This window comes from Amblyomma maculatum, chromosome 1 (assembly GCF_055883805.1).
Source record: "Amblyomma maculatum isolate TAMU_Amacu chromosome 1, ASM5588380v1, whole genome shotgun sequence".
NCBI classification, from domain to species: domain Eukaryota; kingdom Metazoa; phylum Arthropoda; class Arachnida; order Ixodida; family Ixodidae; genus Amblyomma; species Amblyomma maculatum.
This window is the reverse complement of record NC_139344.1, coordinates 74,956,184-75,100,362: the sequence shown is the minus strand read 5'-3', so window position 1 is coordinate 75,100,362 and position 144,179 is coordinate 74,956,184. Positions and strand designations below refer to the sequence as shown.

General features: G+C 46.4%; 1 protein-coding gene and 1 long non-coding RNA gene across 2 annotated transcripts; both read right to left on the bottom strand.

The window, feature by feature from the left end:
- Positions 1–47,742: 47,742 nt before the first annotated feature.
- LOC146202822 (uncharacterized) lies at positions 47,743–54,877 on the bottom strand. Its single transcript, XR_014703757.1, has 3 exons — positions 54,653–54,877; positions 53,141–53,266; positions 47,743–48,555 (listed from the first exon to the last, which is right to left on the bottom strand). It is a non-coding gene; the product is annotated as an uncharacterized LOC146202822 (long non-coding RNA).
- A 9,778-nt stretch (positions 54,878–64,655) lies between these two features.
- raw (NDT-like domain-containing protein raw) lies at positions 64,656–99,972 on the bottom strand. Its single transcript, XM_084588351.1, has 17 exons — positions 99,840–99,972; positions 92,289–92,377; positions 91,995–92,104; positions 90,709–90,808; positions 90,451–90,527; positions 89,999–90,016; positions 89,787–89,878; positions 89,645–89,698; positions 89,422–89,500; positions 87,456–87,735; positions 84,935–84,995; positions 84,023–84,196; positions 83,839–83,905; positions 80,176–80,314; positions 74,625–74,769; positions 66,618–66,701; positions 64,656–65,064 (listed from the first exon to the last, which is right to left on the bottom strand). The coding sequence occupies exons 2-17, from the start codon at positions 92,342–92,344 to the stop codon at positions 64,933–64,935; spliced, it is 1,668 nt and encodes a 555-aa protein (XP_084444477.1). The 5' UTR covers positions 92,345–92,377; positions 99,840–99,972; the 3' UTR covers positions 64,656–64,932.
- Positions 99,973–144,179: the final 44,207 nt, after the last annotated feature.

Below are 144,179 nucleotides of genomic sequence, written 5' to 3'. Positions count from 1 at the left end.
AATTTGAAAATGTTTAATAATACTTTCATGGGTTTTTAATAATACCGAAATGTCAGGCCATTTGATCTCTCGTGGAATCACCCCTTTGTCATTTGCTCACTGATTGCTGACTTTTGTGCAGGTTCTGCTGTGCCTGTGAGTGGTGTAACGGAGGAGCCTCCCTTAGAAGCTCGCTCTCCTATTGACTGTGAGTGGTACCCACCACTGACACTTCTGCCTTGTTTCACAATCTGTCACTTTCCTTGTCTTGTAGACACTATTCCACGCTCTAGTGCAACTGCTGGTCATGAAGAAGAGGGATACAATGCCGTGAATGGTAAACAGCACTACTGAAATTTTGCAATAATTGAGGCATCAACAGTGTGGTTTTACTTAGTGCTTATATTACACTGTATTGTTAATAGGAGACTGCTCAACCACCCAGACTCTGTCAGCTGAAGATGTGGCTGCGCTACAGATGAAGATAAGGCAACTGGAGGGCCAGCTGGAACAGGCTCATCGTCGGGTGGCGGACGCACAAAAACAAAAAAATAAGGCAGTCGAGCAGAAAAACGCCCTACGAAGGCAGGTACAGCACTTCTTGGCACCCGATCAGCTACGGTGCTTGGAGAGGCCCACCATGAAGGGGATACCATGGTCAAAAAGCACGATAGAAAAGGCCCTCAAAGTGCGTCTCTCATGTGGAGACCGAGGCTACAATGTTGTCCGGGAGCTTGGTATGCCGTTGCCCACCGAACGGACATTGCAGCGCCACCTCGAGCATATAAAGTTTTCTCCTGGCATACAGCATGAAATACTACGTTCCCTTGCTATCAAAGTGAGTAGAACAAGCACTGGCAGTCACTTCCTTGCTGTTTTTAGACTTCATCTTCAGATTAATTCTGCACCTGAGTTACTTATTCATTCAGTAAGGCAGTATCACCGCAAATATTTAATGGCACGCTATTCGCTTTCATCCCAAGCTCTTCCCAATCCAGTTCTCTGAACACCTTCTCTAAACATGTCACGAATAGTACTGTAAATATAGTGTCTCCTTGAGCGATACCCTTCTAGACTGCTATTTTAATCCTTGTGAAGGGCTGTGTTTGCTGTGTCACCGCTATAGATATTCTAAGGTATCTTTACGTATGCCTCCTCTCCACCGTGGATGCACAATGCCTGCATGGCTGCACAGGTTTCAACTGAGTCATGCTTTTCTGGTAATCAATGAAGGGTAGAATAGTGGCTGGTTACATTCTGTGCATTTCTCTATCACTTTATTAATGGTGGGAATGTGGTCTATTATCACGTAGGCTAGTCTTCTGACTGAATGTTTAAGGTTGCACTTCTTAGGTTAGTGATCACCTTAGTAAAAATCCTGTAAACAATGGATAATAAGCTGATCAATCTGCAATATCTTGAAGTTCATCACAGGAATTTTTGTGGATTAATATGATAACATTTGTCCAAGATTCCAGTAGTACTGTCAATGCCATCACTTTGCTTTTTGCAGGTTAGCCAGATGGATGACTCCGAGCAGCATGCTGTTCTCATGCTAGATGAGATGCAGCTGACACCAGGGCTTGCCTATGAACAATCAACGGGTACAGTGATTGGCAAGCCAACTCTGCCTCTAGCAGACGGCAGCCTGCCAGAGGACGCACTGGCTATTCACAGCCTCTTTTTCATGCTAGGAGATGTTACAACCCCTTGGAAACAGACTGTTGCATACCATTTTGCTGGAAATTCTTTCAGTAGTGATGATACAAAAGATCTTATCATTCGTATCCTGCAAGAATGTGAAAAAATTGGCATTAAGGTTGACGCCATTGTCAGTGACATGGGAGGTGGGAATCGGGGCTTATTCTTGTGGCATTTGGCATTCTTGTGGGCAAGCATTCAAAGTATAGGATTTCACGTCCTCACCCCTGTGAACCAAGCTGGCAGCTATATTTTATGGCAGACGTTCCTCACTTACTGAAGAACTTACGCAACCATCATACACGTGACCAGTGCATCATCCTGCCAAAGGATATAGTTGATAAACATGCCTTGCCATGCAATGAAGTTAATATTGAACACATTAAGAAGCTTGTTGAAATTGATTCCAAGCTACAACTAAATATTGCCCCTCACCTCAAGGAAGCTTGCCTTGATCCAGGGCATTTTGAGAAAATGAAAGTTGGGCTAGCCTTCTCTTTATTTAACCATGACACAGCAGCAGCTCTACGGTTCCTCATTCAAAGGGGGGACATAGAAAGCGATGCACTAACAACGGCCTGGTTTTTTGAAACTGTTTAAATGGTTCAAAATTTTAACTTCACCACAACAAAGCTTGCTGTTAGTAGATAGGATGAGGAAACGTACAGTGATGCAGTGGCATTTCTTGAAGATGTTATTCATCTCTTCAAACATTTCGGTATCGGCAGTACTACCAAGCAGTCTTGGAAGCCAGTTCAGACAGGCATTATTTTGGTTACGACTGTTGCCTTGAAATTACAAGACTATTACCTCAACACCAAAGGCTTCACCTTTGTGCTGCTCAGCCGGTTTGGGCAAGATGCTCGGGAAAACTTGTTTTCCACATTGCGTGCCAAAAATCCAGTGCCAAGACCATTAGAGTTTCGCTGTGCAGTTCGAGCAGCAACTATGGCCCAGTTTTTAAGACCAAGCAAAGATGGAAGCTACAGTCATGACTATGGATTTTTTTTCACTGGTTTGAACACCACAACTAGAGAGGGAAACAGTAGTGTTGATGCTAACCCAGTTTCTTTTCCTGAAGAAATTCTAACACTTAGTGTTCCCGAGGAAGAATCGCTTGTTTACCTTGCTGGGTACATTGTCAGCAATGTAAAAAGAAAAACATGTCATGCTGTGATGATTGCATCAGTGCCATGACTTGCAAGGAAGCTGGCACACTTACAAGCCTGAAATCATATACAGAGAATACCAAGCTTGTTCTCCCAGCACCAGCTGTAGTAGGGTTATTGAAGGTGGTAGAGAACTTATTTCGGACAAATGAAGCAAAACTTCTTCAAAATGAACTCTTGCTCAACTGGAAGCCTCTGCCCAAGAGAATGTTATGTGTGTTAATTGTTTCCCTGATTGCCACAATGTTGTTGATAAGTTGCTGAGGGTGTTCTTGAGGACTGTAATCCACATTCTTCTCTGTAAAGAAAATGAGTGAATAACTCAAGACAAATCAAACATAAAATGTGGAAGCCGTAGCATCGGTAAGCAGGTTGCAACTAATAATGTTAAGTAAGGTATTAATGCATTTGGCTTTGTAAATTGGTTGGTTTGAGATTTAATGTCCTAAAGCGACTAAGGCTATGACAGACACCGTATAAGACAGCTCTGGAAATTTTGACCACCGGGGTTCTTTAACGTGCACTGACATCACGCAGCACACGAGCGCCTTGCTTTTTGTCTCCTTTGAAAAGCAGCCAGGATTTGATCTCACATCCTTGGGCATGGCAGTCGAGCACCCTAACCACTGCACCACTATGGCGAGTTGCTTTGTAAACTGCGTGGCTTAACATTGCATGACATAAAGGCGCCTTTTGTATTTCACCTATGCCAAATGAGGGCACTGTAGTGATACTGATCATGTTAGCTTGTGGTAAGCAGCTGAGCGAAGCCGCTGCAGTGGATGTCCAGTATACATTTGGTAGCTTTTTGGCAACAGTATCTAGTGAGCTTATAAGGTTTTTTTTGAACAGTAGGATCATGTGTGCTTTTCTGCCGATTTGTAGTCTTACTTGCTTGTTTGTACTTCTCAATCCCTGCCTTGAATACTGTTTTCTAAATTTGGTTTCAAGATTAAAACATTATGAATATAATGAACTAAGCAGTATTTACCTGTCATTGTTTATATGTTTCTTTTCTGTTCTTGCTATTAATTGCAACTAGAATACTGTGTGCTGCAAGTTTTTCTTTTAGTATTAGAATGCATGTATGCATTTAAAGGCTATCCTTTCAAGATCTTAATGAGATATACATATATCTGAAACCAAATATTGAAATCCACTTCGTCATACCCATAAACTAGAGGACCAGGCTATTTCCGCTGCCCAGGGAGCTGTTAGCATCACTTCCAAAATAATAGTCCAAAACAAAGTATAACATTTTTTGGAAGTCAAGTGCAATCAAATGAGGCCTGGAAAGACTGCTAGCACAAGGGCTGTGTTGTATGCCACGTCCCCATTTTATTTCACGCTGCTTGAACTTCCTAAATATTGCTGTACCGGCTACGCCCATAAGCCCCTCTTTTGCAATTCATATAAACTATGCTCCTAAGGATGGTGCTTTGCTCCATTATAATGCTGGCCAAGAATTTAAAAAAGAAGCGAGTCTTAGGCCCTGCATAACGATACTGCTTAAAAGTTCACCCCAAGGGATAACGCACCTCAACATCCGGAATGGTCGGCTGTGGTACAAACTGACATGTGGACTTACTGGGTTTGATATATACCTGTGTATGATTAATTCATTTCTGGAAAAGAGAATTTCATAGGCACTTAGGTCTGTTTTTACAAGCGGCATATTGTTAGCATTCATACTTTAGCTGTCCAGTACCCGAAGGAATATAGAGACTAGAGCACTGCACGGGCTTGGGCTTACCCAAAAGCCGCAGGCCGGGCCGGGTAGAGCAGCATCGTGGCGGGCCTGTGAGCCTATGGGCCTGTGAGCCTATGGGCCTGGGCTTGACTCAGGCCTTTGATTAAGAAGTGGCAGCTCAGGAAAAGGTGCCAATTTTGAACAATTTCCAGTGTGTGAACTTCTTTCGGTACATTCATGCTATGCGAAAGGTTGGACTGGAAACAAATTATAAGGCAAAGCATGCGGAAAGTACACCATACACTGTACCATTTTGCACGTGCACACTGTCAGTTGCGCTTTCAGATCTTTTAACTTCTGAAGGACTGGGTGTGTAACAGAAGCCCTTAATTTGTTAAACGGTATGTTAGCTCTGTGTGAAATGAGAGGAATCAAATGAGAGGTTCAAAAGGATGGAGAAAGATACGTACTTTGCCGATCAGCCAGTATTGCTCATAGCAGTATATTTCAATCATTGTCAAATCATTTATACTCGGCTAGTGCTATATGTGGGTTGAATTTCAGTCAATTTAACAAAAAGTGGAGCTACATTTCTCGCTTATACACTGGAGTCGAAAGTACACGAGCGCAATATATTAGGCGATAGTTTCCATGCAGACCAATGCAGTTAGCTGGCAAGCGCGAGAGAAGAGGCTTTTGAAGGAAGTCATCACCTCGAAGCTAAATGACTAATTGTAGAAATGATGACACAAAGTGCTAGTCACATGCCGTCAATCTGATAACTTTCCCTTGTAAACGTTCGTAAAATCAGTTTACAGAAAAAAAATCTTAGCCAAAGAACTTATACTGAGTGAACATCTAGTGAATATCTGCCGCAAATGTTAATAATATATCATTATAGTATACATTATAATGTCCACGTTGAAGAGAGTAGAAAGTGGACATGTACCGAATACCCACATATGCCCACACATCTCTTGATGGGATATTAAATGATATTCTGTAGATGTGTAGCCAACATCTTTTTAGGGATCAGAGCAATTGCTGAAAAGTGCCAAAGAAGATAATTGTTTATCCAAGGTAAAAATTTCCTACTGGTTTCTTGCGGGGATCCTACTAGTTCCAGTAGTACTGGTTTATAAACGCATTCCCCATAGCCACTGGAATCGGTAGGAGCTGGGTCTCCCTGCAGAAGGTCGGTTGGGTGCATTGGTTCTGGTGGGCCTGTTGACCTATGAAAATCTTGGTGCAGTAGCTGCCTAGGGCCGCACTATCAAAATGAAGACAAGGGCAAAGGTTTTATAAGTATGAATCATACTTTATTATTTTCCATGTCTACAAAAGTTCTGCAATCTGCGTGGACACTTTTGTCTTGCTGTGTGGTACTGCTGCAGGTGTTCCAGCTTCAATCAGATGTTGCAATGAAGTTAGCTGCACAGCAAGATTTTTTTCAGAAAAACATACAGCACCACACTACTTTAATTTGAATATCAACAATTTGGAAAGCAGCCATTCAAGAACAATGCATTTGGATTACGTTTGTGTACTTGCATCGCCAAGGGCTTAGATTACTTCCAACCAAAGCCATCATCTCAGCTTTTAGACATTAGTTGATGGCATGGTACCCTGCCAATTTAACAGTCAAACCATTCCATATGTGACACACCACAAATTGTTAGTGCTGTGCTTCGCATGCTATACAGCTGCTTACAGTGCGATCAATCATGTTTCTGTCTAGTTTGAGCTTTTTCAGAATCAGTGCGTGGCGAGCCTGTGTATGCATTTGGACCAGAATATGAGAGTGAAAGTGTGTGCAATGACAACTGGTGCATGTGGAGAATATGCACTTCATGTGTTATATGTAGACTATGCGAGACAAGTGCAATCCACTGTGTGCGTGGTCTTCTCTATAACTCGAACCAATTCACTGCACTACAACATTGTCATCAACCATTTGTATCCTCATTCTCCTTTTATTTCCCTTTTCTCCCTTCTCTAGTGTGGAGCAGCACGCTAGGGTCATATTGCTGCTGGCTGAACTCTCCACCTTTCTTTTCGTTGAATTATTTTCATCGCTATCTTGCTTATTCACTGTGCTTTGGGCCTCCTTGCAAACACAAATGTGGCTATTTGCAATTCAAAGTAGGTTCTTTGATGGCTGCATGGCTGCCCAGTGTCATTTGTAGAATTGAAGTCACATCTGCCACTTTTTCCTGCCGAAAAGTTGAAGGCATTTGCCAGTAAAACAAACTGCTTCTGCATAAATGGTTTACAATGTATTGCTTGCCGTGCATTTACTAAACAGCAAAGGCATTGTTTCACCTAAATTTAGAAGCAGTGTATTTCAGTTTTGTTTAGTATAGTGTCCCAAATTGACTTAGGCTTTGCAGGATTCTGTAGTGTAGGTCTCCGGCTCATTTTTGACCAATGATTTTTTTTTTAACATGCATTGACATCACACAGTAAGTGGGTGCCTTGCATTTTTCTCTATCAAAACATGGTCACTATGGCTGGGATCGAACTCAGGTCCCTCAAATTTAAATGCCTAAAACTGGTTGTTTCATACTATCTCCTAGACGACTTTCATTGGGGTAGCCTTGTAGTACCTAATTTACTATAGCCACAAGTCCTTGTAGTACCTAATTTACTATAAACACACTTGTGGCACATGATGATGACATTAACAAGCGTTTCTTTGAAATGTTGGATTGCTAGCTGACCAGTGTGCAAACCATAAGGGAGTGATGTCAAAATACTCTGGTTCTCCCCTCTTCAAGTGTTGCTATAATTTGTGAGCTTAATCCTTTAATTTTGTAGAATGATTCCTTCTTCAAAAAGATTGGTAGGCATAATGGTGCATGTACAACATGTCACCTAATTCAGAAGCTTTTGAAGCGGCTGTAAGATAGTTTGGAATTCAAGTTAGCCAAGGTCACTTTGAGATGTATACAAGGAATAAACAGTTGTTGTGAAAACCAGCACTTATTTATTTGACTCAATATTGAACTGCACCATTCTGCGTAAGCATGTTATGGGGTGCCCACAACTTCAAAAATAAACACTGTTGTTTCTTCTTGCCATGACACTTGAGCAGAATACCAATCACATACATAAAGAGTTACAAAAAAACAAATTACACAGCATGCTATGCCACTGCCACTGCCACAGGTGCAGTTAAGTTAGCTATTGCGCTCAACAAATGCCTATTCAACACAGTGCTCTCAAACAAGCGTGAGTACTTTAAGAGGGTGGAAATTCTGGCTGGTTGGTGCATGATCTGTGGCTAAAAACAGCGCTAACACGAGACGAAGCAGACGAAACAGCGTCGTGTCCCCTCTGCTTCGTCTCGTGTCAGCGCTGTTTTTAGCCACAGAAGCGTGAGTACTTGGTTATCGAGTTCACCTAATATCCCACTACTTTCAGAATCAATAGTTTGACGTCGCCAGATTATGGGCTTCAGAAAAGGGCGGTTGCCGCTATGACCAGGGCGCCGTAATCGTGCGTGCGTTCACAAAACGAGAGCATGTTTTCATTTCAAGGATTATTACCGCTAATTTCAGAAAACTGGCTTCGTTGTTCCAGCATGTTGCCATATGAAACATTTCCGTATTTAAATGCCGGAAACTGGAAAAAGACAAAAAAAAAAAAAAAACAATCCTGAGTGAAAACAGCTGCTCACAAGGTAGCATAAAATGAGAGACGGCCTTTGAGATGTAATTTAGCATCGATAGTAGTCTACATTTGCCCTTGGGTAGGCCAGTAGCTTTACCATCCTTAGCGAAGACCCCCGAGCAGCGATGCAGCATCACAGCAAATGTTGCACAAATACACCACGTAACCAAGTTTTTTTTTATCTCTTTTTTTCCCCCCTTTTTACCCCCCATATTCCAGCGGTGCTTATCTAAATATTGCAGTGCTACTAACCAAGGCACTTTCAACGATTAGTGGCTCCAAGGCGAGCTCCAACGGCGCTGCGCAGCTTTCTTGGAATCGACACACTTGCACATCCAGCATGTTTAGGCAGCAAAAGTTCAGCAGTCGTGGCTTCACAAAATCGCTTGCTGTCAGAGTCAAACACCAGACTTCGAGATGACGGCCAAGACACTTGTTTCGAACTGCAAACATCACAGTATCCAGCATCCAAATGGCACGGCTTGGGCCACTGCATTTATAAAGCCTCAAAACTGCGGCCGCAGCACCCCTTAAGCCACAGGCACTACCACTAAGCCATGGTAGAAGGATACGCGTTTGTCTGGTTAACCAACGCCCCAACGCCAGCGTGGCCTAGTGCGCTGGTATGGAGGCGCCACTGCTCCGGAACAAGTAGCGCCACCTCCCGCCGGCGCACCCACATGTGGTATGTCTGCTCGTCGAAGAGATGCGGCGGAGTGAACGCGAAGTCTACTCTTCTCGGCAGAAACCTTGTAAGAAGAAAACTTTTGTCGGTCATTTCCTGCCTCGTGTCACACGCGTACATAATAGACACATGTACCATGTGTGTGTGTGTGTTGCAAAATAAACCAAAAGCAAAGCGAAGAAAGTCGCTACCCATTCATGCCGTCTGGTAGAAGGCCGCCGGCGCTTGGGGCGCAGCGCATCGTCGGCGCGCGAGCGCGTCTGCTGGCGGCTCTACGGTTGTTTTTTTCCTTTGAAGTAGGAATTCGGAACCCGAACAATATGGCACTTTGAAAGTAAGGAGATAAATAAACTAAAACTAAGCCAGTGTGCAATGCGCAGCACTGGCTTTTTCCCCTCGGTGGCAGTGTATGTGGAAACGGCATGCTAGACCCCCCTGAAGCGACAGCCGAGAGCTGGGCTCCGTTGGTCAATAGAAAGGCTCACAAAAAAAAAAGGAAAAAAAAAAAAAAGAAATCTCGTCTTCCCCTGGACGGGACGAGCAGGCTGTATATGGAGATGTACCCTAAGGCGTCGGGCCTCGCGTGCACGTGCTTTTTCGGCGCTCGGCAGTTCTATCGTAGTTTTTATTTTCTACTCGATGCGTCGAAATAAGTGGTGACGGTTCAGTGCGCGGAAAAACAGCCATAGCTGAGCAAGCTCCACAGCGCGTGCTGTTCGGGGGATTTCGCGTGATCGGGAATGTTGAGACTTGATTTAAGACTTGGTGCGCGGTCAGAAACTGTACGAAGCCAGCACGTGCGTAAAGTGCGCGGGGAACTTCACAGTGCAGAAGGGCCCTCGGATATCTTCAGAAAATGCGCTAACGAAATGAAAACCGCCTTCTACGACGTCAGCTTGGAGGTAGGTTTTATTCGGCCCTTTCGGCGTCTCTTCACCACATATGTAATTCATATTTTTTTAATGTAGTTGTTAGCAAACCCACGCAATATCACGGATGCCTTGTTGCATCTGCAGGCCGGGTGCCACTGTTAACGATGCGACACATCGCTCTCGTATGATTTCCAAGGAAACGGCAAAAAAAAAAAAACAACTTGATTTTCGATTGCCTCCCGACGGTTTTTTTTTTATAATTATTATGACACCCGTAAACACAACAGCAGATCGAGCTGTTAGTTTAAAAGGACGTTTTCTCTTTGCGGGGAGCCATGAACGTGTGTGAAGTCAGCAAGCGCGCACTCCTGCAATGTGCTTCGCTCTCCATGTCGTGCTTCTACGTCTTTTACGTCAGGCTAGGCTTCCCAAAAGCGAGCACCGAGAACAGCTGGAAACTATCATTAGGAAGTCGTTAGAAAAAAAAAAAAAAAAAAAAAAAGCTCCCGTTGGGCAGGAAGGCTCCGCGCTCTCTACAACACAGGCTGTGTCCGAAGACCTGCCAGCGCTGGTTACAACTACTTTTAGAGCTCGAGTTGGGTCCAGAAGTAAAAAAAAAAAAAAAAAAAGACCCGTTTTTTTTTTGTGTGTGTGTTTTTCGCGTGTTGCGCGCTCGATACAAACAAGCGATCGCTCGTGCATGCTTGAAAGAAACCTAGCGTCAAGTACTGTACAAAAAAAAAAAAAAGTGGGAAATGCGCAGCCGAAACGAAAAGCAATGGGTGCGATATGAGATTCGAAATGACTAAGTAAGTACAGGCCATTGTTTTAGTCGCTGTTTATTTTTTATTCTTACGGGGAACCAAAAAGAAATCGGAACACAGCGTCGGCGCTACCCACGGTTGCGGATCCAGACAGCCGCCTTTTACAGCGGCGCCTCCTAGACGGCGCCACATGTTCGGCCAAAGCTGCAGCGCACCAGGCCCATAGTGTTCTAGAATTGCAACGGCGCGAGCGTGTGCGCCGCCCTCTTCCTTTGGCATAAAAAAAAATAAAAACAAGCAAAAAACAACTTAAAGGAAGTGACGTCGTGTCACGTGCTTGTGCGTCAGAGCGTCGTCTGCTCGAGTGCTCCTACGGGATATGGTTTGTCAATACGCCACCGGACACTGTGCGCAGGCGGCTTATCAAAACAATCCATCTATGCGTGCTCATTTTTGCCTTTAGACTATCCAGTGAACCATGCAAATGTTTCTCCGAAGTCACCGATGTATTTATGCAGCGGGATGCACAGTTAATGCGGAGACATCGAGAAGAACTCGGCAAGCACGGGAACCTCAAGCAACTGATTGAAAAGGGGGTTAGTTGCTCCGGAGCGGGCTAGAGGGCGCCACCGCCGTCACATGAAATCACAAAGAAAAAAAGTCGTTCGCCCGGCGCGCGAAGGGGGAGGAGAGAGGAGGGAGGGCGTCTTGTCGCTACTTTAGTTTTTGGAGTGGTTTTACAGCAGAAGAAGAAGCGGAGGAAGCGAGGCGCGCGCTGACTGATCCGGGTTTTTCTGAGCCGTGTGCGTCCGTCCTTCATACGAAGTCCACCTGTATTAAAACCATTTCATCCGTTACAATATATATATATATATATATATATATATATATATATATATATATATATTGATAGTGATACAAATTATAGTCGACGACGAAGCGGAAACAATCAGTGGCTAGTTGGCGTAGACGACGAAGTTGGTTGCCTGGAACCGCGCTCAGACCGCTCTCGGACTTCGGCAGTCCTCTAGGCTCAGGGCGTTGCCTGGACGTTTGGCGCAATACCCGTTACAGTCTGGTGGAGGTGCGGGGTACGCTTTCTCACGTTTACACGCTTCACGACGGATATCTGACTCCGGTCCACCAGCGACTCAGTCGCCGCCTCCGCGGACAGGCGCGCCTGAGGTTGGCCCCTTTCCACCCCTACGAGGATGACGCAGCCGCAACTCTCGAGCCACCTCTCGAGCCGCAACTCTCGAGCGACGCCTTCGAAGACGCTGAGGATTGGCTGGCGACCCTCGAGCGAGTGGCTGGGTACAACGGCTGGAGTGACGAGCGTAAACTAAATAATGTTTACTTCGCCCTAGAAGAGTCTGCGCGTACGTGGTTCGAAACCCACGAGGGCGCCCTTACCACCTGGCAAGCGTTATGCCGTAACCTCTGACCACATTCCCCAACGCCGACCGCCGCGAGAAAGCTGAAGCTGAACTTCAGTCCAGAAACCAGCGGCGAAATGAAAGTGTGCGCATGTACTGTGAAGACATGACCCGCCTTTTCCAGCGCGCAGACCCCAGTATGACAGAGGAGAAAATGCTTCGCCACCTCATGCGTGGAGTTATTAGGAGCTGTTTGCGGACCTCGTTCGCACTCCACCGCGTACCGTTGCTGAATTCCTCGCGGAGGCAACGACAATGGAAACGACGCTCCAACAACAGGCCCGGCAGTACAACCGAGATGTCAGCAGCCTGGCCCCAGATGTTTTTTCGTCGTGCCATGGAGACGGTGCGGACGCCTTACGTGACCTCATTCGGTTGGGTGTTCGGGAGGAACTCCAACATTTCCGTCTGCCTCAGATTGCGCCAGTTACATCACTGACCGAAGTCGTCAGAGATGAAGTATGCCAGGCTGCTCATGAATTCCCGGTCACCAACGTACTGCAGCGCGTCGATGAAATGCCCACGCACACATCCGTTGTTCGTCAGGCAGCTGCCTACGATCCTGTCGCGTGGAGGCATGGTATACCATGCCTCCACGGCATGGTATACCATGCCTCCACGGGTCAACGACATACGAACGTACGCGTCCGTTGCATGTCAAGCAGCTGCTTGTGGTCCTATTGACCCGACACCGGTGGTTAGCCACATCAGTCCGTATGACGCATCGGCTCAAGCTGTGGCGCCTGTTCCACGCCATCGCAAGTCGGACGTGTGGCGTACGCAGGACCGCAGGCCAATCTGCTACCACTGCGGGGAGGCCGGTCACCTTTACCGTGCATGCCCGTATCGCCGAGTGGGACTTCGCGGCAGCGGACCCAATGCGCCCTGTCCACGGAACGGCGAACGGCCGCTTGAAATTGAAGTTCATCTGTCAGCCCGTCACAGGCCTCAGGATTGTCATCTCCGCTGCGGTACCGTTCCCCAAGCCCTCGCAGAGACGCCAGCTATACTGAGCGGCGTTCTCCCAGTCCACGCCGGGAAAACTAATTCCAGCGGTCTCCGGAGGCAAGGCCGCTGCTGTCGGAAAAAATGAAGGTACTCCGATACTCGCAGGGGTCAAGTGGATGTAGCTAGCACAGAACCGGGTTAAGTGGAGAAATATGGGAGAGGCCTTCGCCCTGCAGTGGGTATAATCAGGCTGATGATGATGATGATGATGATGATGATGATGATGACTCCGCCGCCGATACACCGATACGCTAATTTCTCACAGGGGCAGGGTGTGACAGCATCCGACGCGCTACTGCTGATTTGTGCGTGACGCTTAACGGAACGACACGATCGCTTTACTTGATACTGGTGCAGAGTATTCAGCGATGAGCCACACCCTCACCCAGGAATTGAGCAAAGTTGTGACGCCATGGTTGGGTCCTAGCATTCGCACAGCTGGAGGTCACCTCGTTAGCCCGGCCGGAAGGTGCACAGTCCGAATTGGCATCCGAGGTTTCGTCTACGTCGGGGAATTCGTCGTCTTGCGCGACTGTTCGAGAGATTTGATCCTGGGGCTCGACTTCCTGCAGGCAAACGGTGCTGTGATCGGCCTACACGAGGCACGAGCCACATTCTCGACTAAACGGGCACTGGTACGCTTCAACACCCGCGATCCCTGTAGCCATACTTTGCATATCGTGGAGGATGATGTCACGGTGCCACCACGGTGCAGTGTCCTGATGCGCGTGCAGAATGACCTATTTCATGACTTTGAGGGCATGGCGGAGGGTCATATCCTGCTGCTGCTTGAAGGAGTCTCATTGTTGCCCGAGGTCTCGTCCACCTACGAGATGGCTGCACTACCGTTCTGCTCACCAACTTTTCGAACGAATTTCAACACCTCGTCAAAGGCACGGTGACCTCCTCCTCCAAGACGTCGCGGAGTGTCCACATTTGTGCACCGTGGAAGGAGCCCTTCAAGACGATACTGGACCTCGTCACGTTCTGCCACCTGTCGAAATAAACACCGAGTTATCGCCGGCTCAAAAGGATCTGCTTTCGGCTGCCTTGGCAGATTTTGCAGACTGCTTCGCCACGTCTTCCAAAGTGGGCTGAACTACGTTCGCCAAGCACCGTATAATAGAGGATGGATGGATGGATGGATGGATGGATGGATGGATGGATGGATGGATGGATGGATGGATGGATGGATGGATGGATGGATGGATGGATGGATGGATGGATGGATGGATGGATGGATGGATGGATGGATGGATGGATGGATGGATATGGATGGATGGATGGATGGATGGATGGAATATAGTAGCGTCCCCTTTGAAACGGGGTGGTAGCAGTAGCTATCATGCTCATTTTTCTCCCTATATCTTAATTATTGTTTTAGAATGGTTAACTAAACCATCATTCTATTTATTAAATTTTTGTTCCTACATTAATAACATTATGTCACTTCTCTGCTTTTAATCCACCAATCTTCCAGTCGTTTTTGCTAGTTTCCACCGCCGGTTTATTCACCCGGCCACTGTTATCTCTAAACCCAAGAGCTTCAGGTACAGTGATTGCGCCTGCATCAATTTCCAGATGGATACCATTACATTCGAGTATAACATGGTCAATTGTTTCACTGGAGTTTTCACATACAGTTTCCACATGCGTCATCTCCATTGTTAAATTTCTTCCCTGCCCTGCCACCACCGGACCGAACGCTAACTAACAAGGAGGCCGTCGCTTGGCGGCGCCTGCAAGCTGGGAATTTCCCAAGTCCCGTCTGGCTTTTCCACACGCAAGTGGAGGAAAAGGCGGACGATAGATGCGAAACCTGCGGAGAAAGGGGTACTCTTGATCACATAATCTGGCAATGCCTTGATTCCCCTGGCGCCAAGGAAAACATAAACAGTAGAGAAGCCTGGGAACTGCTACTGCGGAGCGAGTCCCCCGCCAACCAGCAGCAAGCTGTCCGCCTGGCGGCTGAAGCCGCGAAGAAACACTGTCACTTCGCCTGTCTTTAGTCGCGGAGGCCCCGGCCTCCGTCCCATAGGCCTGCGTGCCGGGGGCGGGGAGTAGGGGGCCTCCTACATCGGTGGAAAAATAAAGTTCGTAACAACAACAACAACATAAATTTCTTTTTGTAGCTGCGTGTTCTAAGGCACCCTGATCTAGCTTCAAAAAGTAGGGCACTGCCTCTTGAGTTATCAAAGAAATCTTCCTTCCTGATCTGCATTTTCCACTTTCGGTATAATTCCACACTCTGTTTCTTTTCCATCGAATTTATCCAATTTTTACCTTCTGTGTTTTTCACCTGTTGCTTACAAAGAGGCTTTACAAAAGTTAGCGCCATCTAGTGAAAGAAACAGAAACTGTGCGCGGCGGCCATGTTTTGTTCAGTCCGCCCGCGCCTCCCATCGAGAACGCTGTCAACGTGCGCCTTCGTGGAACCCGTGCATGCACCGAAAGGTGCATTGGAATGCTCAAAAGTGATTGTTTCATTTTTTAACATCACAGCAGTCACTGTTAGCACCAAACTCTATTCGGAATGATGCCAGCATGTTGCTGCGTGCCCTTCTGCAGCCAGCGCACCGTCGTCGACGCGCACGGAATAAAGTATACGCGTGTATGCAACCGTTCGTTTGCAGTTCTAATCGACTTTACAAGTGTCACTTGCATCATGTAAAGCATTGCTGCACGTCCCTCTGACTGGGAGCTAGCTCACAGAACGTGCCATCACCTAAAACAGCAAGGTTGTTTTGCGTGCTATGGAGCCTTGTGAACTTCAAGGATAAGCTTATGCTGTGATGGAGGACAAGGGAGAAGGAGCAATGCATGAATAACGAATGCTATAGTGCAAATGCGTTCTTTGAAACATTTTGTACGTAGGTTGCATTTACCATTGTGTATTTGATTGAAGACACGGACATGATTACCGAAACTACTTTTCACAGTCGTACGAAATGGTAGTGCTTGGTGCAGAGAAAAATACGGTTGTCTAGTGCGCCCAAGGTGCGTGTTTCACGCTGCAAAAGCAAGCGGCTGCCAAACCCGCGGTGTCTAGTAACGCAGGAAAAGATGGCATCCCACTAGTGTGTTGTAATATGCTCACGTGCAGCCCGTTTCAACCGGTCCACGTCCAGAGCGCGCCACTCACGTCTTCATTCTGTGTCTTATACCTGCCAGCGTGGCCGATAAAATAACGAAGCGTGCGCTTCACTTTTGTGTGTTTTGTCGATCGAGCCACCCGATGGTTCGCTAATTGACAGCTAGCTGAAATTCAGTGGATTTTGTAAATATGTCAATTTCTTGTTTATTCCCTCTGTCAGATAGTAAACATTTGAAGCCGCAACCTCATATGAAAGCGTTGACATGGAAGCTTCGAGGAACTCGACTGCAACGAATAGTGTCACGTAGTGGTGACAAGGCCGTACACGCCAAAAGAAGACACAGGCGTGATGGTACTGAAATAACTCTTTATTGGGGCTGATTTGCGCCCGTAAAAGAACTAAGCAACTCGGCGGCGGCGATAGCAACAAACGCGTTCGTCGGTCGTCGAACAAAGAATGCCCGTCACACTCGTCAAGGCTCAATTTAAAGGCTGCACAGAACAATCTAGATAACGTCGCAAACAGCTACCAGCACGGGCTGGAACATTGTGGAAAGACACCCGAGTGGCCGGAACCTTCGAGACAGATCTCGGTGCAACTTGGGCTACAACGAAACTGATAAAGGTGTGACTCGCGACATCGAGCATTAACAAACACAGATTACGGAACTGATTGGCGGTCCAGAATCAGAGCGATAAGCCTGTATGCCGGCGGCTGTTAAAAAAACAACAAATACAGTTTTGAAGGTTTCGCGGCAATAGAAATTTGAAAAGTCAACTCACATTACTGCGAAGTGTTTGTGCCTGGTGCAACTGGCTGCGTTCATAAAGTCAGATTTGTATTATATCATGTCGTTATAAAAAAAAATAGGAAGACACTTAAGCTCCGCCGTTAAAGGTATAACGCGATAGCGTCTCTCTCTCTCACACACACACACGCGCACACACACACACACACACACACAATGTGTTCTGTCTTCACGTTTCGTATGTTAACTCTTTTATTTGTATTATATTTTTATCATTTCTTGATTTATTTTAATTTTATTTGATGTTTTATATTTTTATACACCAATACTCATGCGTCAGCAACAATCGCTTTCCATACTGAGCAATTTGACACTTTTGAACACATTCTTCAATTATTTCAATTAATCATTTACACATTCTAAATTTTCTTCCTTAGCATCATCAAGCACTGGTTTTTCATTCTGAGCATTCTGACACCTTTAAACCCTCAATTTTTGATTTTTCCTTTTTTTCGTTTCATTATTTCATCAATTGATCAATTAATTACGAAGATTTTATTAACTCGTCATCGCCTATCGCACACCAATCAATCTTCAATCACTGGAAGCACAAATTACCATGGCACTTTTTTTTTTTATGCAGCCCCAGATTATTTCCGAAACTCGTGCCAACTACTGAAACGACGGCATGGGAAGGAAAGTGCTAAGCGCCAGTCCAACTTACGTCAAATTACGCACGATTCTTTTATCATAAAATAAAATGCATCCCCGCTCATTTCACCAGCCAAGTATCTTCCAGTGGGATGAGCGACGGTGATTGCGCAAACCAAGCAAACAAACTCGCGATCGTCTCTCATAGGCGTCCAAGTAAACAGCAAAGGCACACAGACAAAAAAAAAATCCACATTACACATTACAAAACTCTGGAGACTGTACCTGGATAGGGATGATGCTACACGGATTGCCGAGGGGCCCACGTACGACCCGTAGAGCAATTTGTAACTGCGCTCGGCAGCGCGGCCGGTGGGCCCCGCCACGTCTCGGCTGTCAAAATACGCGTCTAGGTGTCGCTAACAGAAACCGCCAGGGACCTAAGAGAGGTCCAAGCTCAGCACACTAGGTTAAAACGTGGAAAGCGCGAACAGAACGGCGAGCGCTGACGGACGGACACGAAGCGAACGGATGGAGCGAGCAAAATATGGCGGCCAGCGCGTGATCAGTGCCGCTCATGGTTGCCAGACTTAATTTTGTAAACCCTCTATAGACGAGACCACGCGCCCCGTATGCCAACGCCCGTACCGTGTTTCTCCAACGGAACGAGCAGCAATTCAGAGACAGGTCACCGAAATGCTTGCCGACGATGTCATTCAGCCGTCTACAAGCCCGTGGGCTTCGCCGGTTGTTCTCGTAAGAAAGAAGGACAACACTCTGCGGTTCTGTGTAGATTACAGAAAACTTAATCTCGTTACTAAAAAGGACGTTTACCCACTTCCCCGCATAGACGACGCACTCGATCGACTGCGAGATGCCCGATACTTCTCGTCGCTAGACCTAAAAAGTGGGTACTGGCAAATAAAGGTGGATGAGAGAGACCGGGAGACGACGGCTTTCGTAACATCCGATGGCTTGTATGAGTTTAAGGTGCTACCGTCCGGCTTATGCTCGGCACCGGCCACGTTCCAACGCATGATGGATACCATTCTGTCCGGTTTGAAGTGGCAGTCGTGTTTTTGTTTACTTGGACGATGTCGTCATATTTTCGACCACCTTCGACCAACACCGAGAACGCCTTGTGTTAAAAGCTCTCCGAGACCCCAACCTGACAATCAAACCAGAGAAATGTCACTTCGGCTTTGAGGAATTTCGCTTCCTTGGTCACGTGGTCAGCGCAAAAGGTGTTCGCCGGACCCTTAAAAGACAGCTGCCGTTTCTGGTTTCCCGCGCCCGACTGACAAGAAAGCTGTTCAACGGTTCTTAGGTTTGTGCTCCTATTACAGACGCTTTGTACGAGACTTTTCGCACAGCGCGGAACCGTTAACCACACTGAGTCGAGATGACACGTCGTTCCTGTGGGGAAGTGAACAAGAGGCCGCTTTCCTTGAGTATCGCAGCCGCCTACAGAATCCTCCGATACTAGGCCATTTTGATGAAAACGCCGCAACTGACGTCCACACTGATGCCAGCAATGTTGGGGTTGGTGCAGTACTAATTCAGTGGTAAGACGGTGCAGAACGGGCCATCGCTTACGCGAGCCGAACACTTACCTGCTCCGAAACCAACTATTCAACAACTGAGAAAGAATGTCTGGCGGTAATATGGGCCCTTACCAAGTTCCGACCATACCTCTACGGCCGACCTTTCCGCGTTATAAGCGACCACCACTCATTATGCTGGCTCGCGAGCCTCTGAGACCCCTCAGAACGATTGGCTAGATGGAGTCTTAGATTATAAGAGTATGACGTAACAGTCGTATTCAAATCAGGACGGAAACATCAGGATGCTGACTGTCGCGCTCGCCCATCGCCATATGTCTAGAAGAAACGGCCGATGATTTTCCCTTTCTGGGGGCTATTAGTACAACCCAAATGGCGCAGCTGCAGAAGATGGACCCAGAGTTAGCGCCACTCGTCGACTACCTGCAGGACGTCGACGCCCGTATCCACCGTGTATTCATCGTGGGCTTCAAACGTTCACTCTGCGTGGTAACGTGCTCTACAAGCGAAATTTTGCTAACAGTAAAGAGGCGTTTCTCCTTGTTGTGCCCTTCGAGTTGTGCCCAGATATATTGAGTGCCTGTCATGATTAACCCACTGCCGGCCAGCTAGCAGCCGTACACTTGCATGAATTCGTCAAAAGTATTATTGGTCCAGGTTACTCCCATCGGTGCGGGCCTATGTACGCTCATGTCGTGACTGCCAACGTCGGAAGTCTCCGCCATTGAAACCCGCTGGATTACTTCAGCCTGTTGCTCCGCCGAAGACCCCTTTCCATCAAGTGGGCATGGATCTTCTCGGCCCTTTTCCGAAGTCCTCGTCTGGCAACCATTGGGTAGTCGTCGCGACAGACTACCTAACACGGTACACAGAGACCGCCTTGTTAAAGGTACTGCAGCCGAAGTTGCGCAATTTTTCATTCATAACATCGTCCTACCCCAAGTAGCACACAATACGTGGCCCACCTGGGGCCCGTATGGGCATGTTGGGCTGGGGCAACCACAATAGCACCCATGAGGGCCCCCTTTAGGGATCAAGGGGGCAAGCTCAAATTGGGCTTGCCCTTGCTTTTTTCATCTGGGCATCATATAGGCGCGGAAAGGGCTAACTCAGTACATATTCCCATATCTGGCCCTAAAAGGTCCCGCTTGGGGAATTTTAGGGCCGATGCAAAGCAACTTTTGGCTTTGTGTAGGAAACGCTTCGGCTAATATAAATGGGGCTGCCCACTCAAAAGTCCAATAGGTCCCGCATGGGTCGCGGCGGGGCTAAATACGAGCATGCCCGCACATTGCCTGCATGGGATCCTTGGGGGGGTACGCGAGGGAAGGTCAGACGGAAATGTGGGATTCGTGCCGAAAATTACTGGGCTGCCCCAAATGTGGCTGCCCACCAAAAACCTAGATAATTTCCTTGTGGCCTGTAGCGGGGCTGGAAAGTGCTCCTTCCTGCTTCTGCCCGGATCGGTTTCTTTCGGGGCACTTAGGGCAGACCCGATGCAAATGTGGGCCTAAAGCAAAAAGAATACGGGCTAGCCCGAATGGGGTTGCCCACTCAAAAACCCAAAAGGTCCCGCATTGGTGCGGCCGGGCTGAAAAGTGGGCATGACCCCACGCTGCCCATACTGGTATTCCTTGGGGTACTTGCGGGAAATACAATATATATATTTCGTATTCCATGCGGTAAAAGTAAGATCACCCCAACTGGGGCTGCACATGGAAGGCCGCAGTGGGCCCCAAATTGACCGTAGGCGGGCTACCACTCTGAAGCGTCTCTACCCAATTTTTAAGGCACCATTTTATTCATGTAACTCATGTTGCACCGGCCACTAATTGTCTCTTCTGGAGGTTTCAAATAACTGTCCTAAGCATATCCATGCCACGAATAAAGACTATCTATTGTTACTCTAAAAACTACGTTAATTCTACAGTATTGGCAGAAAATATGCCGCAGTAACTGTTCCGCTTTACGAGTATGTACTGAACTACCTCGAAATTTTTCCTGCGCGATTATTATTCTACACACACCACCGAAATAAATATTTAGACCCACATTTTTTGGGTGGCATGGGTCAGCCCACATTGTTATAGCGTTGGGAATAATTTTTTTTTATGTTACTGAGCATCGAATACAAGATGCTGAAATTGCGCACAATGTTTCACACATGATAATTAATGAAACTTGGCAGCCCCGAAAATGCCAGATTCAACCGATGAGGGAGCAGCACGTGGGTCAGCCCGAATCGGAAGGGGCTCCGCAAATACCGCGCCGGTACAATTCTGGTATGGGAGGGATTAATCGACGTAAAAATTAAAACTTTGTTCAATGAGGCGGCACTGCCTGTACAAAGGTAGGACCCATTAATGATTCTAGTATGCTGCATCAATTCGGCTATCTGGGCTGAGTGCGGGTCGCTCTTATTTGAGGCCCACACAGATACAGATTGGGACCGGTCGCGGCAAATTTGGGCAGCCCACACGGGGCCCCTCTGGGTACGTGTTGCAAATCCCGCATGGGGCCCGTTTGGGCTGCCTCCACGGGCCCAACGCGGGCCCCCACGTCATAGCCCAATTTGTTCTACTTGGGACGTCATGGCGCCCCCGCCGTGGTAATCACTGACCGTGGAACAGCTTTTACGGCTCGCCTAATCCGGCTGGTCATGACTCTGACTCACACTAGCCATCGACGTGCGACGGCGTATCACCCTCCGACCAACGGGCTGGTGGAGCGCCTCAATTGCACCCCCACCGACATGATTTTTATGTATGTGGACGCAGAACATCGCACCTGGGATGGGCATTTGCCCTATATAACTTTCGCGTTCAATACCGCCACTCAAGAGACGACGCGACTGACCCCGTTCCATCAGTGACGTCACCTACGCCGTTGTTTCCGTAGCCCCAGATCCATCCCGGAGGCCACAGCGTCTTGAAGTCGTGCACGTGGTTCGGCTGAAGCCCTATCATGATCGTGCATGACTGAACTTTTCGTCAACGCCGCTTGGCCCTTGTGACACTTTTGTGTACCTTTTCGCTAACTTCTTCCTAGTAGCACCGCGTCGCATCGAGTCGATGCTACAGAGGGTGTGGGTGGGGGGGGGCAGTGATACAAACTATAGTCGACGACGAAGCGGAGACGATCAATGGCTAGTTGGCGTAGAGGACGAAGTGGTTGCTGGTTGGTGTAGACAACGAAGTTGGTTGCCTAGAACCGCGCTCAGACCGCCCCTCGGACCGCTCTCGGACTTCGGCAGTCCTCTAGGCTCAGGGCGTTGCCTGGACGTTTGGCGGAATACCCGTTACAATATATATATAAATATATATATATATATATATATCTGTCCATCCGTTGGAGCTGATGGACAGAAGTGGCGTAGTACAGGTCCTGATGTCAAAATAAATTTTAACTGACGAAAGGCGGAGTCACAATCGGTAGCCCACTTGAAAGGCATATCTTTTGGCAGAAGACAAGTAAGGGGATATGCTAGGTCAGCAAAGTTCGGAACAAAGCGCTGGAAATAGGAGCAAAGCCCCCAAAAACTCCTGAGCTGTTTTAGCGATTTCGGGGGTTTAAAACAAATGACAGCTTCAATTTTTTTCGGACCAGGCCTGACCCCATCCTTGTCTACAACATGTCCAAGTACCACTGTTTGGCGTTCTCCAAAACGACATTTCTTGGAATTGAGTACCAGACCAGCTTTCTCAATACACTCCAAAACAATCTTCAATCGCATATTACTACATCGTCCAAATAACACATACAAATGTGCCACTTCAGTCCGCCAAAAACTGTATCCATGAATCTTTCGAACGTGGCTGGAGCGTTGCATAATCCAACGTGCATCACATTAAATTCATACAGCCCGTCTGGGGTGATGAATGCCGTCCTTTCTTTATCTTTCGGGTGCATGGGAATCCGTCAATAGCCTGATCGCAGGTGAACTGAGGAAACATAGGAGGCAGAATGTAAACAATCAATGGCGTCATCAATACTCGGCAGGGGATACACGTCCTTCTTTGGTAATAGTATTCAGCCGTCGATAATCAACACAAAACCGTCATGTGCCATCTTTCTTTTTGACGAGTATCACAGGGGCAGCCCACGGACTAGACAATTCCTGAATGATGCCCTTATGCAGCATATCACGAACTTGTTCTTTGATTGTTTGGCGCTGTGATGGGGATACACGATAAGGCTTTTGACGGATTGAATCAGCAGTCCCAGTATTGATTCGGTGCTGAGTACGGGAAATGGGAATCCGTGGTGGCGAGTCCCGAGAGAAATCGAAAGCCGCAGTATGTTTTGACAGAACTTCCACTAAACTGTGACTGTCACTTGTTGGCAGGGATTTGTTAATCATGGCAAAAAATTTTGTCTTATCTACCTCTGAGCATGCGGTAGGCTTGGAATTGTCTGTGCTGAGCACTGCCACTGATTTAAAAGCGTCTTCGTCAAAGTTGGCAGTTTTAGGCCACGTGGTAATACAACAGGTTCGTTAGAGCAGTTAGTCGTCCACACAGAAGCATGGCCATTCATCACTGAGATGATGCAGCGGGGAATCAGAATACTTTTCTTCGCGCACTTGAGGGTGATTGGTTCAACCAGAGCGTCGAACGCATCACTGGCACAGCTTGAACTAACAACTTGTATAAACGCTGCTGACATTGCATGAATGATTATGTTGTCCGAAACCGAAAGCGTGCAAGGATTGTTCCACGAATTTTCACACAAAGCAGATTCAATTCCAGTGCTAAAAAAAAAATGCCTTCGTTGCGAAAGTCGAGAGTGGCCCCACATTGTTCCAGAAAATCGAGTCCAAGAATTACGTAATGCGTTGATCGAGCAAGTACTGCGAATTCAGTTCGGAATGTGTGGCCAGCGATAACAAGATTCACGGAACAGACTCCAAGTGGGTTAAGCGGTTCGCCACCAACATCACACAATGTCGTCACGCTATCCCAACCAAACATAATTTTACGACCAAGGCAGTTTTTAAAAGCGAGACTTTTAATAGAGTTTGGTTCTCTAACATCGAAACGGGCAGATGCATAGGTAAGCTAGAACCATTTGCGACCTGACCTCCATCGGCCGCATTCACTAGTTTCCCGGAGGTGGCGACCGTCGTCGGGGAGGAGTGGAGCGTCGTAGGCGCCGAGATGGTGGTGTCAGGCTACGGTCAGAGGCCGGAGATTCGCTTTGGTTTAGCGTCATTCTGCGTTCTTGTCGTCTAACGCTTGTTCTGTACTCATTCCGGCCAGGTGCTCTTGTATATGAATCATCATTGTCAGCAGGAAGCTTTGTACGGGAGTCCACCCACTTTCGGCGATACTGCTGGTACGGACGGCGATTGCGGCAAAAACGCGAAATGTGGCCGATCATTCCACAGGCATAACACACTGGCGGCTCACGTTCATTCGATGAATAAGGCTCATCGTCACTTGGATTAAACGCTTCATGTTCTAGATGTAGTCTACGAGGAGGACGAGGTGCTCGCTGTTGTAGGCGTTGATGGTGAGAGGCTGGATGTTCGGGCGATGAGCAGCAGAGCATCGATCGTCCGAAGGAGATGTAATAGAGGAAGCATAACAGATAGAAGATGGGCTATTGTCTGCCGAAGAGGTGCCACTGTAGACGGGTCTGACGTGGCCCCCACTATCTTGATGCCTCCGAAGCTCTTCGCGGACGCTCTGTCGATTTGTATCTGCCATGCTCGTCGTTTCAGACACATCCACACTGGCGATAGTTGTGACATTAGGCAACCGACAAACTTCGGGATGATACGGCCTCGCTTCAATCCTTCAAACGTGCGGCAGTGTCGTGTTATATCAGCGGTTGTATTCAAATCGTCCTTGCAGATGAGAAAGTTGTACACGTCTTGCGCTATTCCTTTGAGGAGCTGGCCCACTTTGTCTTCCTCAGTCATGCGAGCATCAACTATTCTGCACAGCTTGAGGACTTCTATGTACGTTGTGCAGGTCTCCCACGGTACTTGCGCTCGCTGAGCCAGAGTCTGTTCGCGTTCTTTTTTCGAGCATCGGCATCGCCAAATCCCGCTCTCATTTCTTCCATGAAGCGATCCCAGGTGGTAAGGGATGCTTCATGATTGTCAAACCATGTTAGCGCAGTTTCTTCAAGAAAGAATACCGCATTCGCCAGCTTGGTATTCGCATCCCAGCGGTTGTATTTGCTCACCCGATTGTAGTGGGTGAGCCAGTCATCCACGTCTTCCCCGGCCTTTCCATAGAAGTGCCAGGGTTCCCGATAAGGCTGTGCGGTGGTCGGTTGAGCTGTTGGAATGGGCTACGTTGAAACATCTGCTTGCGCCATGTCCGTCCGTAGGGGGGTAGCCCAGCAATTCTTCGGCTTTGGTGGTGTGGGAGAGGTTCCGTGGTGATCTACTACCTCCACCACACTTGTTACGAGGTTTATATACACAGATGTTAGAAAGGAAAGAGGCTTTTCTCCTCTTTTTTTTCCGGTGTATGTCGTATTTTAGCTATGTTTAACTTCCTAAATATGCACCAGCTAACCCAACGACGTAGTCTAGCAGAAAGCCCTGAAAACTTACATGCATTTAACTCAGAGTGCGGCACTGAGAATACCGGCCGCTCATTTGTACGCGCTACCAAGGACGCATTGCAGTGAGTGAAGTGCGCTTTTCCGCAAAGCCGCCGCGACTTGCTGTAAAAACGCAGCGCACGAGGTAGCTTTCCAGCAATGCAAGCGAGGTGCGCGCCAGCGCTGTAGCAGACGACACGAAGCTCCTCCCCCGGGCCCCTGTGCGCCTGCGCAGCTTTGCTTCGATGCGCGAACGCGCCGGATCCGCTGGCGCTCCGCGGAGAGCGGTCGCGCGGCCACGCGGAGCCGTGTTCGCACTTATAGAGTGAACCACCCTGTACGTTGTTGATATAGTGAACTAGAATACTTTCTAGTGGCGCGAACGAAAGGAAAATGGGCGCCTCTTGCACGCCGGACACCACTGACCGCCGCTGGTGGCGCTGCAGTTACGTTTACTAGGACCGCGTGCGCGTCCGCAAAGGGGAGTCAATGCTTGGCGCGCCGTGCAGTCAGCACATTCTTGCGATTTTGCCCTCGAACTTTCAGTTCTGCCTTCCATCACAGCAACTAAGACATCTCAGCTCTTCAAAAGCACCCTGCGATGTTCGAAATGGCCAAGAAAAAGACCAACTCGCACTGTTTTGCTTCGAGATGCCGAAGCGCGGCTATCCGCGGATGCTCCAGTCACCTTTGTTTGCTGCTCCGAGGGACAATAAACATCGCACAAAGTGGAAACGAAGCTTGTGAAGGCAGGAAAAGCCTCTCACAGAAACATTGGCAGTGTGTGAGCATCATTTCAAGCCGCATCTCATCCTGCTGCGTGACTACGCATATATATGATCAACGGCAGAAGTGAGGATATACCGCGTGAAAAGCCATCACTGGCACCTGATGCGGTGCCTATACACTCTTGCCGGGTTGTTCGGCATATATTACCGTCAAACCCGTGAAGCCAAGGCTGGATGTGGGCAATATTGACTTTGCAGAGAGTTGTGCTCAGTGCAGAAACTCTTGCTATTAAGGCTGTGGCACCAAACGATAGCCGACATATTTTATACCGCGTGTCCAAGCTAACTTCAGCAAAGGGTTAAAAATAAACCATTTCAGTAAGGCCAGAGAAACCACTTGCAGGCAGCCACCTGGCGCACCAGGTCTGAACAAAAGGAAGACTTCGGGGGAAGAAAGCTTCGACTGTTTGCGTGATCTCGAATACTACCACTAGCTCAATAAAGCAGACAGCTCAGATTAAATTAAATTCAATTCCGCGTAGTCATGGTATATCCTTGGATATCTAGCTGGCACATTTATTTAATCATTTATTCATCCTTCATATCATACCCTACTGATGCCCTAAGACAATAAATATCGATAAAAAAAACGGTGCAGGCAATTTTTCATTTTGCAAATCTAATTTACTATAGTAATGCGTTCAAATAAATGTGATTTCCAAAGTTGGGGAGGACCTTCTGAAACCTCCATTTCATTCATTCCCGATAAAGAAAACCTCACGTGCATAGTTTTTCCCACCTCTATAGAAAGTCCGTGAAATAAAAAAAAACATCACGTGACTGACGCATTCATGCGCTACAATATTGTTGTGCTCCCAACCGTGCATGGTTTGAGTGACAGAAATTAGCTGCGGCCGTGACTCAACAGCCCAGTCTCAGCGCTATGCAGGCTGATAATTTTTGTATTTCGCGGGCTTTCTTTAGAGCTTGGAAAAACGATGAGGCTTTCTTTATTGGAAATAAATGGAATGGAGGTTTTAGAAGGCGCCCTCAAATTCTGCAAACCCAGTTATTGTCTAAAGGCAATAGTTAGTCAATTGAAAAAAATAATTACTAATTACTTAACTTCAAAATAAAACATTGCCTGGGGTGAGCCAGTTGGCTGGCAGCTGTATACAATTGTGATCTCTCTATCCTACCTCAAACTAACTGTGAGAAAGGCTTTAATCTTTTTCTGAAAAGAAAAAGATGTCACATGTATTAAACTTGGCTAATTTTACTAATTTTAAGGACAACAGAGGCCTTTTGTACCCTTCAAGTGATACCTTGAGAATGTGTTTACAACCTGCTTCAGTCTAAATTCAAGCAGACAGCTTGTAGTCAGTATGCTACTGGCCAAGCAAACCTGCTAACTTGGGTGCTCTGACCACTGTCAAATTGGTGCAGCTGAAATCACTGCTTAAGTACCCGCATGCACTTTTTCACAAAATGCATTAACCAGCGCAATGTCAAGCTTCAAAGCACCTGAAGATGAGCAGATGGATGCTCTTAGGACTGTTTGTGTAGTCAATAATTTCGCCAAACAACTCATTGTTGATGGCTTTTGTCCCATGCACTCAAATAAAATAAAACAGCAGTGGAAAAGCCTTGTGAAGTACCTAAATAAAACTGCTCTGCCCTCCTCATGTATGTATTTTTGGCATATATGTTATGCATACGAGATGATGAAAGGATTTTAATTAGCACCTGGCTTACAGCGACGATTTATAACAGATATTGTTGCTGAGAACAGAGAATAATGGTGACGCCACAGAATATCGCTGGATGATTCGTTTCAAAGCGTAGGATTTCTTTTTTTTTTTTTTCATGACCACTTTGTCAAAAAAAGAAAAATGTAACAGCCTGAAGCTGCTCCTCACTTTACCATGTTGGCAAATTTCCTAACGCTAAGCAGATATCAAGCTAAAATGAGCATTCCTGGTTACCAGTGGATACCGAATAGCGCAGTGTAATATAATCATTATTATTGGCTAAAGGAGAGTTACTGCGGCGTGGTTGGAGAGATGCGAGAACCCGTACGTGCGCACGATGCCTGGCCACTCTGCTACCAGTCTGCTGCTGACAGTTGAGTTGGCTCTGTAATAAAGCGGGCTCTGCAGGGCTCAGAAAAATACCCGCCCCGTACAAATAACAGTGCCGTAACGATTTACAGTGCGCGATAACTCGTCCCGCATGAGCTGTAGCAGACGCCAGCGAAATAAGAGCGCTTTCACCCTAGTGCAACGGCGAAAACCCAAATAATGTCGAATGAAACGCCTTCTATCATGGGTGGAGGTCCACATACGTCGGCGTAGGGAAAAAATCACTACTTTTACTGAATAGGCGCACAAAAGCATCGGTACTATGTCGCACTATTGCAAGAAAGCATTGAAAAGTCGACTAGTAGATGTTGCAGTGGCGCCATCTGGCGGCGTCAGTGAAAATCGGCGTGCCCGAGCGTCGTCGTTCGTGCCACTAGAAAGTATTCTAGTTCACTATAGTTGTTGAGATGTACAATTTTTATGACAAAATAAAAAGAAATGCTGATTTTACCTACCTTCTCGGCGAAGGCAACACAACACTGGCCTACGCTCCCCGTAGGCGGCACCTACGTATACAATCTGACCTGACCGGGGGAAGTTGGCAGTTGCCTGTTTCTACATACTCAGCCACGCCATGGTGGCGCAGTGGTTTCGGCGCTCGACTCCTGCACCCAAGAATGCGGGATCGAATCCCGGCCGCGGCGCCCGCTTTCCGATGGAGGCGGAAAGCTAGGCGCCTCTGTGCTGCGCGATGTCATTGCACGCTAAAGAGTCCCGTTGTCAGTTGGCCGAAATTTCCGAAGCCCTCCGCTATGGCATCTCTGATAGCCTGAGGTGGTTTGGGACGATAAACCCCATAAAACTAACCTTTCCCTATCCTCCCCTTCATCTTTCACTTTCATGTCTCCTTTCCCTCAGCTCTGCTGACGTTTCCTTCCACTTTTTGTTTGTTTCCTTCCAGGCAGCGAAGGTTAACCTTCTGTGGCGATCCACCCTGAGTTCTGCCATAGCTGGCATGGGCAGGACTTAGCTTTGGTGCCATGGTGGGTGGCTGGCATCATGGCCAAATAGCATACTTCTTATGGCTTCGTCTTTGAGGCAAAATGATCGCCTTAATAAAATAAAAGCCAGACCGTAGCAGCATCTAGCTTTTACAGAAAGCCAGAAGTGTTCCTTAAGTTTCATATTTGTAGCAAAAAACAACAACAGAAAAAACCAGCCGGCATGTTATTTCTGTTCCTTGTGTCTATAATGCTCTCACACAAGCTCTGGGACCAGGATACAAAGTATCTATACTAGCCAATGGCGACCTCCTACTGGATTGGTTTATGTTTATGGGGTTTAACGTCCCGAAGCGACTCAGGCTATGAGAGACGCCCTCATACTACAAGTCCGAGACAATGACAAATGCTCTAAAATTTTACTTTGGGGCCATACACATTACAGTGTCTGCACATAGTTCCCCGAATACTGCCCTTGCAGTAATTTTAGAAACGACTTCGTATGAACCTCACAGAGGAAGAAATGCTCGAGCGACTGAATGACTAAAATGTAACAAATGTCCGAAGAATTAAAATAAGAAAATACAGCAAAAAACGCCTACAAAACATTTTGACCTAACTTTTGCCACTTACATGCTTTCTGACCTAAGTAAGGTGCATCAAAGTAAGCATTCGACACTACAACCCCCGCCCCAGACGCTGCTTCGACTGCTTCAACCACCGACGTTTCGCCCGTGGCTCGCAGAGTTGCCATGGCCGCTAAACATATGCAAGATGTGCTGCAAAGGACCACATATTCGATGACTGTGTTGTCACACCAAAATGTAGAAGCAGTGAGGGGGCCACCCAACATACTCCAGGTCGTTTCAATCCTAGAAGAATGAAAATGAAATAGCTCCGAAAATAGACATCAGTTTCAATGAGGCATAGAAGCGATTCTACCAAGAGCATATTCGACATCTCAGCGAAACCGAACTATGCCAACGGGGTGTGTGGTGATGGCACACCGCAGCAGGATTGGCCTCTGCCAAGGAAACGCCTGAGGCAAAACCATCTCCGCCCCAGACAGAGACAGCGAAAGCTGCCCTGTCACCTGTGAAACACGGCCCGCTAACCTTTCAGTCGGCAAATCTCAAGGCTTCCCCCACACAGGAGAAGCCCTAAACCTTCCCACTCACTACTCGTCGGCGAACCCCCAGCACCTCTGGACCGGCGATGGATACAACCATTCCATACGTCGCCTTCACTGCAGCAACGGCAAGGCTATCTAACAAGAAAAAAGAGAGAGAAAGAAAAGTAATAGCGGGACCGGGCAACCGAGAAACTTAGTTTTTGGTCACATCCACACAAATCGTTAAACATGAAATTTCTAGAGCTAGAACTGCTGTCGACTTGCTAGAAACTGCACTCATGTAAACAATCCATTTGTCTCAATTGACCTATGTTTACTGGAGACTGATCCAGGACATAAACAGAAACATTCTTCGCTACGACTGAAAGCAAGTTAGCAGGTGGTCCGGAGGGTGTCGCTATCGTAATTCAGAGTGTAGTTACCACTTGCCAAATCGGCGTTAAAACAAATTATGAAGCGGTTGCAGTAACCATCCTTCAATATAAAACAAAAATATGCTTTTTTTTATCTTGAGAACCTCATTCAGCTATCACATTTCATCATCTGGAATCTTGTTTAAGCAGTTACCATGAGCCATATCTGGTGGTAGATATTACGCACACTCTACTTTTTAGGGAAGTAAACAAATCGATACCAGGTGTCGTCTTTTAGAAGATTTTATTTTGTGGAACAATGTTTAGTTGCTCAACACTGGAAAGCACACATACTGTTCTCAAGTTACTGGAACAATGAGCTGCCTAGATCGGTCTTAATTGCCATATGTTTTTACAGATTTTAAATGAGACGTGCCCCAACAATCCACATGGAAGTGATCATTTTCCTGCCATAATCAGTTAACATCTTCACCATCCGTTACTCTAAACAAGCCGCAACGATGGAATTTTCACCTAGCCAACTGGCCATTATTTCAGCCCTAAGCTAACCTCGAAAAAGTTTATTCAAATAACCTGGCGTTGATGATCTGAAGAAAAAGTCTAGAGCTTGTATCATTGCTGCAGCATATACCTAGCTATCCTGTAGTCCTCAGGTGTTGTGCCAAAAAAATCACAAGGCTTGGTACTTGCGGGAATTAAGTGAAAACAAAATGAGGCCCGGGGATTTTTTTTTTTTTTTTTTTTTTTTGCACACAGAGCAAATGAAAAATTCAGAAAGACATCTAAAGCACGATATGTAATCCTGCCGAAAGGATTTCCTGGTAAAGTTATATGTAATCTATAAACAGTTCAATCACATCGAAAAAATTGTGGAAGCAAGTTGGTAAACTCAACAGTAGCTTCTCCCATTTCACAGTTCTATTTCTATAAGATCCTGGCACACAAACGAACATAGCGGAGCAGGCAAACATTTTAAGTGAACATTGCTTTTTGCAGTTAGTTTCTTTATACAAAATCTTTTTCAAGATAGAAAGAGACAGCCCCCCTCTTCCCCCCCCCCCCCCCCCCCCCACTCTCCAATAAAAAAAAGAAAAGAAACTTCCAACAAGTGGCAGCGGAAATGAACCATATAACTGCTTAATTACAAGAAATAAACAAGGTTCTATCTGCTGGTAAAAAGACAGCACCTGGCCGGGATGAAATAAATTATGAAATGCCTTCGCGTCTCTCCACACCCGTTATATAGGCACTTATTACGTTTTCAGCAAAAATACGGGTATATGCAAAGATCCCAGAGGCATGGAAGAAAGTTATTATTGCGCCTTTCCTAGAAACCAGGAAAACCACCAACCACTCGTGGTGTTATACATCCATAACCCTCACAAGATGCCTTGAAGAATCATTGCAAAGTGTTTTAAATATCAGACTAACCTTTGTCCTTCATGAAACTGCAATACCTTATCTGTAGGGACTTGCATAATTAAAGGCAAGGACAGTACCACATCAAGGTAAAGCTCACTCATTGAAGAAATCTTTTTTTTTATTTGCAGTGTTGTTTATATGAATTTCCTATCTCAAATGAAAAAAAATTCACACTAAGACATGCGAGTTTCTACAAGGTCAATATTTTTATTATAGATCGGTAGCCATCTCTTACATCATTTTCTTATTTCAGACTCAAAACAAAATAGTTTTTCTGTGTTTATTTCTTCATGAAATTGGACCAGGCAAGCGATTTTTCAAGTAAATAATTTCAATGTAAAACAGTCTCATTGAGATCAAAGTCAGTAATAAACACACTATTATCAGCATACATGATGAGCTGAACACTGTTGTCAATATGAATTATGTCAATTATGTACAAATTCAGCAAAAGTGTGCCTAATACTCTTCATTGAGGTACTAAACAAAATATATAAAGGATGATTTGTTTTTGTTACTGTTCATCTGATTCCTTGAATGGGACTTGATTCAATTATTTCCAATACCTTTGCGAGTGCTGGTAATTAAAAAAAAATATCTCTACGAACGTGTGCTCCATGCTCTAGCAGATTTCATAGAGTTCCCCGATAGAATATTGAGCTTTTATATTAGCATTGCATGACATGTTAATTGGATGTGAAGCATGTTTGATGTTCACATGTGCATGCCATTTCCATAATTTCGATTCCCTTAATTGTACGAAATGTTGGCACAGAGCTGAACTGTTGCCATTGAATTGGACTCCAAATTGTTGACTGGGGACCAATATCCAAGTTGGAAATGGTCATTTCCGATTTGGATTTGGCCTCAACTGTTTTGTTAAACTTGGAACAAAGCCATACTGCCGCGGTGCAATCCAAATACGTACGTGGTTCGGCTAGAGCAGCTCTTTAGACACAGTGACAGACACAGAGACCAAAGAAAATTTTTATTTAAGAAACAGCCGACAAAAGTGAACTGAAAACATGGCAACCGCTCACCCCGTACGTGGTTACTATACAAAGGCACACTGCACTTGAACCTTGTCTAGGACGCCTAGCGCGTCGTATGCTTTCGTTAAAAAAAAAAATTAAAAAAAAAAAAGAACACGGCGTTGTACACATCGAATCCAGGTGCGTACACTTATGCCTTTTCCCGTGCTCTCGAGTTAAGTGATCCTTGGATGGCGACTATAACCTTCGAAATGTGATGCATTTATATATAAAAAAAAAATACACAGCGGCACAAAGCCGCGGTGTATATTGTAGGCATACATTACCTCAGTGAACGCTTTTTTGTGATGCAAAATTTAATGCCGTGAAACAACTGTGACAGCGTTATCGACTTCCTCACCAGAACCAGCGTTCTAGTAAAGTTCTGCTCTTCGGTTTCATTTCTTTTTATTACGCGATATCATGAGGCGCAAGTCATTTCGTAAAAAAAAAAAATATGACGTAGCCCTTCAATGTGCAGCGTTAAGCGTGCTGTCATTTTCGCTTGTGGATTGTAAGCTATCTCAGTGGCCGCTCTGTTTACATGACTACGCCTGAGGGAGATACTACCCGCTTTCAGGTCGGTCATAGAGTTCCACAGGGAGGAGTCCTCAGCCCAACTTTATTTAACGTTGCGCTAATTGGCCTGGTGAACTACCAGCTAACATCCACATAAGTGCATATGCTGACGACATCTGCATCTGGGCATCTGGTTCGACGCGCCCACAACTACGTGCGAGATTGCAACGAGCTGTGTCATCGACATCGATGTACTTACGGCGTCAAGGTTTATACTTAGCGACAGAAAAGTGTGCAGTGATTGCGTTTACGGGGAAGTGTGTCAGCCGCTACCCGATTACCCTTCATGGAGTCGTAATACCATACGTCTCTAGGTACAGATTCTTGGGAGTAATTATTGACCACCAACTATCTTGGTCGAAACATGTTACTATGGTGAAGAAAAGGCTAATTAATTTTTGCCATGTACTTCGTTACATAGCTGGCATCAAATGTGGTCCAACTGAGCGCTCCTTAATATGGCTTTACGAGACCCTGTTTGTTGGCTACATCCGGTACAGCTAGTCTTCCTGTACTCTCTAGTATGAGCATTTCATGCTTGCGGACTTTAGAGAGCGTACAATCGCAGGCACTGAAAAATATGCTTTGGACTGCCTAGATGCACCTCTAACAAAGGTACAATTGAAGAGGCACATGCTTGCCCAATATCCATATACTTGTCACACGAACCACTTCGTGTATATTTACGAGCACTTACAAGACACAGTTTTCACCCACTCAGCAAGATTCTAGATGAAAGGCCGGACTGCAGTTTTACAAGTGCACTCCGCTGCCATCAGTCGCAAGTACCGACAGGATATGCCCTCCCATATCGTCCCGCCCAACCACCTTGGACGATGGATAAACCTTTGGTGCACCTTCGTGTTCCCGGAATACTAAAGAAATCAGTGGTGCCAATTAGTAGACCAAACAACCTACTCTGGCGCACATCTGGTCAGAATATCCTCATTATATTCACGTATACACCGATGGATCTGTCAGCACAGGCATCCGCTGCAGCTGTGGTCATACCAACTCAGAAAACGACTCTGCATTTCCTTTTGGGACATACCTCTACATCAACCGCTGCTGAACTTTAGCCATTCGGGAAGCTATTCGCTACTTATGTGGGGAACCACCTCAAAAATGGTGTATATTCACGGACTCAAAAACTGCATTACAAATTTTGAAAAACTTCTTACGCCACACTGCCTATCAGTCCCTGGCACTAAACATTATGGAGCTCCTCACATCTGCCCAGCTGCAAGGCCACAGGATAATGTTTCAATGGATCCCTGCCCAGTGCGGGCTCCATGGGAATGAACAGGCCGACGTTGAAGCGAAAAGCGCACTTATCAATGGCCTCCAAACAGCTGTGCCTTTTTCAAGAGGTGACACGACGTGCCTTCTTAAGAGTTGTATGAATAATGCCACAGCAGCTTACTGGGCCCAGCCAGACGCCCGACACATTCGTCTAAGAAGGCTCGATCAAACATTTAAATTTTATGTTCCGCGTGATATTCCGCGTCATCAGGCATGCTTACTACATAGACTTCGTTTAAACGTGGCTTTCACGCACAAGTACTTACATTTAATTGGACAGATGGACTCGCCGGAATGTTCAACATGTGGCATCCCAGAGACTGTGGACCATATATTATTGGTGTGCCCAGCGTATGCGCGCGAAAGAAGTGTGCTAGCGGCTTCCTTGAAGCGTTTAGACAAGAGGCCTCTGTCGGAGGAACTGCTGCTGGGCGCTTGGCAGGACAAGGGGAAAGGTGTCCAGGCAGTGCGTGCTCTTTGCCGTTTTTTTGTGCGCCAGCCTGTATATGTATTTCATGTGCCTTCTCCCACATCGTCACCCATCAGGACCTTCTTTCTTCTCTCTTTCCCCTTCCCCAGTGCAGAGTAGCAGGCCAGATTTGAATTATTCCGGCCAACCTCTCTGCCTTTTCCTTTCAATAAATACATCTATCTATCTATCTATCTATCTATCTATCTATCTATCTATCTATCTATCTATCTATCTATCTATCTATCTATCTATCTATCTATCTATCTATCTATCTATCTATCTATCTATCTATCCATCCATCCATCCATCCATCCATCCATCCATCCATCCATCCATCCATCCATCCATCCATCCATCCATCCATCCATCCATCCATCCATCCATCCATCCATCCATCCATCCATCCATCCATCCATCCATCCATCCATCCATCCATCCATCCATCCATCCATCCATCCATCCATCCATCCATCCATCCATCCATCCATCCATCCATCCATCCATCCATCCATCCATCCATCCATCCATCCATCCATCCATCCATCCATCCATCCATCCATCCATCCATCCATCCATCCATCCATCCATCTATCTATCTATCTATCTATCTATCTATCTATCTATCTATCTATCTATCTATCTATCTATCTATCTATCTATCTATCTATCTATCTATCTATCTATCTATCTATCTATCTATCTATCTATCTATCTATCTATCTATCTATCTATCTATCTATCTATCTATCTATCTATCTATCTATCTATCTATCTATCTATCTATCTATCTATCTATCTATCTATCTATCTATCTATCTATCTATCTATCTATCTATCTATCTATCTATCTATCTATCTATCTATCTATCTATCTATCTATCTATCTATCTATCTATCTATCTGTATTCGCTTCTTATTTAGCATCCACCTTCTTTTCCAGTTTCAGTCCATTTTGTGACAGGGATTCAAGCTGCTGACATGTGTGCCTCCAATTTTATGCCGATCACTGTAAACGTAGGGTGTGCGCCGAGGCTGCGTCTTTACCCGAAAATCAAAACAAATAGACGTACGCTTTGCCAACTACGTGCCAGCCTTTAGTTGCCTAAAATTGGCGGAATGAAGAGACGGCGTTAAAAGCGCAATCGCACCCTCTGCTGAGACGAAGCTTTCTGCTATTTTTTTTTTTTTTTAAGATAAAGCCTCTTCATGCTGGCCTGCATGCTTTGCACCGTGGGCAACGAAGCATATTGAAACGAATTGGAAGTCCGTCATTTGTTCAGTGTCACTGATAGACTTATTCGAGATTAAAATGTGGGCGCAACCTCTGCCCATAAGAGATATAACTAACTTCGAAGTGAACAATTTCTGATTTGCGTTTAGAAAAGGAACTATATTCAAGTACTCTCGTCATAGTTCGTGTAGTAAGGCTCTTTATTTTCTTGCTGGTACATATTTCGAACGCAAAAGGCATTATATATACCGAAGAGAAAGCACCCTAATAATCGCATTGCCCCGCGTGTTTCGACAGCAATGTCAGTAGAGAACATGCAAGATTCCAGGAGCCTATCAGTGTACATAGCACAAATCGAACAGCTGAGCTGCACAAACAAATTTTGATTTGGATAATTTTGAGTTCGTCGCAGTACCAGCGATTTGAAGAAACTTTGAGTATTTCCGCGACGAGGAAATAAACGAGCCACGAGGGCGAGAAATTTTGCTTGTTGAGCAGACGTTTGTCATTGAGCGGTTAATTGTCCCGGCAATGATATGTTGCGCATAAAGTTCTCGTATCATGTGAATTGAGCGTTGATTACAGCTCTTCTGAAGCATGTCAATAAAGCGAAATTGTGCACGGGGCTTCCAACTCAGAGCTAATGCGAAGAGAGGAGACATAGAACTATACAGAGAAATTCGACAAGCAAGATGATCACAAACATTAAAACATCTTCAAAATGGCGTAAAAAACGCAGCGAGCTGCGGCAGCTGACAAGAAAAAAGATAATGAATGAATTAAGCCTTTAAATATTTGATTGAAGGGATATGACACTCGGCCACTGTTGGGGTAATTAGAGAGTTAGGAGGGATGAGAGTGTAGCTTATCGCTTCTTCACGGCTCTTCAAGCTGTTTCTCGTTGTTAAAACATAAGCACCTAAAAATCTCAGAAGATGATCTAGATCGGCATCTACAAGCTAGGCCTTCCAGATTTGCAATGGCTGGTACGTCGTCAAGCTCCTGCCTGGGCTGAGGTATGATATGTCTTCGTAACTACATTTTTGTGAAGCGGATAAGCACAAAAACTCATGTTTCTGAATGAGCTCAAGATATGCTACCAACCAAGCATATGAGCGCCTTAAGGCAGGGGTCCCACTCCGGCAGCGCGAATGTGCCATTTTAGGCAATGTTTGCGTGAGCATTCTGCGCGTTGTTCTTTTTCGAACATCACAATGTAGGCATCATTCGAAAGCTTAATATACGCTCTGTCAAATGATGTGCGCTGCTTTAGTGTGCCAACGTTATCAACTGCATGAGAGGTGGTATTGCAGATGACAAATTCGCTAGCGTCGTTGATATACCCTACTTCGGGTTAATTTGCTGAAGAAACTGCTGCACTTAGAACAGTTTCCTTTGGCCTACACATAGAATGGGTATTTATATTAGGAAAAATGGCGCGTAATTAGTTTTAATTTAATCAGTATTTGATCGGCAGCCTTTTAAACATGGTAAAGTTTGGCTATTTTTGGCACGAATATCTGCGCTTTATCAACGTGCACAGCAGTAAAATGTTTACCACTTCGGGCGCACATTATAATAGTTGAGTGTACGAAGTTTCATCGAAATTTATTCGCTAGTTCGTTTTTAATTACCTTTCCAATTTGAAGATTTCCGTAATACTGCCTCACATCGCATAGCTTGACCAGAAAAACCGCTCATTCTACAGCCTAGGAATCATGTATGGCGAAACTAGAATAGTAGTTATTTGTGAAAATGAGCGCAAATTGTGCTTTATACAATTAGCACGATTATACTGAGCCTTCAAATATAATCAATTTTTCCTACACGACATTCAATCGAGAAGGCCGTCATACTCAACAACGTGAGCCTTGTTGAGTTGGCTTTTTTTTAATATTGTATTACTGTAAAATAAAGTTAAAATAACAAGCACGAACCATGGTGATAATTAGTACTTGCACCTGTATTCGGTCATTAAAGGTTTTTTACTGCTAGCGCCATTTAGGTAAAAGCAGCAAAAGTGTGAGTTCATTCAATTGCCAGGAGAGGCGCGCGTGACTACACTCCTTCAAAGTATTGAAGCTAGTCAAGAAACCTAGAAGTCAGCTTCTCTGCAGTGCAAAAACCCCTTCACCATGTCGGCCAAACCTGTTTTGGGGGCAGAAATCAAGTGCAGTGCAGGAGACGTCTATTGTGGTAATAATGGCCACGTCCATTTCCTGCACCCCTCTTCTTCTTGTCGCAATTATGGGATTAAGAACCCCTCCGTTTGTGAGTGAAGGAAAGAAGCCAACAGTCGGCGAGGCCAAGGAAAGCGTTGGGGATGGTACTTTACGTCTTTTTTTTATATGTTTACTTGGATAATTACAGAGATTAGTAATGTAATCTGTTTAGGGGAAAGATAATTAAACACAAAGTAGAAGAAAAAACAACGTGCCGATGGTGGGGACCGAACCCACGACCTCCGAATAACGCATCCGGTGCTCTTCCAACTGAGCTACATCGGCCGCTGTCCCCCCTGCTACTTTCTTGGGTATTTATGTTGTCTGTATAGGAACCTTGAGAGTGTTCACCAGCGCCACCCTCGGCCAAGGCGGCGGACGTGGAACGTCCTTTGTTACCGCCAGCGTAACGTAGAACGTGATCAAGAGCGAGGGTGAAAGTTGTGCTAGAACCCTCTTACGCTACCTATGGCTTCAAGACTGCCAGAACCGAGACCCCCGTAAGCTACAAGCAGATCAATTAAGGGGAAATGAGGGTGCTCGTTATAATACATGAAGGAAAGAAGCCAACAGTCGGCGAGGCCAAGGAAAGCGTTGGGGATGGTACTTCACGTCTTTTTTTAATGTTTACTTGGATAATTACAGAGATTAGTAATGTAATCTGTATAGGGGAAAGATAATTAAACACAAAGTAGAAGGAAAAACAACGTGCCGATGGTGGGGACCGAACCACTACCTCTGAATTATGCGTCCGGTGCTCTTCCAACTGAGCTACATCGGCCGCTGTCCCCCCTGCTACTTTCTTGGGTATTTATGTTGTCTGTATAGGAACCTTGAGAGTGTTCACCAGCGCCACCCTCAGCCAAGGCGGCGGACGTGGAACGTCCTTTGTTACCGCCAGCGTCACGTACGTGATCAAGAGCGAGGGCGAAAGCTGTGCTAGAACCCTCTTACGCTACCTATCGCTTCAAGACTGCCAGAACCGAGACCCCCGTAAGCTACAAGCAGATCAATTCAGGGGAAATGAGGGTGCTCGTTATAATACATGAAGGAAAGAAGCCAACAGTCGGCGAGGCCAAGGAAAGCGTTGGGGATGGTACTTTACGTCTTTTTTTTTATAAATGTTTACTTGGATAATTACAGAGATTAGTAATGTAATCTGTTAAGGGAAAGATAATTAAACACAAAGTAGAAGAAAAAACAACGTGCCGATGGTGGGGACCGAACCCATGACCGCCGAATAACGCTTCCGGTGCTCTTCCAACTGAGCTACATCGGCCGCTGTCCCCCCTGCCACATTCTTGGGTATTTATGTTGTCTGTATAGGAACCTTGAGAGTAAAGCCCCTCAATAAACTAAAAGTAGCGCCAACATGTGAAGTTTGCCGCCCGCCTCCTCTCCAGCGCTCTCCTTCGTCGTTCGACCCTCTCATTGGTCGAGCGCCGTCACGTGCTCGCGCGCGCTTTTTCTTTTGCTGGGCGCGCAGCTTCCTCCTTTCTAGCGGTGCGGGCGGAGCGCGCGCGGCATATATCGCCGTGTGTTTTGCTGCCACGCGGACTGCTGCTAAATTGTTCTCCTCCGCCGGCTAGTTATTTTTTTTTTTCAAGCATGTTGCGCACTTTGGCCGGCGGCTGAAAGAAGCACAGAGGTGAAGGCGAGTTCAACCAACGCAGACATCGCGTACGAATGGTGTCACAAACTGACAGTTGAAAGCAAAACCGTTTCAGCTCAAAATATTAAAAAAACTGCTACCACGCTTCTCAAGTTCAACGGTAGCTTACAATTCAGTCAAACATGCAAAGAAACCACACAGACTGCAGCTTCCGCCGCCTAGTCAAATTTTTTTCAAGCATGTTGCGCACTTTTATCAACGGCTGATGGACTCAAGGTGAAGGCGAATTAAACCGACGCCGAAATCGTGTGCGTATGGTGACACACCATGACAGCTGGAAACGGCACCGTCTCAGCACAAAATATTAAAAAAAATAACTGCTACCCCTCTTCCCAAGTTTACCGGTAGCTCCCAAGTCAGTCAAAGGTGCAAAGACACCAGACAGACTGCAGCTTCCGCCGCCTAGTTAATTCTGATCTGCAGCTGAAGTTGAAAATACATGGAAGACAACTGCTGCCACACTTCTCAAGTTTACCGGCAGCTCGCAAACTAGTCAACGCTGCAAAGAAACCATACATAGACTGTTGCTGAATTGTTCTTGTCCGCCACCTAGTTACAAATTTTTTAAAGCATGCCGCTGAGTTTGGCCAACGGTAACGAACTACGGACACACTGAGATGACGGCGAGTTGAACCAACGCCGAAATCGCGTACATGTGGTGTAAGACACTCACAGCTGAAACTATTTTGGCGGGAAATCTCTGTCAACATTCGGTAATTATGTTTCAACAGTGAGCAATATTTTAACCTAAACACATTACGACAAAATGCAAGCTGAAATGCTCTGGTTAGACCCGGCGCCAGCTCTTTTACTGGCGCACGGCCGCCTCGATCGGCGCGCGCGCGCTGTTTGAGACAGCCGTGACCAGCGCCTGCTCCGGAGAGCGCGCGCTAGTCGCGCACCCCGTAGGTGGAGCCACGGTCGAAATGCGAGAGGAGGAGCGGCGCCGCCGGAGGAGGAGAGAGGAGATGGCGCTACTTTTAGTTTATTGAGGGGCTTTACTTGAGAGTGTTCACCAGCGCCACCCTCAGCCAAGGCGGCGGACGTGGAACGTCCTTTGTAGGGTAAGAGGGTTCTAGCACAGCTTTCGCCCTCGCTCTTGATCACGTTCTACGTGACGCTGGCGGTAACAAAGGACGTTCCACGTCCGCCGCCTTGGCCGAGGGTGGCGCTGGTGAACACTCTCAAGGTTCCTATACAGACAACATAAATACCCAAGAAAGTAGCAGGGGGGACAGCGGCCGATGTAGCTCAGTTGGAAGAGCACCGGACGCGTTATTCGGAGGTCGTGGGTTCGGTCCCCACCATCGGCACGTTGTTTTTTCTTCTACTTTGTGTTTAATTATCTTCCCCTAAACAGATTACATTACTAATCTCTGTAATTATCCAAGTAAACATAAAAAAAAAGACGTAAAGTACCATCCCCAACGCTTTTCTTGGCCTCGCCGACTGTTGGCTTCTTTCCTTCATGTATTATAACGAGCAACCTCATTTCCCCTTAATTGATCCGTTTGTGAGTGCCATTCATAACACCTCCCCTGCCCCTACCTCCTCCAGGCTCTCAATAGTGAAGGAATTCTGCTCAACACGTTTGCGCATGACATCAGGCTGGACATAGAAGTATTCTGCGCTGCACCCAACTTCTGCCCTCAAAACAGGTTTGGCTGCCATGGTGAAGGGGTTTTGCCAGTTTTGCTCTGCTGACTTCTAGGTTTCTGCAACCCACCTATACTACTTTTGTGCTGTGAAGTGTTTTGCTTGTTGCTGTTTGCACTGCTGTTTGTGAGGTGAGTGTCACACTATTCAAAAATTCATTGCCCGTCGAAACAACTTCTTCCTGCAGCAGATCCGGTTTCAAACATTCCATAGAGGAAGAATTTCGACAACTCTCTCACCTGATGCGGAGGCTACAATTCATGATCTAGAGGAAAGCAGAGTGTCAGTGGAGTGAAAGGAATGAAGGAATACCTGGAGGCACCACTCGATCGAGAACGTGGTGCGAGACACCACTGGTTCTTAGCACAAGGAGACGCATCTACTCAAAATGGAAACACAGACAGTTCATTAGGGAAGGACCGCGGTGTGAAAGTTTTTTTTAGGTGACAAGACATGGCACGCACACTGCGTGCGTGCACATATTTTGCGCACACACACTGTGGTTTATGCGGGGGCACCGCATCACCCTTTGCACCCCTGCATTGTGTGCGAACAGTGGACGCTCGCCTGCAGTGCTAAGCACTAACCTTCACGCCCAATCGCTGAGGGGCTTTGCGCTATTTTGTGCTTTTCTGAATATACTTCTGGCCCTGTACTTTTTCCCTCACGCATTCGTATTTCGCTAGGCGCTTCAGGCTCGGATAGCAAGTGACACGGCTAGCAAAAACCAAACAGAATGCGCAGAATCTTCCGGTAAATTTACATGCCTCGGGCTTGCTTTTCGGCCGGCGACAAAAGTGAAAATTTATCAAAATTAAGACATGCCTTGACAGATTGCAGGTTGCTTGGACGAGGTTCTTCATCCGTGCGCGCAGTTGGTCCAGTGGTATTTCTCGCAAAATCTAGACATTATGTGTTTGACAGCGAGTGCTGCGGATATCGCCACGTTATGCTGCATGGTGTGCTGGCAAAATGCTCGCGCGTGACATCACGATACGCCAGCTGGCGTACCAGGCGCATGATCCACCGTTTAGATGTTATGTGCGTCATGCGACTCTCAAATATTGGTCGAAAAAGGAATAGGACAGTAGACCAAAAGAAATAGTTTCGGCCAGCGGTATCGAGTGGTTGTCTCCTTCACATCTTCGTTGGTGCGTGCTCTGTTCCCTAGAGCTTTCAGTGGCACACGTGTGCTTAGGTGCAGCTGTCCTCTCGGAAAGCACCGTTTTGAATGTAGCTTCGCAGCCGCTACAAGAAATACAACTGCAAAAGGACGACGTCGCATACGGAGTACAGATGGAAAAAAAAGAAAGAAACGAAGGAATTCGACCCTGCTGAACCGACTGTCGAGCGTTAGCTGAAATGAGAGTGTAAACTGTTTTGGTTCAGTGCTTTTCATGCTTATAAACATTACAAATATGTGCTCATAGATAATCACAAACCAGACGTCATCACCGATAATGAAACGTAACAGCCGTTGTACGTCTGTCTAATTGTATTTGATCACTTACGAAGCGTGTATGGACATCTTCGCAAAGGTGGGACAGTTGACCGCACTACGCTGCGTGGAAAGAGAGAAGTTTCGACTGCAGACAGTGTAACATAAACAAAGTGACGCCGAGAGGACAGCTGGGCGCATTTCACTGTGACAAGAGAAAAGTGCTTGCCTACATGTAAACCGAATTACCGGATTCCTTCGGCGCACACGCAGTGGCATTAGTGGGGCCAAGTAGGGCTAAAGCGCGGTTCACATGCAAGCGATTGAGCGAACTGAGCGAACAGCGGCGCGGCGCTGCGAAGCTTTTCGCGAGGCTTCGTTTCACACGCGTCGCGTCAGCGCGATTTTCACCGCTGCGAAAACCAACGTTGCTAGTAAACAACGCACGCTGTTGTGCCAGTGGGGTTATCACACAGTAGCCCACCGTCAACAGGGTTGTGCCAAGGAGCTGGTAACGCAGCGCTCGTCACCCGTTTCGTGAACGAGGGCTGTCAGCTTCCTGGGCGGTAGCGATGAATCCGAGTCGGCGTTGGTGAGATGAAGAAAAGGCTTTATACACTATTTACATGTATTTACACAACAAGATCGGCTCTGGGGCCGAAAGCTAACATAGCCATACGCGACTGTTCTCGCGCAGCGACGGCCGGGGAGATTCCGCCGCGTCCGCACTGTCAGGGGCGAACTGCTCCCGATGGACGCTAGTGACGAACTCACACTCGGAGTCTCGAACGGAAGCACTTGAGACTCCGTTGCCGAGAACCGTTGACGTTCAAAATGGTCCAATCCGATGGCAGCACTCTCGCAGGGCCAATGGGAGAGCTTGCTGCGCTCTCGCTTCAAATATGCCGCGGGGCGAGAAGGGGTTCACCGTCAGGGCCACGGCGCGCCGTGCTGTCTGGACGTTCAGCGCATGTTAAAACACGTCGCCTCTATCCCTTTGGTACGGCTCGCCTCCAGTGCATTGGTGCTTTGCAGAGAAGTATCCAAAGTTTGTGAAGGAGGCGTTCGCCGAAGAAGCCCGGCGTCCGGCTGAATTTCTAGGCGGCTTTGGCCAGGCACAACAGCACCCCCGCCATCAGACAATGCGCCGGGAAGACGAGCTGCTCGCATGTGGCTCGGATGCCGGGCGCGCTCGTTCACCAGGTTCCTCCAAGCTCACGTACAGTGTCCGGGCGCCAGGTAGCCTCACGTGCCTCGGGTTCCACTCGCCCGGTCAGGATCTCTGCCGACAGCCTTGTTGCTGGGGCACGTCGACCAACTTCGCTCGGGTCGCTCCGATGCCCTTGCCACTCGCCACTGGTAACGGTAGACTGTTCTGCGGCTTGCGAAACCGACCGACAACAGGCAACACCCAACACAAGCAAGTACCCTCGGTCACCCGTCAAACACCAGACAGAGGCAAAATTTCAAATTCAATTAGCAAAATTGTTGTCCCATTTTTGCTCCCACTACAACAAGAGACAAGTGTATAGGATGCAGTGCACAAGGTTCAAACAACAATTTTGCACAATAATGGTATACATTAAATAGGATGGAAAATTAATGATCAGTAATGGAAAAGAGTCTCCTTGAAATCACTTGGACCGTAGACCACAACTGAGGAAGTAAGGAGGTCATTCAATTTTGCCCCGGTCTGCCTACATTACCCTTAGCGACGAAATGGTCGTCGAAGGTAGCTATGTCTCGAATGCACGACTCAAAGCATCCGAGTTCGCATTGTGCTGCTTTCTTCCGCAAGCGGCAGAACGTGAAGCAGTATTCGGGCGGTTTGGCTCTCCTACCTCCGCTACAGCCTCGGCTGTCCATTTCTCTACGAGACCTTTCTTTCCACTTTGGGTGTGAAAGAACAGACGTGCACAATTTGCTCGCTTTGTTGAACGATCTGTCTCGTTCCTTACGCTTTGCGCACCAATCGCGCATTTTCTCAGCACGGATGCATTTGTGTCGCTGGGATCGCTGCTTCTTTTCCTTTCGCGATCGTTTGCGTTTTCTCACCTTTCGATGAGAGCATTCTTTCATGCACCTGCCTTTCCGCTCTTTTCGGCGGCGGCACTTGAGTTTTTGCTTTCTTTCTTTTTGTGCCAACTCTTTCAAGCTGCCGGTAACCGGAGCTAGTACGGCGCCGACATCGTCGGAGTGCGGCGCCGCGCCTGCATCGCGGCCAGCAGCGCATGACTCACTGCCAGTCGCGTCCGAACAAGGACAAGGCTCGCTCACGCCAGCCCCCGAGCTAGGCATATCCTCTGCGGGCTCGCCTCTCAAGTTACACTGATCTGCCGGTGTGCCGCATCGCTCAGCGCTAACCGGCGCGCGATCACGTTCGTCCGACAGCTGCGGCGCTTCGGATCGCGTGAGGTCCATGTTCGCACCAAGGTGGTTTTCGCCAATACAATTGAGCGCGTCAGGACAGGAAGATTCATGGCTCCTGTCTAGTCGCTCGCTGTCGACTTCACAGGTGTGGTTCTCGACAGCGTCCGCGTCATGGTTCTGCATTAGCTGTTCAACACTTGTGAGCTGCGCAATTTCCATGAGCGCAACTTCGTTTTTCTGTGTGTCATGATCTACGTCGACTCTGACTTCGGAAATTGCCAATTTGTCGTCTCCTAGCCTGACTACATTTCCGCCACAGTTTACAACTTCTGCTTCTGAGTTGTCAGGCGGTTGATTTACTGCCAGTTCCCCACTCTCGATTGGTGGAATGCTTACAGCTACGTGGGAATGCGTGCAGGACGGTGTCACTTCGGATTTCTTGCCGATGGAGTCGGCTCCAACCGTCTCAGCTGCCAATGGTTCGACCAAGGTAACCCTAGACACTTCTGTTTGAGACTCGATCAGCTCGCTGCTGCTATCGCGTTGCTTGGCCGCTTCCCCCAGCTGTGTCTCATTCTCTGGTGCAAGTACAATTTGCTCCGAGACTTCCTGACTGTCTAGCCATTCGGTTATATCGGCTTTCAACTGATACGCCAAATCAAAGTGCGTTTTGGTACAGTTTTTCTCTCGTTGATACCTGTCCCTAAGTTCCATTGGTGACAGCCGATGTCTTTTCAGTAAAGATTCTTTCAGGTAATCGTAGCTTTTCAAGTCAACATCTATCACGCGCTTGATTTCTTCCGACGCCTCAGCGGAGAGAATAGCTACCAATTTTTGTGCCCAAGTATCTCGCTCGAAGCGCTTACTTTTGCAGACACGCTCGAAATCTTCCAAATACTTTGCCATATCCTCGGCGATGAGGAACGGTGGTGGACAGTCTCGCGGTATTGAACCGTTACAATAAATGACATTAAAAGCTTTAATCTTTTCCACGCTCATTCTATGGGCTGAAATCTCCAGCTGCATCAGTTGCCTTACGCGGGCGTCCTCTTTCTTGTGACGTTCCCTACGTTCACGATCCTCTTTCTCGCGACATTCTCTACGTTCATCGCGCTCTTGGCGTTCTAGCAGTTCTAGCCTTTTGGCTTCTTCCTTCCCTTTTCTCTCTTGAATATCATCCCAGGCCTCTGCGGCTTCCTCAACCGTCACTTCTGCCTGCATGATCTCAAGAATTTCTTTTTTTCTTTTTGTTGAGCCCAAATCGATGCCCAACTCCTCACAAATTTGGAGAAGTTCTTTGACCTTGTAACTCTCCATCTTTTACCGGCCTCTTGTTGTTTGCCTTTTTAGAATAGTGTACTATACGTTCGCTATCTCGCTCCTAGCAACCCAGACGGCCATAGACGTCCGACGGTCGACCGACGGACGTCCGTTTTCGGACCTTCGGACATCCGACGGAAGTCCGGTTATGTTCGATATACGTACAGCGGACGTCCGTCGGACTATCGTTCGTGGATCCGGATCGCGTCCCACGGACGTCCGACGGGCAGCCGGAGGCGGACATTCGGACGTTTCCCGGAACATGCTTGCAGGGCCCGCTATTGGTGTAAAAACTTGCCAATAACATTCGTGTAAAGCTCAGCAAGCATGTGCCATGGAAATTTCAGTCACATACTAGTGCTCAATGCCTTTGTCGTGAGAGTAAAGCAGACAACAGAATATGCAACAGGTTCAAGTTTCCTGTTGTCTGCTTTACTTTCACACACAAAGCACTGAACAGTAGTGTGCAATTAAAACTTCCATCAAAGAGGCACATATGCTAGCTGAGCTTTACACAAATGCACCATTCCTGAAAACATGCTAAGTGCATAGGCATACCAGCATGCGAGGTTGTAAAAAAAGCATTTTTTTGGCTTTATTGCAAAAACTGCATGCATAAATAGTCTACACTAAAAAAATATCGATGTTAAGGAATGGCATGGTAAAATGCAGGCCAACGGGAGTATTAAGAATCTACTTGAATAATTTTTTTTAAATTATCCTTGGCCGTGACAGCTCTTCCCTTGGGGAGGTGGTGGAGGAAAAGGTATTTATTGAAACCTAATATTTCGGAATTAGCGAGGAGATGATCGAGTTCTCTGTGGGCGGCCTCCGCAGGCCGGGATTCCAGGAGCAGTTACTATCCTGTGCATTTGCTCGATCAGCTGTTGCTGGTCTTTCAGGCCTAAGATGGAAAGAGCAGGCTGGGCTCCTCCTGCAATAGAAGGGAAAATTAAATTCAAGTTATCTGTGCTGAACTTTGATTACACATCTCCAAGGGCAACTGCCAGTTTCTCTCAATTGCTTTTTCTAGATGGCACTGTACGCATGCATCTCCATTCAGAACTGTCACATACTATATAGAAAGGTCATATAACTGCAGCAAAACCCATGCAGAATAACAAAATATACAAACGTAGTTTGACCAGAACCTGGCATTCAGTATTTTAATGTTTTTATGTCGTCTCTTTGAACATGCCACTCTGACCAAACACGGCATGTTATGCTTGCTGCTATGCACCCTCAGCAATGCCCAAGACATGGAGTGCACATGCAGAGAAACTAAGCATAAAGGATGCTGTATATGAACATAAAGCACAGCCAGAGCATTGCAGTATTACACAGGTACGCATTGGCGGCAGAAACCTGCACTTTGAGCGGTTTAACAGGCAGATTTCTAAAGTAATTGTTCCTGCTCTGAAAAGAAGTGATCAATAATAACATCATTTAAAATTGTTACCTTTTTGTTCTGTAAACTACACATTTCGCTGGTTTCCAAGTACCCTCTACCGAAGACATTGCCTGGGCGTGTCGGGGGTATATCGACATCAACATCTAGGCTACAAGCGTCTAGAAAGCGTCTCCTTAGAGCAGCTGCGACGAAGTAACTTATCTGATCACATGCAAGCTGCTGCAGCAGAATAAAGATGGACATTTGACATGTGGCTAAAGCCCAATGTGGAAGCATAGCCCGCCGCTGTGATTGCGCAGTGTTCATGCTTCTACAAGAGTTAAAAGTAAAGTTATTTGTTTACCCACAGCGCTATATGTGACATTACAATAGCAAGGCTTATAGTCACACAAAACATAAAAAGCTGACAACCACAAGCTCCTGATGTATTACCGGCAGCATGCAGCATGGATGTTAGTTACTGAAATATGGTTGCATAATTCTGGCAACCAGCTGTGCATGTATGTCATAGATTTCTCAACTACGCACAACAAATTACAAAAAAAAATAATGGTATTTATAAATGCAGCCAGCTGTTCGCAAGAAACATTGTAGCTTTTTTATGGGGAAGGTAGAGGGCGCCAAAGAAACTGCCCCTGTAAAGGCGCCTAATTTGCCCCTATGTAATATCTGGGACAAGTGTGTGGACTACACAAACTGCAGTCAAAGCACATAACTTTCACATCAACCAGGAAACTCGGACCATACTTGTCGATGTGAAAGTTGAACGTTAGTTCTTTCATGTGTGCAAGAGAAATAAGGTCACAATTCGCTTACATCTGCGATTCTAGTCCAAAATCTAGACATACTGTCCAGAGACTTTCGCCCCCGCAGTATAAGCCACCACTTGGGTAAGAGATTAGTAAAAGAAGTGTATAAAAGACATTAGTGCTGTTGGACAGCCATAGCTATAAAAATGGTATTGACATTGAAGTACTGCCTTAAGGTGGGGCCTAGGGCATTACAAAAGCAAGAGTTAGTGTCCGCTGGTCCTCATTTGAACGAACAAAAAGAGGGGGGGGGGGAGAAATCTACCTCAACTACATGTTTTGAGTGACACCAAGCCGCAGTTAGGATTAAAGATATCACACAGTTTTGTGGAAGATTTGGGAGCGCTTTGCTGCTTTCTTACAGGATTGGACAAAAGAGCTCACCATCTTCAGAAAGGCACGTTATATAGAAATGAAAATAGTGAATTTACTGCATCTGGCCACAACAACTTGCACACGGAGAGGAAGATGAACTGAAAATTTTATACATGAATGTACGTATTTACAACAGGTGAAACAATGACCATGATCTATGCCGAAGAGGAAAGAGATCAAAATCTAGCTCAGAACGAGTTCTCCTGGCCGCGGGGCCGTTTCATTAACTTCGGGACTCCGCCCACATTTCTCATCCCCAATGACAACGAACTCACACATGACTGGCTAACAAACATTTTGGCATGTCTTTCCACTTTCATAAATTCTTCACCCTCTCCCTAATACAAGCAATGCAAAAGGGACAACAAATTCGTTTCACAACAAACAGAATTTAGAGAATGGACCTCGAAATGATTGGCTCACTAGGTCACATGCCAAAATCTGTCCCCTAGGAAAAAAAAAAACAAAATAGAACCCATCAAAACGGTGTCCCACGTGCGCAACCATTGCCCAAAGCTTGCATCCTTGGCGGCTCCTTTTACAGGGCAATTACTGCAATTATTGGCGTCCGAGTCAGCACCATTGCGGACCACATCAGAAGAGCCAACCCACATCCTCCCGCTCCGCATCATACCGTCACTGTTACACACTTGCCCTTTTTCAACGCCGCCATCTCCCACCATTGTTGACATCCAGGGTTGGAATCCTCAACCAGACCCCACTCAGCGCGCCTGCACTGAATAATTGTCACTTTTATGGGCTCCCCAACAAGGAAGAGGGCCTTACACCCTTCAACCTGACAGTATTTTTTCTTTGAACGATAAGCAGTTCTTCCAAAAGAGGTGCTCGTTTCAAAGCTGTGCTGCCTCCGGGTGATGAGTCCAGTCAGCGTACTAAGGACCCCTTAGTACGCTTAGTACTAAGGACCCCTTAGTTGTATACTGTTCGTAAAGCTCCTTAAATAAAAATGAGCCCCCTACATGACACAGCAACGAGAACAAACTGCCTGTCCCCGCGTCTTCGAGTGCGACAGCAAAGTCCTCGGAAGAGGGGACTTCTTTCCCTCTCTGCCTACGTTTCCGTTAAGCACTGTAGCTGCTGTAGCTGCCTCTCTGTGCACGTCTCTCCGCCTCCTGTCCGAGGGCAAGTGGGAGACGGCCGCAGCTGGGCATTGAACAGGTGACCCAAAAAGAGCAGACTAATAATGGTGCCTAGCATACCCACCGATCCCTTACAGAAATCATTAAAGAAATGAAAGCAACACATCAGATAACGCTACAATGTTTCTAAGTGCAAAGTCGACAACTCCAAGTCATATAAATATATGTACATCTCCGCACATTAACTAGACAGAAACAGTGCAGAGTAAACTAATAATTCAGTGTCTAGCAACACTATTAAAAGGGGATAAAGGCCACGGGGGGCTGCGATTATTAGTACCGTTTTGCCTTTAAACTACAATAACATACTTGTTGCAAGCTTAAAATCAAAGATTCACACCTGTCCCACCCACAGCAATGGAACACACATCTGACTCAAGTCTGCAGAGAAAGAGGAAGCTAGACTATTACAGACGCACCCTTGGTTATTTTTCTGGCATTTCTGAGGGTGAAGAATCTGACTTGTCAGTAGCATGTATATGAATAAGAATCCTATGACAGTAAATGCATCAGATTTTCTGGAGTGGCTTTTCTTTGCTGACCACATATGAGGTGAGCTATAATTTATCCAACTTGGCCTAGGTTTATTCTATGAATAACAAAGCTAAAGCAGGTACACAGTCGTCCACTCAGGCTGAACATGCGAGTGCGTGGCATGCACTTTTTGAAATGCCACTGCATCCATCGCAGCTGCACGCCGTAGCGAAGAGGCAGACATTGTGAAGTACCAGCCTCTAGTCCCTCTACCACCACTGGGGTCCCAAACTAGGGACCCCTTGTTTTTGTCAGGACAGGCCCCCTCAGGGTCAGCTAGTGAGTAACCTCCTGTATTTGTATCTGATGGAAATGTTTTCCACCACCACCCACAATATGCAGCTGCGCATCATAGCAGATGTGAAGCAACAGCTCCTGGTCCTTCTACACATAAGCCACTTTGCCTTGATGCATGCCTGCGCACCATAGTAAAGAGGCAGACGACATGACGCAGCAGCTCATGGTACCTTTACACATGAGCCCCCCCATTGTACTTCGATATGCACCATAGCAAATATACAGACTACGCCACACAGCAGCTCCTGGTCCCTCTATGCATAAGCCATTTTGCCTCAATACGCACCTGCGTACCTGAGCGAAGAGGCAGACGTGAAGCTGCAGCTCCTGGGCCCTCCATGCACAAGCCACTTAGCATCAATGCACGGCTGTGCACTGTAGTAAAGAGGCGAAGGACGTTAAGCAGCAGCTCCTGGTCCCTCTACACATCAGCCATTTTGCCTCGATGCGCATCTGCACACCGTAACAAACAGCCAGATGTGACAAAGAAGCTCCTGGTTTCTCTACACATAAACCACTTTGCCTCAATGCACGTCTGCACACCGAAACAAAGAGGCAGATGACGTGAAGCTGGAGCGGCTGGTCCCTCTACGCACAAGCCACTTAGCCTTGATGCATGGCTGTGACGGATGCATTGCTATTTTGCAAACTGCATGCCACACATTCTCATTCAAGCTAAGAGTGGACGACTGTGTAAACGTAAAATACTGGTTATTTACTTCAATGGACAATGACAAAAAGTAACATGGTGGACAATGTAAAAAGAATTTGCTGCATAAAGTTTGTTGAAACCAGTTCTACATCCTACATGTAAACAAGCTAAAACCTTAATGTCGAAGGGATGTCCTGTGTGTTTAAAATCACGCTCAAACAACTTCAACACTGACAATCATGATTCAATATTAATAATATAGATAATGATACAATACTCACTTTTAGCCATACCAAAGAAATGAGAATGCAAAGGGATGTTGCTGTTTTTCCCCCGTGGATGACAGTTTTCCATGTTCAAAGTGCTGCTTCCTGTTGGCCTACGAAATCGGCTACAGCAAATGGCATCTGAAAAATTTTTGGAAGCCTCATGCTAGTCTTTAACGAGAAAAGCATTGCCATACAGAAGCAGAACACAAATACTTTTACAACACACTAAAAGCACCAACTGCGGTGCTGTTTTTAGGATGACTAGGTAGAGGTTTTGCTGTAGCAAGCCAAATGTTAGCCTTCAATAAGGAAAGCATTCCCATACAGAAACAGAACACAAAAACTTTTACAACACATTAAAAGCATCAATTGCACAAATGCTTGTAAGATGACCAGGTACAGGTTTCTGCTATAGCCCACATCATGTGACCAGCAGTTATCAGAAGCCTTGTATGTGAGCATGATGCCCTAGATTCAATTTATGGCTATCACTGTATTAACAAGCATGGGTTTAAAGCTACTTTAATATGATAATCTAAGAACATGGTAAGAGCTTTCAGTGCGAGACATAAGCTCAGTATCATGCACTATAAGGTGCTGCATGGCTCTAGTGTAGCTTTGGCATTATCTCGCTGTCAATAATGCAATTAAGTTCTGAGGAGCCTTTGAATATCTGTAAGGATAAAGCAACAACAATTTTGTTTTCATCTCACTTTTGCTCAACTCGTGTTTCTTTTTTTTTTTTTTGAGCCTGCGGCTTGCATGGCCTCCCAGTATGCCTGTTTTGCATAAAAGAAGGCGTTGCAGGCACCAGAGCTCACAGCCCAACTGTATCGCGGCGGCGGTATGTCAAATTCGTGCCAGAACAGCGCAGAACAGCGGGTCAAGAAAAAGACAAGTGCTGACTTTTTTTTTTTCTCTCATCTCCTTGTCCGCTTGTTCTGCGCGGTTCGGTCCCACATGCATAACCAACATGCGCAAGGGGCTGTCCTGGTTTGTCAAAGCTTAAGGAGAGTACTAAACCTTTAGTTATTTAGTAGCTACAGCCGTTCCTTCTAGAAACTGTAGTTGCCGTAAATCTCGAGAAAGATCAGCGGCTGTCCATTTAAAAAAAAAAAAAAAAAAGCTCGCGACGTTTTCACAAGTGTAGGCATGTCGCACGATAGGCTCGAGTGCAAAAGTTTTCTCGTATAGTTTTTACAACGCAGCACGTTGCGCATGGTTAACAAATTAACTCCTTTAAGCTCGGGCAGGCACTCCTTTATCAGAGACAGAGAAGTTGCGCGGCTTACTGGCGCAGCGTCCAGTAATGCCGAGAAAGATGGCGCTCAGACTTGAGGCTGCACTTTAGTTAGTCGGCGCGGAGTCCATAGAGAGTATATGTTTCTCTATGCGGAGTCAGTCGCGCTTAAAACACTCGACCGTTCGGCTGCTGTACAGAGCTGTTTCCTTACCCAAAAGCTCAGCACCATCGGTGCATCGAAAAGTTCCACTAAAGAAACAAAAGTTCGGTGAAATACTTACTTTGGAATCGGCGGGTGAACAAAGTGTGCCAGCCGCACCAAGCCACAGCAAAAACAATGCTAGCAGTGCATTACAGCCGTAGGTATTTGTAACTGCGCAGTAAATGCAGAACACGGAAACGCGAAGCCATCATCCATGACTAAACTTCAACTTATCAGATGGATTGGATTGGCTCATATCAGATTTTTTTGAGGATAGGTTCGGTTTCGTTCTTTTTGAGCTTGCTGCTTGCTGCGTCTATTCAGCCACTGATTAAAATTTCACCGAAGCATCATGATAGAAAAATGTTTAATGGTCATTTAACTTTTAATCAAAAATTTTGATGGCAGAATTCAACGATGAAACATGCGGAAAATAAAAAAAAAACTGTTTAATGGAAACGCTTTCTATCGCATCGATTCGCCCTGACATCATATAATGCAGACTTGACGGCATTACTGATTTATACGCAATTCAGACGAGCACGACGACTACAAACTATATCATAGCTGTGTAAAACCAAATCCAGTGGCGGACGTACGGCGGCTGTCCGCTGGGTGAACGGATTCGACCATCCGCTTTCGTACGTACGCCGGAATACCGGCGGACGTCCGAAATCGGCCGCCGAGTTGCGGCCGAGTTCGGTTGTCCGTCGGACGTCAGTGGCCGTCTGGGAAGAGATGCGCAAGCCTTTCTCACACTGATTCCCTTCTCAGCATCCCCTGGTTTTCAAAACACTTCCTGTAGGCTTGAAACACGCAAGGTTAACACAATGCTACGCTCAGCCTTTCTCTAAGCTACCCTGTGTGTTAGAGAAATCTGGCGTTTGAGGGAAACTTCAGGTACTCACCGCGCCGAGGTGCCTGACGCCGGTCGATCCCGCAGCTGCCATCCAATTTTGTGCCGGTGGGGTTATCACACAGTAGCCCACCGTCAACAGGGTTGTGCCAAGGAGCTGGTAACGCAGCGCTCGTCACCCGTTTCGTGAACGAGGGCTGTCAGCTTCCTGGGCGGTAGCGATGAATCCGAGTCGGCGTTGGTGAGATGAAGAAAAGGCTTTATACACTATTTACATGTATTTACACAACAAGATCGGCTCTGGGGCCGAAAGCTAACATAGCCATACGCGACTGTTCTCGCGCAGCGACGGCCGGGGAGATTCCGCCGCGTCCGCACTGTCAGGGGCGAACTGCTCCCGATGGACGCTAGTGACGAACTCACACTCGGAGTCTCGAACGGAAGCACTTGAGACTCCGTTGCCGAGAACCGTTGACGTTCAAAATGGTCCAATCCGATGGCAGCACTCTCGCAGGGCCAATGGGAGAGCTTGCTGCGCTCTCGCTTCAAATATGCCGCGGGGCGAGAAGGGGTTCACCGTCAGGGCCACGGCGCGCCGTGCTGTCTGGACGTTCAGCGCATGTTAAAACACGTCGCCTCTATCCCTTTGGTACGGCTCGCCTCCAGTGCATTGGTGCTTTGCAGAGAAGTATCCAAAGTTTGTGAAGGAGGCGTTCGCCGAAGAAGCCCGGCGTCCGGCTGAATTTCTAGGCGGCTTTGGCCAGGCACAACAACGCTCGCAGTCGGTTTCGGTGGCTTGCAAGCACTTGCAAGAACGAACAAGCTCAGTTTTAAATATGATTTCGTCACTTCTTCTAAACATTTGTATAAATAAATGCAAATCTTGCGTTCTAAGAATGAAATCATGATTACTTTTTATTGTTTATATAATTTTTTCCAGCACCACCAGCAGCACGCGAGGAAATAAACACAGCCTCATTTCCAGGGTTTCCCGCGCAAGTTTCGCACTGGTCACGTGGCAACGCCCGGCCGTCTCATTGGTTGACAAGCGGTGCTGCCGCTCGTTCGCGGCGATGGGATTCCAACTTTCCCGAACCTCGCCGCTCGCGCCGCAGAAGCTGCCACCGCCGCTCCAAGCAGGTTTTTGCGCCGCCGCGGCAGAAATCGCTAGCGTTTTCGCTTGCATGTGAAACAGGCTTAATGCGCGTGCGCAGCCGGCACTCTCTACTTCTCTGTGCGTCTACGCTATGCTCAAAATAGTAAGCCTCGAAGCCGTGGATTCATGTTTCAAGGCCAGGGGTCTGTTTTTATTATTATTATTATTATTATTATTATTATTATTATTATTATTATTATTATTATTATTATTATTATTATTATTATTATTATTATTATTATTATTATTATTATTATGCACCGTAAACGCTTTCGCGGACATTTAGTGCATGTGGTGGGTTGACGGAATGAAGCGCGTGTCTGTATCGGGCGGTCGTGCAGAACAGAGTACTGATATCCATCGCGGCACACGCACATCGCCAGTTTTTAGACTGCCGCAATGAAAAAAAAAAAAAAAAAATCGAACGTATTAGCACAATGACAGCCTCCCTTTACGAGCGCACATGGTCATCCCCGATTAGTCATCGCGGTGAAATTCCAAGCTTTTTGGGTGTTTCTTGCACCTCATTCCGGTTTTAAAGTAAATAAACGTCGCGTTTGATTTTGACATAGGACATCGTTTTCTTCACACCTTCGAACACGTCAGTTAGTTTTAGTAAAGTAAGTAGAGGAGGCTCAGAATTTTTCCTCCGAATGGCTGAATGTCGATTGACACCACCGAAATGAAATATGCGACAATGTGTGGAGCGGAAATCACATGACAGTCTGATTCGGCGCGCAGTTTTGACGTCGAGGTCACCAGCGGCATTTTTCTTTTTTTACTGAAAGCATTTCCGATAACAAACATGCAAAGCAGTAGAAGAAAATAAAACCAAAGACTAACGCTAGTTGTAATCCTTACTGCTTAGCATCAAGGAGCCACGTGGTCTTACTCAAAAAAGATTCAGAAATATAAGCGTAGTAGTAGCACAGCTAGCAGTGCGAAAGCAATTCCAAGCAAACACACAGAAGACACGCGGCAAAATCTACCAAGGCAGCAGTTGTTGCTTCCCTCAGGAGATAGGAGCCTGAGTCTTGCACGAAGGCACATTCACGAACTGGGCTGAACCTGTTCAATCCGTTTCGAAATGATTTTTGATAACAATACCACGTCAATTCGATGTAGACTGCTATATGTCGAGACCTTGCGGTGAAACCCACAGTTGACCGCGTCGAGTTATCGCTATAGCTTCGTTCCCACGTGTAGCGAACATCACCCATTTTTGCTTGCACAGATAACAAATGGCGACCACGCCTTGCAGACTACTTTTTTTTTCTTCTTTTTTTAGTGATAGGAAGGCAAATTTCCACTCCTTTGCAATGATAAAATCGGAAAAAAATGGGAGAGAATGAAACCATAATGTTCAAAAAAAAAAAAAAAAAAAAAAAAAAAAGACTTGAAACAGCATCGCCGCAGAAGAAACTGCATAAATATTCGGAGCATCTGCCATTTTCTTGGTTTAGAGAAATTGCTTCAAGGGTCTATCAACTTGCATCTTGAACGTTCACGAGCATACTTCAGCCGACTGATTGGAAAATCATTCTAAGGAGTTCTTGTGTGGACAAAAAAAGCAGGAGGATAAGGGTTAGGTGCAACAAGTGGCCCTGAACCAGCTCTGCCATTGTTCAACTCTAATACTGCTGAAACGCTGCATGGCATAGTGAAACAACAAAACATTGGGGTGAGGTCAACGAATTGCCACCATGATTGATCTCATGATAGAGGAAGAGAGAAGGACAGGGACTGGTCATTTTGGGCAAGGGCTAAAATATACAGGCACGAGGGACAGGCAAAGCGCTTTGTCCCATGTCTTTCGAACATCCCTGCCTCTTTTTTGCGCTTTGTCAAAATGAGCAAACTCCACCAACTAGCCCAAGAAACAGCAGAGAGACAGTGTGCCTAAAGCTCACAGCCGCTTTTTGTAAGCCTACAAAAGCTAGTAAATTCAGACTAGATTGACAAAATTGACCACAATAATCTGAGCATGCACTGGGAAAATGTTTTGTCTAACATGAAAATGAACACATTCCGATGCCTGTGCTGCTCAGCATTCGTCAAGTTTTTTCTCAGTGTGGCGATTGAAGAAAGTATAAAGGCATACCACTTCCCCAAAGTACATCCAAATTGCGTCATGTTGGGGGTAGAAGTGGCGTGGGGTGAAGGGAACTACTGGAATACATAAGCCCCGACTCCAAACACACATGCGTCATGCACTGCCGCGCTAACGTCGTCACACGCGTCAGCCAAAGCCGGTCTGCGCATGCGCGCAGCGCCTGCGTGCATCGCGAGCTCTGATGCTGTGATCTGTCCCTGCCAGATATCTGGCGCGTGCTACACGCGTCGGAAACTAGCGAGGGGTTGGGACCACGCGGCTGTCCCCTACTCCGTTCTTCTCGTCCTGAAGTCCACTTAGCTCCCCCTGCTTCTTTTCTTCACAGAATAGTTTTCTTCACGGTTTTCAAATTTTCTCAGTCCGCGCGAGAGGGTGAGCGAGCCAGCACCACGAACATGCAGGTGTATTCCCCTTTTGCGACGCCTGCCGTGACGGCGGCGTTGACGTTGCGGCGCATGGAAAGTGCTTTGGAGTACCCGCTTTATTTATGGCAGTTACGAGGGTTTACCTACAGAAGGAATGTGAGGATTGACAGCCATCAGTTCTTCGATTTTCCGTACTGTTTCCTCGGGCTGTTTTTCTTTTTTTTTCAGCAATGATGAAACAAACCCTTCACACATTCGTGGGGACAATGCTTGCAAACAGTGTAGATTCGCCAGTACTTGTCTAAATGCGGCGATTCCCCCCCCCCTCCCCCCCCCCCCCTTTTCTTCGCGCAGCGGCGAATGGTGGCAGGAGCGTGCGGTGCCCTGGCTGCGGAGCTGGTTACGTGGGACAACGCAGACGGCGACGCGAAACGCAGGAACGGGCGCCTAAGAGCTGGGCTCTAAAAAAAAAAAAAAAAAAAAAAAAAAAAAGTTGTTCAGCACGCCAAATGGCCACATCAGGGCAGCGCGAGGAAGGACATGTCCGGACAAATTCTAGGGGCAGTAAGTAACCGAAGGGACGTCTTGCATTATTCTTTTGTTGCACATACAACAACAGAAACGAATCCTTTGACTCCAAAGAATGCCTCAGTGGCAGCCAGTTATGCATTTTACCGTGGTTAGCGCGAGTGATTGCCGTTCTATGCTTGTTATGAAAGCAGGTGATGCTGGTAGTGAATAAATAAATAAGTAAATAAATATATAGAAAGTACACTGGATTCGAAATGCAGCAAATACGTACCTCTAACCAATGAAGCGTACAGAGGAGATTCAAAGGGGAAGGGTCGAGAAGGAGCGGTCTAACGCGCTTGCGAAACTAACCCGCTTCTACTGGCGACGTTGCCTCATAACTGCCTGATACCCTCCCCTCTCCAATTCATTTCCCCCAAAATTTAGCCTGAATGCATTGCGGCAGCTGCGTGGTGCTTACCCTTTTGGTAGGTATTTCACACCTATTTCGCAATGCCGACTCTCCTCTCTAAGGTAAAATGAAATTGGCCATCGCCCTTTTCTCAGCTCATTAGGTTACCAACGTCAGTTTCTACGGTTAGAAAAGCCCGAACTAAAAAAAAAGAAAAAAGAAAATGATTACTGTTGATTGAAACCGACTTTATTGCAATTTTATTATTTGCAATAACGTTTGATAAAAGTAGTTCTGCGCCAGTGAGCTCGCAAGAATATCCTACTATGAATGCTATAACTTCAGAAGTGATAATCAGCTCAAAAGATGGGTATCAAAGGAAAGACAATACAGGTGTCGATTTCAGCCAGAGTTCATGACGAAACCACCAAAGATGTATACTTCGTCTCACAAAATGTTTTTAGTACTGCGAAAGGCCGGGGCGCCATGGACCAAGAGCACTTGGACACTTACGCGCGAACGAGGCAAACGCGTTTCCCCCCCCCCCCCCTTTTTTTTTTTTTTTTTGTACTTTGTAACTAATGTACAAAGCTCCCCCTGTACTTTCTTGCTATAGCTATCCTCTGCACTTCCCCTCGCTTTCCTCTCCCCATCATTTTGCTTTCCTGCCGGCTGCAGCTTGGGCGCTTCAGATTTTAGATAGCAGTTGAAGCGGCCGGCAGCACTCTTTTCCTTCCTTTTGTTTGAATAACCACTATCCACACCACCTATAATAGACAATTGTGCTCCCACTGTCGCCCTTGCCGATTCGAGGGGTGCGTCGGAGCACAATTACCTATTACAGTGCGCATTTGAATGGGCCAGGGAGCCCCTGCCTTTCGCAGTGGGGCAAATCTCTTGTGAGTCAAAGTATAGTATACAAGGGCCACATAAATACCTTCCATCATATCGCACCTTTCCATTTTTGGTATCCACTTGAGCTATCCTGAACATATGTCGACGATGTATCATCAACTCGCTCAAGCTTCCACTCTATCCAGAACAGTGACCAACAACAAAACGAGGTGGTACTTTTCATTTACATTACGCACATTCGGTCATGGCCGAATCGAGCGGCGGCGGTCCGCGTCGCCGCTCAAGTTCAGCCGTGGTAAGGCAAGCTAGCACCCCGCAGTCCTGCTATCCGCTGTAGTCAAGCTAAGAACAGGTGAACGCTTCCCCCTGCGCACGGCGGGGAGAAGATAGGGGCTTTGAAAACCCACCCTCCAACAAAAGAAAGCTTCTCTACAAAGCAAAGGTTGGGTCCCTCGGCCAACAGGGGGCAAGGTGGATAGGCACTTTCTCAGTCCTGAATCAGTGGCGTAGTCTGGTGGCAGAATTTGAACTAATTCCAAGATGGCCACCGTGGGGTCCACCTGGCCGCGGCGGCGACTCCCACGATATGACATCGCCGCGCGCGCTACTTAAATTCGCGAGTCAAAGGTTTTTTGTATTTGAAAACAGACAAATAACACCTGGTGTTCCTTTAAGTGGCCTTAATGCATACATTGAAGTAAATTCGCTGCAAATATGGTTTTTGCTGTGTAAGCAATACAAAATCACATGCTAAAAAAATAAATAAAAGATGGTGAAGGGAAGTTAGGAACGCTAACGCTCATTTCCCACTAGACACACACACACACACACACAAAAAAAAAGAATTATGCTGCCCACTAAAATATTTTCCAAAAGAAGTATATAATGTTCTCTTCTTGATTGCGTGTAACTTTGCAATGCTTTTCTATGTTGATGAAGTCATTCTAGTTGTTTGCTGCATTTCATTAACGTTCGGCATTAGTGTTGTTGACAATATTGCATTTTTTCTTGTTGCGCTAATAAATAACAATTAGGTTCATACAATTCACTTCTCATGCCTTTTCCGGCGCAGTCGATACCTTGAATATCAAGTTTTAGAACTGCAATCCTGTGCTATAGCTAGTTTGAAATTACAGTAACTTCCCCTACAAAAGGTAAAATTATGTCGTTTTTATTTTCTGTGTGTGTCTAAGGGGAATCTCTTGCGACCTGATTACTCTCAATATGATTTTTTAATGCGCTTGTTCAGTCGTTTCCTTTCGCAGTGCACACGCTCATTCTCACCGATTCCTCTTTTAGTGAACTCATTAAATAACTCTTCACGTCTGACATTGTTTTAGACGACAAAGGAATATTTTTTAATTTTTGTTTACATTGCTAATAAGGGAATGCGAGAGTGCCGATCCCGAGCTATGTTCCACGCCATACCTCAAAAGTGAGACATTAAGAAAAGCGCTTCTGATTAGGCGACGAAGGAGGCCGTTTATGTGTAATCTGTGTTCACTATATCGTTTGATGTGAGTAGCCAGACTTCATGCACTGCATGAACAGGCTGCGCAAGCTAGCAGATTTCTGCGTGTAGTTGAGATAATCGGCGCAGCGCACTAGTTAACGTGACACCCACTGCGTTAAATTTTAAGGCTAGAGTGCGCCTATGCACTGGAAAGTTGACATTTGTTTGTATGACAGGATATATGCCCTGAAAGAACATGCTACAGAACGCAGGCCAGGGAGTAGTAATGCAAGAAACAGTGCCTGTGAGCAAGCCGACGGCGCTGACACCTGAGCATTAATTGAAATGAATTTCGAATAACACAAACGTGTTCTCCAAGGGAATGCGTCGCTTCGAAGCCAAAGCTGTCGTAATGTAATTATAATTATGCTGCAGCCATGTACAGTGCAACGGCAGCACGTAAAAGCTACATGTGCGCTGGCCGCTCCATGCTTTTGCGCCGTTGGCTCGAGCTCTCGGCCTCTCGCCAGCCTTGCCGCGTCCCAATGCCGCGCGACTGTTATTAAACCTACTTTTCTAGCCTACGTTGGCTGCTCTAGCTGTTTGACGGTGACAATATGCTTGCATTCACATCAGAACCGTTAGAAAAACTCGTGCAGGTCTTTGTTACTGGACAAGTTTCCCAACTGCTCACAGAAGCCCGCGGTGATTGCTTCGCTTGCTGATCTCATTTCTCTCATCACCGGCTATTCAAAAAACTGGGAGGTACCATGTCAAGTGCACAGAAAATCTTTTCGCAAATAATTCCCTCCAATCACCTGCAATTTGTCCCAAATTTACTTGGAAACAAACATTATGCTCTATGCTCTTCTAGTTAATGAAAAATGTTTTATATGCATCAGGCTCAGCCCAAGATTATACCTTTGCCACCAGTATGCTGCCATCATTTTTGACTACGGTAGCCCCTATAGCATGTACAAGCAACTTGCAGTATGCCACCACCCTTCTTTGCTTGTTATGGTCACTAATGGGATCACATTTTTTTGTAGGCCCTACAATGGGCCCGCTGTGCATCAAAAACTCGTGTTCTGCTAAATTTGATGGCAGAAAACATCATGGTCCCCCGCCGCCGCTCCCTGCATCTGAAGTTGGTTAACTGTCTACATGCAGTGTCGGTTCCCCCGTGTCGCGCCGTGCACAATGCTGAGGAGTGTGTAATGCTGCAGACAAGGAAAGTCGAGGGGGACGCGTACAGAGGGCACATATTGCGGACAATTGTTTTCGTGCTGGGAGGAAGGATGAATTGCGTGCAGCGTGGTTTAAAGCTGTGCGCTGAGTCCGCTTTCCTGTAGGAACATGAGCAGTTCTAGGGCGCATTGCACTTTATACAAAAAAAAAAAAAAAAAATGTCTGTCCATGCGCTTCACGAGTGCCACAGAGGAAGGGAAAAATGAACAGGTGCGACCACTTGCTATGGAGGTGGCTAGGGAGGCATGAGGGAGGCAGATAAAAGTGACATGATATCCGGTTTTGTTAGAGGTTTCACAGGAGGCCGCTAGGTGTGGCGATTTTAAGAAATATTCATTACAATACTTACTTTCTGCTCATTTCTGTTCATGAAGTGTGTTCTTCTGGTCACTCTCAATGCGAGAGCTACCATTTGCACTAGAAATCTCGTCGACAATTGTTTTGTTCAGTATCCCTTTAACAATCTATCCCGTAACTCTACATATGGTACGTCTGCTGACCTTGGCAAGGCATAGACTCCAAGAATGGCAGGCCCTGTCACAGCAACTCCATTCTCTACATGCACTCAGCACCAACTTGATGTGGCAATGAGTTCATATGCTTAATTTCATACTCATACCAATGACAGAACTAATAACAGCTTTTTACTACCAACAGTATTGATGTATGCTATCAATAGCTTTGTATCACTAATGATAATATACTACTAATGCATGGTAGCGCATTGCAGGAGATTGATAAATATAGCGATTAGCAGTATAATATATATCAAGCGCATACATAGCGCTCCACACTCGAGCATGTCTATGCATTTCTTATTAAACAGTCTGAGTTGGTAAGGTTAACAGCACAAAGAACGCTTTCATAGATACTCTGTCCACTTTTCTGCTGTCAAACGGTGGAGCTAATACATATCAAACTCTTAAAAACAAGCTAACTTCAGAACTTTGCCAACTGTCCCATAGTGAACCAGCAAGCAGACCAACCAGTTCTGCAAGCAGCGACGTGGTAGCCTCAGTCTTGTCCCGTTACGTGACTGACAATCAAAAGTGAACTGGTGTGGTGAGTCATGGTGTTCAAAGCTAACTGCAAACTGCCGAATAACACATGGAAAGACACTGTTAAATGCACTTTATTATGAGGATGATTGTAATGTCTTCTCAAGTGAATTGCATGAATGGTACTGTACAAATGACTATACAGATTTCAACATGCTGCTTATATTTACACTACCATGGTGGTTTCCAGTTCCACTTCTTTCTCTGCAAGTACATTTACAAGATGTTCAAGGCAAACAGACTGTAATTCTGACAGCATTGTCAAAATTTAAAAGAGTGAAATCAGAAGAGACTTCTTTTGGACATCTACAACTACTGTCGTAGCCAGCAGCCTCAGCGGCACCTCTGCGCAGCACACAATACGGCCTCGCTGATGTCACTGAACACAGGAACACCAGCTCGTGTTGCCAAGTCCGAGAGGTACATTCGTCCACGGTTGTAGTCTTTCACTGCCAGTTCGGAGAGCTGTACAAAATCAAAAGAATACAATTAATGCAGTTGACTTTCAATATTTATAACCATGATAATCAACACTTTCAATCAATTTTTTGGTTTGAATCAAACATACTTAATAATTTTGGTTACTTGGTATACTTCAAATACATATTAAGGCACTTAATTTGCAGTGTTTCCAATAATCTTGCTGCGATGCTCCTGACACACAAAAGAATTGTGGTCAAGGCTGGATACGCAAGATCTGTGGCACTATGTGAGCTGAAAATCCGGCCCCCCTAACAGGTTAACTCTAGCGTGGTCTGAAGGGGCCGTGTCCAAGGTTGATCAACACTGGAAGCGATCAGAGGCACCCCATTGCTGCATAGTTTCATTTTCTAAGCTGGAGCTGCCACCACATGGAGTGGCTATGTGCTACTTAAGCAAGTGCAGCTGTGCAATGTTTTGGACCGAGATGGGTGCACCACAGGCATCTGTTCTTTTTAGAAAGTATCTTGCTGTTCTGGTATGAGTGTGCATTCTCTTCACTTCCGTTCGTGTGGTTCTTCCTGCGTGCCGAAAATTCTGCTCGTCATGTGCTGCTGCCTCCTAATGCGGACTTGTGAGGATGCCGCAGAAGGCTGCACTATTACAGCGACAGTGTTAAGGCTCCTGTTCTGCGGAAAGCATGCCATCGGTGCAAAAGAGGTCTCATTTTGTTACTGGTGCACTCCGAACGTAATAACAGAAACCTTTAGTTTAGTGCTACTGCTCAATGCTACTGCGTGCCGTCAGCCATGCATGCACTGATTGGCCCCTGTGTATCGAGTCCATCAGCATTTCACGGGAACATGGTGCCATCTGTCACCATCAGGGTGATCCGTGCATGTGTACGAACACTTGCGCGGTAGCGGTAGGCGGTAGTGTTAAACTAAAGGTCTCTATTATCTCAACTGAAATTAGGGCACAGCTTATTTTTGTGTCGTCTTCAGTACAAAGCAGGTCGCGCGAGAGCCACCGCAAGCCTTTGGTTAGCCAAGCTGGCTTCATCGCATGACAAGTGATGTGACAAGCATTGGCTTCCCACATGACACCAATACAGCACGCCAGACTGAAAGCCACTTTTAAGCGGACTCAAATGTTCACTTCATCATGTGGCTTTAGAGCGTTACCACTACCAAAGAACACTCACCCGACTCGAATTCACATGCTCAAAGTGATCATGGGAGCACCATTAGAAAAAGCACCCCTTGCTGTAGCATGGCACAGTTCGATATATTGAACGTTTCATTAATGGGAGTTCGATAAACATGAACAAGATTGCTATAATTTTGCATGAGATTTTCAAGGGGCTATTCAGACAGTTCAGTATAAACAATAGCTTGACATAGGTGACTGAATTATAAAAATCATTACAAATAGTATTTGTATGTGCATACATTGCCTGATGAAGCAAGTCACATTCCGTTTCGGATCATAATTCAAACTTGGAGTTTGAACACTACTGAAGGCCTAGTACCACCTGAGCCCGAAGTGGCACACGCCCAAGATGTATTTGGGCTGCACTTGACATAAAAGAAAATTACCTTTTCTCCATCAATGACCACGTCACTTTCCAGGTACTGAATACAGAGAACGACGTTGCAACCCAAGCCAACATAATGCACGGCCTGTCAAGAAAAAACCCAATTAAACTCGTAAGTAGCAGTTGCAACCCTAGACACAAATGAATGTTCACAGTAACAGAACAATGCTCCATACACACATCAGTCAATACCACTTTTAAAGCAATGCAAAGGCACTTCAAGAGCAAATTTTTTCAAGTGAGCACAGGGGTCTTGCAGCAAAAATAATTATGGTGCAAAAATATGCATGCTGAAAGCATGTTGTCACTTCAGCAGCAAGGTATTGTAGTCGGATACAAATCAAGTCTGCAGTAACCACTGCATACAATTCCTCTGAGACAGGAACTAGTCCCCTGTTAAGACTTCTCTGATTATCTAAATATATAAAGCTAACAACCAGATTCGATGCATTTGGCTTGTTTGGTATAGTCAAATATTAAAAACTGATCCTGTTAACTGTTCAGTGGAATAATACACAAGCTGCATACCCCTGCTCATAGTTAGCAACTACTGTTGTTATACAAGACCATTGTATCTCCTCACATCACTAGTTCCACTGTGAAGTACTGCATTTCAACTTTTATTTGTGGAGAGGCAACCACCAAAGGGCCTGTTACCATAAGAGTACCCATTCAAAGATGGTAAAAAGAGACACTGCTTCCTTCTTTTTACAAGGCACCACAGCAAAGCCCTGTGTACACCCAATGCAGGACAGTTTTAACAATCTGGTCAACATGTTCATGAAATCCAGGTTCCCATCGTCAGCTAATTTGCTATGCCTGAGATGCTATCACAAATAATGAAGGGCAGGACATGCCATAAAAATAGCTGAAACAAAGAGGCGAGTCCAGAAGCTGTACCCTGCACATGTAGGGTGTCCCACAATTTGAAATATGTGATGAAACGGTATAGTGTGCCAGATTTTTTTTCTTTTTAATCGTGGTCTCCAACCGCCCCTGAACTTTTGCACATGCCTTAGGACTATGCGTGACCAGGCATGCCTCACAGCATTGACAAAACAATAACTTTGAAAAACCAACCAGACAGCATGTGAGCTTGCTGGAGCTTTTTAGAAACAAGCCTCGTTTTGTACAGCAAATGAAAGCACACTTCTGAATCCCTCCAATTAACCTTTGCCCTGTGCTTACCTGTGGCCATTCTATTCTTGCAAAACGTCCTAATCTCATCCACCTGCCTGGTCCTCTAATGCCCCCTGCTATGCCTGCTCTCTTTTCCAAGCCACTCTTTGCCTTAAGAAACTATCAGTCATCTTACCTTGCATTACATATCCTGCTCATGCCCATTTTTTCTCGATTTCAACTAGGATATCATCAACTCATGTTTGTCCCATCAGCTATTCTGCTCTCACCTAACCTCCTAATGTTAATTTAAGTGCAGTCCTTCTTGTTAGCTGTTTATTTCCCTCCCGAGAGATATTCATCATCATCATCAGCCTGACTGTATCCACTGTAGGGCGAAGGCCTCTCTCATATTTCTCCAATTAACCCGGTTCTGTGCTAGCTGCATCCGCTTGACCCCTGTGAACTTCTTAACCTCATCCGCCCACCTAACTTTCTGCCACCCCCTGTTACGCGTTCCTTCCCTTGGAATCCAGTTTGTTACCCTAAGCAACCATCGGTTATTCTCTCTTCACACTACATGTCCTGCCCATGTCCATTTCTTCTTCTTAATTTCCGCTAGAATGTCAGTAACGAGTTATTTCTCTGATCCGCTCTGCACGCTTCCTATCTCTTAATGTTACCCCTACCATTTTTCTTTCTATAGCCCTCTAGGTTGTCCTCAACTTAAGTAGAACCCTCTTGGTTAGCCCCCACGTTTCATCCCCATAGGTGAGTACAGGCAAGATGCAACTGTTGTATACTTTCCTCTTCAGCGATACCGGTAAGCTGCTAGTCATAATCTGCGAATGCTTGCCAAATGCGCTCCATCCCAATCTTATTCTTCTTGTTATTTCCTTTTCATGGTCCGGATCTGTGGTTCCTGCCTGTCCTAAGTAGACATATTCGCCTTCTACTTCCAGTGCTTGGCTACCTAACGTAAACTGCAGTTCCTTCCCGAGGCTGTTGAACATTACCTTAGTCTTCTGCATATTGATTTTCAAGCCTACCTTTCTACTTTTCCTATCTAGGTCATCAATCATTATTTGCTGTTCATCCCCCGAGTTACTTATCAAGGCAATGTCATCAGCAAATCGCAGATTACTGAGGTATTCTCCATCTACCCTTATTCCTAACTGCTCCCATTCTAAGTCTCTGAATACTTCCTCTAAGCAAGCTGTGAATAGTACTGGGGAGATTGTGTCTCCTTGCCTAACTCCCTTCTTTATGGTAATTTTGTTACTTTCTTTATGCAGAACTATGGTTGCTGTGCAGCTACTATATATATCTTCCAGCACTTTCACATATGTGAAAGAGAGATATTGGTAAACTGCAATTCGTTATCTCAGAGCAACTGCCAAACCAATTTCATGGCACTCTTATTCTTGTAGTTTCTAGATCTGCACCACTCTTGTCCAAACGGTCACTACCTGCCCCAAGTAGATGCATTCCCTTACTATTTCCATTGCTTTGCTGCATGTTGTAAACTACTGTTACCTTCCTAGACTACTGAACATCACTTTAAATTTCTTCATATTAATTTTCAGACTCACCGTTCTGCTTCACTTGTCTAAGGCCTCAAAAGTTCTTCTCAACAGAGCCCCTGAGCAATTCAGCAAGGCTATTTTATCTTCATCAGCGAAGCGGGGACTGTCCCCCCAAGGTATTTCTTCACTAACTTTTACCTCCGACTCTTCCCGACCTAGGTTATGTGTGTCTGACTACTTACTTTGCTGATGCAATTTTATCGCTTTCGCTACGAAGGACTATGATGGCTGCGCCACTGCTATAAATACTTTCTAGCCGGTTTGCATATGATACGCCTCTTCTACACCCTGGTTACGTAATGCCTGTATGACATCTGGGTTTCTGACAGAGTACAGTGCTTTCTCATAATTTATGAAGGCTATATATAGAGGTTGGTTATATACCACACATTTCCCTATCACCTGATTTTTGGTGTGAATAAGGTTACTCTCGAGTAGCTTTTCTGAGGGCCAACCTGGTACTATTATTGGCTGAAGGCTAAGCATGACCTAATTTGATTACTGATTGCCCTAGTTAATAGTTTGCATACAACGGACAGTAAGTAGGTTGATCTGCAAATCTTAGTACTTGACGTCCCCCTATTGTGGATTACGATGACGATTATTATATGCATGTGTTTGTCCATTAGCACTGGCTTATTTCTACATAAAAAGCTTGTGCTAGCCCTCTCTTCTTTCTTTGTTTATATATATTCTTTTTCACATACTGCATTTGTTAAAAAGTTCTGAATACTGGTACTTTAAATGAGCCAAGCACAGCATTCATTTGACTCTGTGATCTAGAGGCAGGGGTGGAAGCAGGCTCGAGCATTTTGGAGCATCTCAGAGAGCAGTAATAAAGCCATTTTGGAGCAGATTTGGAGCAATAAAGTGAGTTTTGGAACACTTAAATTGTGTTTTGGAGCATGTTTCTTGGTTCAAACGCTTTTATAAATGGCAATTTTTCACTTCCTGACATAAAGACATCCTACAGTGAAATCTCGTTACTACAAACACCACATTAACGAACTTTTCAAATTAACTAATTTTTTAAGAATCCCCGGCAGATTTGCCATGTTTTCAATGTAAAACTATTTCAGAATTACGAATTTCAAAATAGCGTATATTTCAGAATAACGAACGTATTTTATTTCTTGTTCTATAATTTTGGAACATTAGTATTACGAATCTGGCTAAAATTAACAGCACCGCAGCTTGCAACTCTCGCGTGAAACGAAACAGAAACCGCCGTTTCTGTGTGTATGGTCCGTGGGCTGTAGCTATCATCATCAGGACATCTAGGACCAGCTCCTAGCGCCACCATGAAGCTAGGGTTTATTACGCAGTAGCCAGCAGGCCTAGCTGCCTGCGTTTTTTTTCTTCCTGTGTTGTGTGCCGTACACGACTCGGTCGTTCGTGCGTTCGCGTGTGCGGGACGGTATTTTTTTTTTTTTTTTGCCGCTGATTATCTTATTGTGAAGTTTGTGCGGGATTGGCGATGATATTAGCCAGCGAAGTGCCAAGAAGATATGAACGCAGCTGCTTTCACTGCAAGAAATCGACGCAGGGAAAAAGCGATTCGGCCTCTACAGACAGCTAGTATTGCCCCATCGACTGCCGCGATCATTATGAAAGACCGAGACAAGATTTTCAAAGCACAGGGAGCACTGAAGATGGGGTCATAAAAAACTCCGATCTTTTTTTTTTTTTTTTTTTCTTGCACATGGACAAAATCCGTACTTTCATCGCTCGGTGCAATCACGCTCGCGATGAGGTGTTCCGGAAAGCAGAAGGTGTATGTGCTGTAGTGGTGTAATGTAGTGCGCGGTCGTGTTTGCTGCACGCGGCAGAAGAAAATAATGGATTTCTTCAAATAAATCAGCTTTGGAGTTAGTGCAACCTTTTCACTTCAGGTTTTGCTTGTCTACACACGTGCCTACTGCCAAGGTACGTCATTTTCATACCTAGGTTTGATCACTGGCTTATAACCGCAGATTTTTTCATTACAACGATATTTCAAAATAATGAATGATTTTTCGCGGTCCCACGGTATTCGTTATATCGAGATTTGACTGTATTTGAATGCTTTTGATTCAATGATTTTGCTGACTATGTACGCACCTCTGACAAGCAAAGAGAAACAGTCCAAAAGTACAGATCCTTAAGGTTACACAACTGACCTGAGCAACAATTTGGAAGAGACTGGCAGCAAATGGAATGCTTGCTCCTACACTTCATGACTGAACACCAACTTTGAAAAGCCATTCACTATTTTGACTTGACAGATTCAAAGGTGGAGTCTAACACTTTGATGCGCTCTAGTAAAGACACTAGTTTTTAGCTCACATCGATGAACAGCACATTTCTGCTCTTTTTGTGCATATTCCTTTCAATCCTATGCTGTGCTGATAACTTTCTGGGCATTGGTCAGTGGCGGCTTCAGGGAGGACAGCGGCACTGAACGGTAGCCTTTTGCTCCTCCAGATTCTTTACTTCATGGCCTTCAGTCAGTGACTGCTCACAATATCACTTGAGCTATGCTTGGGCTTCCTTAATTTCAGTATGCTGGTAATAGGTCTTGTGTGGCTTTCAAATGCTCTTAAGAACACTTTTAGTGACTGGCACTTAAGTGACATCACCCCCGTAACAGTTAAGTATGCTCTGACCTCGCATATCCATGACAGCCTCAATGGCGAAGTACCTGCTGGTTTTCAAAGTAGAACCATTAGAACAACTCGTGTGGTTCTTTGGAGAAAGACGAACATAATGGCTGGCAGTAGTTCGCAGTGTCTGCTTCATTCCCTCGCTGCTCTCTATTCCTTCACCCAAGGTGATTCAAATGGCTGGGAGAAATATGCATGTCACATGCATATAGCATTTGTTTCTCGCAATCAACTCCCTTCAATTACTTGGGGCTCGTTCTAAATTTACTTGCGAACAAACATTTATTATTTCATGATTTTGTACTTTATGAATAATTTATATATATTACGCTCAGCACGAGGTGAATTACACGTCTGCCACCGGTGTGCTGTCCATAGTATTGGCTAAGCAGTGTAGATGCAACTCAGATATCATCACCCTGCTGCGTTCTCACAGTCGCTTAATGAAATCGCATCAGATCGCATCGGATCGCTTGTTTTAGAAGCTACACCCTTACTGGCCGCTAAATTTGATGGAAAAACACCACAGCAGCCCGTTTGTAGCAGGAAAAGCAGTTTGGAGCAGAATGAAGCAGAATGAAGCAAATGGAGCAGCACTTCCACCCCTGTAAGAGTGCTTTCTTGAGAACTAAAGGTCCATGACAAAAGCACAGAACATGAAAGCAGTTTAATCTCATGGTACTGCTACTAGAGAAATACAAATTTGCTCAAAGTGGGTGAAACTTATGAAATATGCAGCTTTTATGATTCAAACAGATCCAACGGCAAGCATAAATGAAAGCGAGGAAGCAAAGACTGGACCCACTTTGCAGGCTGGTACCATAGAGAATAAAACCCATCGAAAGTGTGAAAAGCGTGCATTCATGCACTCTGTTCACAGCAAGCTTTTCACAACATTAACTAAATTATTTATAAAACTAAGAAAAATCGTGAGACAGAATGAACTTTCATGTGCAGTAGCCCTGAGCCAGCAGTTCAGCAAAACATGGCGATGATAGCATCACTTGCAATCTCTATCACTATATTTTGTGCCAACTTGAGTAAATAAATGCAAGTGCAAGGAGAAAAAAATGAACTGCATGCATCTGCTCTCTGGAATGATGAACAAGCACTTGGTGCTCTCTCGATCCTATGCACTTCCCTTTCTACAGTCGAACCCAGATATATCGAATCCGGATAATTCGAATTTTGGTTACATCAAACTCGTGGAATATCCCCTTCAAAATCCCATGTAAAAGTATAGGAAAGCTGTATCGTATATCGAACTCAATTTCACCGGCCGTTCGATATATCTAACTCCGCACCTCGCATTAGACGGTGCGCCTTCCCCAAAGATGATTGCATCACCCTCGGTCGTTTGCCGCGTGACGTTTTCAAGCCAAACGCAGAAGGAATGAGAGGGCCTAGTTCGGCGACGGCTGGTCTAGGGCAGCGCCGCGCCCTTTCTCCAAAGGCGTCCGCATTTGCAGGAATCGCTGCCGAATGCCATCACATGACGTTTGCAAGCCATGTGTGTGAAGGAACGAGAGAGAACCAATGCAGCCATGGTATTCGGGAGAGGGGAAAAACGCGATAGAGCGAAGCGCAAAGGTGTGCCCACTCTTCTGCTCAGCTTTATCTCTCCTCTTCCTCTTTCTTTTCTGGTCTTCATTCGCAGCAGCACGCACTATGCATGCATGGACAAGCCAGCTCGGCCCATGGCAGACGCTTTCTCCAGTGTGTGTTGTGAATGCCCTGCGCGTGGCGGCTGACTTGCGATGTGCGTCTTGTTTCGTAGTGCTGCACGTATTAAGCTATGACGGCTGCGAACACAGAAGCAGCAAATTTTTCTTTTTCCGTTCTTCTATCTATGAACCATTCTATCTAGTCCATTCTTAAATATATGAACCCACGAAAGCACGCAATCATGACAGAGACTTTAGGCATTGTTTTCTTCAAACGGCATTTGCAGCTATCATGCTTCCAATGGTTTTGTGGTAGTGGACTACGCCTGCCCCAAGAGCGGTGTGATAAATCGAACCAGGCTTGTGCAATCAAGCCATCACGGGCACTCTACCAAGTTCGCTCCCTGCCACTGCAGGTCAAAAGTATAGTTATATAGTATATTTCTAGGCACTATAGTATAGTCAAAAGATAAACATGCTGTGACGTTATCACTGCATAGCATCTTGGCGCGCTGCCAATAAATGAGCTGTGAATGCAACGATTGAAAGAGACGCGCCTCCGAATGCTTTTTTTTTTTTTTCAGTCCCGGGGGGGGGGGGGGGCGAAAGTGGGGGTGGGTTCATTATGCAACTGGGTTGATTACGCGACAAATACAGTATCATTTTTCACGATCGCAAGTAGCGTCTCGAGCCGATTTCTGTATATCGAATTATCGATATATCGAACGTTTCGCGATCCCCTTCGAGTTCGACATATCCGGGTTCGACTGTATTCCCCATGCTAATCACAGCTCAATTCAAGCTGTTCAGACAATTGACAACCCACCAAAACTGTACTAAATGATTTTGGTGTAATGCTGTTGTCCATTGCCCACTTCTTTCTGTGCAACCACAAGGTTTTGCACATGGTTCAATTAACCACGCAAGGCATGTCCCTATGCATTTGCATTAATTCCGTGCAAAGGCCACAGTTCATACTAGAAAGAGGTTCACTGACCACTAGCATTTCAGCTACACAGCGTGCAGTCTTGGTGATGACGAAGAGCAGTACTTGAGCACTGTTGATGATGTGCATCTCAAGCGGGCTTAAGCGAGCATTCCACGGGGAGTGGAATGGGACGGAATGTGTCAATCCATGCTTCCTGTGGGCAAATGAGAAAGAAGGACATGAATAAAAATTAGCTATCCAGAAACAGACGCATAATATGTAGAAATTCGTGCACTGTAATGCGGTACACATGTAATAAGATCCTGTGAACCACCTGGAATTACTTGTTTACATTTCTGTCAATTTGTCCATGAAATGAAAAAAAATAGATTTACTGCCAATTTGTATGGCTATTCAAATGCGAAGTATGTGCGCTGACACTGCTTAGTCTACAGTGCTTTTGTATACATTTCTACAGTTTGTTGAACAGCCAGTAGTGCGCTTGAAGGTGAGCGCCTGTGAATGTGCGGAGATGAGCACAACCTGATCTACGATGCGGCCAGTGGCACGGAGCCAAGGTCTAGGGAGAACAACGCGTACACGTCTTCTGCCCGTGAAGAATGAGAGGTGACAAAGGAGATAGGAAACTGGTCGAAGTTGAGGGCTTATGAGTGACACACTGCAGGCCATGGCAAACTCGTACCCTGCTCCCAGGCTCAATTCACATGGGCAGCGAGGAGTCACCGAAAGCAATGTCACTATTTCCAGCCGCACGCAGCACGACAGGAATGGTCAAGTACACAGCTGAGGTACTTCTGACTGCTGATGTTTCTTTGCCACTCAGCGAAACAATGAAAACGGCAAATTCAGCAAAAAAAAAAAAAAAAAATATATATATATATATATATATGGATCACTGCCTTGTCGTGGCGGAGGGGCTTGCAAAACTCGATGAAGTCGTGAGCTCTGCTGTGTAGGGCCACCCAAGATAGACAGGTCACGGCAGAGAGTTCTGACAAAATGTGATTCACTGGAGAAGGTAATGGCAACCCACTCCAGTATTTCCTGCCAAGAAAACCCTATGGCCAGTCACAATACCATTATCGATATGGCGCCGGAAGATGAGCCCCCCAGGTTGGAAGGCGTCCCACATGTTACCGGGGATGAACAAAGGGCGATTCCTAGTAGCTCCAGGACGAATGAAGCGGCTGGGCTAAAGCCAAAAGGACGCTCAGTTGTGGATGTGTCGGGAAGCGACCAGAAAGTCCGATGTTGCAAGGAGATATATCACATAGCAACATGGAATGTAAGATCTGATGTTAAGAAGATAGTGAGAGACCAGAAAGCGTGGCGTGCATTGGTCCATAGGGTCACGAAGAGTCGGACACGACTGAACGCCTGAACTGAACTGATATATATATATATATATATATATATATATATATATATATATATATATATATATATATATATATATATATATACGCCCGAATAAAATAAACAAACTTGTTCAAAAATGAGAAGGCATGCAGAAAAAAGCACATGAAAGACCAGGGCAGGGTAGGGTGAAGTCTGCTCCTATGAAGAAGCTTTAGAGTGAATGACATGTGGCTGTATTTTGTGTGACCAAACTGCACTTCACAGAGCAAGAACAAAGGAAGGAGGTGGGAGCTCAGCACAACTTTAATATGTATGAAATTTTGACAAATAATATGACGTTTTTCATGCCCCATTTAGATTTATGTTATCCAAATTCTGCTGTATGTGAGGTTCGAATCAAGGGATGCCATAAAAAGCAAATGCATAATATTGACAGAACCAAAGTGCAGGTTTTTATAAACGGTATGTTTGAATAAAGTGGGTTCAGATTAATAATGTTCCACAGTACCATTTCCCATACACCAAAAAGCCATTAATTTTTTTTTCAGACAACACCGAGTAACCAAGTACCACACCAGAATGTTTGAGATGGGATGACTCAACACTATTATTTATCATTCAGAATCAACTAGCAGTAGCCAGGCTCAAAGTTAATTCACTACTGATTCCTTTCTCATGTTTACTTTGTGAAGAAAACGTAAAAAACCGCCATTTACAAGCCTGTTCAGTTTATGTGTGATGATACGTTTTCCTGTGTGTGGTACTAGTGGAAACCAAACTGTATCATGCAACTAATGTGATGTTACTGTCATCACATTAGTAACACAACACGAAAGCAATCTCAATTCAAAGCTTCAAATTCTGTCTGAACAGTGGAAGTTCCCGACATGACTGATCTCAATAACCAAGCTAGATACAGTGAAATCTCGTTACTACGAACACCACATTAACGAATTTTTCAAATCAACGAATGTTTCAATAATCCCCAGCAGATTTGCTATGTTTTCAATGTAAAAATATTTCAGAATTACGAATTTCAAAATAGCGTAATTTCAGAATAACAAACATATTTTATTTCTTCTTCTATAATTTTGGATCAGTATTACGAATTCAGCTAAAATTAACAGCGCCGCAGCTTGCAACTCTCGCGTGAAACAGAAACCACCGTTTCTGTGTGTATGGTCCGTGGGCTGTAGCTATCATCATCAGCACATCTAGTACCAGCTCCTAGCGCCACCACGAAGCTATGGTTTATTACGCAGTAGCCAGCAGGCCTAGCTGCCTGCGTTTTTTTCTTGTGGGTCGTACGCGGGTCGGTAGTTTGTGCGTTCCAGCGTGCTGGAAGATTTTTTTTTTTATGCCGCGGATTAACTTATTGCGAAGTTTGCGCGAGAGCGATGATATTAGCCAGCGAAGTGCCAAGAAGATATAAACGCAGCCGCTTTCACTGCAAGAGATCGACCCAGGGAAAAAGCGATTCGGCCTCTACAGACAGGTAGCATTGCCCCATCGACTGCCGCAACCATTTTGAAAGACCGAGACACGATTTTAAAACTTCAGGGAGCATAGAAGATGAGGTCATATTGAACTCTTATGTTTTTATTGATTATTTTTTGCACATGGACAAAGTCCGTAGTTTCACCGCTCGGTGCAATCACACATGCGACAAGGTGTTCCGCAAAGTAGAAGGTGTATGTGCTGTAGCGGTGTAATGTAGTGCACGGTCGTGTTTGCTGCACGCGGCAGAAGAAAATAATTGATTTCTTCAAATAAATCAGCTTTGGAGTTAGTGCAACATTTTCATTTGAGGTTTTGCTTGTCTACACACGTGCCTACTGCCAAGGTACGTTATTTGCATATGTAGGTTTGACCACTGGCTTATAATTGCAGATTTTTCATTACAACCAATTTCAAAATAACCAATTATTTTTTGCGGTCCCACAGGATTCGGTATATCGAGATTTGATTGTAGTGCCGGAGACTGGAAAAAAAACAAATGCATACAAGTTTTAAACACTACACAAATTGGCACTTGCTTTACGAAAGCACTGCACCAAATTCCATACTGGAATCTGAAGAAATGCTAAAAAAAGTTTTTCCCCTGCACTTAGGTGGACGGTGCCTGTAGTGTCAAGAAGTGGTGTCACCCCTCTGTCAGAAATACACATCCCAAAGGGTTTGCATTGAAGTCCTAAGCACAGCTAGTTTTGAGTCCTCAGCGACCATATAATCTCTCCAAGAGCCAAATGGACTGGTGTCCTTAATCCTTCAGAGTTTTTGACTACCAGAGGTGTTAGGGAGCCCTACTGAACAGCTTAGAAGCAAATACATGGTAGAGTAAATGGTAGCGTAACGCCCATAGAAGCCTGTGTGTCGACTCTGAGCGAGGCTTTAGTTTCCCAGCGCCCCTGCTAACTGTACGGCAAAGCAAACATGTGACGTTGTGACATCAGGAAAACTTGTAACATCACAGTGATGTACTATTGGTGGGGAATTTGATTCTGTCTTTTTACTTTTGGACAAAAACAAGACCAACGACGATGGAGGCAGAATGACGCTTGGGGAAGGCAGAAAAATGGACACCGTAACTGTTCAGCCAACTTTACTTGACATGAATTTCTACTGTCAAGTTTTACGTTAACTGAAATGTTACGGCATTTTCAAACACCTTAGCATCCTTCTGCCTCCGTCGTCATTAGCCTAGTCTTTTGTCGCGCGTCATGTAAACGCATTCTGGGGCTTATTTCTTTGGGCACGTTTGTGAACATAAAGGGCCTTCAAGTTAATTCGGCAAGCACATGGATAAGAATCCCATGGCTTGAGCGATTTCACTAAGGGTATAAACGAGGGAAGCTGTGCTGCATCGAAAGCCAGGCTTTATTAATTCACGATTACTTGCATAGACTCTTCACGACAATGCAAATCTTGAACTGTAAGAAAGCGACCACCGCTCATTCATCATGGTCTTCATGAAATCCCCGTGATAAAATGACCTGAGCTTAGGTCTCCAAATGAGACGCGGTGAGATTATAAAAGGGTAAAAGATTTTGCTAACAAGCAAAGTATATATCAGTGCCAAAGATAAAACGAACGGAATAACTAACGCTAGCATTAGAACACCCAGCTGTAAGAGCTTAGGTAAGAAATTCGAATTGGCATTGCTAGTATTTAGAAGTTAATGCATCTAAAAAGTGAAAATATCTGTGATATAGCTTCGCTTCCTACAAATAAAATCTCGCCCTGTTCACGATTCCATTATTTTACTCGTGCTTCATTTGTCACTGAGAGGAGTCAATATGAGGCTACAAATTGACAACTTCAGCATTTAACATATTCATGAGAACGATCCCAATGACAATAGGAACATCCCTGTGATACCAGCTAAAGCACATTCAGCTAACGTTGGTGCGGTAATGCGACGCAGTAAGTAAAACACGCAGCAAAGGGAGCGGAATGGAAGGCTTTGTGCAATGAGACACGCGTCTTGGGGGCAATAAAATCTCACCTTCACTGTTCAATTAAAACAGACGCACCGATATGTCGCTAGTGCAGACGTGTATCCGTAAAACAAACCGCCACTTTTGTGACATGCCTAGGAGGCCGAGCTGGCCGAGCCGAGCCACCGAACTGTGGTGCAGCATTGTCGCATTGTCCGGAAATGCGCACATGCAGCAGAAATCAGTTTCTCATCGAGCACGCACAGTCTTCGCCTTGCTGTAAAGTTGTACCACAACCAACAGAACGAAATAGACTATTTGACACATATAACCCACTCTGCACACAGCACGCAACACTGAACGTTGAACCGAGGTCAATGACACACCCATCCCGCGGATGAAAAAGCTTCGGTCTCAGCCATATCTGAACTAGCCGATACTAAATAGCCGAGAGAGGTCAGTAAAAACAAGTTCAAATATTATTATAAATATGACACATTTTTTCTTACGCAAGAAACGAAAAACTACATTCATTCCTGCGCGTGAATATTATATTTACTTTCTAGTTCTTTGAGTAACCTTATTTTTTGTGCTTTAATATTTTACCACACAGTTTGCAGGGGCCCTTTGGATCGTTCATCATCACCATCATCTAGTTGATGCAGCTGGCAATAGGCAGCTGCACTCGTTTTCTTCCAAGTGACGGGACCTGCTGCATTGACCTTGGCAAACCCCTTGGGCTGTATACTTTCAATGGGGACTGTACCAGTGCTCTAAGGAGCAGAGCAACGCTTTCTACTCACTTGAGGATTGGAATGGCAATGTCATCTCTCCAACTACCGTCTTTCGTTGAACCTCCAAGGTACACATGGCTCCAGTAGGCTGGTAATGGCGCTTCTGCAACTCCACCAGAAAGGGCCGACCTTGGAACAACAATTCGATCTGCACAAGGGAATGCGCTACTATGAGCAAACACAGCTGGGATATGCACATTTCCGCTGTCATGCTAAATGTGCAAGTAGAAAAACAAACTTATACTACATGTAACTGACATTCACCTTCCAGAAGTTCAGAACAGGCCTTTTGCTTGTGTTCAAAATAGTCAATGGTTTTTACATGTTCAGCATCAACTCACAATGCAAAGTCAACTACTGCTGCAACTGCTTATAGCGAACCTAGTGATACCAAAGCAGTAGTTATTACAATGCAACCGCATCTCGTCCACTACTTGCTGCTAGTGCTCATACTACCACAGCCGACATCATACACTCAGAATTATGCCAGCAAAGTAAATAATATCCAACACTACAGCTATGGCACCTTCTGCTCAAAAGTACAACTTAAAATTTTCACTAAAATAGCACTGTATGAAAGCCTTCTCTTTTAATTTAGTGCAGTAAACTTGAATTTCTAAGATTAACTGCATTTATTTTACAAAAAGCTTGTTAATTTGACCAATGTTAAATTGTAAAATGGGATAATTCAAACTGCCAGTGCAACCATGGACAACGTTTATGCAAGTCTATGACATTGGTTGCTCGCTAATTCAGACGCTGCAGGTCTCACAAAAGTTGATTTGAATGACTTCCCAAAGAGAGGTCGCATCCACTGGTACAGCAAGCAATCATCAAAGTATTCCTACTGAAATCTCAAATACATGCCTCAGAGTTTCCCGTGCCCTTCTGATAAGCTGGTTCAATGTTTAGGGGAATCTCCCAGGGTGGAGTCAGTTTGAAATAAGGGAGCAATTACTTTTTAGCACCCACCCAAGTACAGCTATATGGCTGCAAAGGAAAGTTAAACTGTTCTTACAGATATCTCGTAGATGAAGGAAATTCGTTCTGGTCTCCGATTTAAAACTGGGGACCACTGCCAGTCCTGGGCAGCCACCCTAGCAGCCAGCATGGCTAGCAGATCAGATGGCATGAGAGAGCAAATTGAGCAACTTGCAAGTGGGGACGGTGTTGGTCCAAGGTTCAGGGGAATCCCCCAAGATGCAGTAAATTAGTAACAAGGGAGTAAGTCCTACTCCGGTAATTAACAATTACAGAAGTGCTTTCCTTGTAGTCTTATGGCTGCACTTTTATGACTGCTAATGAGCAATTCACTCCCTTTGCGCCAGCCCACGGTGACAACAACTGTCAGCTGCACATTAGCTAGTCAACCAAGCCCCGCACCATGCCATTTTGGATACTAATTGGCACTGCTATGCATTTCCCTCACTTATAATCCATGCGTTCCAGGAGCACAGCACAATGGCATGCTCATCACGAACGAAGCAACCGATTGTAAGGGGGCTCCCCCACTGTAGTTTTACACAGTATAGGACGCTGCGGGCATCATCATTTTAAACCTGTTTTCTTTGACACTCCCAACAGTGAGCGCACAACAAAGAATTGATGGAAATGTGAACAGTCCCTGCTGCACTGTACTCATCTGAAAAATAGGCGATCACTGTGCAGTAGTTCATCAAATAAATTTACCATGATACATGCAGTTACTGCCAGTTTTTTTCGTGGTCATTCCATCATTCACACTTCAGATAATGTGAACTTTTCTGGTCCCATGAAGTTCAAATGAATGAGCTGTTTTTGCTACAACTAACTGTGTAAAGGAACAAGCATCAAGCAAAGCATTACCTCCTGAAACTTTACAATTGAAATCGCCATTTCACAACGTGGACTACCAGTAATATAGCACCCACAAAGACAGCATGTGCAATGAGAATGGCGAGATCTGTATTTGTGTATGATCAATTCACGCATGCCTGTGAGGTTCTCTCAACAGCACTTTCATAGAGTCCTTGTACGACAAAGACGACTTTTTTATAACCAGTTACTGTACTCCACCACAGGCTTAGTGTAGCAGCTTAATCCTTTGATTGATGCACATAAAAAGTGGCATAATGTGTTAACTGCCATGACACTGCAGATTTTGCAGTGCTACAGAAATAAACAGTCTTTATGAGTAGTCTTTTTCATACTATAATGTGATAAAAAAATTTGCTTGCTATGCTCTGAACGTGCATTGACCACAATCTCCCAAAAATGCTGCAATATATGTTCACTTACACAATCATTTCCTGCCAAACAAAAAAAGGATGTTTTGTCATTTCATCAACAAAGTACATTTTTACAGAATAGATGAGAAGAAGGAGACATAGCTGCTCCATTTCAAATTTGATCTCGGATGCAAAGTACTATGCTAACAAGTAGAATATTAAGAAACCTAATACTAAAATTTAATGTAAAATCTGCTTAAAATAAAATGTTCAGTGCACTTCCAGGTTATTTCATGCAAAACATAAACAGCAAGATGAGAGACATCAAGAATGGCAATGACAGGCAATAATCCCATGATTTTGTTCCTGTGTGGCAAAACTATAAATGCCTCCAAGCTTAGCCCCACTGAGCCCATTAGAAAAACTGAGGTTACTTAATTCAGCTAGTTGACACGGAACAAAAACACTGACTAAATTCAATAAGTATTATTACCCCTTCTGAAACAGCTCTACATTGCAGTCTCTCATTCCACAGCTTCACTATGCACAGCATTCTGCCAACATTACTTAAATACGCCTTGTCCTGGTTAGACAACTAGGAAGACAGAAAGTATAGAAATTATTTTACAGTTGGTTACATGCTGCAATTGCACAATTATAAATTGATTTTCTTTCTCAGTGCATTGGTTTTAAAACATCTTGCATAATACTGAAACAAAGGTACAAATATAACAAGATTTTTTGTATGCTGCTCCTCATGATGGCTGCCACAAACTTCACGGTCAGCCTTGCGAGCTCCTGTACAACTCAGGCCTGCAGTAACTGCCACACAATCCCTCCATAACAGAATGTAGTCCACTGTTGAAGCTTCTTTTGTTGCCTATATAGAAAGCTAACCATCAAGCCAAATTATAAATTCAGGAGCTTTGATGCCTCCAGACTGTGATATTTAATTTAAAAAAAAAAAACTGATTTTGTTGGCTGGTCAGTGGAGTAAAACTGTATCCTACTATAAAAGAAGCCAACAGGGAAAGGCAATATGAGCTGGTGAAAAAGAAATGGCACTGAAACAACTGAGCGAGGTAAAGAAAGGCAAATGGGCACAGGGCTGGGCAGCATGAAACTCATTGCCATGCACTATGATGTTGCAGGCATTTTGGAGTGTTGCCTCTTGAATAATTCTGACATAACTATTGCCCATATAATTTTGTGTCAATATCGTGTTTTTCTGTGCCCTTGGCAGGCTGAAATCGCACTAACATCGTCGTAATAATTTTCTCTTTCTCACAGTGCCTCAAACTACCTACTTGCATTATACTGATGACTGTGTTACATGAGTGCAAACATATTATAATAGATTAGCCAACCCAGCTGACAGGCAGTTTTGTTTAAATTCACATCTTTTCTTAACGTCCAGACATCCAACAAGAAGTTATAGGGATGTAGAATATTTTTGGGAACATACCATATAGCTGAGTGTAGAGACGTTGGAAGGAAGCTAGGAACTCTGTAAGCCAGCTGCCATTTTTGGTCTGCAAAAGACACACACAAATGCAGTCGATCAGGTGGCCCTTTATTTCTGCAGTGAGGGACTACTAATTATCTTTGCGCTGCAAATGCAACAATACAGAGTTAGACGCAATCCTTACCTGATGCTTGAACTCTGACAGTATCAGGCAGAACTGATCAAATGTGATGGGAATGTCATCCATATCCCCTTCAGCTACGGACTCAGTCACTGCAGGTTGCCGATTACACTTGAGTACCTCCAAACATTCTTGAGGGAGATCCCTTCCTGTCAGCACCTTGAATGCCATTTTAAGCTATGAAATAGAAATGACACTTCATGAGAGAGCATTCAAGAACCAAGCATTATGACCAGTCTGACACTTTTTGAGGAGAAATTTGCTTCTCCACAATCTTCCATTCGGTGAACACAACTTTTAACATACACTTGCAGGTGCTTAGAAAACAGCAAGCACAGTATAAAAATGTACAGCAGAACTACACCAAATTGTATATTACAATTTCAAGAAAAATAAAGCGTACAATATAAAGGATCACTGGTACTGCACGCCTGCCTTAATTTGTTAAAATGTGCAACCAAGGAAAGTTAAACTTTGTCTAAAAAACACTTGCAAAGCCCATTTTTCATGAGTAAGAGCTCAGATTAAAAATGAAGTTCTTGCTGATGCTGCAAACAAAACATTACCCTTAAGGCACAAAAGCTGCAGAGTGATACCACTCCTCCAGTTCTCAAACTTTAGTAGCATGCGTCACTAATGGCGTATTCCTAATGCCGATCCAGAGTAAAGCCTTTTATCCATGAAAGAGAATAGAATCCGTCTCAGCCAATAAAAACTTGGAATATAAATCCAAATCGCCCACTGAGGCACTTTTTACAGTTTGTGGAGCATGAAAATATGCTCTGGTGGACTAGCTTGTTGACTGCAATATGCCATAAGAGACTAGGCTAATGAAGCCCAAGCCAGGAAGGAGTGGTACTAGTAATATAATGAACTGCTATTCCGATGCAGATATTTTTAGTTCACAGTACTTACATCTCTTACGTGCATTTTTCCATCGTCCGAACAGAAGCTCTCGAATGCTTCTTGAACCTTCCTGAAAAACACACGAAAGCTCTGTTAGATTAATGTTGTAAGAATACATGTTAGCACAAAAGATGACTGCTCTTTGCATTTTTTTTCCAACAGCAACCACTTACTTTCCCATACCTTGCTGCACTGTCTGCAATCTATTTTTGGGCCTTTTTGTTAGCCTCCAAGTTTCGACCCCATATATGAGTAGTGGCAGGGTGCACACTGCTTTTCTCTTCAGGTAATAATGGTAAGGTGTTGTTCATAATTCGACAGTACCTGGCATATACACTCCAAACCATTTGTATTTTTCTAGTTATTTTCTTCTAATGGTCCGGGTCTGTGGTTACTACACGACCTTACTCTCTCACAACTTCTAATGCCTTATTATCTACAATAAACTGTCCTTTGCTTTCTACATATCCATATTTGGGATCACTGTTGTACATTGCTAAAGGTTCTTAATTCTCTACTGTAATTCATCCTCAGTTACTTTGTAAGCCAAAATTATAAGCAAACTGAATGTTGCACAGGTATTCCCATTATATTAAACTTGTTAAAAGGCAACTGCAGTGGGTTTCCATCATTGTGAGTTAATGACCACACAAAAAAAGACAAACCATTTTTCAAAATACCACATAAAACTATTTCAAAACAGCTAAAATTGCAGACCGAAACCAAACTCGTTTCGCGGCCAGGGACAATGCTCCAGTTGAGACATTGCTAACGCCACAGATATTATTGGAAATTCCCTCTTATGCACGCTGAATGGCTGAAATAGTGAATCGAAGTGACTCAGTTTACAAAACACCTAAGATGACCTGCTGCAATCCATGAAATCTGTAGCCATGAAATCTGTTGTTCATGAGAAGGGTTGGAAATAGCAAATAATTAATGGTAGTTACATTGAAACTGCAGCAGAAATCGCCTCAACAGAGAACACAAAAATGACATTTAAATCGATTTGTGCCCTAAGGAATTGCCTCATGGCTCCCAAACTTCATGGAAATGATCAAAATGAAGAGGAGAGCCCACAGTAAAGGCTTTGTTAGACTAAGTGAACCTGAAAAAGAACCCTGCAGTTGCACTTTACCTCTCATGCATAATTCTTTCCTGTCCTGAACATTTCTTGTAGCCATAAAAAAATAATAGCATACCTCGGTTTGCTGAGTAGTGCTCAAGAGACATTCCAGCCCATTAATGTACACTTTCTTCTCAACCTCGTCGCACTAAACCTTCACAGCTAATGTCTGCACTGAGAAGCATTCTACAATCTATGAAGGCCAAATGCAGGCATTCATGACGTTTTGCCCATTTTATGATTAATGGAGCAAGTATGCTATAAAGCTGGGTGCTTTTTATGAAAATTAGCCCACTCTTAAGACTGCTCCAAGGTTAATGCCAAATTATGCTCAGGACAGTCATAACAGAATTATTTTTTCTTGTATTTATTAAATATAAAAAATCTGGTGCATGATGCCTGTGCTCACATAGACAAAACTGTCACAAAGTTTAGACAAGCACCGAGCATTTGTATATAGTTTCAAATACTGCAATTATATACAGCAGCTCAAATAATCTATCAATATCACAATATTTTCTGCTCCTTAGATGACTCCAATGGTTATAACCATTTCTTACACAACCAAAACCCCAAAAGTTCTAACATGTTGGACCAGCGAAAGACATGGGAACACACACAAAAAAGAAGTACATGGGACACCGCTGAACTAGCAACTGTTCCGAACAAACATACCTATGTTGCAAGTCATCGCAGCACTGAGAGCACGTTGACATTTTGTTCGGATAAACCACAGTTGTCAGTGCAGTGTTGTTGTGAGTACTTGTTTCTTGTGTTCCAATGTCTTTCGCTGGTCCATTATGTTGTTTCATATCAACTGGCCCAAATGGGCACCATGTTAAAATCCAAAAGTTCCAGCCATAAAAACTCCCGAAGAGTATGTCTTTACACAGGGCAAGAGACTTTAATAAGGTACTTGGTTTATAAGTATGCCACACGGTCAAAAACATATGGTAGGTTAATGAGCGAATTCCTTCCGAATTATGCAAACCAGTTATCGGCTACTGTAAATAAAGGGGGAAGGGGCAGAAAGCCGTTTGTATTCACTGAACACAATGAAAAATTAAATAACTGAGAAGCTCACTCTGAGACTCTGAGAAGCAAATGTCCAAGTCTCTATTACATATCTATTACGAAATACACACAGCGCGAAGAAACAGGACACAGGAAGAAGACACATACAAGACGGGACTGTATGTGTTTATTTCGTAATAGTTATGAACCAACTAGCCCAGACAAAGATCCTAATTGAACTCTATTACATAAAAAGCCCAACTTTTGAGAACTCCCAGCCCACCCTATATAGTATGCTTAACTAAGGTGCATAGGGAATTCTAAGCCAGTACACTTTCAAAAGCACGCTTTGCAACCTTTCTGGATGAGTGCAAATAGATGCAGGCTCACAGGTACTTGTCGCCCAGAGGAAGGTGTGGCACTTGGACAAGGTTCTTGTGACAGCTGACGTCCTGAGGCCAGAGGTCCTCCTTGAGGCAGCGGTTGGTCACCTCCAGAGCATCAGATATACTTTGGAAGACCGGGATTCCACGCATCTCCACCAGATCTCGCAGATAGTTTCGACCCTGACGCAGGTCTTCATACTCCTTTTCAGAGATGGGTTCACCCAGGACCAGGCTGCCTGCTGGCAACTGTTCATTAAGGATCAAAATCAGCTTGCGCCGGGTTCCTGCAGAAAAGAGAGCCTCTCCTTTAATGGCATGCAAAGCAGCAACACAACACTAAGGTATTGAGAAGCTACCTCTGTTGCTTGGAAAATAAACAACTCAAGTGCACCACAAAAGTGTACAAGATGCAGCCAAACACTTACCATATTTACTTGATTCTAAGCTCGCTCTTTCTTTCACAATGACAATGCCGAAAAGGGTCCCCATTTTGTTTTTGCGATGATACTTTGACGGGACGCATGCGAACATAACATCTGGCAAACAAACTTGGTAAACATCTTCAGCAAACACGATTACAGTTCGCTTGACCTTCAAGCTGAACTTCAAGCTATGGCAGCCCTCTTCAAGCTTATTCAGACTTCCATTACGGCTGTCCAACAGCTGGCACCAAAAAAGCAATGATGGCCCGCAATGCCTGTGCAACCTGCCAAGGTCCACCGAATGGCTGCCAATTTAATGTTAACGTCATGAGACACACAAAGTTATCGAGGCCGCTTTAAGCCAGCTTTTGGCATTCTGTGCAGCCAAATGTCACATAGTGGCAGAACGCATAAAAGAAGCCAGAGATCAGGCCATCGACGTCGCACCACCTCCAGACTCCGACGACTCAACGACTGAGTGCACTAGTGCAGTGGCAGACTTGTCTACATGCTTCCTCACAAAAGGAGGGCGGTTAGATTCACATGCGAACTTTTTTACTCAAATACTTTTTGCAAAAATTAGAGGGGGGGAATGCTTAGAATCATAAAAATATGCTACATTAAAATATATCGGTCATTGTTAGCTACCCAATGAGACCAAGAGATTTAGCTGATTAGGCATTCACCCAAAAGCACTTCCTTTAGTCTACATTTCGAGACCAAAGCAGGTGCACTTAAAACTTCAGGAAACAAACAGTTCACAATGAACATATGTGGTGCCGCTCTGCATGAAGACATCATGACATGCATTCAAATGTGTGCATGCATGCGGGTGCATGGAAAGTAAGGTAAAATATTAGCTACAATATAGTTATGCAGGTTTTGCAAGAATGCAGTCATTCATGGACTACTGTCCACATTTACCAGTCTCCGTATACACACTACAAACAATGTGCAGAAACTTTTCTAGCTCAACCAACCAGCCACAAAGACAGAAATCCTTAAAAATTGGGCCAACATGCTATCATAGAGATTCTCACTTCACTATCCATAGAAATTTTTTGTGCACTCTCTCCGTAATCTTGTTGAGGATGGCGAATGCAGACATTCAAATTCTGGCACGTGTTAAGCAACCTCCTAATGCAGATAGCAGTACCTGCAGCAGATCACCTGGGGCACAGAGGTCTACAGTGTGCATGCAGGAATGTCCCCTAACGTGGAAAGCTCTTGGGCACCTAGAATCACATGCTTCAAGTGACATGGGGACATGACACGCAAAGGTTTGCATGCAACTAGCTCATTTTATTTAACTTTCGGCACTGCAGAAGCAATGAAAGGCATATGTTGCTAGTAGCTTAACTCCACTCCGTGCAGGGCTCATTTGGCATGCGCCATACACAATAAAGCATCATAGGTACGGCCTTGAGTGCAGTCCCAACACAGGCCCTATACAGAACACAGCCTCCACAATAAACAGCATTGTGAATTGAAAACAAAAGGAACAGATTTAAAGAGAAAATTGCAATCACACAGAGAAGGCACACATACCAGCAATGTGGGCAGACTCTATCATAGAAGCAACTGATCTTGTCTGGTTGTCAATAACAAACATCATGACTTTAGCATTCTGGAATGGCAAGAAAAATGAAGCACAGGTATAACATTTAAATGAACAGTCCTGACTGTACGACTGAGCCATCAAAGCAACCAACAAAATATGTCACAGGCAAGAATAAAATATGTCCAGATGTAAGAAAGCTAAACCACGCACCTCTTTTGCTTGGTTCTCAAGTTCGATCAGTTCAGGTATCCACTGAGTCACCTGCTGGAGACAGAACAGTGAACTTACATGCCAAGACGTAACAAACAGCTGCACAACAGCAACACAGCTGCCAGATATGATTTTTACTCACTGGATTGTAGTATGAGATGCCATATGATTTGAGTTTTGGGATAGCAACATCTTTTCTCCACGTGGTTGGATTACAGGAACCACCTAGAAAAACTATAAAAAACAAAAAGAGAACAAGAAACATTGTTAGTAGGAAGACTGATATGAAAACTTAATACAACTTGAGGTGACTGTGCAGTGACAATCATATATGGGAGGAGAAGGAGCACTCACCATCATATGAACTTTCCACTGAAATATGGTGCAAGGGAGAAAAAAAACGAGCAAGGCGTTAGCTCTCCGAAAATGAATGTTTAAAGGAAGAAAATACAACCACAACTGCACACCCAAGCCCAGCGTGGTTGTGGCTGCGTAAATCAACAATACAGACTTAAGCCTACAACAACAAAGTAACTCATTATGTGATGAAATGTGAACATGTAGAAAGTGACATTTTATAGTATGTGCAACCAGTGCTTTTGGAAATAGCAAAAGGAAAATATGCAAACATTTCCTAGCAGAATTTGCAGCAAACATATATTCACGATTAACTTTCCACAAGTGAAATGATCCAAAGTGGACGTATTTAACAAAATTTTACACATCTAAATAAGCCATGTACAACTTTGCACCAGTAGTATATTTCCTAGAAAATTCATCACGGAAGACTTAAATACTATGCTTACCAGATTCTGACCTCCTTTTCATGAGAAGTTTACGCACATCCTTTGCAGGCTTTGAGAGGGGTTGGGACCTAGGAAGCCTGCAGAGTAAACCAAAGAGAAGGGTCAAAATGTAAATGTGCAATTCTACAGTTAGTTCTTTGCGCTTTCTTTTTTTTACATGAATGGCTTGTTGTTTCCCTACAATCTCAATTGCTGAATTATATATAGTATTGTGAATCACTCTTAATCCAATACCAAAGTTGGTAGCATTGTACTTACCGTTTTTCATGCGCATATTTCATTTCTGAAGCGAAGAAACAAAAACTTCCCACAGTAAACCTGTTGTTATGGGTATGGGAACATTGCCACATTTCATGAGCTGCAAAAAGAAAAAGATGAAATAGAGAGGGAGAGAGAGAAAGGAGGGCATGAATTAAATACATGGTGATATTGGTACATCACTGACGATAATGACAGGTGAGAGAAAATGAACACAGATAGAAAGGGGCCTAACTATGAAAAGAGCATTTGATCACCATTCGAGCTTTTCTAAAATCATTATGGAGATTATAAAAGAAAATTAGACACAGCTGATGGCATTACTCCACATGGCAGTGGGCCACACAATGCAAGCAGCACAACTAATGGCACGGACAGATTCCCCTTCCTTAACACTTATCCACATTTACGTAAATGCAGTGGAAAATTATTACAGGATGGCATCACAGCTAGCATCACAACACAGGTAAGGAAATTTCAAGGAATAAGTTGCTTGAAGAATTTAGCAGACAACAAATGGTATCATGAACACCTCAAAGGACGAGCACTGTTTGCTTCCAATGTGCTAGTAGCATAAGGTGCCTTATCAGACAAGCATGCAACTGTGTACTGCTCAAACATGACGGATGCAGTGTCCTCAATGTAAGCTGCCTATGCTGCAGGATGCCTTACCAGGACTCAGAAGGGTTGGGGAAAATACTAGTGTTGCTAAGTATTAAACTTAATACATTTCAAATACCCACAAAAGAACGCCTTTTTGACATGAAGGAGACAGAGATGCATGCCAGCGATCAATTGGAAATTGTTTTTTGTGGCTGCCCTAATTTTCTGACAGTTATGTGGTGCAAAAGCAATCAAAAGCATGCCTTTGACCACAAACACTCTTATGCACTCCTGAAGACTTATAGTGAGACACTGAAGATGTTCATGTAACATTGACAAAAATCATGCACAAGGAAACGGAAGAGCAAACAAAGCAGCAACAAGGCAGTATGAGACGAAAAGAATGTTTTACAAGAAACTAAGATTTAAAAAGAGGGGGGAAGCAAGCAAAGGGAGAGACAGCAGAACCCTTGATTCGGGCACTAGCATGAGTGCTGTTGCTTACCTTTGCACAGATATTTACAGGACCCCGCTTTCAGTCCACTTCCATGGCAAATTAACTTACAAAAAGCACATAAATAAAAAGGAGGAGGCGCTGCATGGGTACTAAAGAGAGCACTGAAAAACAGCAAAAAAAGAAAAGAAAAAAAAGGGGGATCAGGCTTCGGGAAGCAAATAGTTACCTTGTGATTCAGTTGGGTAGATCTCCAAAGTGTGAAACAATGGGAAGAGATCTTGTTGAGTTAGGCTCCCAGCTTTCCCACTAAACTTGCTCCATGCCTCTACAGCCTTGCTGAAAATTGCCAGACAGCAACCATGGCCCCAATATAAGCTCACTGTAGCTCAGGTACTATTTGTAGAGTTAAGCTATCATAAAACACGCTTAAAGCACAAATAGAATCAAGCAATCAACCTGACAGGCAACCCACTTTCAAATTTGTGTCACTAACTACAAAACATCAAAAGATGAAGCTCACCTAGAGAATAATCCAACCGGAATAGCTGTCATGGTGCACAAACTTTCCCTTGCCATTTTTAAAACACTCACAAGGAGAACGTCCAAGAACTGCAAAAAGAAAAAAAAAAAAACAAAATAAAAAGGTTAAGGTCACTGCGCGTTTAAGGCGCACGCAGATGTAATGAAGCAAAACATTGACAAATCGACCCTGGGGTATCGTAATTGAAATGCTCAAGAAAACCAACACAACCAATCACAGCAGTATAAGAATGGGAAGACGCGAGTAGCTTGTATTGAGATAAGAATCTGTGTTTATGTGGTTGACTTAATAAAAGAAAAAGGTCACTAGTTTTCCAAATAACTCACATATTGAAACCCGCATTTTTGTAAGCGTCGAAGTGACACCTTCGCAGTGCTTGACATCGAAATGTCTCCAAGGCCGCCTCAAGAAGCATAAAAACAAAACATTGCGAAGCACGGTAACAGCTGTCACGCCAGCAGTTGATTACTTTCAGAGAGATTCGACCAGTCTCGCCAATAATTAGCCTCGGCAAGCAAGCAACGCTATTAATCCGGAGACTCCAAGCGCGCCATGATAGCCATGACAACAACGCTATTGACATTAGCACTCACGTGACTACCGCCACGCATTGACATTGTATTTATTATGTGACAGTGCAGTGCTCAACTAGCCCATTCAAATTACATTAAAAAACAATACACAATTATTAACACGTTTGTTATATATAATAAGTAGTATGCTCAGGTAAAAATACTTTGTACCAGTTGTCGTCTGCTAGGCCGCTTTGGGCATTCGCAGATCGCACAGAGGCATAGCGGAATTCTCTCGCTCTCGCGATAACGTTTCAGATAACATAGGCATGCCAATGAAACAAAATGCGCATTTTTTGTAGTTTCTTAGCTTGTGGGTCAGTACTACGGAAATGTCGATACACCTTAGCATCATGCATTCGCTTTTACTTGGTATAGAATAACGTGCGCTGTTGGCGAGTGCGGCTATGCAGTTTACCCTAATCTCAGCGCTTCAAACCACATAATTGGTTCCCAAAAGTGCGTGCACAAAATCTTGAAACGACTCGCCTTACATTCATCAGAGAAGGGGGGAAAGATGCGAAAATAATCATTGATCTTTGCTGTGAAACAGGACGCTGAAACAGGACGCCGTACAGCCACACGCTGTACCGATAATAACCCACGCTCTACCCCCGTTTTCAATTAAGTGTTCGACTAAAATTACGTTAGGTAAATCGCATAATGTTTGTGCGTCGAAAACACATTGGTAAAGCTTTCAAAACAAACATTACTCAAATGTTGGCTTTTCAATGTTGTTTTAATATCATAAATTAACAAAAAGTGCTTTATGCTGTATTATAAACTTTACCAATAAACACTGCTTAATATAATCTTCTACGCGTTTTCATACATATCCACCGCGGTGGGTAGGGAGCACGATTGCAGTGCCCAAGCAAGGGTGCGGGATCGAATCGCGGCCGCGCGGCAGCACCGAACATTAGAATAATGTTACAAAATTGTTATCGAAGTTACCTGAAGGTTGCCTAACGTTCTGTCACATAGTTGTAACATTAATATAAACATTCAAAAGAAACATTATACTAATATATGTTGATTGTTGTATGTTACAATAAGGTTATATAATGTTTCATGATGAATTGCAAACATTATTTTAATGTTACAAACAAATATTAGTCTAATATTGTCTGCTAAACGTTAAAATAATATTTGGATCATAACTACATAGCAATACAGCAACATAGCATATATATTTCAAACACCAAGTCCCAGCACTTTTGCCCTTTTTCTTCCAGTAACCATGTTTTTCAATAACATTTCTTTGTAACTAAAGCTGTTTTGCATAACCGTAATATTTTGTTAGAAAGTTTTGATTATTATCCATTCGCCACTATGTCGCACACCCGTCGGCGATGGATGTAAAAGCTTGACTCAACGATATTTGTTCAAAGGTGAGTTTAGAAGTTTTGCTGTATTATGCACTTGTTGTACTGTACTGTATATTTATCGATAGGTGAGTGCAGGAGTTGCATGCGGGACTGTGCTTAGCAGAAGTTTCGCTTTCACTTTTGCTAAGCGTTCAAGTTGTGCAACGCCACCAGAGGTGGGTATACCCGTGCTGTGTTGCAGGACCTTGTTTGTCCTCGACATTACTCCTCTGATTCCTTCTGACCTTTCTCGCTCGGCCCATATGGAGTTCTCGCCGGTGCCGCGTACACACCGGACATCCTGAGTCGATGGCGTTGGACCAGGATCGGCTGCCCGAATTGCCCTGTCGACTCTGTTGAGCCGCACTACCTGACCCCAACCCGTCCCGGCACGGCGAGCCGCTACACTTCTGCCCACAACCAACATTCAGATATACGAAGGCTGGACTGTCCCCAGTACCGACGCCAAGTGTGTCCAGCTAGATCGCAATTCAGAGTCCGGCGCCCTCACCTAACCAACCTGCTTCCCCCTTACGCCTCAGGTCATTCTTCCGAATAAAGATTTAAGACTGACTTACTGTCACCAGTGGTAGGCCTAGGCCTGCATGCTCTTTCGCGGCTGTTTTACCGTACTCAAGAACGTGTTGCGTTCACGTGGCATACATATTAAATTAATGTTTTTAAATGCTACTGACATTTACCATGACATTTATTTGTAACGTTACTAACATTAAAAATAAAGAACACTCAGAACATTGAAATAACGTTCGACCGAAACAAAAATTTACTGTAATGTTTCGGGTACCAGCCGGGGAACAATATATTTGTTGAAAATGCGAATAGAGGTCTAGATTGTTGGAAAGAAAACGGATGGAGGAGATGAAGAGCATGGGACAGCGATGCCCCTCGGCCCCGCACGCGCGCACACTTTATTTATTATTATTATTTTTTTCCTCTGCGTCCTTCTACTACAGTACCACTTTCATGCGTGTTACGCTAATGGGGGGCTGGGGATCGGACCACAAGTACGCGCATGCGCCGTCGCAGTTTAAGCCAACGTGCTTGAAAGTTCATAGTTCCAGTGAGCGCGTATTTTTGGTAATTAAAAGGAAGTATAAAATGCAGGCCGTGTTCGACACAGCGTCATTACATCGGCGTACAATTTTTCGCGAGGTCCTGTTTATGGAGGCGGGTGAGGGGGAGTGGGGACGTGAAGATCAATCTTAATGGTGCGAGGGCAGCTTCGGTCAAAGAGCGCCGTGACATCAGGCGGGGCGAAGACCAATTTTCTAAGCATTTCACTCCGGAGAAGACCAGTATCCCGTCCGGGAAACGCTTGTAACCATCGGAAACCGGCGGCTATATATATCCGGCGTCACTGCCCACGCAAGTAGCATGAAAATTTTAAATAATGCTACGATACTGTGTTAATTGCAGAAACTTTACACGCCTCGTGTAATGTTATGCCCATATAAAATATTAACATATAACATTATATGTTCTATTGTATATTAAATGTAAGGTTGATGATTCTATAGTCGGATACAATTCAAGTCTGCAGTAACTGGCACACAAAATTCCTCCGTAACGGAAGGCATAGTCCGCTAATAAACATTTTTCTGGCCATCAAATATGACAAAACTGATTTAGTTTACTGTTGAGCGGAGTAGTACACACGCCGTGTACCGCTGTTAGTAAGCGCTGGATTTTATTACAATCTTAAAAATTAAAACGCTACATATGCTCAACTGTTGACATTAACATATTTTAAATTGTGTAACTGTTTAGTTTGCATACTCGTATATGTAACGAGCTTTTCCTATTGTTATTGCAGTAGTTATGTTATTCAACTAGGAGAATTTTGATATAAAACTATCAGGTGACGCACAGCCCTAAATATCAGAAAACTATGCATTACCCATTCAACAATAATGGCACATGGACACCGCTCTTGGCTGGTTATAAAATAATTACGCCATGGTATCAATTTGAAGTCGATTGTATGAGCATCATGTATTACAGGGATTATAGTACTCGAGTGCTGACCTCACTGGCTCTTCCGCCTTGCAAAGAGTAAAGTTGTATACTCTAACAGCTGGTTGGTCTGGCCTAAAAGTGATAAGTTTAATATATGTTGCTTAAAGGCTCAAATAAGGTCCCGGAAAATGCTACTGTAACGTTTCACAAACATCAGAAAAAAAAAAAAAAAAAGACATTAAGAACAGTATACGTCTGACGTCTGACAAAAACGTCTGACAAAAACAAAACGTGAACATTTAGGCGCTACCTGGGTGGTGATCTAACCTCACAACTCTCACCTTATCTAAAACACTCAAACCGCGCGCTCAGAACGTTTTCCTATCTCAGCGCGCGACACCTAGCGATAACACCTGGTTCAGAATGGTCAGGACGTGCATAATTAATTAAGCTCAGGGGATTTCATCGTCACTGCTTGCCTCGTCGGTCAGTGTAGCTTTTGTAGCCGCTTTCGAACTCCGGAGCACGCAGCTCACGCATTCAAGACGTGTTTTGCTCTCTTTATGAGGCGGATACACAAAATGCATACTCCTGGGGTCTCAAACATAGCTATGCAGTGCGCATTGAGAAAATGTTGTCCCTCGCTGGCCAGGAGCCGGAAAATAACTAAATACAAACAATAAGTGAGTATAAGCAGTAGAAAATTACAAACAAGTCATCATCATCATCAGCCTGACTATACCCACTGCAGGGCGAAGGCCTCTCCCATATTTCTCCACTTAGCCCGGTTCTGTGCTAGCTGCATCCATTTGACCCCTGCGAACTTCTTAACCTCATCCGCCCACCTAACTTTCTGCCGCCCCCTGCTACGCTCTCCTTCCCTTGGAATCCAGTTGGTTACCCTAAGCGACCATCGGTTATCCTCTCTTCGCCCTACATTCTGCCCATGTCCATTTCATCTTCTTAATTTCCACTAGAACGTCGGTAACTTGAGTTATTTCTCTGACCCACTCTGCACGCTTTCTATCTCTTAATGTTACCCCTACCATTTTTCTTTCCACAGCCTTCTGGGTTGTCCTCAACTTAAGTAGAACTCTCTTGGTTAGCCTCCACGTTTCAGCCCCATAGGTGAGTAGAACATCCGCCTCGCATGCAAGAGGACCGGGGTTCAAATCCCGGTGCCGCGAAATTCTCCACCGGATTAAAAAAATATATATCCGAGTGTCGATGGAATTGCATAAACAGGTTTGGGGTGCGACTTAATGCCGGTGACACTTCCGGCAACGCACTCCCTCACCAGAACAGGAGTTGGCCACCCTGGTGCAGTAATTGGCCGCAACCTCTCATGATAACTCCATAAAACAATAAGTAACGATGAAATAAAAATAAACGAAAACGTCTCGTTCCCAGGCCACCCGCTTCCATTCTTCGCGGAAAAGAAAAGCGGCACACGTTGCCTTCTACCTAAACGCATGACGGTCACCACTTCAGGATGGCTGGGAGAGAGCTTCTGAAAGGGTGCAACGGTTAATACCACATGCAAGTATTCTACTGAAGGCAGCTGACGTCCGTCTGAAGTTCACGCTGCTTAAGGGGCCAATGCTTCTTTTCATTTGCACAAAGAACGCGCCTCACCTGAGGACGAGTCATTTTAGTTTTGTTTTCGTTGGACAACGATCGAGTCTGGTGGTAAAGCTGACCCGTCAATCTGGCACGTGCGTTCACAATAAAAGGCTCAAAATTTTGGGGCCGACAGGCTGCATCCCAAAGCTCTGCTATCTCACGAGTTCCTTGCAGCACTCCAAACACGAAAGCGCGTAAAGCGTGTTCCTCCGCACCTCTCAGTCTGCATTCTTACATTCTGAAGTGCAAATGGCCAAATTTACTACAGTACGCTGTGCAAAGCCATCTGCTTGCGGCGTATGAAGATGTATAAACGAGTATGCGAATAGATGCTTCCTAGGTATCAAACACTGAAAGAACATCACGAGGTTTTAGAACAGCATTTTTAGTGGCGTTGTCTCTCACACCCGCATAGTTTATTTCAGTGCAGGAAAACGAAACTGTGGTCAAAACTCAGCCTAGTGACGGCATTAGGTTTTCAGCAGTGAAACCATTTTTTGTCAACAAACCGACACCCTTCTTCAGGCCTACGAGCAGCAGAATGAACATTCAAAATAAAATAAAAAAGGGAGTAAATCGCTCCTGAACGTTGCTATGGATGAAATGAGGCCAGAGGAATGTTCGATGCGACGTTTACGACCAATGAACGTTGTTTCTTAATTCGCTGACTTCGCTGCGAGGCCCGCCGCCACGCTAATAACGCCATCTTAGCGTATACGCAAGAGTCGCGCACGCCTAACTCGGGAAATAGAGTTCATAACGCGAGCGTACGCTAAAGCTCGATTTGAATAAGATTTGGCGAATTCACATCTTAAAGCACCTTATATCATGTTCCCGTAAGCCTATTTTACACAGGCACAGCATTACGCACCGTTAAAACGTCGCCACTGCACTCATAGTAGCAGTGACTACTGAGGCCTATACTCATAGGCCACAGCTGCGGTACGGAATGGAAGTAATCGATTGCAGTAGACCGCTCTAAAGACGAACAAAAGGGACGACTACCTGCAAAATTTCCTGAAACTACCCATGCCCACGGGCGGATTTATGGGTCACGCCTGGATGGGGTAGTCCCATTTGAACCAGGTACATCTTGCATTTTGTCGTCGAAATAACTGTGTTCAGTATAGCTTCACTGTGTGAAATATGCAAGGACACAACTGTGTAACTGTCGTATACGAGACGTTTCGATTATCAACAGCTTATGAATAAAACCCTGCAAGTAACAATGCCCTAGCCCGGCCTTCGACGTCTTCGGCAGCGTGTGTACTAGCTGCTGCGGAGCCGAGTAACCGTTCGCGGGCGCTGTCACGTTACCGATTCCCACCAAGCGACTAGTGCTGAGCTGTAAGGGTTGTTACGAAGACTAAGGTAGCTGCGTTTCATTAGTACATAGCTCGAATAGAACGTATAAGCGAGGGTGCTGACTAAGTTAACCGCATCTTTTTTTTAAACTTACAAAAAAGGGAACCATGCATTCGGGCGCATGGAGACAATAAATATAAGCGCAGATAAAGAAAACAAATGGAAGGGGAGGGCTAAACTACGGCTGTTCTGTTTAGAAGGATCGACACCTGCACAAGGGCGTTGGGAATAGAGTGGAAATGGGACAAAACGAGAATCGGGAAAGATGTCAAGAGGCGAGAAACTTCATGTGTTGACGGTCCCGCATTCTTTCAGCACGAGTTCGTTTTTGACTCCGTCCGTGAATGTGCTTCTGAAACATCACCGACAGACAGCGTGAGAAAGGTCGCGCGTCGAAGGCGCTCGGAAGAGTCGGCACATCGAAATGATACACTTGAAAACAGAAATTCGACACTCCACACAACGCCGAAAAAATATGAAGAAAAATAATCACGATATAGAGCCGGAAGGATGAGCGCGCAACAGGGTCACCTCGGGTTCGAAACGCACGCCCACGGGCACAGCCTCCCAACACCTTGAAGAGCATCCTCGACGTCGCGCTTTCAGTGATGAAGAGGAGCGCGTACCTGGCGAGAGGAGTCGTCCGCACGAGCAGCATCGTGGAGCGCTGTGGGCCGGTAGTGACAAACACGTGTGCGCGTAGGGGAGGCGAAACGGCGCGCGGGTGGTCCGGCCGGAGGAGCGAGCGGCGGCACACAGTCTGGGTAAAGCTCCAAGCGGAAACTCCGAATGCCGTTTGCGCGCTCCGGCTGTGGTTATATCTGCCATGCCTCCCGAAGTGACATCATGGGCGAGCGACGTCACGAAAACGTCACATCGGAAGGGGAAGGCGGAGAGAGGGAGCGCCGATGTTGTATGTATATATATACTTCTCTTCTTTTCTTTGTTCGCATGGCGGCCGCATTGTGTGTGCGGTCGGGAACTTCGCCGATAAATGCACCTTCTCCCACGTGAGTGAGTGCGTGCGCCATCTACGATCATGAAGGAGGGCGAGCGAGGGTGGAGCCCAGTGTTATTAATTGTTCGGCACTCATCCGTCCGCGTCGCTCGTGCCAGTAAATAAGGCTTCAACTGGCCCCAAAGCCCGTAAAAAAAAAAAAAAAAAAAAAAAAAAAAAAAAAAAAAAAAAAAAAAAAAAATAAATAATAATAATAATAACCGAACCTATGCCCGCGTGTTATTGGGAAACCTCACTCGCGTGCCTCATGCAAAAGCCGCGTAGAAAGCGAATTCTAAATTTTGTGTATAGCGTTCCGAAGCGACGCATGAACTATGAGAGGCGCCGAAGTGGAAGGCTCCTGATTTTCTTGCAGTCCAAGCAAATCAGGAAGATTCAGGTTCTTCAACGTGCGCCGACATCGCGCATTTTGCGTTTCGCTTCCATCGATATGCAACCGCTGCAGCTGATATCGAACCCGTGTCTACCGGCTCAGCAGCAGAGCGCTCTGAAAGCGCCGGTTGCTCACTTCGTACGGGTCCCCCGGGGAAGCTTACCGCGTAGTGATGATACAAACATTATGGTGATTCGCACTCATAAGATGTTGTCCCCTTGACACCATGGAGAGGCTGAGGCTGATAAAACTTCATTCACAATAAGTGGGAGGAACAGGGGAAGTCAGCTAGCACCACAGAGAGAAATCATTCTTCCCAAGCGTCTCTCGAAGAAGTAGCGGGTGGATATGCAGCTGAATCGCTGAGATGCATCGGTCATCGAGGTTAGCGTTGGCAACCGAGGTACCATATCTTTTTCTTACATTCTGAAGTGCAAATGGCCAAATTTACTACAGTACGCTGTGCAAAGCTAAGCGCACAGCCAAGGCCACGCGGTGTCTTCTGTCTGCAATAGCATGCGGACATTTTGCCCGCACTGATCTGAATTTGCAACCAAGCACGAAACTGCGACGACAGGCCCAGTCGGTGAGCGTGTGAAGGCGACCACGCGTTTTGAAAGCTGTTTCTCCGACCATTCCTCCCAATTAGACAGGTGCGATGTCACAGAGCGCTGTCGAGATAAGGGCGCCCTGTGACTTGAGTATCTTGCCCTGGACGCTATCAGCGCTGAGGTTTTAACTTGAGATTCATTCGGCGGGTAGCATCAGCGCTGTCATGTACTTTATCTCCAGCACCAGCATGCACATCGCAACATTTGTATGCGGTCTCATAGAGCTATTACAGTCCTCCTCACTGTTTCTAGGCTGCCTGCGCGAACTCGCCTCTTTTTAGCGTAGCAAAGCGAAACCTTCATCCTTGTCGCGGCCAGTACAGTACAATAGCTTAGCGGTCGCGCGGTTGTCAGGAGGCGGTCCGCAATGCGCGTATACCTTGGTTGTAGCAGACAACTGGAATGAAGGCGTGGACTACATGGCAATGCAACATCCTTAAAATAAGCGTGGCTATCGAAGCTTCACATTGCACGAAATCAAAGTGCACTGCACAAGGTCGACGGCCGACATCGCCGCCGATGTCGTGTAAAGCGACGAAAACTGCGGTACGAAGCGTGAGAAAAGCATTTACAGCCGAGGACTTTAGTTTTACTTGATAGCAGTGTAATTGCTGGTGTGGTACGTGAAACGAATGCTTTTGCCAGTCTTCTCGACTACCACCGCTCCTCACAGTAGCCTTGTACCTCCGTTCACTAACCCCGGCTGGTCCTCAACAGGTGACTAGAGCATCTTCTTTTCCTTTTCCACCGCTTACACTGCTGAACGATGCAGTCTAGCACATTTTCTCATTTACTTGCGACGCGGCAGCATGCCGAGAAAAATGACGGCATAAAGAAAAAGAGAAGGTATCGAGGGACGTCCCTTGTCCCCTTTTGCTCTTGTTCCCAGAGCTCCCGCACGGTTCACACGGTAGCGGTGGCGGTCAGCGTGCGCGACGATTTGTTCTCGGCTTCGGTGGAATTAGAAGCTTTGCCATGAAGGCGACGTCGGTTAGACGTGGAGACCATACAAAGGCACAGGCAGTGGAAAAAGAATCATGTGCCAAACCGCCGCCGCCGCTGTGTAGATAGCGTATTGAGCGTACACTCTGACGCAATTCAAGAAGTTGCTCCGGCAGCCGTCGTGTGACGCTCGAGTAGGCGTCGTTGCGTGGAGGGATTGCCCACAGTGTCGGTCGCCGTTGGGGCGGCTTGAATGGCTAGGTGTCTATCCGTTGCCAATTGCCCTCTAGGCGCGAGCCACGTGACGCCTTGAGGACGGCTCTTTGCTAATATTTATAGGCTCCATCGGATAATGAAAAAAAAAAAAAATCACGGAGCTGACGAAACGAAGCATGACACCCCGTTAAGGGGCAAGTTGTAGCCAGAAAATCGCAACTTTTCGCTCTACATGAAGCAACGCGTATTCGCTGCATGGTACTACGCCACGAATGACACGTAGCGCTTAGTGCAGCATATTGCAAAGCTATCGGAGGGAACGGGAGACGAGCATAGGTATTTGAACTCGACGAAATGACACTGGTCTGTTATGTTCTATAATGCACCCAATGACATATTTGTGTTTGAAAACTAAGTGTTTAAAACAGACTTGAAATCGAATTTGATGCTGACGTCACTTGTGTTCACCGTGAGTCTTGTAATAAGCGGAATTATCGGTCAGTTAAGTAAAAACTCCAACACGTAAGCGTGTCCATGCCCGGGCTGCTGGTTGGGAACTTATGAGACACTTTTTTCACTATTTCGAGTCCATGGCTTGCTGGACTAAAGAGGCAGTACATCTACGGCAACAGCTTCTCTCTCTCTCCCTCTTTCTCATGTATGTATGTATGTATGTATGTATGTATGTATGTATGTATGTATGTATGTATGTATGTATGTATGTATGTATGTATGTATGTATGTATGTATGTATGTATGTACGTACGTACGTACGTACGTACGTACGTACGTACGCATGCATGCATGCATGCATGTATGTATGTATGTATGTATGTATGTATGTATGTATGTATGTATGTATGTATGTATGTACGTACGTACGTACGTACGTATGTATGTATGTATGTATGTATGTATGTATGTACGTACGTACGTACGTACGTATGTATGTATGTATGTATGTATGTATGTACGTACGTATGTACGCACGTACGTACGTACGTATGTATGTATGTATGTATGTATGTATGTATGTATGTATGTATGTATGTATGTATGTATGTATGTATGTATGTATGTATGTATGTATGTATGTATGTATGTATAACCATCAGCAATTTATTTTCTTTCTGACTTGGACACGAAGTAACAAGGTCGTGGCCCAGCGGTTATGGCTAATCTGGGGGTTGCTTTGCGGGGCTCTCTGTTCGATCCGTCGTTAGTTTCCTGGGGACACTGCGTTGTGTGGTACCCAAATGCTACAGTCGTTTGATGAACCGTCGAGCGCACACAGTAATGCCACACTTAAAGACGTGATCAAGAATGTTTTACACAATCGTGTAAATTTAATTAGTGGTCATGGACGCTACGAGGTTACACCGTACATAGCTTAAGCGGAGCATTTCGCAGCAGGTGCCGGTAAAATGCCCTGAAAAACACGCAGCTTTTCAAACTCTTCAATCCCCTTATTTAGTGGAATACAAAGTGCCAGGGATAGGGAGTGATCTGCCTTTCGCCCACTGTACGGCAAGTGCGGCACGCTTGGACGCGTAGGCAACAATTGATCACCTAGCCCGAACCTCGCGCTCTTTCATATTCCGTAAGACCAAGGACACGTGACACGTTACCTGTGTCCATTTCATCGCCATCGCCATCAGCCAGTCTCAAGTAGACGTCAGTTTATGTCATTTGTATGCCGTGTTCTAGTTTGTATTGTGCTATTGCGCCATTGTGCAGTCACAAACCCCGATAAATTTTCTAGGTCCCGTAAATATTATTTTAACAATTCATTTTCATGAAAACCGCTCAATCACCTGCTTTGCGGAGGATATTCGGTGACGGTGGCAGTGCGTGTAGGGCCACCCGCCCAAATCGCGTTTTGTTTGAGAGGCGCCAGATACTCGCATTGTTCGTAGGTAGAAGTGCTTGTATTGACCAAAGCTCTGGCTGTTACCGCCATTTTCACGCCGCAGATCAACTATACACGAACATGCTACCCAGCTGCGAACCGCACATTCCGGCCGTTGCTACTAATGAAAGGCTTCGCGGATACAGGCACCGGCTGCACCAAACTTTTCGTATACGTCTCCGCAAGTAACATTCGCTTGTGACTGGCATTGGCATCCGCCCATTGGCCAACAACGACAGCCAACGAGACAGCTTACGGCGCTGGATAGATCATATGTTGGCGTCAATCTGGCTCAAAGTCCGAAATCGCCGTCGGCGCAGTCAATAAAGCGGTGTCTTCAATAACAGCGCAGGTAGAAAGAAGGGACGAGAAGGCACAAGAGAATAGAGCGCTGACTTCCAACTGTTTATTTCACAAAGCGTGCATTGTATATATACACCAGCAAGTGTGAAATCATAGAAAGGGAAAGGGAAACGATATTCGTCACGATGCCACAGCATAGCATCAGGAGCCTAATCCGTCCCTTCTTTCTACCTGCACTGTTATTGAAGTCATGATTAACCAACTAGCCCAATGAGCATCAATATTAAATAAAGCGGTAGTCTGATGGTTATACACCGACAGCACACCCAGCGTGCCGTCATCTTTCCTGGCGCAGATGCCAGAGGAAAGGGTAGGTGGGGAGAAAAAGGGACCTTTGCGAGAGATACCGGCGCACATGCCAATGAGAGGATGAGTGCGCTCCCTGCTATTCGCCAGGACAGTCCAGCAGGCTATCTTGCCGATCCCTCCTCGACGAGCTCCACAGTCCTCCAAGTAATTCAGATCGTGGTGAACCTGTGCGCTCGCGAACTTTGTAGTTTGGAAATGCTTCTCCTGTATTTTCCTTCCTTCATGGGTGCGTTTTTACCGTAAATTAACACGTGTGAGGAAAGTTTGAAATTGACTAGCATCATTCAGGAGATCGACTTCGCGAAGGCAATCGTTCTTTGTCAGCAAGGTGCTCGGAAAATAGGCCCTTTCGGTTAGTGGAATGCAATAAACGACAACACAAACCAATTATTTTCTTCTCGGCAAGAGCGGCGAAAGCGTTAGAATCTAAACTGTTCAGTACCAAGAGAGGAATTACTAGCAGACAGCAAGACCCATGAGATCATCACGGAATGTGGTACTGGTTCTCCTCACTCTTTTGTAACCCCCTTCAAGAGCTGCTCACAAATCTGCCCTTCACACTGCGGAAAGCGGTGCCCTGTGGTGAGGGGTGCTGCTGATGTTGCTTGGAAGGACTGAGAGATTGGAAGGACTGAGAGAGAGGGGAGAGAGAGCAACATAAGAACGGAAAGGCAGACTGGTCAACTAGGCGATGCCCAGCAGGATACTATACACGTGGAGAGGAGAACAGAGGGAGAAAAATTTATAGAAAGAGCAGCAATGAAATGAGTTTTTCACGCGTCCATGGACTAATATATGATAAAGGGACAAATGACTTACTCGCTTGAGAAGCGGAGGCACTCTTTCGCTCCAGTGGGCTCACTAATCCGCGCAGTATTCGCCGCTGAAAATGTTGTCCCTGCAATTTACTTGAATGCACTAAAGATATATACCAACATGAAGCAGGAGCTTAACATTTACAGTGATTTTTATCACTGAGGCACTCTCCCAGATGAATGCAAGTTCACTTGTCGAAACGTTGGCGCGGCAAGCGAACCTTTGTTCAGAGCCATTTCATACTGGTGTAGCCATCTTATTTCTCTTGTTCTACCCTGGGTCCTACACTTGCACGCAACGAGGTTTTATTTTCAACAGAGAGGCAAACAGTAAGTGTTCCTAGTCCACCAAAGGCAGCATTTGTCATCGCCTTTCTCAAAGCAAAGCACCAGAGGAAACATGGCACGCAAGAGCCGTCTACATTTCATACAGAAAGCATCTTACTTGGAGGATGCCTCTAGGCTGACTTTTCACGCTCTAATTCAAAGCGGAAATGATGCTGGGCACAACTTCACTGTCGCCAGATAGCAAAACCTTCGCCAAAAAGCATCTGTAGCCGATGCTTTTACACGCAAGTTAATGTTACCTTCTGCGGCTTTTATCAGAGTGAAGACGTACTATTGTTGACTTATTACGGTTTACCGGACCCCTCCTATGCAGGCGCAATGGGCGCGATAGCCCCCAACCCTGTCAATTGTGCGCAGGAGGCGCCAGGTCCACGTTAGTACGTCTCCGCTCTGCTAAATCGCTCGGGCGGACGTGGCTGCTGCGATGTCTGTTCTCTGTACTTTCTACATTAATTCTGACCCCGGGGGGAGTGGGGGGTCAAGGGGGGTGTTAGTGTATCTGTTGTATAGCCATCGCTTTAGCTAATGGTGTCAGAAGAAAGTTTTACGCCCCGCCGCGGTGGCGCAGTGGTTACGACGCCTGACTACTGTATCGGAATGCCCGGGTTCGATCACGACCGTCGGCGGCTGCGTTTCGATGGAGGCGAAGCGGAGCGGCGTCCGTGTGCTGTGCGATGTCAGTGCACGTTAAGAACCCCAGGTGGTCGAAATTTCCAGTCCTCCACTGCAGCGTCTCTCCCTACAAACCAAACCAGAAAGTTTGGCCAACTTCGTTTAGGTCCACCCTCGTGTGTTCTCCCTCAATTGTAGACGCGGTGCGCTGGCAGCAGCGACTAAAAGCATTTCATGCTAATAATTATTGCGCTCTGTGTCTCCGTAGGACTCAGCTGCTGAATTTCACCACCTGGTTTTGAGAGCTCGTAAATGCGAGCGCGAGTCCGAAACAGGCGCGAATTTGTCGAGTTGCCGATGACCGTTCTGGACGGCTGCTGAGGTCTTTTTCTAAACACGCCTGTGGAATTCATTTCCTAACTGCGACCTTTGAACGAAGTGAAGCGGATAAGTTTCTATTTATTTATTTATATGTACGGACCAATGAAAATATAGTGTAACTAATGTATCCTTGAATTATAACTGAGTAGAGAGTACAAGAAAAAACAAAACACAAAACGTTTCCTTGTCCCTGCCCGCCTACATACTATATATATATGCGTGTGTATTCACAAACGTTCTCAAGGACAACTGGGAGAGCCTAATAGACGCCTCTCCGTTACTCTTAGTACCGGAAACGACAAACAAAGATAAGCGGCTGAATCTGTTCCCGATTCAACGTCTTCTGACACGCTCCAGCGGAGCTGTAACGCCGAAGCAACGCAATATTCCGTTCAGTGCCTCGCCAAGCGCAGCCAGTGGTGCCCGTCCAGGAAACGTCATGACAAAACACACAGCAAAGCAAACAGCTGTTTCGCCTGATATTGCAAAGGGCGATCGCAATTCAGCGCCTCCGTCACAGTGGCCGCCATGTTGAAGACCAACCGCAGGCGTAGAAAACCTGCACGCTTCACTAATCCCTTTATCTCTACCTGCCTGCCCTGCGGAAGCTATACTGGGTGCGCTACCATGTCGCCCGTAACGTCGCGTGCGCGGCCATATTGCTTACAGAATTACCGTGTGCACTTCGCGCTACCAAAGAGCTTCATAGGCGCCGCCTTATTGCTCGTTAAGGTGTTTTGTGCAACCGGGGCAGGCCGTCACCACTGAAAACTTAAGTTCTTGGTGCGCAGGCATGGTGGAAGTGGTCCATACAAAAGTCTGGTGAGCAATATGGCGAATCTCAGGTTGGAAAGCTCCATGTGTGCAATCAAAATCACAGAGCACGCGGAACACACAATGGCAGGTTACCATTTAAAACGACAGCAGTGCAGTTACGAGGACTGTAGTTTCAGAAAGTTTTGGGAAGAAGAGCTACGCTACTTTTTGGCGGTCGGAAAGCGAGTATGCAAAATCTCAGACCACTGTAAATCGCCGTTAATTTTTGCCTAGGGGCAGCTCCACGAGAACAGTGCCCATGACAGACTCGCGGCACCTGACGGTCGCTGCCGCATTCCTTATAAAGGTGCCTTGATTACACGCGCCACTGACTCGTGCCCAACACATACCAGCTGCAGTCGAATAGAACTTTAAAAAATAGAAAAAAAAAAAAAAAAAAACTTATCAAAGTACACCGGGGGTGCCTGTAGACCTCAAAACAGGGTGTGACAGATGAAAGGGAGTTCACGGCGGCTTAATCGGATTAACCGTCGCATCATCAAAATCGGCCGATGGCATTGGCTGAAAGACTTCCTTTGAGGGGCATCTGCCACTTTTTTCTCGAGTCCGTCAGACTATAGAGAAGTATTTGTGCGCATGTTCGATCTCTGGTGCGCTTTGGGGCTGTAATTAAATTGGCTCAAACACTCTGACAAACCGACCTGCACGTGCCCACCAGAATTGACCTTCGGTTCAGCTATAGAGGCTGTTCAGCTGCACACGCGAAGCGAATGCACGCACCAGCGCCCTCAAGTGCTGTCTTGAGGGCCGCCTCAAACGTTCTTCAAAACCGCGGCGCCTCCGAGTGGCAGGGCGCCGGTCGCGTCCCGAACGCCGCGCGGGGGCCGGTTTTCCGGCTGCGTCGCGCGCGGGCTGGAATGCCTGCAAAAGGGTTTCATTTCTCGTCAGGGTGCAACAGGGGCGTCGTCCTTGGGCAACCGACATGTGCGCCTTCTCCGGAGGGCCGTTTCGCATCGATCCGGAGGCCACGCACACAGCTCGGGCGGCCTCTCTGTGGCTATGCAGGCCCTGTAGTAGGTCTGCGATAAAGGTTCCCACGGCGGACCTCGCGCGTCGTGCGAATCACCGCAGCTGCGAACCACACACAGGGGCCGTAGTGGACATGCAACGTCAGTTGGCCGCCGAGATGTTTTGCTACGCTCTCCTGCCTGCGGCAATAAAGATATTGTCCGAGTCGCAAAGGTCATCGACGATGGCGTCGTTTAGAAATAGCACGCTCCTGCATTCCCTGTCCGCCGCCATTGGTGTGTGCGTGCGTGCGTGTGCGTGTGTGTGTGCGTGCGTGCGCGCCTCAGGGAAATTGAGCGCAAGTGTGCGGGTACTGGTCGAAGGATCGACAGACGGCACGTACGCTTCAGCAAGACTGTCCAATTTCGTGCCAGCATATTTTGAAATCCCTTCGTTCATACAGTACACCGCCTAGGCTGCATTTATCATCTTTCAACGTTTAGCTGTATCCTTTGCACAAGTGCTTTGTCTCACACTTCACCTTGCCGCGTACTACGTGTATGTATTCCTCAAGGCAGTGTCAAGACGTGTTATGCTAAACATCGTTCAAGGCACGCCAGGACTAGGTGGGTAAATAAATAGTATGTAGACCCCACATCCACTGGCAAAAGTGGAGAGAGACCATTCTTCTTCTCGCAGGAGACAAAAAGGGGAGCAGATCTGATTAAGAGCCTCGCAGAAGCGAGGAGAACGCATTTAGAAGTATAGACGAAATATTTGACTGCCTGCCTCACACCCTTTTCTAATGATGTACCTAGCGTACTTTTAGAGTTTTGGAAAGAATGCGACAGAACGCAGAGTCAGCTTTGCAAGGACGACCAGCGGCTTCACGAAAACACGATTGGACGCAACCAGGGGCAAAAGAAAGCTATTCTTTCTCGATTTGTGAATGGCGGTGTGAGCGCATAGAGCGAGCTGACAACATCGAGCAAAACTCCAGCGCTGAGACAAACCAGTCTGGTTCACAGAGTAGAACGATTAACACATTCACAGCTGATCGCTTCACGGCCTGATCACGCTGTAGCTAATTAAGATGCGTTACCTCGAACCAAGCCTGCCTCCCTTCCCGCAACGCAAGCGTACCTCGGCATGCTCGGCCGCGGCAACGTAAGCTTTGACGTCGTCGGCGATGAGCGCGCAACAAAGCGAGAGCTGAGCCAGCGCTGTCCAAGTTGCAGCTAATTGCCTGCGCTGCTGACGCGCGCCCTTGTTTACAACCGCCCGGCCCGTGCTCGACGAGCGGTGGCGGCGTCCGATTGCCGAATGCGCGCGCATTTATCGCTCCGGTGGTGCGTGCCCAGCCGCACGCTCCTCGCGCGATTGTAACGCAAGGCTTGGCTAGCGGTGCGTGGCCGACGGGGCGTCCCTGGCATTGTACGACGCGGGGCCCGGTGAGCAAGGCGCCCCCAGCTGTGCAGCTAAAGACGACCGCCCGTCGACAGAGAGCGGCTGCAGGAGGTCGCACCCGTCGCAGGCGCCGATGCGCTACCGAAGATGCTGCCCTCGGAGAAGACGCGCCAAGTTCTAATCCATTTTTTTTTCTTCTCCGACTTTATTTCTGCAAATTTCCGGACGCTGCTATTTAACGACCTCGACAGGTACTCTTGCCGCAGTGCAGACCCCCTCCTCAATGCATCTAAATGGTGGTTGCAGGGTTTCTTTTAAAATCTACCGAGTCATCTCCCGTATAAGATACGATTCCGCGAAGTACAGATGAAAGGTCATAAAACGAAGTGAATGCACGTTATGCGAAATATCCGCTTGCCGAAGACCAGTCTCCTTCCCCCTAGGAAGGAACAGAAAAAAAATACTATTTTATTCGAATTGACGCTTTAATCATGCAACATTAGACGCATAAAAAGGCTTAATTTTAACTCCGCGTAATTACAAAATACCGGACGTCGACTGTAAATGTTTTCAGGCGTCAAGCGACTCATGAACCGGACAACGCGCGATTGAGGGCCAGCAGACCCACCCAGAGCGCATCATGACCACGCTCATGGCCACGTTCCACAAGGGTCGCGGGTCAGTGCACCGAACTAGCGGCTGTCGATCCCCATGCATACCTGAGGATCATGGCCGCCCCGTAACCTGCGCGCGTAGATGCGGCGACGATCGGTCTTTCCGCGTCCACTGCGCTGCCGCCGCTGGCGCGAACCATTCCGTACAGTAGCGGCGTGGCTTCGCATCTTCGACGGCGGACGCCCTCTGACGCCTCGGAGCCCGTCGTTGTCCAGCGCCCGCGCACACACAGGCGTGGGCTTGTCGAGACGCCTTCGCGACCGGCTACGGGGACGCCTTTTCCGGCCCGGCGCTCGGCTGCCAGGAAACGCATCAGGGCCACTTCCAATGGCAACCAGCTTCCGCCTGACAAAGATGTGGCCTTGCTCGAACACAGCGCAGCGGTCGTAGCAGGCGCGCGCTTAGCGTTTCTAATCTAGCGCCGTCAGACAGAGTCCGTTATCGGGGAAGCCGTGCTGTCGCTGGTTAGTGGAGGCGAAATGGAGAGGTCGCAAGGCCTGCCTGCCTCAAGCTGATTCCCTACCCCGAGAGGGCATCAGCATCTGTCAGCCGACCGAGTCCGCACTTGCCTAGTCTCGCGCTGACCGCAAGAAAAATAAAGCCACGTGACTGACGCAAGAGCCCGTCCTCTTCAGTTTGAACGCACTTCCGCAGTTGTGATTCTACAGCGTTTCCCATTCGTGTGCCAGGGCTTGGCCCGAATTCTCCCCAGCATGTGAACGAAACATCAGCTTTATAACGACACGCAAATATCCGAGTGGAAAGATCGCAAACTCCAGATGAAGGCTGCGTTTTTTTTTTTTTTTAAGTCCGTAACAAAAGACTGAAGACCGATGGTCATGTGCGAGATGGAGAACAGTTGCGGTGGCGCGCATGGTACGCAGGTGGAAGGTCGGTTAGCAGCTCTTGATTATGATCGTGCAGTCAAAATGGCTTTCGCATCGCAGATACATGTATTGCGCGGAGGCAGGACGACTACTGCGCTATCTATCCGTTCCGTACTACCATCGCTCCACATGAGCGAACGCCGACGCCTTCTGCCGAGCACACCTGGTTAAGCATATGCGCCTCAAACAGATGGCGCGCGGGAAAAAAAATTATGGCGTGCGCTGGCTGAGCGGAGCTAGCTCGTTGCCCAACGCCAGAAAACGTTGATCAAAAATGTCGTCACAGATGCGCCTTATGTGAAACGCCTCCAGAGATAAAGTGGAATTTGTTTCCGGAGATGTGATAAAAAAGTGTGAGTGGGGGGTGGGGAGGAGTGAGGCGAACGCTGCGGAGGGCTGTCGACGGCACGCCGCTGTGTGTCGCGCCCATTGAACCTCGCGGTAGCAGCGACGGCCTGCTTCCGCCCGCAGGCCAGCACGCAGGATATCCGCGAACAGAGCTGCGGTCGCTCAGACCGCCTGACGCCGACTGTCGGCACCGAGCGTCGGTCGGCGAACCAGTCTGGCGGCTCGCGCGCGCCTTTCAAACAATTGCTTCAACGCGCCGTTAAAACACGCCGGAATGGGGACGCGTAGGCGGACAGGCGCGCGCCGTCGAACGCTTCTCCTCGCGGTGACGGAAATGCGGCTCGACACTGGGCGGTGTTATAAGTGACGGCGCGTCGGAAGGACCTCGGCGCACCGCGCTTGTTGCGGCGGCCGCAGAAGCCGCTTCCGTGCGCCGTCACAATCTTGTCCGATTTGTGCACTAAGCAGAAGAGGGGGACGAGTAGAACGTTGGAGCTTCAACCTTCGGTCGAACTCGGCGCACACACTGGCGCATCGTGGGCCATGCGCTGTCGTCACAGGACCCACTAAGCGCGTCGGCCTGATGGACAGCCAGCCACTCACCGATTCCCCGTGAAGAGCGCATGTTGTCGGACGGTTGCGGCGCCACAGAATTATCGTGTGTGGCGGCGACTACGCCGTATCCAAGAGGGTGCGTAGGCTCGGGGCGACCGACGGAGGGGAAAGCTGAGGAGGGGCCGCGCGTATCTCTCGGTGCGCACCACTCGCTCGACTGCGGCCTGCGCGCCCGATGCGCGGCCCTTTTGGCCGCCGCTGCGCCGCCGGCCGACTCGTCGGGGCGGTCGGACCGCTTCCTGCGCGCAGACGGCGCTGCCGCCGCAGCCAACGATGACCGATGTCGGCTCGGGCGGCGCGGTCTGGAGCGCGGCTGCGAACCGCGGGCCATCATTGGACAGTCCTGTGTACTGGTAGTATTTCCTTTAGAGGTGGTGCTTTTCAGTGGGATGAACTTTGGACTCGACGTTCGAGCGCGCCTAACGAGAACACCGTTGCTCGCAACGACAACACAATAGCCAGGAAATTTTAGGACCTCGGAAACCGAACCGTACGCATATATTTTAAAGAGTGTTTACATCTTCGGGCTAGATGACCAGGGTGGCGAGATCCATCACAACAACAACAACAACTACAACAACAACAATAATAATAATAATAATAATAATAATAATAATAATAATAATAATAATAATAATAATAATAATAATAATAATAATAATAATAATAATAATAATAATAATTTATGAACGCTTTGAGCAAGCAAAGTTTAGAACGCGCGTGTGTGTGAGGATTTGGTTCAATAAACTTCACTAAAGTCATTAAAAATGACTTGGGCGCAGCCGAATTGATGGCATATACGCATATTTTTGTCTGTACGCTGCCTTGAGAGTTTTGCTTATAATATACCTACACCGCACTATCGAAAAAGTACGAATTCCACACACACACACACACACAAGACGCGCCCATAAATGCTGCTCCGACTGACGATGGTTATAGTTTCCGCAGGCGACCTGGATCTGACTGCCCCTGCCGAGTGAAGTCAAGTATAGTGCGCAGCACGCAAATCTAGGCTAACGGTGCTGATGTCGCCTATCAAAACACGCTACAAAGCTTTAGGCGTTGTTGCGGACGTTGTTTTACCATGCAGGCAGACCGGAAGTGCTAATACACAGACCAGATTAATAGTCGGACGGTGACGGATATATCACTCTATAATTGCACGCCCATAACTCATGGCTTGCGTTTCGTGTCCTGAACATACAACATAGAACTGCACCGATTGAAGCTTTTTAAGTTGAAGTTTGAAGTGGATTTCATAAACCAACTCAACTATATATATCATGAGAACAGTACCAGCCCAAGCTGCTTCTGATCTCCTCAGCACGGTAAAGGATATAGTACTGGCCCGAGATAAATACACCACACTATTTTGGGCAGCTATAACGCTGTGTAGCCGCTTGACTGCTGCATTTTAAGCAGCCGATTTCGGCTTGCTTAAACTTAAATTGGCAGTTCACCTGGTCGATGCCGCAAACAACGTGCATGCCGTGATGCTGCCACAGCAGCGACAGGGCACGCTGGCTAGCCGAGACAGAGACCAATGCCGAGTTCAGCGATCGAGCGAGCAATGAGTGATCCTCTTGAGCGATGTGATCGTGCTCTGTTTTCACCTTGGTGTTTTATAATTCCAAATGATTTCGATAATGGCTGATCCCTCGTCTAACGCTTGGGTGTGTGCGATTGCGCCCAGTGTCGCTTGTAATTTATTCTCGCGTTTCTACGCGGCAGAATAATTATGCTGACTACGAAGTTGAGCGCATCTCTTTATACGTTGCAGAGAACCTCGGGCCTTCGATGTCGATAGCGGCGCGAGCAAGAAGCACGCATACGTTTCGTAGACGGTATACAGTCCCCCGCTGCTTCCGGTTGAGCCGGCGTCAAGTGCAGGTCAATGGGAGAAAATTTATCAAGGCGAATTATTGCTAGATTCTGACAGCTTCCGACTGAGCACCGGCAGCTATCGGCAAATTGTAGAAAGTTAATAAAAGCGAGAGAGGGCGCAATCAAACATTTCTTAATGGTTCTAGGAGGCGATGTATACTATAGCGCTGTGTTTTTTTAAACGCGGAAAGGGGTAGTTTGAATCCACATGCTTTTTTTTCTTCCTGTCTTTTTTTTTTTTTCTTGCTAATCTACCGGATAATTCTTTCTTAACGTTAGGGGGGGGGGGGGGGGGTACCAATGCTTAGCTTTTAAGGCCAGGATGCGATAACGTTAAGGGGCCCCTCAGGATCCCTACGCTGTCGTTCCCCAAACTGTCCTAGACGTCAGTGTTCCGCATGACCGTGGAAGGTTGCCCGAGGCCGAGCAGAATCGCCTGCTCCAGCTATATGTTGGCCTTTGCCACATGCAACTGGGCTATATGTTGCAACTTTGCCACATGCAACAAGACACACAAAGTGTCCCTTTGCCCAGAAAGTTTATATGCGCATCGATTGGCTATGGGAGTAACGTGTCTGACTATAATGACCAAAGGGTTATACAGCTTCAATTCCCTTCTAATCACTCATTTTTCTTTTCAGCTCAGTAAATTACTTTACATTATTACAAGACATAATAGTGCTTGACTCAAGTTGCTACTTTATAATCACAACGCATCGCATCTTTTAACCGCTTCGAATTCAGTGCGATGCCGCGACACTCTCGAGTCTCGACACCAATCTGGATTTTCTCGACACGCCGACGGCCACTACGAGCGGAACCCTTACCACTGCAGCGTTAAAAAAAAAAAAAAAAAAAGAACAGCGAATTTATAGGCTTGTTTGCAACAATACTGTCTGCGCGGCCCTTCAATGCTATACGGCGCAGCTTCGCACAAATTCCGGCAACAGCTGCGTTCGTTTCTTCCGCTTATCTAATTGAAGACGGAGTTGACAGTACTTTTCCAGCGGCGGTGCCTGTCCTCTGCCTCGTGCTGCTTCCATACAGGTCGCCCTTTTTCCACGCGCGGTTGCCGTGATTAGCTGGTTCGGGCGATATCGTGGCGACAGTTGTCGGCGTAAGATAGCTGTCAAAGGCAATTCTGTACGGCCAGACTGCATGATATGCGAAATATCCGAGATACAGGCGCTAGAATAGTATTACAGCGGCGGGTGCCAACGCCTGCCACTTGTGCTTTTTACACATTGAAGCTGGACGGTGGCCAAAGGTGTTTTCGTGGTAAAAAAAGAAAAAGTAATGTTATCACGCTCGGAGTATGCAGCAGAAGACCTGCCATCGATAACCCTCGCAAAGTTCTGCCGTTAAGCTACAACACTCAGGTGTGCATCCCTTCCATGGTGGCATATACATGATGTACCTGCAAAAAGCTCCCGTATGATGTAGACCTTGGCGCGAATCGAGGTACACCACAGATGACATCGCTTGTCGGTTGGGGCGCCTCGATGCCTTCGCTTCCTATAGTTGGTATATGGGTGCATGAAAAATCGCTTATCATGTCCGCAGCGCTGTGCAAGGTCCGAGCCCAAAGAAGGGCGACAGCTCACATCGACGTTCGTTTTACCCCCGTAAACAGCTTCATTCAACGGACAGAAGAAAGCTCAGCGATGGTCATAGCACCCGGCATGCTACGACGCGGATCGTAAGCGCAGTGTTTCTCTTCTGGACGGTGCGTGGGAAGATGTCCCTGTGCAACCCAAGGAGGATATAAAAAAACTGCTGGAGTGGAAGTCCCCTATACTGGCCAATGGGCTGGGGTGAAGCCTGCGGCGGCCATATTGTGGTGGGCAAGAATTGGCCTGCCAAGCGCTTGGAAGCGCTGTTCGCGGGCGTCGCCAGTGCGTTTCAAGTGCTTAAAGGATTTTTAAGTTCTAATACAATGTTGTGGGCTACCAGCTGAGCAAGTCTTAATTAAACATGGTGAATAATGAACTGCTAATGAACTTTAAATTTTGCACATCATCGAGTCATATGTCGTTAGATAGCATATGTCGAGTATAAGTGCACTGGCTTGACTTAATCCCTAATTAATTATGCTAATTAGAAAATTGTTCATAAATGTTAAAATACATGCATTGGCTAGAAGTCATATATCGTTGGATAGCTTATGCCGAGTACAAGTGCTCTACACTAACTGCACGTCTTAATTAATTACCGCCAATTAGTCAGTTGTGATTAAACTTGAATTGAATGCTATCCTTTCAAGTCATATATCGTGGTGTGGCTTATATTGAGTACAGTCGTACTAAACTAATATCATTGTAATTAGCAGTAATATTTAGCGCAATTAGCGGTAAATAATTAAAAGGTGCAGCTAGTCCAGTACTGTTGGACTTGGTATAAGCTATCCAACGATGTACGACTTGTAACTATAGCATGTTTTTTAATATGTATTCACAATTATGCAATTAGCAGTAATTAATTAGCGCAATTAGCGGCAAATAACTAAAACGTGCAGCTAGTCCAGTGCTGTTGGACTTGGCATAAGCTATCCAACGATATACGACTTGTAGCTATGACATGTATTTATATTTATTCACAATTATGCAATTAGCAGTATTTAATTAACGCAATAAGCGGTAAGTAATTAAAACGTGCAGCTAGTCTAGTGCTGTTGGATTTGGCATAAGCTATCCAACGATGTACGACTTGTAGCTATAGCATGTATTTTAATATTTATTCACAATTTTGCCATTAGCTGTAATTAATTAGCGCAGAACGCTACTAATATGCTCAGGAACCATTCAGGACGCCATACACCAACATTAATCCATGTGGCGTTGCCATGCAGTAAAGAAATATCCGTAAATGGGTCGCGCGCTTCACTGCGGCTGCTGCGTGAATGTGGCCGCCTGTATGTTTTGCCCACCCCAAGATGGCGCCACGTTGGCGTCACTTTTTGGACGTCGCCTCCAATCAGAAGTTTTTATATATCCTCCTTGGTGCAACCGAAATAATGCTCTCCAAGTGCGCTGAGAACATTACAGTTCCATACCCTATGGAATTTTAACCATCGCTTCCCCATTCTTCAGCCTCATCAGACGATCAGACTCATTCTGTCCTCGGTCTCAAGCTCCTGGATGGCTGCTCAATTCTCTCCCTGACTGCGACTGTAGCCGAACATAGCGTTTCCCTTTCATTGCGCGCCGCGTTGCCGCTTCCGGACTCATGTCACTTATTCAGGATCACGGTAAAGCTAAGAGGCAAGCGTACGACCTTCAGCTGGTCGCGACTGGCATGGAAGCACGAAAAGAACTCCCCTCCTGGGCATGCCCGTTAGCCACGCGGGCAGCACACAGCGCCTCCAAGTACCCGCGGTGTTTCGCTCTAATTTGCTTTCCTTCGTCGGCTTTAGTTCTCTTGCGTAATGAACCCCTAACTATAGCTCAGCAACAAATTCAGTGCCCTTTTCTTTGCTTCCCTCGGTCGTCGTCCAACTTGACACCGCATCGTGCAACACCCATCGCTTCTGAGCAACCCGCGTATATAGACGGCGCTCGTGCGTCTGTCTCCGTTTATGTCTCCGCGGACATTTTCTGCTGTCTCCTGCTTATGGTGCTAGCGCGTTCTGCATGCGTCAAACGATGCCTGCGTCCGTGCCTGCTCGTACGTAGCAGCCCACACTTCATACGCCATGCATGCAACCCCTAGTGTGCGCGTGGCGCGAGAGATGCGCAGCTCTCCGCGTGCACTGCTGCCTTTTACCATTCTCAAACACTGGCGCCAGGTTCGGTTTCGCGCTCGCGAGGTTATACATGTATACAAATGAAGTAAGCCAACAGTCTGCGAGGCCAAGGAAAGCATAGGGCATTATTCTTCTTTTTATTTCTGCTGCTAACACGAATTAGTTCTCTAATATTTTCTTGATAAAACTGTAAGAAAAACAAGACGCCGCTGGTGGGTGCTAAACCCCGACCTCCGAAATCCGCCTCCGTTGTTTTTACCAGCTAAGCTACAGCGACGGCTGTTCAGTCTACTCCCTTGAGTATTAATGTTGATTGTTATCAAACCATGAAAGTGTTAATCAGCTCCGCCCTCACTGTTAGCGGCCTATGTAGCACGTCCTGCATCACCGCCAGTGTTACTGGCGGCTGACTGGCTCATTCATATATATGAGAAGGCCTCGACGTCGAGCGTAGCAGCTTGCGAGAGCATGGAGCCTTGCAAGCTTCCCGCAACAGGCGATGCAAGACAAGCATATTTCACCGCGGATCATCGCGCACAGCGCGCGACTGGAGCGGCTACCGCGCAGCGGCAGCCCGCCCGCGACGGACGTGCGCGCGCGCGCTTTCGTCGTTGTCGGATGCCTTCCACGGTCATCCTGCACATCCGCGTGCCGACGCGCCGGCTGCGCGGGACGTCGTCGTCAGCGCGCTGGTTGGGCGTCGCCGCTCGAAGTGGTTCCGCCCGAGACGTTCGAATGTTTGAAATCTCTGTGTGTCAGAACTCGCGCCTCCGCAAACGAATTCGTACGCAGCGTTGTTTCACACGCAGAGGTCTGCTAAACAACGTGGTGCGTACAAATGGGTCTGATGAGGCATTTAGTGTGCAGCCGCGCTTAGTTACGGACATGCGCACAGCGGCTCTCTGATGAAATGAGACACGACTATTTGGTGGCGTCCGCGCGTACTCACACACTAAAATGCACGTAGAGGTGCAAACTTCAAAATAGGCTCGAGCTAAAGCTGCGGCCGAGGCTGCCTTCGGTGCGTTTCTTAGTTTTGTATCCTGTGCAGTGACACGGAGGGCGCCATCACTGAACTTTGTGTGAAGTTCCAAGAAACAAGACGTTCAATGAAGACAAAATGAATGTCTGGGCACTGTGGGGGTTTCTGGCACATAGCCGAGTGTTAAGTGATATGAATGGAGACTGGTATTGTAGTTTTCGCTCCTCGTGCGGCATCACGTACTCGACGCGAAACGCCCAAAAGAAGTCTTCATTGCATTGGTGCTCCGGCAGGTCCTAGCGGTTAGCAGAGCTACAGATTGGACAGGCAGAAGCAAAAAAAAAAAAAAAAGGAAAGAATAATGAGAAAAATTTTGCGAGAGCCTCAGAGTGTCTTCTAAAGCGTCCGCAGAGGTGAAAGGACAGTGGTAATCGTGAAGCAGGGGCATTATGATAGCCGAACATGCATGTCACCGGAAGCCAAATAATAATAATAATAATTTGTTCACAGGAAGGGAAAGGCTCAGTATTTGTCACACTTGCTCTGTGGACACCTGAACCGTGCCGTAAGAGAAGGGATGAAGGTGGGAATGAAAGTGGAAAGAGAGAAAGGGGAGCTGGTAGTGGAGGGCTACGGAGCAATTTCGACCACCTGGAGATCTCTAACGTGCGCTGACATCGCACAGCACACGGACTCCACTTCGTTTCGCCTCCATCGAAACGCAGCCGCCGTGGTCGGGTTCGAACCCGGGAACTCCGGCACAGTAGTCGGGCGTCTTACCACTGCACCACCCCGGCGGGGCGGAAGCCAAACCGTCAAAATTAAAAACGGGAGTCGGAGAATTATGCTCAGCAGTTAGTCTGGACAGTGGCGAAGCTGATGATACAAATTGGAGTGAAGGTGTAGAGCCTTCGAGCCAGAGCCGGCGCTCGGAAGTAGCGGCCCATCCCAAAGAGCTGGCGCATGAACATGATGGGGACGAGACAGCTGGTTAGTTGGAACTAGGTGCGTCAGCTGCTGTACAAATCGAGCAAGGCAACTGGGCAGGGCAAATCCATCGAGGCCACCATCAGCCTAGGGGGCAGAGCAGGTGGTAGAAAAGCATGAGAAAAAGAAGCGTTGCCACCGCAGGAAGCGACACAGTGAGGTGACAGTGAGCTTCCTCAATCTACAGGGCGCAAGGACGGAACAGAAGTGGGGCGAACTTGTGAATGCAGGATGGTTATTTCACCATGTTTTCAGTGGTGGAAATTCACCTCCGATATGTTCAAATCCCTCCGTGTTTACCAGGAGTGTTATAGGAGGAATGCAATATGAAGCGTCCCGTCTTATATTCCGTCCCGTCTTCTTCGCGCAAGTATACGTATAACCTTTCAAATATGAAGCAAGGTGAAAGGCAAGGAAGGGGCCTCGGATGATTATGGGCAGGGACTGAGCAGCGGTTTCCCAACTGCCACACTTGTGAGGAACATATGTGGCTAAGAGTTCAGGTGGGGGTCAAAAGTATCGCGCTAGCAGTGGTGTATTTGTGGACGAGTGCTCAGGCGGAACGGAATACGGCGACATGCAACTGTCTATGATATCACGGACCTCATGGGGAGACATGAGATCATGGTTGTAGGAGACTTCAATGCTTATGTTGAGTAGCTGTGAAGGAGCTATCACATGGTCTGTGCGAGATAGACAGTCCTGCATTGGTTATTGTCTCATGTCGGATGAACTCTATGACATGCTCACTGCCATAATCATACATGAAGATGGCAGTAGAAATTTGGGCAGTGACCATAACCGTTTCCGATGCATATTTGGCAGAAGCCCGCAGTGCACGAAGGAAGCAGGATCCTTCCATATGATTTCGGGGTGAAAAGAAGTTGAATATCCTGGCCTCCCAACTGGAGCTCCAAGCTGACTCTCTGGACACATATGATGCAATGACTGATGCGATGAATACAGTATTGAGAACGCACTCAGCAAGAGCACAGAGTCGACACCGTTTGAAGGCATAGGGGTGCCCGTAGGTTGCAACGGCAATTCATCGCAGTAAAGAGGCCAATCGTGAGCATCGTCATGTATGTCGCAGTGGAGACGCAGGTGCTATAGAACAGGCATGTAAACAACAGGTAGCCAACTTAGTGCAGTACCGGATTTGCACCCTCAAGGCACGCTTCACTGTAGAGCCAAAGGAAGGAGGTCAGCAAGTACCACTTAAGTTCTGGAAGCGGATTAAGGCACAGAACAGACAGCTACACCAGCAGGCGTTCAGAAGTGCACCGGATAGAGATGTAGTGATTCGACAAGACTGCGCACCCCTGTTTGAGCAGTGGTTGCGGGCGCTGCAAGTACCAACACAGTCCACTGAGCTCCGGGCAGACGACTGGCAGCACGCACCACAAGGGCTTGAGGTTGGCGGGCAGGTCTTGGATAATGCTCATCTCTGGATCATGGATGCTGGAGAGCCTGAAGTCGATGTAAACCTTCGGGGTGCATGAACAGCTATAAAGGAGCATGTATTATCCCGTGTGAACGCTACGACAGCTGCTCGATGCGATGGAGTCCCGATGACCCTGGTGAAAGTATTGCGCACTCAGATGCGTCAAATGCCTTTGGACATCCTGAAACATGTGATAGTGAATACCTGCCGACATCCCGGAGTAGTGGAAAGAAACCAGGATCGGTGAAAGGGAAGCATTGGTGAACTATAGACCGATAGCTGTCATCCAAGTGTTTTGTCGAATGTGTGTCCAGGTTCTGCGGGAAAGGTTACAGAGATAGGCCGAGCTAAAATGTGTTCTTATGGAGTTTCAGGCTGGTTTTCTGACTGGGCGGCGAATTGAAGATAACCTATATGTTTTGACTCAGTGCATTGCGATTGCCGAGCAGACCGACATCCCATTGTATGTGGCCTTTCTAGACATTAGCAAGGCATACGACAGCGTGCATATGTCCATCCTCTGGTGTATACTGAGGGAAATATGCCTCAGTGATGAATATATGCAGCTCCTTGAGGTCCTGTACACAGTTTTAACAGCAAAGGTGGAATGGGGTGGTGTCGCTAGAGGCAGAGTCAGCATCAAACGAGGTATTCGACAGAGATGTCCCTTATCACCATTCCTCTTTATGCTGTACGTGGTGGGGGTCACATAGAGGCTCAAGGCGTCACAGTGTGGTTTCACGCTACGGCACAGAGAGCGGGGGCAGCAGGTGGTGCGGCAAATCCCTGCGTTAATGTATACGGACGACATCACCCTCCTTGCAGACAGTGCAAACGATCTGCAGAGACTACTCGACGTCTGCGGCGGCGCGGTGCAGGACTTCGGCCTGTAGTTAAGTCAGTCTAAGTGTGATGTGTAGCAAAGTAGTAGTCAGGACCGTTTGAGACTGGCGGTAGGGAGAAACTGTCACATTTTCCACCAGTGACGAAGGACGAGGTCAAGAAAGCATTAGAAACTATGAAAAGGGGGAAATCAGTTGGAGACGATTAGACGACTACAGATTTGTTGAAGGACGGGGGGGGGGGGGGGGGGGGGGATATTGTGCTAGAAAAATTGGCCACCCTGTATACGCAGTGCCTGGTGTCATCGACGGTACCGGAACCATGGAAGATTGCAAACTTTATCCTCATTCATAAGAAAGGGAACGCTAAGGACCTTAAAAATGACAGACTAATCAGCTTATTGTCTCTTACGTATTAGGTATTTACTAAGGTAATCGCTAATAGAATCAGGACAACCTTAGACTGCAATCATGCAATGGATCAAGCAGGTTTTCGGAAACGGTACTCTACTATCGATCATATCCATACCATCAATCAGGTGATAAAGAAATGCTCGAAATATACAACCAGCCCTTATACATAGCATTCATTGATTACGAAAAAGCATTTGACGCAGTAGAAACCTCGGCGGTGATGCAGGCATTGCGAAATCAGGGGGTAGACGAGCCGTACGTGAAAGTGCTGGAAGATATATATACCGGGTGTCCCAGCTAACTTGAACCAAGGGTTACAAAATAATATATTTGAGGTAGGTCAGTGAAACTAATTGCATACAACTGCCAGACTGTTTGCGTACTACAGGCAATTTTTTGTTTTGCAATTACTTAATTAGCTAATTATGTTAATTTTTCTAATTTCTTAATTATCGACTTTAGACCAAAAATGTGAATTGGAAAGTTGTAGAGCACCTTCAGAAACCCCCATTCCATTAATTGCGATAAAGAAAGTCTCACGTGTATCTTTTTTTCCGGGCTCAGAAGAAAGCCCGCGAAATACAAATAATACCACGTGACTAGCGCATTTGTGCGCCGCGATTGTGGTGCTCTCAGTCGTGGTTTGAGCGAGCGAAATAAGCTGCGGCCGTAACCCGATGGTCCCGTGTCAGCGGCAGGCAGAAATGTTAGCGATGGTTCGAGCGAGCTCGAGCTCGCCCGTCGCCACCGCGATTTCGACCAGGCCTGCGCACCGCAGCAGCCTACATCACGACAGCCGGATGGCGATAAATAACCGGCAAATGAAGGTGCAGCGCTAATTTTAGTCGAGTCACATGATGTCATCTCGCCCCTTTACCCAAGCCCGTATGCGCAGATTCAGTGGCTGATACCTTATCGCTCATTCGTTTGTCGTGACGTTCGCTGATGGGAGAGAAGGAGGCCTTGTTAGAATGTCGGTGGTGTAGGCTCGCCGCTCTCACTGCTACTGCACCGTCACGTGGGCCGGCTGTCTGACGCGGGCGAAGAAGCCATCGCAGGCATATCGGCCTGCCGCTTTAACGGGGCAAAGGCGACACGGCCGCAGCTAATTTCGTTCGCTCAAACCACGACTGAGAGCACCACAATCGCGGCGCACAAATGCACTAGTCACGTGGTATTATTTGTATTTCGCGGGCTTTCTTTTGAGCCCAGAAAAAAAGATACACGTGAGACTTTCGTTATCGCAATTAATGGAATGGGGGTTTCTGAAGGTGCTCTACAAGTTTCCAATTCACATGTTTGGTCTAAAGTCGATATTTAATCAATTAGAAAAATTAACATAATTAGCTAATTAAGTAATTGCAAAACAAAAAATCGCCTGTAGTGCGCAAAGAGGCTGGCAGTTGAATGCAATTGGTTTCACTGACCTACCTCAAATATATTATTTTGTACCCCTTGGTTCAAGTTAGCTGGGACACCCGGTATATATATATATATATATATATATATATATATATATATATATATATATATATATATATATATATATATATATATATATATATATATATATATATATATATATATATATATATAGTGGCTGCACAGCAACCATAGTTCTGCATAAAGAAAGTAACAAAATCCCCATAAAGAAAGATGTCAGGCAAGGAGACACCATCTCCCCAGTACTATTCACAGCTTGCTTAGAGGAAGTATTCAGAGACTTCGAATGGGAGCAGTTAGGGATAAGGGTAGATGGAGAATACCTCAGTAATCTTCGATTCGCTGATGACATTGCCTTGGTAAGTAAGTCGGGGGATGAACTGCAAATAATGATTGATGACCTAGACAGGAAAAGTAGAAAGGTAGGCTTGAAAATCAATATGCAGAAGACTAAGGTAATGTTCAACAGCCTCGGGAAGGAACTGCAGTTTACGTTAGGTAGCCAAGCACTGGAAGTAGTAGGCGAATATGTCTACTTAGGACAGTAGTAACCGCAGATCCGGACTATAAAAAGGAAATAACAAGAAGAATAAGATTGGGATGGAGCGCATTTGGCAAGCATTCGCAGATTATGACTAGCAGCTTACCGGTATCGCTCAAGAGGAAAGTATACAACACTTGCATCTTGCCTGTACTCACCTATGGGGATGAAACGTGGAGGCTAATCAAGAGGGTTCTACTTAAGTTGAGGACAACGAAGAGGGCTATGGAACGAAAAATGGTAGGGGTAACATTAAGAGATAGGAAGCGTGCAGACTGGGCCAGAGAAATAACTCAAGTTACTGACTTCTAGTGGAAATCAAGAAGAAGAAATGGGAATGGGCAGGACATGTAGTGCGAAGAGTGGATAACCGATGGTCACTTAGGGTAACAAACTGGATTCCAAGGGAAGGAAAGCGTAGCAGGGGGCAGCAGAAAGTTAGGTAGGCGGATGAGGTTAGGAAGTTCGCAGGGGTCAAGTGGATGCAGCTAGCACAGAACCGGGTTAGAGAAATGCGGGAGAGGCCTTCGCCCTTCATCATCAGGCTGATGATGATGATGAAGTGTGATTTTATCGTATGGGGAGTGGACGACCCTGCTCGGCGGAGTGGTGTCTGCAGGGCAGAAGTGTACAGGTGGCAAATAGTAAAATACCTGGGTATATATAGCTTATAGTACGGGTGTGAACTACCGCGCCAAACATGAGCGGCATATGAAGGTGAAGGCGGAAAATCTGCAGAGGAGTCTTATGCAAGCAAGAACTCTGGATGGTTAATAGGTTCGAAGTGTTGAGAGGGCTTTGGAAGATAGTGGCCGTCTCGGGATTGACTTACAGCAGCGCGGTATTGTGCGTGTCCGCTGGAACGATTGAATTCCTAGAGAGACGTCAAAGGACGCTGGTAGGCTTGCCCTTGGTGTGCGGAAACATGTCGCGTTGGGAGCCATCCAGAGAGAAATTGGATAGTCTGGCTTTACGGCGCGGAAGGCTGTGACCAGATTTCTATTTGAGCAGCGGCTCAAACGCTTGCCAGACACACACCTTGCCCGCCATGTGTGGACCCATGCCATTTACATCAGCTGCACCACCCGCTGGACGAAACGGGCACGGAGTCACCGCAACCGGTACGGTCTCCCAACTGTCTGCTTGACGGGACAGGCGCCAGAAAGCTCCAACGGACTGTCGACGACGAATGTTCACGAACTGCGAAGCCAGGCGCGGAAACAGCGGAGTGGGTGCAGGCGGCTAGGAAAAAATAAACGCTGGCACTTTACGTCGAAGCGAAACAGGTTATAGTGGACTACCTCGACAATTCTATGGGCAGCCAACGGCTGGTGCAGGCACGATGCGGTATATACGCTCAGAACACGAGTGTGGCGGGTGCGTTTCACTGTCTCTCTTCGGACTGAATGTCCTTTGTGTGGCGCGACGGAGGAAACGCTGCAGAATGTGGTGGTCGAATGCAAGGAACTGCAACCTGACGCGATCAATACTTCACTGGCGGATGCGTTTGGATTCAGACAGGCTTGCGACAAGTGTGCGTTGCTTGAGACGACGAAACTCCGCCTGGCGAACTGGTGGCGCTCGGATACGTTACGGCGGTTTTCATGACTGTTTTCGCCACTCTTGTTGACGCCATCGTCGCAACGAACAGACAGTTTATATATGTAATATTTTTTTCTGGCTTGGTCATGTGGTACGCCTCATGACCCACCAGATACAGAGGGTACGCAGCCATCATCATCACCATTATCACCATCATCATTGTCTTTTTAAACTACTTTCGCTATCTATGTCCCAGCACCACTCGTCGGGGTGGCGCAGTGGTTAAGGCGCTCACTAACTATTGTTCCCAAAAAGTGACTACTGCGTCATTTTGCCGTCAGTATCACTATCGAGACAGGAGATTGAGTATCTAGAAGGGCATGTTCGGGTTGCACATCTGCTATGATTCTGCTATAAAGTGCTGTTGTCACTATGTCGAGCGTTTTTCGCGATAGTGTCTTTCTTGTTTTGTTCATCTTAAGCCACCATAAATGTAATTAGAATCTGCACCTCATTTGTGCCTGTGTGCTCCTTCGGTCCCGTCTTTCGCGCAGTTTTGCTCGTTCGCTTCAAATTAACCAACCAGCCCATCAGAGCGTCTTCGAGATCGAATCCCGGCCTCGGCGGCCGCTTTTCGGTGGAGGCGAAAAGTCAGGCGCCCGTGTGCTGTGCGATGTCAGTACATGTTAAAGAGCCCCATGGTGGTCGAAATTTCCGGAGTCCTCCACTATGGCGTCTCCCATAGCCTGAGTCATTTTGGGAAGTTAAACCCCATAAACCAAACCAAACCATGTCCCAGCATCGCCGCGGGGGCTCGGCCTTGGAGGCCGCGTTTCAATGGAAGCAAAGTGCAAATTACTCGTGTACTGTGCGGTGTTAGCTAGTGCACGTTAAAGAACACCACGTGGTAGAAATTACGGGAGTCAGTCATTACGGCCTCCCTCATAGACGGTGTCACTTTGGGATGTTCAACTCCACATTGTCCATATCCTATCAGATAACATTACGACTGCAGTAAGCGTATGAAATGTTTTGCCTTTTTGTTTGTATTTGCTTGTCTGTCATCGGATTGATAATAAATTATTTTATATACCTACTTAAGTTCCTCCGTATATTCTCCCGTCATTATTTTTATTTATTTCGTTATTGGTCGAGAAATTTCGCCAGAAATAATTTCACGCTTCAAAGTCAATAATGTATGCCTCCCAGCGATTTCGAACGCACAACCAGCTACCACAGCTGCGTATATACTGTATACTGCGTATACGCTGAACGTTTTCGACTCTCGGTCGCAGCAAGGGTGTTCCTCTGCCTTGCTCGCACGTGTTGGGCGAAAGTCACAGGTCAGACTTCGGCGACAAACCACCGGAATCGCCGCAACAGGCACGAGCGGTAGGGTGTCCCCTAGCGTTAACACGAACAGTTCGATGAAGCCTAATAGCAACACTAATATATAAAAAAAGGTCATAAAGCGTATGGGGTTATCAGCAGGGCCGTTCCATGTACTGCGAGCGTCTCTATTTGTTGAATGCAGCAGTCGGCTGGATGAGCGCGATTTGAACAGTGACAGGCAAACAGCACTTTCAAGTTACCCTCAATCGGCCAGACATAGGCGTAATATCGCCATGCAGAGGTCTATACACTGTAAACAATTCAGAACCGTGAATCTCAACCAGACATGGCAGTAATTGAATTACAGTAATCAAATTACTGTAATTTAATTACTTTTTCGGTAATTTGTAATTTAATGAATTACTTTTTCAGTTTGGCAATTTAACAATGTAGTGAATTACTTTTTAGTAGTAATTTCGCAGCAAAGTAATTAATTCCTCTCGAAATTACTTTTACTAAAGTGCGCCACTACTCCTTCAATAGACAACAAAGTAGAGTGCGCGAAAGCAGGAACGACGTGCTGCAATCCGAAGCCAGCGTAACGGATTGGCAAAAGGAGACAGAATTGATCAGAACTATAGTCAGCTAGAATACTCTGGAGAACAAGTTGTTGCTTTGTTTAATAGCTTTACTTAGTTTTTGCATTTATGGAAACTAGAAAGTAATTTAAAAGTAATTGAATTACTCAGTAGAAGTAATTACAATTCAATTTCATTACTTTGGAGAACAGTAATGAGTAGTGTAATTTATCTTCTGCGATTTTCAGCAAAGTAATTAGTATTGTAATTTAATTCCTTTTCAAAAGTAATTTTGCCATGTATGATCTCAATGCCAGCTTAAGTGGCTGACGTCGCCCTTTCAACTTCGTTTGATGAATCATTTAGTCTATACGTATAGAGCAAAAACGATGAATGCGCGGTGTTTTACTCAATTCGGTGAGAAATTTGCCCCTTCAAAACTCGAATTATAAACTATTTTTTTTTTTTTTTTTTGGATTTACACTCCGCAACTGCTCCTCTGCCTCGCTCACACGTGTTGGGCGAAGGTCACTATTCAGACAGAGCCACCGCAGCATGCACGAGCGGTAAAGGCGTGCACCAGTGTCATCACGAACACCTCGAAGTTCAGCAGCCACAAATAAATTTGTGCCGTCCGCCTCGCCACATATATGGTCTCGCCTGCTTTTGCGGCGCGATAATAGTTACCATAATATCTGCTTTACGGGCGGCTGGCGTGATACAATAGGTTAAATTGCTACCGGTTTACGAAACAGTAAACTTCGTTGATCTGTTCCTTTGAAGATTCCCGCGCACCCTATGATATCTCATCTTTCTTTGTAACAGCTCCTGCTTAGACTTCACTCTGACGTTTTTTTCGCTGTGGTTCACGCGGTGTATTGCAGTCGAGGAGGAGGAAGATGAGGCGGAAAGGCAGGGAGGTTAACCCGTAAAAGAAACCGGTTTGCTACCCTGCACTGGGGGAAGGGTGTGAGGTTGCTGTCGACTGTAGCATGGAGCATATATAGGTATATGGAACTGCAATGGAACAGGGTACCAATCGACGAGCTATTAATATGTTTTTTTTTTTTTAGTCTGCCGTGTTAGTCATATAAGCAGCCAAACCCTGAAGACATGAGGATGAAAGCAAACACGTTAACGCCTTACCTCCGGCGTTGTCCTCTTTTTCGACTTATTCTGCGTTGGTTTTTCGACAATTGCGTATAATAGCACTGAGCGCCCGCTAGGGTGCATTCAGCGCAGCTCGTTTTCCTAACAATGCAGTGCATGCAGTCACTAGGGTGTCTGACACACACGTATTCTCTTGCTGTAGCCCGTTTAAGACTTTCCGAATTGCTTTGCAGCATGAAAAAAAAAATAAAAAGAAAAAAAAAACGTGATAAGTAACGCGCTTCCTACGCGATGGACGAGTAATTGTGGCCTGAAAGCAAGAGAGCGTAAAGCTACGGAGCTCCATCAATGGCAAACTGAATGATGCGACAGCAGCTGCGTACATAACCATAGTTCATCACCACATGGAGGGAGCTCATCCGAACAACAATGGGACAGTGCCACAAGACACACAAGTTTCAGGGGAAGTTTCATCACTAGAAAAGAACCGCCGCGCAGAGCACAAGCCACAATGGCGACGCTGTCATCAGTTGTCAAGCAAGAGCAGGACACAAGCTGTCTCCCTTTTTCCGGACCTTGCGATGCCGAGCTTGAGGGAGAAGCGAACGAAGGGGGAAACAAAGCGAGGACAACAGCAATGACAAAAAGGATACCACGCTCACGAGCTTTTGTCCCACGGCTGCCATGAAGCGTGGCTGGAAGGCAGAAAGCGTAGCAGTCGTGGCGTCAGTCAAGTTCAGCAGGCCGGATGGCGCTCACGCCAAGCGGTGCGTGCTCGCGCGCCCGCCGTTGGACCGCAGAGTGCGCGAGCGGCTCGCTATCGCAGTGCTGCTCGCAGTGCCATACAGCACCCTGAGTGCGGAAGGCCGTCGTCACACGCACCTTGCCACACCGCATGCTCTTTTCTGGCGCCGCTGTTTACCGGGCAGAGCGGAAACAGCGGGCGCGAGCGTCGAGTTCCCGTGTTGCTGCTCTCTACTGCGTTGTCTGTTGAAAGGGCATGCGCCAGCCGAAGTTCGATCGAATAGTTTTGCGTTCGCGTAATTTTGAGCGCGAACTGTGTCCCTCACCTAAGTGTTATCGATGCGGCTCGCAGCTGGTGTTTTCAAAACAGTAGCATGCACGGCGAGCGCAATACGACAACCACGAGAAGACACCATATGGAGTCGTGGTCTGTTTATTGCGCGAGACGCCGAACTCACGGTGTGAATGAACCAGAGTGGATAACGACGGTGAAGGAACTCAGTAAGAAGACCGAAGATGGGAACTCAGCTGTAGTGCGATCCCAAACACGGCTCACGCACGTGTCACTCTTTCTCCTAGCTTCGGGAAGTTATTATTAGTTTAGCTCTTCCGAACATTGAAATCTGATAGGCCAAGCCAACCTGGCCTTGGTCGAAACTCTTTGAATGTCCCGCCGAAGCGCGGTCCGCCACTCGTCGTCCGGCGCATTAAGGTGCCGAAAATCGTGCACCAATGGCCGAGTCGAAAAGCGGGCCGTCGACGACGTCTTTGCAGGCTGGTGTTGCACCTATAGACAGAGAGAAGCCTCTCAGGGCTTGTATGCGCAGTTGTACTAGCTGACCTTGTTGGGCGGCGGAGTAGCACACGAGAAACAGCGCGCGCATACGAGCGTGTGCAGCAAATAATGACTCATTACTTCCAGCTATTTCATGCTTAATTCGGTTTCTGACTACTGTCGACAGGCATTGATTTGTGTCTTTTCGGCGCATATTTACAGCTTTGAACATGGACTTTCTTATAATGGAGCCTCATTTTCTAAGGTTTATTGTTTATAATGTTACAGCTTCTGGAAGACAAGTAGTTTTTTTTTCTTTCTCTCTGCTGAGTAGTCTTTGTTGGGAGTCATTCTCAACTCTAGAGCAAATAGTATTATGAGACAATATTGTCTTTTCTATTTCTTTTTTATGCCGTAATAGATTCCTGCTGTTGTTCTAGATTTAAGAGCCTGCCTGTGACTACGAATTTCCGAACAAGATTTGGAAATGAATGACAGTATTAATGTTTACACCGAACGCAAACTTACTATGAAGGAGCATAACTTCCCACAAGCAGCAGTTTTTCGTTGCAAAGATATTAAAAAAAAAAAAAAAAGTCCGTGGTGTAAATTAATGTTTCCAAGTAGCACCTAAGATTTAAAATAACGGTACAAGATTGCTGCGCAAGTTGCAGTAACGTTACAAAGTATATGGAACTTTATGTTAACGTTGAGAATTAATAAACAACATTATATGCTGCTTGTAAACATTATCTTAACGTTCAAACTTAGCTTTTTAGTAGTGCTGCGCTCGAAATGTTACATTAGCTCAAGTTATGACTACAACGCCTTATTACAAAATTATAGTATTATAATGCGCAGATCGCAACAATAAAACAAAGTTGCCAATGTTTCAATTATTGTGCCTCGCATATTTTGCCCTATTCTTGAAGTAATGAACTTTCTCAACTTGCAGAACTTTGTGGTTTAATATTTCCGATGGTGGCCTCCCATAGATTGCATGCACAGCTCCAAAATTTATTTAGAAAACTTTTCAAGTTACTCATCCCGACATATCGGTTACAGCATTCTTTACGGCAGGCTTCAGGTGACAATATACATTACAAGATGAGCAGATGAGTAGGCGCGTTTTCACTGCATTGCATTGTAGTACTTGTCGCCTGTATTATCTCTTGCTACTATCAAGTTTTGAAGGAAACTATGACGGACCACCGTTGGCGGGTCGGGACTCGCAGGGGTGCTTCGCTATCGCTACCGAAAGTTGTCTATGTGTACTTTTTTATGTTTAAGTTTGAGGAAAAATCATTATTTAGCCTTTATTGGTAACGTGCCTCAACGTCAAAAAAAAAAAAGGCACTAAGAACGATGTATTAACTTTAGACCAAAACAAAAAGTGGCATTTTTCTAACGTTTCGATGCCACCTGAACAATGTGCGTACCAAAGTAACACATGGTACACGTGAAATTCAAAGGTACCGAAAGAGACGTTATCACGACCATTCTGCATGGTGGACAAAGATGCTCTAGGAGGGACAGGTAGGAGTGTAAAACATTACAGATCGTCCCTGTAGAAAGGGAAAGTTTCTTCTTTCTTGTCTAATTGCACGTCCGATGCCCTGATTACCAGCTTTTGCGCACCGTCCAGTCGCTTAGCTTGGCTGTGGGAATTCGCTACGCAGGCGAGTCGCAGTGTGCAAAGCCTATCACACACCGGAGACAAAGCCTTCGTTACGAACACCGGCGTATACGTCCAAGGGCGATTAGTTCCCCGCGAAAGCCTGGGCCTGCTGACGTCTTCCAGGCGATCAGAAGCTCCGCGGCGCACGGAAGCCGGTGCAGCCTGTGGCCTGCGCGCTGCGGCGCCCAAGGACGGCGCGTGCCGCTTCGGCGGCGTCGCGTAAACAAAGGCCCTCGTTGGCAGTGTTGCGCCAGACGCCGCAACCGCACGCTCTGCCAGCGCGGCGGCTGGAGTGGTCCGTGGCCACCCAAGGCAGCTATTCCCGGCCACACACTGCGGTCGCGTGTTTCGTGGCCGCTTCTTGCTTATTTTGATACGGTCCGGAGCGAGCTGCGGCCTCAGGCTCCGCGCCTAAGCAGACGCAGCCGCTATGGCCAGCCACCGCCTAGCGTGGGTGTGTAATTGCGTGGCAACCGGCACCGGCGCTACGAGTGGTCAAGGTGGAGTAAGAAGCAGCAGGAGCACACCTTTCAATGAAGCGAGGGGATATATGATCCGCAGAAAAGGTCACACCGTGAATGGGCGTCGATCCTGAGGTGTGGACACTACTTATCTGCGATCTATGGGGGAGGGGGGGGGGGGGGGTGGAATACGACTGCGTGCCTCAGGTGCCAATCTGTGCACCGAAGTGGCCAGACAGGACCGAGTCTACCAGCTGAATTTTATTGCTTTGTCTGCCTAAAGCATTTGCTTTATCGACGCAGTGCGAAATATTGATGGGCACGTCGGAATTGCGGCTCTAGTTTGCTCAAATAATAGAGTGAGTAGACAGAAATCTAGAGCGCTGCATTGTGAATTGCAACCCAAGAATCAGGTAGCCGTTTCTGAGGGGATCGCCGTGTCCGCATAGTTTTCGCCATGGTGGCGCAGTGAAAACGAGTGATAGGCACCAGAACTACGCAGAGATCATACTATGCTGTGTTGACATTTCTCACCTGCCTTTCGTCTAGGTGTTTTAGCTAAATTTTGAGCTTGTTGTCCCGTATTGTGGAAACTGAGAAACAGAAGAAGCCGTTGAATTTCCAAGCGTGTTCACATTCACAAATGAAGAATTGCTGGATGAATGGCATCCGCTCGTTAACATATACGCTGCTGGTGAGCACGCCTCAAAAATAATGCTTGAGGATGTCGACCTCATTCCTACGGAGGCCGCAAACTGCAGCTATAAACGTCGTCCGTGGTTGAACCTTAATTGGAGCGAACTTCATCAATGTAATGTTATACACCCCCGCTCTAGTACACACACAGGCACACACACACTTCTTCTTTTGTATGGTCAACTCGTGGCATTTATGAAGTTGCATTATCGCGCGAAAATATTTTAACCACTCTGACTAGTATTAAAGCTCCCCTCTGCCTGCCGTCAAGCAAGGAAACAAGATTTCTTCCAGCACTGTCGCTTCTCTTCATGGCAAGGAAGCTTGCAGAAATAAATAAATAAATAAATAAATAAATAAATAAATAAATAAATAAATAAATAAATAAATAAATAAATAAATAAATAAATAAATAAATAAATAAATAAATAAATAAATAAACAAAACCACTCAGCAATGCGCTTCTTGTACACCCGTGCCGAATGCATGCAGATAGCTGACGTGCGCCGTTCCGTCGCTTGTCTACAGTAGCAGCTAGACCTGAGGCCCGCAGCGGAGATATAATATGGGCAGCGACGTTTGGTGCGTCTCATGCGTACGGCAGTGCGTTCGTCCCGTGAAGAACGGTAGCGCAGCTCATAATTACCCCCCTTCGTAACGCGGATCAAGCCCGCGAAAAATATGGAGCTCCTGGAGTGGACATCCGGTGGTGTGCATTGCAGCCCACTGTAATCTTCCTCCGCGGTTCCTCCGTCACAGCATATGCGCAAACTGCCGTCACGGACCGCTGTGCGTCGCGCTATCGTCAAATGTGCGTCACTTGGCTTCCCTCGAGCGTTGCTCCGCTCGCTTTCCCCAGTTCTCTTCCCCCGTGCTTTGCTCCCCCCCCTCTTCCCTTTTCAACGCGTCCGGGTAAGCGCGGCTGTTAGGTTGACCGTCACTGTAACGGTAAACAGGAAGCCATCGGGAGCCGCTGCTCAAACTTGGCTCCCTCACTCTCCTTATTTTTGTCCGGAAAGCGGAACGCTGCTTCCGGACGCGTGGGCCATCAATGGGACCGCTGGCGCGTGTTCGCGACAAGTATGCGCACGTCAGTCCGACCGGCGGCACGGGGCGTTCCTATGCGCTCCCGACGCCGCCGAGCGAAACACGCTCGTAGTATAGTAGTAGCAGCAACAGCACCAACCCATCGAGCTCAGAGAGCGTTTCCTAGAACGTTTACGAGTGCACGTTTCGCAACGCGGGCCTGGCTGACAGCTACGCATAACCCGAGACAAACAACCTCTTAAACTGCCTTCGGAGTTACGCAACGGCACCCCGAAATGCGCGCGGGGGATAAACGGCGCGTTGCCATTGACGCTAGTCGATGCGAGTCAAACTCGAACAGGCCGGGGATCGACCGGGAAATGAGCGAAAGCCCCAGAACTTTTCTCTAGCGCATGCGCGTAATCGAGTCCGCATATGTTTCGCCCGCGCATTTCTCGGTGATTGTCGTTGGTTGGCGCTAGAACACCCGTCATTTATCGTGCAGCGCTCATGCAGTTCGGAAGAGGAGTCTAAACTGCGCTATATTATTTACATAATTTTGCGCTTCTTTTCGGATACAATAAATCATTAATGAATCAAGAAAGTTGTGCATAGACGGGCTCCGGATTTGAGCTGCCTTGTATGTTAAGTTGGGCACAATAACTGTTCGGCGCATAAGCCATTCTTTCGTTGACTGTGATGTTGGCCAATGTACACACGAATCACGGCGCCATTTTGTTGTGAATTGCCGACAACATGCAGGCGCAGGCTTATCATCTTTTTCCCGCTGGACCACAGGTGATGCGGGAACTATTTTGAATGAATGTGCCCTTTCTTGCCTTCCCTCCTCTCCTCGGCCCCCTATATATTTTCCCCAATATCCCTTTCCCCAAGGGTGCGTGCGAAAAGACCTCTGATTAGTAAGACAGCTTACCTCTTCTCAATACCCAACACTCCGTGAAAACCTCAAACACGTCTTGCACATACGAATGAAAAGCCACTAAACAAAGGTTGAAAGGGCGTCTCAGTTCGCAAGCCAAGGAAACGTTTCGACAAGGGGACTTGTCTTCGTCTGTGCCCCCTGGTCGAAACACTGGCTCGGCTCGGGAACTGAGGATCCCCCTCCACTATTGTTCAGTGCTCTTTCATACTGTGTAGCCATCTTCTTTTTCTCATTCTACCCCTATACACACGAAGGTTAGCACACGGCTTTGAGGCTGTTACGACCAAGCATCCGCATTTGCGCGCTCTATTGTTCGCCTGTGGGCATGGAAAAGTTTTGTGAATATGTGGTGATGGTCCATTGGCTCTAAGTGAGCCTGTTTCCAGGAATCCTGTTTTGTAAGCATGTTTTGCTTTGTGGACAACCTGCAAATGCCAAATTGGCCCTGTCAAGAGAACGTCTGGAAAAACACAAAGAAACGTCCCCCTGCGGGAAATAGCAGGAAGTGCTTTCTTTTGTTCACCCTTCCAGTCGAGAAGTGCTATCCTCCAGTGATGAATGCCTCCTATCCAAAGGAGACGACAGAGTGACATGTCCGCTGACGTGCAGGACAAGAGAAGAGCATGACTCATACGGCCATTAAGTGATTTCCCGGGAATGCAGGAAAGATTTGCAATTGTCGAAAAGGGACCATGTTGGGAGCCCTATGCGGCGCCACGTGCACTCGGGTTTCTGAGAAGTAAAACCCCCAGAACCAGCCTGTGGTTTCTTTGCTGAAGAATAGAAATGTACCTCCTCTCCTCGCCGTTCCCAAGCTTTTCCCGCCAACAAGTGATCACGCCCAACGAATGAATGCCGGACCAGTCAGTGCTTCAGACCATCAGTGCAGTGATGTGTTCGATTGGATGCCGATACCTGAGGGGCGTGCCCTGGATTTGGTTGGTCAGCATCTTCAGAGAGGGGCTGGACATAGGGGGTTTTTAAGGACGCTGCAGAGCACGAAATGTCGCTCTGGGCCCTGGGTAAACGGCTCATCCAGTCGCTTCTCGCTATGAACTCTTAACGCTTGTCATTTTGCTGATGTACCCTTCTTCTTCATGTAAATATTCTTGTAAATACGTTTTCTCAAAGTGCCAGTAAACCTGCTTGTACATATTTTACCAACTTCGAAGATTCAGTCCTTCTTCAACCCGGAGTCTCTGCACGCTACCAAGTGAAGGCCGGGTCGCCATAGCCCCAGCGTCACGACAACTGGTGGCAGCGGTGGGATCTGAATCTACAAGCCAAAACATCTGATGACTGGAGGTGGGATCTGAATCTACAAGCCCCAACACTGGTGACCAGCGTTGGGATCTGAATCTACAAGCACAACGACTGGTGCCCAGCGTTGGGATCTGAATCTACAAGCCACAACATCTGGTGATTGGAGGTGGATCTGAAGCTACAAGCCACAACACCTTGTGATCGGAGGTGGCATCTCAAGCAACAAGCAGGAGCAACAATCGGCCAAGAGGGCAGCTCGGAACATCGATCGCATGTGTGGGTGAGTGCTTGGCTTTTCTTCTGATGTGGACCAGGTTCTAGAACAGGGTTAGATTTTAGAACTGGTAAAAAAAGTGTTGAAACGCCTTTAGGTTTGGTAGTTTGCACAGTTGTTTTGGAAGTAGCCGACACTCGGAGCGATCATGGACCTACAAAAGCTGCAGAAACCGGACCTGTTGCTATTGTGTGAGGAATTGGGAATTGATACAAGTGGTTTGGCACGAAAACCCTTGATTTTAAAGGCAATCACTGATTTGGGAGCCGATGATGAGGAGCTCAGTGAAGCATGGAACCTCATCGCCCAAAACAAGGAGGAACAACTCAGCCAGGAAAAGAGGCGTGAGCGCGAACGTCAGAGGGAAAAAGAGGAAAGGGAGCGCGAACGTCAGAGGGAAAAAGAGGAAAGGGAGCGTGAACTTGAGAGGGAAAAAGAGGAAAGGGAGCACGAACGTGAGAAGCTTGAGAGAGAAGCAAAAAAGCGGGAGCTAGAAATTGAGCTCCGGAAATTAGAAGTAGAGTTGAGCAAGAGGTCGGGCAATTGTCCCCAGCTAGCGGTACCTCTTCTCAACAAGGAGGCAGATTTCAAGATGTCAAAGTACATGCAGCCATATGTGATATCAGGGGATATCGGTCTGTATCTGGGTAACTTTGAGCGAACTTGCGAAGAACTGTCCTTCCAGCGAGACACGTGGTCTCAGAGATTATTGACGGTTCTGCCCTGCGAGGCAGCGGAGGTTGTCGCGCGGCTAAACAAGGAGGACGCGGACAACTACGAGAAGGTCAAAGCTTGCCTTCTGATTTTCGGAGACAGAGATGTGCAGGCCTTAACACGTTCAAAGGCGCGAGAACTAGCTACACTGCTCATTTCAGAAAAATCAACAGCGGAGGAAACGGCAGTTAAAACAGTGGTAAATGCGGAAGATAGCAGGTCAGAAAACTTTGAGAGCGAGGCATCTCAGATAAGTCAACTTGAAAGTGAGCTTGATGAGACGCGGAATGAGGACGTTCTTGAGAGTAACCTCTTGCCGCCAGTGTCTAGTAATCTCACGAGACTTTTAAGTGGAACCCGAGAGGACTTAGCTATAGAGCAAGCCAATGATCCCAATATACAGGAGATAAGGGAGCGCCACCGCGCCACTAAGACAGCAAACAATATTTCTTTCGAGATGAGAAAGGGAGTGCTGTATCGCTTATTCAAGGATAAGCGCGGAGTAGAGCGGGACCAATTAGTCGTTCCCCAAAAGTACCGCGGAGACTTACTGCGACTTTCCCATGGCAGCTCGTGGTCATGTCACCTTGGAATAAAGAAAACAAAGCAGAGGCTGTTGCAAGAATACTATTGGCCTGGATGTTTTAAGGACACGGAAAATTTTGTACGGTCATGCGACACGTGCCAGCGGGTTGGAAAGGCGCAAGATAAGTGGAAAGCTCCGATGGTGTTAGTACCAATCATTACCGAGCCGTTTCACCGGTTAGTAATAGATATAGTTGGGCCACTTCCTGTGACCGAGTCAGGGTACCGTTATATCCTCACTATGTTATGCCCAGCCACAAAGTTTCCAGAGGCTGTTCCGCTGCGCGAGGTGACGTCCGAGAGTGTAGTGGATTCGCTGCTGTCAGTGTTTGCACGAGTTGGATTCCCTTCCGAGGTCCAAAGTGATCAGGGTAGCGTTTTCACGAGTGTCCTCACCACCTCATTTCTCGAGCGATGCGGCATTAAGGTAGTGCATAGCTCGATCCATCATCCGCAGAGCAACAGCGTAGAAAGATGGCACTCTGTTCTCAAACGAGTCCTGAGGGGACTGTGCTATGAAAACAAGCGCGAATGGGATACCTGCCTGCCTGCAGCGCTTTTCGCTTTGCGGTCAGTGCCGCACGAATCCACTGGATTTAGCCCAGCCGAGTTGGTGTACGGAAGGTCACTGCGCTCACCTTTGCGAATGGTGCGCGAAGCCTGGGAGGGGCGCGGAGAAGACCCAACAGTAGTAGAATTCATTCTGAACCTCTTGAATCGCTTACATAACACTAAGGAACTCGTTGAGGCCAGCATGAAGTCAGCCCAGGCTCGTTCCAAGGTGTACTATGATAAGTCAGCCCGTCAAAGGACGTTTTGTATCGGGGACCAGGTGATGTTGCTGAGAAGTTCAAGGCAGAATAAGCTCGAAGTACAGTGGGAAGGACCGGCTGAAGTCGTTGCAAAGCTTTCTAACACTAACTACGCAGTGAAAATTCCCGGTAGGCGTAAAGAAGTGCGCATTTATCATTGCAATCTTATGAAGCCTTATGTGCAGAGGGAAGCCGTGGTAAATCTAACGTTAAACCTTCCCGAGGAGATGGGGGACAACTTGATTTGCCTCAGCGGAAAAGGAAGCAACGCTCAGGAGCTTCTCAAAAAGACGGAGCAGAGAGGAGAACTAAAGAAATCCCAGCTGTCCGATCTGGGCGAGATAATAACAGAGTTTGAGGCCTGCTTCGTGGACAGGCCAGGCAGAACTGATTTGACTGAGCACGATATTGAGCTGACTTCAGACGTGCCAGTGCGATCAAGGTGCTACCGATTTTCTCCAAGGCAAAGAGAAATTCTGGATAGGGAAGTAACTCGCATGCTGGAATTGGGAGTAATAAAACCCTCGGAAAGCGATTATGCTTCGCCTATGATCTTAGTAGAAGCTCCAGGTAAAGACCCTAGGCCTGTGGTAGACTACCGAAAGCTAAATTCTCTCACCAGGGATCAAGTGTATCCTATTCCGAATATTGAGGAGAGAGTAGAACAGGTCAGTAGAGCGGCATATGTGACTACGCTGGACCTTACTCGAGGATACTGGCAAGTACCGCTCACTGAACGCGCCAGCAGATACGCGGCTTTCGTCACTCCGACGGGCAGCTACCAGCCAACAATGATGAGTTTCGGGCTCAAAAATGCTCCATTTTGTTTTTCCCGACTCATGGATAGGGTTTTAAAGGGGTGTGAAACATTCGCGGTGCCTTATTTAGACGACATTGCGGTTTTTTCCGACTCATGGGCGGACCATATGGTACATCTAAGAGCTGTACTGAGCCTTTTGCGTCAAGCTGGACTAACCGTAAAGGCCGAGAAATGTTGCCTGGCAAGGGCGACCGTGGACTACTTGGGTCACAATGTAGGTCAAGGTTTCAGGAAACCCAGCGAGATTAAGATTTCTGCGGTAGCAGACTACCCGCGGCCGAGCACGAAGACGGAAATTCGAGCATTCCTGGGTCTGACTGGGTACTACAATCACTACATCCCTAACTATTCAGCTTTGGCTAGCCCTCTGACCGACGCTCTCCGCAAGACAGAACCGACAAATGTAGTCTGGGACGAACAAAAGGAAGCCTCCTTCGTAAACCTGAAGGCTGTGCTGATTAGCCGTCCGGTATTGCGAGCTCCAGACTATGGCCGAGAATTCACGGTCCAGTGTGATGCCAGTGATCGAGGGTTAGGTGCTGTTCTCTGCCAGAGAGATGACGACGGTAATGAGCACCCCGTGCTCTACTTGAGCAGAAAACTGAGTTCTAGAGAGAGGGCTTATTGCGCGTCAGAGAAGGAATGCGCTTGCATTGTATGGGCCATTCAAAAATTGCAGTGCTATCTTGGAGGGGCCAAATTCACCGTAGAGACGGACCATTGTCCCCTGGCTTGGCTGCAAACTGCGACATCGAAGAACAGTCGCCTTCTTAGGTGGAGCTTGATTTTACAGCAGTACAATTTTGAAATAAGATACAAAAAGGGGAAGTTAAATGGGAATGCGGACGCGCTTAGCCGCTCTTTCTAAGCGGTCCGAGATGTTCCTCACCATGTATCCAAATTGATAATCAGGTTTTTTTTTTTTTTTCGTGCGCTTGAATATAGATGACTATGTAAAGCAGCACGTTTGGTTTTCGAGGCATACGTGGGTCCTGAACGTCTTGAGAGTGGGCTTTTCTCGAACAACAATGGCAGTTTTCTTTTGACCTGGTCTCTTCAGACGGGAGCCGAGTGCTTGCTTCGACATGTGGTTGAGTTTCAGATAGCTCAAGCAATTTGGCCTACAACAATCAAGACAACGCGACAAACAACAGCGAGCTTCAAGCGTTCACGTGCAGGCCATTAAGTCGTCTCTTCATGCAGCAGCTGCGGCTGCTGCCCTCCGAGTCTCTTCTGGCGGGGGAGGAGGCTGTTACGACCAAGCATCCGCATTTGCGCGCTCTATTGTTCGCCTGTGGGCATGGAAAAGTTTTGTGAATATGTGGTGATGGTCCATTGGCTCTAAGTGAGCCTGTTTCCAGGAATCCTGTTTTGTAAGCATGTTTTGCTTTGTGGACAACCTGCAAATGCCAAATTGGCCCTGTCAAGAGAACGTCTGGAAAAACACAAAGAAACGTCCCCCTGCGGGAAATAGCAGGAAGTGCTTTCTTTTGTTCACCCTTCCAGTCGAGAAGTGCTATCCTCCAGTGATGAATGCCTCCTATCCAAAGGAGACGACAGAGTGACATGTCCGCTGACGTGCAGGACAAGAGAAGAGCATGACTCATACGGCCATTAAGTGATTTCCCGGGAATGCAGGAAAGATTTGCAATTGTCGAAAAGGGACCATGTTGGGAGCCCTATGCGGCGCCACGTGCACTCGGGTTTCTGAGAAGTAAAACCCCCAGAACCAGCCTGTGGTTTCTTTGCTGAAGAATAGAAATGTACCTCCTCTCCTCGCCGTTCCCAAGCTTTTCCCGCCAACAAGTGATCACGCCCAACGAATGAATGCCGGACCAGTCAGTGCTTCAGACCATCAGTGCAGTGATGTGTTCGATTGGATGCCGATACCTGAGGGGCGTGCCCTGGATTTGGTTGGTCAGCATCTTCAGAGAGGGGCTGGACATAGGGGGTTTTTAAGGACGCTGCAGAGCACGAAATGTCGCTCTGGGCCCTGGGTAAACGGCTCATCCAGTCGCTTCTCGCTATGAACTCTTAACGCTTGTCATTTTGCTGATGTACCCTTCTTCTTCATGTAAATATTCTTGTAAATACGTTTTCTCAAAGTGCCAGTAAACCTGCTTGTACATATTTTACCAACTTCGAAGATTCAGTCCTTCTTCAACCCGGAGTCTCTGCACGCTACCAAGTGAAGGCCGGGTCGCCATAGCCCCAGCGTCACGACAGGACCCATTGATTCGGTCGATGTGGTCTGCATAGCTTAGGAAATGGCTGACGGAGGATAGCGGGAGACGACATGAACTGCATATTGTTGTCACACTGCCCCAGTTTCGCCAGTCGACGTCGGCAGAACAGAAATAGTCTTATGCCCTCGGTTCTTGAGCCAACGAAAGCGCGCCGACTAAAGAGATCTTATGCTGTGCTCTGTGGTGTTGTTCTCCCCAGTCGACGGCAAGCGGCGGTGACCCGTTGAGCTCACCATACAAAATACACTGTATGTACGGCGCCTATTAACCTATAGTCTGTTTGTTTTTGTTGGGCTAACGGACCCTTTCCAGGCGGGCGTATTTCTTCAGGACAGCCGTGTGACAAACCGGAAACGATTTAAACGGATTGCAAAACAGAACTGCTCTGTGAGGCAAAACGAAAGATAACGAAAAAGAGAGGCAGAATACGAGGCTCTCTGCCAATGGGCCTCATCGGCAGTTTCTTAAAGATATGGTACCGGTACTTGTGGACCTTTCGACAGCACTGCCGCAACGCGCTACCTGTTTAGATAACAACACCGGTGCGACAGTTCTCTGGAGGAGCCAGCCGGGAGGCTCGCGCAATCATCAGCAGAAGCTTATGCAGAAGGCTTTGAGCAGCGTAGGCGTTTTGCTTTCCTCTCCTCGGCTGCCATCTTAATTTGTAAGTACGCGTTGGCAGTAGCTATCGCACCGTGCGTAGCTAGGCAGTGGCATAGCTGCGTTCCCAACAATAGCCTCGATGTCGAGAGTCAATCATTCCTTGACGCCGGCGTTGACGCGGCCAGAAGTTACGAACGAGCGAATTTTTCAACGGGAAGTTTCTTATGAACGCAGCTTACTCGCGTATCGTAAAATTTACTATAACAGACGTTATCTTGAAAGCTAAACATTTCGACAGATTTGCCTGTCTGGTTGGGTTGATAACTAAATAAGACTTGAAATTTCTCCAACCAACACTTTTATTTTATAAAACCCGACGTTTCGGAGCCGGCTCGGCTCCTTCTTCAGGGGTGCATGACGCGGGGCTGCGTGCAGCTATAAGTAAAGGAATGGTCGAGGGGGAGAAGAAGGTGGGGGGGGGGGGGGGAATGGGGAGGGGGTGGAATGTGTGTGAAAGGAATGAGAAGGAAGGAGGGGGGTTTAGACGAGTGAGGGTGCCGCAGGTGCAGGTGTGCTCGCTGGCGACTTTTTTCTTTTCTTCTGTGAAGTGGCCAGGAGAGAGCGAAGACCTTGCAAGTATACAGCAGGGAGGTTGCCTGTTGTCCGGTTGATGTTATTTGCGGTAGACTGTATGTGCCATGACTCGAGGAGGCGTCTTTTGCGGTAATTGGTCTCGGTCTCCAAGATGAACGTTTCTTCGAAATTTATTCTGTGGTCGGAATCTTCTGAATGTTCAGCTATGGGGTTGCGTTCTCTTGAAAAATTTCGTACATCGTTCTTGTGTTGCCGAATTCTTTCTTTTAGGTTT

Excerpts from the sequence above, each read along its gene's own strand:
- raw (XM_084588351.1), bottom strand. The coding sequence starts at position 92,344 with ATGGCAAGGGAAAGTTTGTGCACCATGACAGCTATTCCGGTTGGATTA. Across the intron at positions 92,105-92,288 it reads CCGGTTGGATTATTCTCTAG|CAAGGCTGTAGAGGCATGGA; the intron begins GTGAGCTTCATC and ends GGCAATTTTCAG. Across the intron at positions 80,315-83,838 it reads TCTCTACACTCAGCTATATG|ATCGAATTGTTGTTCCAAGG; the intron begins GTATGTTCCCAA and ends TCCCTTGTGCAG.